The sequence below is a fragment of the Pistacia vera genome, unplaced genomic scaffold, assembly GCF_008641045.1.
Source record: "Pistacia vera cultivar Batoury unplaced genomic scaffold, PisVer_v2 Contig299, whole genome shotgun sequence".
Classification (NCBI taxonomy): domain Eukaryota; kingdom Viridiplantae; phylum Streptophyta; class Magnoliopsida; order Sapindales; family Anacardiaceae; genus Pistacia; species Pistacia vera.
Window position 1 is genome coordinate 19,180 of NW_022196111.1, and position 144,179 is coordinate 163,358.

Below are 144,179 nucleotides of genomic sequence, written 5' to 3' on the forward strand. Positions count from 1 at the left end.
GTGACCCATAGACTCCTCATCATACCGGTAGTGTGTAGTATCGCGATTAACACCAATTAATCGTCTCACTACACACAGACCAAGATTTGCCCCTAGCAAGGCATCATGGCCACCCGATAGATTCAGATTCAGCGAAGCAACTATCTGTCAACAATATGGTTACCATACAATCCAATCCTTTTATCATCTGTTATCTCATCGAGACTGATGCACATAAATAGTGTCAACCTCAGCTACTCTCGATATGTATGTATTCAGTTACTGGAGCAATGATCGGAATAATAAACTGGATAGAGCAACAACTCAATCCCACTGTGGCCACAGTTTTAGTGTCATTGCCATTTACTGAATTGAGCCATGAGATAATTTCCCCCGTACCTGCGAGTGATGAATCCTTTATTGATCCACCATAGTCTTGATACACTCATTGATGTAGCCAATCACTACCGTATTGACAGCCTGAATAGAACTGCGTTGGGCTAGTGTCAAACTACACCAATCGGTGCACAAGGCTCCGATGATCTCAAGTCTAAGGATCACATGCACCACCATTCGTTAGAGGATTTGTTCCATAAACACTAGGGTTACCATCCATATGGAATCCTCTGGTGGGTCAGTCCAGTGAACTTGCCTACAGCAAGCACCCGTGTGTTGCACCAGGTTGTCACCAAACAACCTTAACAAGTGAGATCAGTCACTACCTTTCGACAAAGTCGTTCAACACTATAATAGTCTTACCGTATTATCTGTGCCTTTACTTCAGAATAATATTAGGGCTACGGACGTTTCTAGAATGGCCACCATATGTGCTCATAGGGTTCTCACTATCAAGATTTGAAACACTTGATACCCTCATCACGGTTCTACCATTCTAAGGACATATATATATATATATATATATACATACAATATAATTTACGCGATATAGTATAAAATGCCTTTTTATTGATCAATGAACATTATTACAAAGAGTAAATTCTACAATAATTGATTGACTCTAGCGCACCTACTCTAACAAAGGGAACATAACAAACAAACTACAAAGCCACATGAACCAGCACATTTCAAACTCAAATGCTAACTTAGAACAGTAAGAAATTAGTATTGATTGAGAGAATTTCATAAACACAAAAACAAAAGAATTAAAGTAGTGATGAATTTGTGATTTACTAACTGAAGAAGATTACAATACACCTTATTATGTGAGTAAGGTGTAAAAGAGTACAGTAGTAAAGTGTAGAAGATGAGCTAACTACAATTGAACAAAACGGATAAGTCAAAACGACACTGTTGAATACATTTACAAACAAACCCTCATTAGTTTGATAGATGACATACTAATCCTTTTTCCTTTTACATCCTAATATTCCCTTTTAAACTGGACCAGGCTTTTTAGACTAACAAGTTCTTCACCAATGTTGTTAAGCGCCTTTAGAGACACCTTTAAACCAACTTTATAACACCAGTAACTATCTTTAGTTTAGTTTGATAGTCAATTATCTCAAGCAAATCAAACAACATAAACTACTTAGTGTACTGTTTAATTTGTCACAGCTGCAATAGCAACTTCTGCTATAATCTGCAACATTTATTAAAACAACATAGTTATTTCCTTCAATAATAAACAACTCAAATAGATTAGTTCAGTAAAAATAGTATCTTATCAATTCAAAACTTTTGCAATACTCTTCTACAGTACTTTGCAACATTTCTACATCAACAATTTCATTTCATTAATTCAATACTTCAATTTCTGCTTTAAATTAGCAAACTCAGCAACTAAACACTGATTGAGTTTGTTCACAGGGAAACTGATGTTAGGTCTTGTAAGAGCCAAACACTGTAAAGCCCCTAGCAAGCATGACACTCTAACATCTTAGTTTTGGATAGAAGATTAGAAGCATATTTGCTTTGCTTCAGATGAATAACAGTGGCAATTCTGGTTGCTTCTTTTGGCTTTGCTTTAGGAGGCGGCGCTCATTTTTTTTGGTCAAAGCCTTGCGGCTTTGCTTAAAGGGAGGGGTGCAAACTCATCATTCAAATCTTTCATAAGTTGAGTAATAAAAGTGTCATTTGAACCTGTAATAAGGATGTCATCTACATTGACAAGAACATAGGTTAGATGAGAATCTTGTTGAAGAACAAACAAGCTAGTGTCAGAACCGAATTCTGAAAACCTTTGTTGTGAAGGTTGCTTTTAACTTGTCAAACCAAGCTCTTGGATCTTGTTTAAGTCCATACAAGACTTTGTTCAACCTGAAAACATAATTAAGGTTATTGTTGTCTGCAAAACTAGTGGAATGTTTCATGTAAACTTCCTCATGCAATGCCTCATTTAAGAAGGCATTGTTGACATCAACTTGAAAGATATCTCATCCATGTGTAACTGCTAAGGTAAGAATTATCCTAATTATAGAGGGTTAACCATTGGACTAAAGGTTTCAAAGTAATCTAGTCTAGGGGTTTGTTGGAAACCCTTAGCCATTAGCCTAGCTATGTACTTTTGTAAGGGGCCATCAGAATTGAACTTAGACCTAAACAACCATTTATTCCCTACAACATTCTTATCGGGAAGAGGAGGAACGAGGTTCCATGTTTCATTTTTTAGTAGTGCGTCAAACTCATTTTGCATTGGTTCTCTCCATTGAGGACTTTTGAGAGTTTCAAAGATTGTACCAGGCTCAAAAGTAGTCCTACAAACCTCTATACTGATAAGGGATGTACAATTATCCTAATTTGAATCAGCAGTCAGATGAGAAGCTGTTGTTTTGGACCTTGATAGCCTTCGGTTAGTAAAGTTTACCAGCTAAAGGGGCACAAGAGTAAAAAGGGTGCTAGAAATGTGATGTAGTGAGGGTTGTTATAATTGCTATAGGTTGTCCACGTGTTAAGGGAAGATAGTTGGTTAGAGGGGAATAATATTGGGGTATATTAGGAGGGAGTTATTCTCTTAAAAAGAGGATATATTGTAAGTGACTTTTGGGAGGCCCCCAGCTCCTCAAATTGCTGGGAATTATCCATCCTTTGTTATTGCATCTTTGTCTTTCATCTTTAATTCAATATAACACTTGCTTATTATGGAATTTTTAATTGTTCTCTGTGTTTTGGGAATTGTTTGCTGATGGAATTGATTGATTTGGGAAGGGGTTCCATCAATAGTCATTATGGGATGAGAGTTTGCAACATTAGATGGATTTGTAGCAATAGATGAGCCATAGTGGAAGTTCAAGGAGAACTTAGATGGTGTAAGATCAACCTCAAATAAGCAAGTATGGAAAGAGTGTGATGATTGGATGATGGGAAGAGTTGAAATGGAAGGACATATATGTGGTAAAAGGTGAGATTGTGATATTTTGGAAGTATTTGTGTTTGTAAGAGTTGTGGGAGGAAAATTTGAAGGTGGAATTGTTGTTGGTTGTAATGGAAACAGAGCAGTAGGTGGGGAAGGACAAACTGGAACTGAAGAATCAGTACTGATTGTTGTAGTGTTATCAAACTAACTTTTAGAACTAGTTACTACAGTGGAATCTTTAAGAGCTAGTGGTGAAGAAAAAATATGTTAAATAGCAGTGAATGAAATTGTTAATGTAGAATGTTGCAGAGTATTGTAGAAGTTTTGAATTGATAAGATACTATTTTTATTGAATTGATCTATTTAAGTTGTCAATTACTGAAAGAAATAACTATGCCAATTTAAGAAATGTTGCAAATTATAGCAGAAGTTCCTATTGCAGCTATGACAAATTAAATAGTACACAGAGTTGTTAACACAGACAAAACTGAAATCAAAGTCAATGTTATTTGCAAAAGGAAATTCTAGCTCATTAAATTTGACACTAGGTGTGATAACTATTTTACCATCAGATTTCAAGCATTTATAACCTTTATGAACCAAGCAATAGCCTACAAAGACACACTTAGCTGAGTGGAAATTGAACTTATGTTGATTAAAGACTCTAAGAAAAGGATAACAAGAGCATCAAATCACTTTCAGGGTTTCATAGACAGGGACTGTTTTAAAGAGTTTTTGATAAGGAGAACAATTATCAAGCACAAGTGTAGGCTTCTGTTTATTAGATAGACAGTAGTTTCAAAGGACAACCACCAAAAATAGAGTGGCATTGATGCATGTGCAAGCAAAGTAAGGCATGTCTATACAATATTCCTATGTTTTCTTTCTCTTCTCCCATTTTGTTGGTGAATGTGAGAGCATGAGTGCCTATATTGAATACCTAAGTCTGTAAGATAAGCATGAAGAGCAACAAACTCTCTTCCTTGATTAGATTGCAAACATTTTAATTTAGTACCAAATTGCCTTTCAGCCAAATGATGAAATTTAATTGAAGATGGATTTGACCTCAACCTTAGTTCTAAGTGGAATCAGCCAAGTATACCTACTGTAGTCATCTAGGAATTGCACATAATATCTAAAACCTTCAGATGATGGTAAAGGTGCAGGACCCCATACATTACTGTGCACTAATTCTAAAGGTTTAGAGGGAAACTAGCATTGTGTAGTTTGCCTAATTGGCAAGCATAATAGAATCCAGAAAACTAATCAGCATGGACTTTGGAAGAAAGAGTATGATGCAGTTTAGGTAATGAAGAAAGAATTTTATGCATAACAGTGGAATGGGGATGTCCTAATCTTCAATGCCAAGTGATAAAGTGTTGACTAGATATGCTTGCAATAGAAAAAGAACTATGTAAATCATTGCAAACCATATCACTCTTTGCAACATCAGTATTGAAAATTGCGTCATCATTAACAGACAAAGCAGACAAGCTAGTTTTATTAGTAGCTAGATCAGTACATGGAACATAATGTAGCTCATTATTAATAGCAGACTCCAAAGAAACAGAACCTACAGAATCTGGACTTGAATTACAACAGATAGTGGCTACACTTAAACTTGAATTATAGTGAGATTCAACAGCTTTTGGACTACTGAAATATGGTTGACAATGTGACTTTGAGGTATTACTCAATGTATTATTACATGACACTATAGTTATTTAAGCAGAAATTTTGAATAGCAGATGATGTGGAACAAACATGGTTGGAATGAGATATTGGATAGGGAATTTTCAGTTGATACAAGCCACCTTTAAGATCCCATTGCAGTAGCATTGCTCTGGTTAGTTAGTCCTTAACAACACAACAATCAACATTAAATTCAACAATTATATTATTATCTTTAGTAAACTTAGAAATGTTGAGTAGGTTTTTGGTAATGTTAGGCACACACAAAATATTTTTAAGATGCTGACATTTAGAATGAAAATTACTAGGTAAGAATATGTGACTTGTGTGAGATATGTCAAGATACTCACCATTTCCCACTCGAAGCTGATTTCCACCACCATAGTCCTTGGTAACTTGCAAATGGCTTAAGTCTGAGGCTACATGATCAGTGGCTCCAGAGTCCATGTACCATATAGGATATGTATGAGTAAACTGATTGGCACATACTCTAGAATTTGTGGCTGCTAGAAATGCTTAATTAGGACCAACATATTGTTGACTGGGTAGGCCAAAGGCAGAGACTGGAGCAGACACATTATGTGGTACATTACTTGATTCTTGAGTAGAATTGGTAAAACTAGAGCTTCCATAGTAGGGACCTAACTGATGTTGACCAATCTGATATGACTGCTTAGGACCAAAACTAGAAGGTACTGTATAGTGTTTGAGTTGTGAAACTGTTGAGGATAGGAGCCAGAGAATTACGAAATTTGTGAAGGTTTAGGAAATTACTGAGTACCATTATATGCATAATTGAATCTGTGATAGCACTGAATAGTTGAATGACCAGCTTTGTTATAGACTTGACAAATCAGTCTCTTTTTGTTACTACCTTGACCTCTGCCTTTACCATATGGTATAAATCCAATAGGTCTAGCATTGAACTGTTGGTCACTGTTGTGAGTAAAGGGATGAGGGTTTAAACTAGTTGAGTAGGTACTGGATAGCAAATTGTACGACTGTTGGGGATGAAGATTCCCTAAGGAGTTTAGAGAAGGAACAATATTGTTATTGGCAGGTGGCAATGTATGTAATTTGTCAACATTCTAACTTTTGTGTGAGCTGCGATCAATTGAATCTCCAATATTTTTTGCATTATTAGTGGTGGCTATATTAGCAGAGCTGTTATATAGATCAATTTATTTGAATTTATCCAGCCTAATCTCATATTTATGGGGAAAAAACTGAGCCTCTTGGAGTGTAACTGAATCAATCTTTGATTCTATCCTAGATGTAAGAGTCATAACAACTGGATTAGATTCAAGACCTAATCCATTTATTATAAATTGCAGTAAGTCTTTGTCAGAAACTATCAAACCACTGGCTGACAAACTCATTCTCTAACACATTCTAGATCTCAATCGAATACCTACATTTGGACACAGTACTAAACATGCTTTCTAATATAGAAGCTAATAGCCAACTAACAAATAATTTATCTATCCTTTTTCCACATGACATAATTTGGATTGATTTTGTCTTTTATAGACTCATTTTAGAACTAATTCCTTCACCTAACTAACTAAGCTCATCATTAATATTTAAATCTGACAGAACTAGAGGAGGAGGACAAGCAATTTTACTTGGCAAGTGATCTTTAAGCTCATGCGAGCCAATTGTGAATAGAACCTATGAGCTCCAAAATCTATAATTGTCGTGAGTAAGCTTAGGGTTGATCACTTGAAGACTCAAAGTAATTGCAGAGGTAGAATGATTCAATGTTTCTCTTAGCATTTCCTTATTGCTATTAGGTAGAGGAGAAGAATAGGAAACAGGTGTTTTAGCCATTTGACGTTAGTCATGGCTTTGATACCTAGTAGGAAATCAGTATTTATCGAGAGAATTTCAAAAACACAAAAACAAAAGAATTAAAGTAGTGATGAATTTGTGATTACTAACTAAAGAAGATTACAATTCACCTTATTATATGATTCAGGTGTAAAAGAGTAAAGTAGTAAAGTGTAGAAGATGGGCTAACTACAATTGAGCAAAACGGTTAAGTCAAAACGACATTGTTGAATACATTTACAAATAGACCCTCATTAGTTTAATAGATGACAAACTAATCCTTTTTCCTTTTATATCCTAAGCAGAACAAGTAACCCCGTAATTTCTAAAGGGACCTCCAACTAAGCAATAACCTTGTAATCGAGAACAAGCAAACTAAGAACAAGAACCGGTCCAAAAGAGGCCTCCAATTCCAAGCAGTAACCTTGTAATTTCATAAATAAATAAATATAATCAACAAAGCATTTGAGTTTGAATTCAAAGGTCGAAGCAAACGACCAACTCACAAACAATTTATAATTCTTTCCCAACAAACACAATCAAGATTCACAATTGCTTCATGAATCCTTTATTTATTAAAACTTTCAACTTTCATTGCTCAGTCGACAGAGGCGGTGGCTGTTAGTAATCAACGAACGATGGCAATAGAAAAACAAAAGAAAATTTCGCTCATTGATTACTTTGATTTTGCCAAGATCAGGTCTGATGTGTATATATTTTACATCCTGAAATAGAAATAATGAAAATCCATACAAGGACTCAATTATACCTACGATTAAAGGCTCTGTCAATGTCTCTAAATGTGATTCGCTACCTATTTGAGAATGGAATCGAACTCACATCGTCCACATGAAGACAATACGCCAATGACCAAGAATTAATTTTGCTATAATTAATTCTTGGCTTTAAGGAATCTAAACTTCGGAAGATTGAATGTAGAGAGAAAGAAGAGAAAAAAAATTCTCTTAAAAACTCTCCACGGCCAAGAATGAAATTAGGTTGAATAAACCTAATTTTGCTTCACTTATATAATGAGGCAAATATCTCTTTCTCCCCTCAAGTTTAGCAACAACCCAAGCTTAGGTAGAATTGCATATTAACCCAACTTAATTATTTAGTTTAAATATTAATATTAACTCTAATAATTAAATTATAATTTTGCTAAATTACTCCAATAATAAAATTGGACATAGGCTACAATGGTGGGTGTCGAATCCAACAAATAATAAAATTCTCACTCTCAAAAAATACAAATTGTAACAGTGATGAGCAAGGTCGTATCCACAGAGATTGTGTAGATTTATTTTAATGAAAATTAAAGCAAAGAAAAGGGGGATTTTGAAATTTCAAGTGAAATAAAAAGAAAGCAATTACAATCAACTAAAAATTAAGGAGAAATCAATATCAGACAAATATCCAACCAAAGGTATAATTTCATAATTGGTTCAGAGAATTGATCACAGATATAGGATAAAATCTTCTATTCTTCACTAAATTGGTTATGGTTATTAACAAGCTCTAACAACCTATCTCCCCTTACTTTCTCGATAACCAAAACAAGCTCTTTGATTACTTCCCTTGTTAATAAACAACCCTAAACAAGCTCTTAGGATTTAATCTATCGACAACATTAATAATTAGAGAGACTACCAATTCTAGCCAACAAATACATAAGTTCGATTCATTTAGACTAGATCATATATCTTCATAACATAAATAAAAAATCTCTCTATAATCAACTATGTTATTTTACCACTAATATTAGAACATTTAAACAATTACGGATTTAAAGTTCTAAATGGCAATTTATTAACCTGATAATTGAACAACGGGCCCTTTGCATCAATCAATCAAGACAATAATTGTTAATAAACATAGAAGATATATAAATAGTGAAGAAATAAAAGAACACTGAAAATTATTTAGATCTTACAATTCTTGAAGAACCAAAACTTCAATTATCATTCAGCTGGAAGAAAAGTATTTAGCTACTCATAATTAAAAGAACACCAAAAGAAAAGAGAAGAGAGAGAGGTTTTCTTGTGAATAATCTCCCTATTTATAACTCCATCTAATAATAGTTACCCTATCTAGATAAGGAAGCAAATCCCACCTTAATAGGGAGTCTTGGCAAATCCTAGAGATAAGAATGGGTAACTAAATCTTTCCAGCTGTCATACATATCCTTTTTCTCTAACAAATTCATAACCCTAGGTCAAAAACCTCGGATCTAGTAAGGCGCGCCCACGCTTTATCTGCTGCCTACTTCTGTGAACATTCTGGGAAAACAGGACGTGCCCACGCTTTAAGTAAAAACCGCTTTTGGAATGTATCTCTTTTTTAGCTCCGATTTTTCCTCTCCAAATCTCTTGATTTTGAATTCAATTTGATTTAACTCCTCAATCTACTCCACAAAATACGAAACATAATCAAAATCCAAGATTTAAGCATTTATAACCATTAAAACATGAGGAAATATAACAAATATATAGATATTATGAATTTTTATCAAATTCCCCCACACTTAAACAATGCTTGTCCTCAAGCATACAATAGCTCAAGTTCGTCACCTTTTCTCATCATCGTTCCTTCTTCTACCTTTACTCATCCTCTATAATCCAAATTATCATGCCTTAAAGATTTAAATCTAAAGACAAATAAGAAACGAGCAATTTCATAGAGTAAATTCTTATAAACCACACCCATGAACTATCACCTCAATGATCTTCTTGAAATCAAAATGCAATAGGATCTAACACCCTCTCATTGGATTCACTCAATACGCTCAAAGTGTTTAGGGCATCAATGAACTCTCAAAAGAAAACATAGAAGATCTTTACCATAAGCTCGCTAATATATCACATCTTTATCATCAATGGATTGAATTGAATGCAAAAAATCTAAGGGTCTTAAATGGGTTGTAACGGGGCTTAGGTTAGGTGTGGTGAGAAGGAATTTTTAGGTACTTTTATCAAAGGAATTATACCACTTCTTCACATAAGGCACAACTCAATAACGTCAAATGTTTTCTTCGATCAATTCACTTCCAAACAATTGAAATTGCACAACTTTTCTTTATATATATATATATATATTAAAAGAAACCAAGGCACTTGTAACTTGAATCACTTTATTCCCAGCATATTTCAATCATTTCAAAGATAATTTGAAGCTTCATGTGAACAAGCTAGTATGATCCTTCAATTCAAGGTTCAAAAGAGGGAAATCGACAAAAGAATGGGTTGACATTGCTTATATCATGGTTAACTTCCAACAAAAGGGCCAAGGTTCAAAATTGGCTTTCTAAGGTAAAAATCAAGGTAGGCTTTTTAAGAAAGCTAAATGGCTCCGCTTAGATGCCCTTATTAATTCAATGCATCCAATTCAATAATGTAGTCTCCTGACATGCATAACAAAGTAAGTTCTAGAAAATCAACTATGTATGACAATTACTCAATCAAGAAAAATGGAGCATGTTGTAATACGAGTGCTCATTGGCTCAAAAGCGCACAAAAAGGGTCATGTGCATTAGATCCCACACATTTTTCATTCAATCGATCATCAAGAGCAATTAATCACTGTGTAGTAAATAAGAATTCAACTATTCATGCTAATCCCTTATTACACCTCAATTTATCTCAATAATTCACAATAATCCAAATCATTTAAGACAAGTATCGATAGAATCTAGAATTTAGAAGAGAAGGATCACAAACAAGAACTAAAGTATCACTTGGATTTTTGAAAATTTTCTTGAAAAATGACGCAAAAATTGATCAAAATGGAGCTAAAAGTGAAGTTCAAAGTAATATCAAATTCCTATGTCAAAGACCCTCCCCCACACTTAATCCATACATTGTCCTCAGTGTATCAAAAATAGATGCTTAAAAACTATAAAAGAACAAGAGTAAGTAGAAAACTCCCCTGAAAATGTTGAACATCAACCAAGATATTAGTCACGTGCTTGGGGGTGAAAGTGGTGTGAATCCCATGTAAGCAAAGAAGAGTTAGGGCAACTGAGAAGGAAATAGGAAAAAAAATTATTATTATAATTATTATTATTTTTTTACTCTTTCAACCAAGAGAACAATTGGAATAAGGCGTGGGCACGTCGCCAAAAAATTTGGTGGTGGTGCCAGATGGGGCGAAATGGTGCGAGATGGATGGCTGCTAAGCTGGGTGAAAAGGCGGGTTGTATTCAAAGATCTCGTCTGGTTTATTGCCCAATTCCATGATTCAAGATTTTCCATAAGGCGTGCCCACGGGGTTACGAAAATCATCTTCTGCCAAGCATATTGGAAAGAAAATCAAATGCACTCCGAAAAATGATAAAAAAAAAAACTAAAAATAATCTAAATAAAATAAAGAAAACAAGGAAAGTAAAACAAAAAGTTGGGTTGTCTCCCAAAAGCGCCATTCTTTAATGTCTTTGGCTAGACGGCCACCTCTTAATCGCCATAATTCGGACATTCCAAAATAATTTGATCAACATTATACACTTGAAAACCTTCATAAAAAGGTTTCAAATGATGACTATTGACCTTAAAAGTTTTACTTGTATCCGAACTTTGTATTTCAACTGCACCATGAGGAAATACATTAGTAACAATAAAAGGACCTACCCATCTAGAATGCAATTTACCAGGAAATAACTTCAGTCTAGAGTGATAAAGTAAAACTTTCTGACCAATAGAAATTTTTTTCCTAGAAATTAGTTGATCATGAAAGGCTTTGGTCTTTTCTTTGTATATTCTCGAGCTTTTATAGGCATCATTGTAGATTTCCTCCAACTCTTGCAATTGTAATGTCCTTTGTTCGTTGGTGATTTCCTGCACGTGATTTCCTGCACCAACGGGTCAATAACATCCATAACAAAAATAGAAGACACATCATTAGGGTACCTCATGGCGTCCTAAATATTGAATTTAATAATTTCACTATCAAATTCCATTGTGAGTGTACCATCATGCACATCAATTTTTGTCCTAGATGTTTTTAGAAATGGCCTTCCTAATAACATTAGTGTTGAATTAGAAGAATCATCTTCTTCCATGTCAAGAACATAAAAATCAACAGGAAAGACTAACCCATTAACTTGTACTAAGACATCCTCCACGACTCCTTCAGGATATACATTAGATCTATCAGCAAGTTGAATAATCACACCTATTTCTTTTAATTGACCAATATTCAAAGATGAATAAATAGAGAGAGGCATGACATTTATTGAAGCTCCTAGATCTAGCATTGCTTTCTAAATCCTAACATCACCTAGTTTGCAAGGGATAGTAAACATACCTGGGTCCTTGCATTTTGGAGGTAATTTTTTCTGGAGGATGGCTGAAACATTTTCCCCCAGACTTATCTTTTCATTACCTTTCAACTTCCTCTTGTTGGTGCACAACTCCTTGAGAAATTTAGCATATCGAGGCACTTGTTTAATTGCATCAAGTAAGGGAATATTTACCTCAACCTTGCGAAAAGTTTTAAGAATTTCCTTCTCTTCCTCTTCTTTCTTGGATTTAGTCAATCTAGTAGGAAATGGAGGATTTGTCATCAATGCCTTTGGTTGTTCACTATCAAGTCCTCTAGGCTGGTCAGTTTGAGGTTGAGGAGCAACTACTTCTTTTTTAATTTCTTCTCCACGTGCTGCCTTACTGGGTTCCTTCAACTCTTTCCTGCTTCTCAAGGTAACTGCACTAGCATTTTGTTTTGGGTTAACAACAGTTTGTGAGGGCAATTTACCTTGAGATTCCAATCTACTCATAGAAGATGCTAGTTGACTCATTTGATTCTCCAATTGTTGAATGCTTGTTCTTGTCTCCTATTGAAATTGATGCATGTTAGTTGCAAGTAATTTAACAATTTCTTCTAGAGACATACCTGAACTTGTGGAGGTTTGTTATGGTGGTGGAGCAAGTGGTTTAGGCTGAAAGTGTTGGAATTGTGGTCTTGCTCCATAGTTGAAATTGGGATGATCCCTCCATCCTAGGTTGTTGGTATTTGAATAGGGATCGTATTTCCTTTGTGGTGGGCCTGGAAATCCTCCAACTGCATTGGCATGCTCATAGGAATCATCTCGAAGTGTAACGCACATGTCAGTTGGATGACCGATGGTAGCACAAATTCTACAAGTTTTCACTTGTTGCATATTTCCTATAGCTAACTGTTGAACAATAGAAGTTAGATTGGATATTTGATTTTCAAGGGAAGATATACTTACCTCATTCACCTTTATTGGAGATTTGTCTTGCCTGAATCCAAATTGTTGTGAGTTAGTGGCCATGATGGAGATCAAATCTCTAGCGTCACGAGGAGTTTTGTTCACTATGGCACCTCCACTCGCTGCATCCATTATCTTCCTTTCCATGGGTAGGAGCCCTTCGTAGAAATATTGAATGAGGAGTTGTTCAAAAATTCCATATTGTGGACAACTTGCATAGAGTTGCTTAAATCTTTCCCAATACTCATGAAGGGTCTATGTATCTTTTTGTTTGATTCCACATATCTCCCTTCTAATGCCAATAGCTCGTGATGTAGGGAAAAATTTATCAAGAAACAATCTCACCATCTCCATCCATGTGGTTATAGAGCCAGGGGGCAAATAAAATAACCAATCCTTTGTTTTTTCAGTCAGCGAGAATGGAAAAGCACGTAATTTGATTTGTTCTTCGGTCACTCCTTGCGGTTTCATGCTTGAACACACCACGTGGAATTCCTTTAGATGCTTATGAGGATCTTCATTCTCAAGACCACGAAAAGTTGGGAGCAAATGGATCAATCCAGATTTTAACTCAAAACCCACTTCCAAAGCTGGATATGTAATGCATAGAGGTTGTTGATTTACATTTGGTGCAGCCAATTCCCTTAAAGTTCTCTCTTGATTGGCCATTGTTTCTTCTATTTCAGAGTCACTAGAAAAATCACTAGATGAATCAACCAAGTCAGGTACCAAATTAAATCCGGGGGATGAGGATGAAGATACTTGTTTGTCATGCAATTTAGCTTCCTTCCTCAACTCCCGAGTCGTCTTCTCAATCTCAGGATCGTATTGGAGTTCACCTGCACGAGAAGAACGAAGCATTAAAATAAATATAATTAACACCAATCCCCGGCAACGGTGCCAAAAATTTGGTGGGTGTCGAATCCAACAAATAATAAAATTCTCACTCTCAAAAAATACAAATTGTAACAGTGATGAGGAAGGTCGTATCCACAGAGATTGGGTAGATTTATTTTAATGAAAATTAAAGCAAAGAAAAGGGGGATTTTGAAATTTCGAAGTGAAATAAAAAGAAAGCAATTATAATCAACTAAAAATTAAGGAGAAATCAATATCAGGCAAATATCCAACCAAAGGTATAATTTCATAATTGGTTCAGAGAATTGATCACAGATACAAGGATAAAATCTTCTATTCTTCACTAAATTGGTTATGGTTACTAACAAGCTCTAACAACCTATCTCCCCTTACTTTCTTGATAACCAAAACAAGCTCTTTGATTACTTCCCTTGTTAATAAACAACCCTAAACAAGCTCTTAGGATTTAATCTATCGATAGTATTAATAATTAGAGAGACTACCAATTCTAGCCAACAAATACACAAGTTCGATTCATTTAGACTAGATCATATATCTTCATAACATAAATCGAAAATCTCTCTATAATCAACTATGTTATTTTACCACTAATATTAGAACATTTAAACAATTACGGATTTAAAGTTCTAAATGGCAATTTATTAACCTGATAATTGAACAACGGGCCCTTTGCATCAATCAATCAAGACAATAATTGTTAATAAACATAGAAGATATATAACTAGTGAAAAAATAAAAAAACACTGAAAATTATTTAGATCTCACAATTCTTGAAGAACCAAAACTTCAATTATCCTTCAGCTGGAAGAAAAGTATTTAGCTACTCATAATTAAAAGAACACCTAAAGAAAAGAGAAGAAAGAGAGGTTTTCTTGTGAATAATCTCCCTATTTATAACTCCATCTAATAATAGTTACCCTATCTAGATAAGGAAGCAAATCCCACCTTAATAGGGAGTCTTGCAAATCCTAGAGATAAGAATGGGTAACTAAATCTTTCCAGCTATCATACATATCCTTTTTCTCCAACAAATTCGTAACCCTAGGTCAAAAACCTCGTATCCAGTAAGGCGCGCCCACGCTTTATCTACTGCCTACTTCTGTGAACATTCTGGGAAAACAGGACGTGCCCACGCTTTAAGCAAAAACCGCTTCTGGAATGTATCTCTTTTTGAGCTCCGATTTTTCCTCTCCAAATCTCTTGATTTTGAATTCAATTTGATTTAACTGCTCAATCTACTCCACAAAATACGAAACATAATCAAAATCCAAGATTTAAGCATTTATAACCATTAAAACATGAGGAAATATAACAAATATACAAATATTATGAATTCTTATCATACAACCTCAATAAATTTAATTACATAGCGAAATTATCAATATGCCCATTCATCTAAAAGACAAATATACCCTTCTAAAAATTCACCATCCTTAAATTGTCTTCTAAGTGTGTGACTCGTANGAACAAAACGGTTAAGTCAAAACGACATTGTTGAATACATTTACAACAGACCCTCGTTAGTTTAATAGATGACAAACTAATCCTTTTTCCTTTTATATCGTAAGAAGAACAAGTAACCCCGTAATTTCTAAAAGGACCTCCAACTAAGCAACAACCTTGTAATCGAGAACAAGCAAACTAAGAACAAGAACCGGTCAAAAAGAGGCCTCCAACTCCAAGCAGTAACCTTGTAATTTCATAAACAAATAAATATAATCAACAAAGCATTTGAGTTTGAATTCAAAGGTCGAAGCAAACGACCAACTCACAAACAATTTATAATTCTTTCCCAACAAACACAATCAAGATTCACAATTGCTTCATGAATCCTTTATTTATTAAAACTTTCAACTTTCATTGCTCAGTCGACAGAGGCGGTGGCTGTTAGTAATCAACGAACGATGGCAATAGAAAAACAAAAGAAAATTTCGCTCATTGATTACTTTGATTTTGCCAAGATCAGGTCTGATGTGTATATATTTTACATCCTGAAATAGAAATAATGAAAATCCATACAAGGACTCAATTATACCTACGATTAAAGGCTCTGTCAATGTCTCTAAATGTGATTCGCTACCTATTTGAGAATGGAATCGAACTCACATCGTCCACATGAAGACAATACGCCAATGACCAAGAATTAATTTTGCTATAATTAATTCTTGGCTTTAAGGAATCTAAACTTCGGAAGATTGAATGTAGAGAGAAAGAAGAGAAAAAAAATTCTCTTAAAAACTCTCCACGGCCAAGAATGAAATTAGGTTGAATAAACCTAATTTTGCTTCACTTATATAATGAGGCAAATATCTCTTTCTCCCCTCAAGTTTAGCAACAACCCAAGCTTAGGTAGAATTGCATATTAACCCAACTTAATTATTTAGTTTAAATATTAATATTAACTCTAATAATTAAATTATAATTTTGCTAAATTACTCCAATAATAAAATTGGACATAGGCTACAACCTTAATAAATTTAATTACACAGCGAAATTATCAATATGCCCATTCATCTAAAAGACAAATATACCCTTCTAAAAATTCACCATCCTTAAATTGTCTTCTAAGTGTGTGACTCGTAGGCTTCTTATCATATCGATAGTGAGTAGTATCGCAATTGACACCAATCAATCGTCTCACTACACACAAACCAAGATTGACCCTTAGCAAGGCATCATGGCCACCCGATAGATTCGGATTCAGCAAAATAGCTATCTATCAATGATATGCTTACTATGCAATCAAATCATTTCATCATATATTATCTCATCAAGGCTGAGGTACAGAAATAGTGTCAACCTCATATATCCTTGATATGCTTGTATTCAGGTACTGGAACAATGATTAGAATAATAAATTTTATTGAGCAACAACTCAATCCCACTATGGCCATAGCTTTAGTGTCATTACCATTCATTGAATTGCACCGTGAGATAGCTTTTCTCATACCCGGGAGTGATGAATCCTTTGTCGATCCACTGTAGTCTTGATACACTCCTCGATGTAGCCAATCACTATCGTATTGATAACTCTGAATAGAATTACGTTGGGCTAGTGTCAAATTACACCAATCGGTGCACAAGGCATTCCGGTTATCTCAAGTCTAAAGATCACATGTACCACCATTCGTTAGAGGATTTATTCCATAGACATTGGGGTTACCATCCATTTGGAATCCTCTGGTGGGTCTGTCCAATGAACTTGCCTATAACAAGCACTCATGTGTTGCACCAAGTTGTCGACAAACAACCTTAACAAGTTAGATCAGTCACTACCTTTCGAGAGGGTCATTCAACACTATGATAGTCTTATCGTATTATCTATGTCCTTAGTCAGAATAATACTAGAGCTATAGACATTTCTAAAATAGCCACCATATGTAATCATAAGGTTCTTACTATCAAGATTTGAGACACTTGATACCCTTGTCACGGTTCTACCATCCTAAGGACATATATTAATACACACTATTATGATTTACACGATATAGAATAAAATGTCTTTTATTGATTAATAAACATTATTATAAAGAGTCAATTATATAATAATTGATCGGCTTTGGGGCACCTACTCTTACAATCTCCCACTTGCATTATAGCCAATCATTCATGTATTTAATACCGAATGACCTTAAGTGCTTTTCATGCATCTGCTACGATAGAGGCTTCGTCAGTGGATCAAGGAGATTGTCATCAGTATGCACTTTACTGATTTGCACATCTTTCCTCTCAACCATTTCTCTAATGAGATGAAATCGTCTTAGTATGTGTCTGGACTACTGGTGAGACCGCGGCTCCTTTGCTTTAGCTATTGCTCCATTGTTGTCAATATAGACATCTATTGGATCAACAATCGTGGAGACTACACCAAGTTCGGTGATGAACTTCTTAATCCAAACTGCCTCCTTGGCCGCATTGAATAATGCAATATACTCAGCCTCTATTGTAGAGTCCGCTATAGTGCTTTGCTTGGAGCTCTTCCAGCTCATTGCTGTAACAATTGCTTTCTACTCATATACTCATAAAAATACATATAATAAAATACATGTATTATAACATAAATAAATGGGCCCAAAATTTTCTTTTATTAAATATACATATACTTTACACAAATATAAAGTATTATATATACAAAAGCTCTCAAAAACAGGGTGGACAGTGTAACTATTTCTCTTCGCTTGCCGACGTCCATCCGACTGCGTCCACACCTAGATCCTGCAAAACACATAGAGACAACAGGGTGAGCACAAAAAGGCTCAGTAAGCAAATCCTCAACTCAACCATCCTCGTAACTCTTTCTCTTAATTCTTTTCCTTACATTACTCTCTCATTAACTCTGTTTCTCTTTCACATAGCTCTTTTTCTGTTAATTCTTTCTGAATGTCACGGCCACTTCTGCACCGGTGGCACAGCTGGAACCTCACGTTCCACTCTTCGTGACCGATACTCATTCAAATGTCACGGCCCCATCTGACCGGAGGCACGACCGGAAGATCACAAAGCTCCTACTACTCGTGACCTTTTCTCATTTCTGTTTTCTTTCTATTTCTGTTTCTCATACTCTTCTCTATAAGTTCTCTGTTTTCTCGTCACGGCCTCTTCTGACCGGAGGCACGGCCGGGAACTCTTCCGCTCTACGTGACTCTACTCATTTCTCTACCGATCAGATTCGATCATGCATAGATTCGGAACCTTTGGCCATGTGAGTGTATAAACTCTCTCTGAATGTCACGACCACTTCTACACCAGTGGCACGGCTGGAACCTCACATTCCACTTTTCGTGACGGTCATGGCCTTTTCTGAACAGAGGCACGGCTGGGGATCACAAAGCACCCACTCTCGTGACTTACTCATCACTCACGGGTTCCCCATCGCACAACCTACTCTATTCTCTTCTTTAACACTTTTCTCTCTTTTATTCTCTAGTGCTCATTCTCTCTTTCTCTTTACCATTAGAGTGTTCTCATTCTCTTTACTATTGGAGTTGCTTATTCTCAATATTCTCTACTTTCTTTCTCAAGCTATTACTCATCTCTTTCTCAAGCTAGTACTCATAGTATAGCTTAACTCTTAGAGTAGTCTATTACAAAGTTCTCTACTCTTTCTCAAACTATTACTCATAGTGTAACTTATACTCAAAATTCTCTACTCTCTCTCTCATGCTACTTCTCAAATGCATAATTAATGCATATGGATAGTTTATGCTCATTAATGTACTTATGAAATGCCAATATGCAATGTAGCAAGAATTAAGGTTGACTAATCATACTCATACTTCTCTTAGGCATTTCATCAAACAACTCATGTGCATACAAAAACTCTATTTTAACAATAGCTCTATTTCTTTCTCTAACCATCCAAAATTGGAAGTAAACTCCCTTCCATGGGCATAATCCCTACCATAGAAGAACACTCCCAAAATATACTCAATCTCATCTAACTTCATCTCAACTCATCACACATCCACACTTCTTATAAAGGAAAAGTATCCAACAAACTCAACATGAATACTTATCTCAATTTAATTTCTCTACAAACATCATATATCTCTACTCAATTTCTCAACAAGCATCATATATACAAGCATAAAGAAATCTCTACTCAAATGATTTCTTAAACTTTAGCTTGAGTTGGATTTTACTTACTTGTGATGGAGTGATTCCACTAGCACTTCTCTTTACCTTTGATAACTTGTCTTTTCTCTACAATTTTAACCAACCATGCTATAAGACTTCACTTCATATAAAGGTAAAATTAACATCTAAAGCAAAAATCCTTACCTTAGGATGTTTTAGATTACCTTCCCACTTCAAACTACTCAAAAAGCCCTCTTGAATCCTTGCAAGATTGAAGGAAAACTTGAGAGGAATGGAGAATGAAGGAGGCGGTGGAACAAGAATGAATGAAGGGTTCACTAAGCTTCAACCCTTTTTAGCTCAAAATATCCTCATTCATTCCCATAATGCCCTTGCTCTTTTTTGAAAATTCCACCTATATCCTTTGATTCATTACAATCACACCCCCACTCTAACATATTCTCTATGAAATTTCCTTACATTTTACTCCTCACTTTTCCTACTAATTAGGGGTAGAATGGTCAAATTGCCCTTAGGGAAAAATATCTAAAAACTTGAACACAAAACTCAGCCGTCTCTTCGCCCCGGTGAAAACTCACAGCAGCTACACCATGGGCTTAAAACACCTCTTCGCCGTGGCGAAGCTTCTTCTTCGCCCCGGCGAAGCCTGCAACCCCAAAATTCGCCAAGTCTTCATAATTTTCAGGGCAAACTCTTAACCAAATCAACTCATCAATCCAACTAAGGGCCAACCAACCGAAAATGACAACATGCAAGCGAATCATCAAATCTTAACTACGTACCTCAAGTAAGGCGTTACAATTGCACCCCCATTGAGACAAAATACAAACCTGGATTGCGAGCAATGATCATCTTTATCCATTTGGAAATTAGCATCACTGTATCCTCTCACAATAAGCTTACCTTCCCCTTCATAAACCAAAAACATATCCTTAGTCCTTTTCAGGTACTTAAGGATGTTCTTGACAGATATTCAGTGACGCTCACCTGGATCCGATTGATATTTACTATAAGTGCTTAATGCACATGAGACATAAATCTGAGTACACAACATGGCATACATGATGGATCCAATTGCGGATGCATATGAGATCCTCTTCATTCTATCTCTCTTATCTTATGTTCAGGACACTATCCTTACAAAGAGAGACATCATGTGACATCGGAAGAAATCCTTTTTTGGATTCTTCCATACTGGATCTCTTCAGTACTTTGTCTATGTATATACTCTAACTTAAGCCAAGCAACCTACGCGATCTATCTCGATAGATCTTTATTCCAAGGATGTAGGCTACTTCTCCTATGTCGTTCACGGAGAAGCACTTGGATAACCAAGTCTTTACCAACTGCAAGTTCGGTATATCATTCCCGATCAGAAGTATGTCATCGACATACAACACCAAGAATGTCACTGCACTCCTACTTACTTTCTTGTAAACACAGGGCTCATCTTCATTCTTGATAAAACCGAATTCTTTTACGGCTTCATCAAAATAAATGTTCCAGCTCTTTGAAGCTTGCTTGAGTCCATAAATAGACCTCTGCAACTTGCATATCTTATTAGCTTGTCCATTAAGAATGAAACCATCGGGTTTTGTCATATAAACATCCTCTTCAAGGTTTCTGTTCAAGAAAGCTAGCTGTTTTGACATCCTTTTGCCAATTCTCATAGTCATGATATGCAGCAATCGCAAGCATAATCCGAATGGATTTAATCATGGCAACCGAAAAAAAGGTTTCTTTATAGTCAATGCCATGAATTTGTTTGAAACCTTTGGCAACCAGTCGTGCCTTTTAGGTATGCACCTTGTCATCCATGTCAGTCTTCTTTTTGAAGACCCATTAACACCTTATGGGTTTTACTCCTTCAGGTGGATCCATCAGAGACCATACTTGGTTCTTATACATGGAGTCCATCTTAGATTTCATGGTGTCAAGCCATTTAATGGAATCTAGATCCAATATAGCGTCTTCGTAGGTTTTGGGTTCATTGTCTAGGTAGACTAATACGTCACCATGTTGAGTCACGAGAAAACTATATCTCTTGGGCTCATGGCGTACTCTTCCAGACCTACGTAGTTCCTATGCTACTTGAGGTGATTCACTTTGACCCACAGATTGTGGAGTAACCTCCTCACAATATTCAATCATTTCTTGTGGCACATCTTCTCGTCCTTCATCTAATGTATCTTGTGATTCTAAAACTTCATCAAGTTCTACTTTTCTCCCACAGTACTTCTTAGAAAAAAATTCCTTTTCTAAAAAGACACCAGTACAAGCAAGAAAAATTTTGCCCTCTTTTGGATGATAGAAATAGTATTCTTTAATCTCCTTAGGATACCCCATAAATATGCATTTGTAGGATTTCGGGCCCAGCTTGTTTAAAGTCAATTTCTTGACATAAGCTTCACAACCCCAAATCCTTAGATAAGGCAAGTTGGGCTTTTGCCCGCTCCATAGTTCATTTGATGCAGGTAGTTCATTACGTGAGTCACAACCTCTAGGGCATAACCCCAGAATGATGCAGGTAGATCACTAAAACTTATCATAGACCTAAACATGTCAAGTAAGGTCATATTCCTCCTCTCAAACACTCCATTGTGTTGGGTGTGTATGGAGAGGTGAGTTGTGATACTATCCCACATTCCTTCAGGTATTCAGAAAACTTTGAGCTCAAGTATTCACCTCCTCGATCCGACCGAAGAACTTTAACACTTTTGTCCAACATATTATGTACTTCATTCCTGAATTCTTTGAATTTATCAAAGGCTTAAGATTTATGTCTCATAAGGTAGATATAACCATATCTACTGAAATCATTAGTAAATGTGATGAAGTATGAATATCTACCTCTGGCTTCAACTGTTAGTGGACCGCATACATCACTATGGATGATGTCTAATAGTTTAGTAGCCTTTTCACTTTATCATATGAAATGCGACTTGGTCATCTTGCCTAAAAGGCATGACTCGCATACCCAAATGACTGGAAGTAAAAAAGGTCCAAAACTCCATCCCTTTGAAGTTTTGCAATGCGAGTTTGATTAACATGATCCAATCTACAATGCCAGAGGTATGTTTGGTTTTGATCGCTATGTTTAGCTTTCTTAGTTTCAACATTGAGAATATCTTTATTGTTTAAATCAAGAACATATAATCTATTATGTAACCTTGCAATTCCAAATAGGATACCATTCAAACTAAAGGACAACAATCCATTACAAATCTCAAAACGATATCCTATATTATCCAAAACGGATACTGAAATAATATTTATGGACATCGAAGGTACGAAATAAAAATCATGAAGTTCTAATAACAAGCCTATAGGCAAAGATAAACAATAGGTCCCTACAACTAATGTAGCCACATGTGCTCCATTTTGACCTCGTATGTCCACTTCCCTCTTGGTGAGCAATCTACTCTGCCTTAGTCCCTACACATCAGTACAAATGTGAGTACCACGTGTTAGTAAATCGACGGGGTAAACGCAACGGAAAAACAAATTTTTTCCCATCGATTACTATGAATAACCCAAGATCAGGGTCTGATATGTATATATTTTACATGCATAAATTGAAATAACACAAAATCAAGCAAGGATCAGATCATACCAGCGTTTGGAGGCTCCGTCAAAAATCTTTGAATGCGATCTCGCTACCGATCCAAGTGTAGGATCGAACTCACGTCGTCCACACGAAGATAATACAACAAAGAACATAGATTGGTTTTGCTGGAACCAATCTATGGCTTTAGGGATCCAAGGATTTGGAAGGGTAAAGAGTGAGAAGAGATGAAGAGAAAAAGAGAGAAAAAAATCTCTCTAATTTTACTCACTCACGACTGAAGCAAAGAATGAATTCCCTCTTTCTCAAATTCACTCACACGACTGAAGAATGAATAATTCTATAAAAACCTATTCAACCTTTTCTTTATATGGAAAAGGTAAATATCAATTCCACCCCCAAAGTTTAACAATAACCCAAACTTAGGTGGAATTACACATAGGTCCCAATCTAATTATTTAGTTAAATATTAATATGAATGTTAATATTAACTTCAATAATTAAATTCATAATTTTGCTAAATTATTCCAATAAAATTGGACACAGGCTACAACATCAGTAAATTTAATTACACAGAAAAATTACCAATATGCCCTTTCATCCAAAAGACGAAAATACCCTTCCATAGTTAACCACCCTTAAACTATCTCCTTATGTGTGTGACCCATAGGCTCCTCGTCATACTGGCAGTGAGTAGTATCGCGATTGACACCAATCAATCGTCTCACTACACACAGACCAAGATTGGCCCCTAGCAAGGCATCATGGCCACCCGATAGATTCGGATTCAACGAAATAGCTACCTGTCAACACTATGGTTACCATGTAATCAATCTTTCATCATCCGTTATCTCATCAAGACCGAGCTACAGAATTAGTGTCAACCTCAATTACTCTCAATATATATGTATTCAGTTAGTGGACCAATGACTAGAATAATAAATTACATTGGGCGATAACCCAATCTCACTATGGCCACAGCTTTAGTGTCATTGCCATGTACTGAATTGTGCCATGAGATAACTTCTTTTGTACTCAAGAGTGATGAATCCTCTGTCGATCCACCATAGTCTTAATATACTCCTTGATGCAGCCAATCACTACTATATTGATTGCTCTGAATAAAACTACGTTGGACTAGTGTCAAACTACATCAATCAGTGCACAAGGCGCTTCGGTGATTTCAAGTCTAAGGATCACATGCACCACTATTTGTTAGAAGATTTGTTCCATCGACACTGGGGTTATCATCTATATGGAATCCTCTGGTGGGTTAGGCTAGTGAACTTGCCTACAGCAAGCACCCATGTGTTGCACCAGGTTGTCGGCAAACAATGTTGACAAGTGAGATCAGTCACTGCCTTTCAACAAGGGCGTTCAACACTATGATAATCTTACCGTATTATTTGTATCCTTGGTTAGAATAATACTGGAGCTACAGAGATTTCTAGAATGGCCACCATATGTGCTCATAGGGTTCTCACTATCAAGATTTGAAACACTTGATACCCTCGTCACGGTTCTACCATTCTAAGGTCATATATCAATACATAAAGGTATGATTTACACGATATAGGATAAATTGTCTTTATTGATCAATGAGCATTATTACAAAGAGTAAATTCTATAATAATTGATTGGTTCTAGGGCACCTACTATAACACCACATCCTGTGTCAATGACCTAAGATGTTGAAGGAGAGAAGTTATTCTCAATCATGTAGTTATTCTTAATCATGTAGTTATTCTCAATCATGTACATACCTGAAGTCAAAGCGTCTAACTTTTTCTTGTTAACGAGGAAAGCCTTGTAGTGCTTCCTCTAGTGGCTAGACTTGCCACAATAGAAGTAGACTATCTTCCCACCTTTCCCAATGACACCCTTAGGCTTGAGAGCAACCTGTCCTTTGGGCTTGGGATTGGCCTTGCCTTTCCCTTGCCCTTACCCTTACCCTTTTCTTTACAGTAAAACAGGCTTGGACTTTTTCATGTCCTGCTCCGTAGTCCTCAGCATGTTCAGAAGCTTTGACAAGGATTTCACCATTGTGTTCATATTGAAGTTCATTATGAATGGTGAAAATAAATTAGGTAATGACTGCAGAATTAAATCCACTTGTAAGTTTGCATCCACACCAAACCCCAAAGTCTCAAGCCTCCCTATGTACCCAATCATCTTGAGCACATGAGGACCGACTTGGGCTCTCTCAGTCATACGACTCCTAAACAATGCACTCGACACCTTATACCTCTTATGTCGAGCATTTCCTTCGAAAAGTCCTTCAGGTGCAAAATCATAGCGGCAACATCCATATTCTCATGCTGCTTTTGCAGCTCAAGTGTCATCGATGCTAGTATAATGCATTAACCATTATCAGCATCATCAAGGAACGCTTGATATGTGTCCTTTACTTCTTGAGTGGCATCAAGATCAGGCTCAGCCATATAAGGCTTGTTAAGGATATATAATTTCTCTTTGGACTTTAGTACAATCCGAAGATTTTGATACCAGTTCGAGAAATTAGATCCATCTAGCTTATTTTCTTTCTCAATTATCGATCGTAGGTTGGTATTGCTCATTTTGGTGAATCTACAAATGCAGAAAAGTAAAAGTCATTATAATGTTCATTATTATTTAATAAGGTCTTTTATTAAAAACGCTCCCACTATTTTTCTCAAGCCAATAACCCTCACTATTTTGTCATAAAAGCCCGTTGGCTTTCCTAACGGAAAGAGATCCCATCTACCTCAATTCAAACCTTCGCTTTGGTGAACAAGCCAACAAACTTAATCCACACCAATTAATAGCTCCCACTACCAACCTCAAATGTGAAACAAGGCAACAAACATATCACACAATTCAATGGACGAAGCCATCGTTCTCAAGTGTGATTCTCAGTATCAGTAGAGTGGACACTACATGTTGCCACATACACACAACAAGTGTACTTCTCTACTATGCCTATGATATGCTTTTCAACCTTCGCTTTGGCAAACAAGCAAAACATATCATTTAAGTCGACCCATCAGCATTAAGGAAAACTCTAATGAAATTTAACCTCCCACTATTAGAAGTGTAACCTTTGCTTTAGCAAACAAGGTTTCGACAAACAATGGTTTGATTAAACATATGGTGATGGAAGGTGTACGTCTGACTTAATATACTTTATTTAATGGTTTTATTTTATGTCTCACCAGTTTTATCTTTATTAGCATGTTATAGTCATAACATACACCCTTAGCATGCATTCTAAGCATTTAAGGAAACGTGCCAATACATGGCCCAACTAAAACCTATTTCCTGAAGCCTAGAGAAATCGGTGGGTCACCTAAGGATCTTGTAATAAATATCTTGAGTCTTTAAGTATGATTGCTTCATCCTTGCTCCATCTTCAAGTACATTACAAATTACATCATACTAAATTTACAGTGAAATTAATTCTATACTAATTTTACATCAATAAATTTAGAAACCTCGAGTTACGTTCGAGGGAAATAAGATGAGAAGAGAATGTACATCGAGAAGAGAGGAGAAAGACAGGGCATGTAGGCCCCATTTAAAATATTTACAATCATACATAGCCAAAAATATATTTTAAAACATTCACCATAGGTCTAAAGCTCATGTACCAGGCACTATACAATTTTTCAAACAAGAATTATTGCATACATTCAAAACAATCAATTTTGAATTGGGTGCGTTGATTTATAAAATTACCCTCTTGAATTTGTAGAATTACATATTGGTCCAGCATTATAAAAATGCTACAGTAGTATTCATGCCACGACATAGTTTTATTATGCCGCGGCGCAGCGCAACGCAGGATAAATATGTGCCACGATGAAGTTCTATTTCGCCGAGGCGCAAACCTAGCAACTTGCGCTCTGACGACGCATTCACATCATGGCGTAGTTTTATTACGTTGTGGTGAATCAAACAATTTTATGATTTGAGGTGCTACTTCGTCGTTTTCACACCACGACATAGTTTTATTATGCCGCGACCCAAATCGCCCGTTGCATGATTTTATGACACTTTCACGTTGCGGTGAAGTTTTATTTCACTGCGGCTCAAATCACGCAATTTCGCAATCACGTAACGTAATCATGCCGCAACGAAGTTTTATTTCACTGCGGCCTATTTGCGTGTTCCAGTCGCTCAACATATCTCGCGATCACGTCGTGGCAAAGTTTATTTCGCCGCGGCTTGTTTATGTATTCCAGGCTTATGAGGCTCAACGCCGCAGTGCAGAAGAACTGTGTCGCAACGCAAATCGCAATTCCAAAATATTGTTCATGTGCAAGTAATACAAAATTGATCCAACGTGAATTCGTCAACAAACCCAGTATGTATATTATTATTAATCAATTTAAGCAATTTTAATAGATTGAAAAACCTAAACATGAATTTTCTAACAATCAATTTAGGCAGCCAATCAAAAATATAATTAAAATATATACAATCAAAATCCTAGGCTCTAATACCACTGTTAGTAATCAACGAACGATGGCAGCGGAAAAACAAAAAAAAATTCGCTCATTGATTACTCAGATTTTGCCAAGATCAGGGTCTGATGTGTATATATTTTATATGCTTAAATAAAAATAATGAAAATCCATACAAGGGCTCGATTATACCTGCGATTGGAGGCTCTGTTAATGTCTCTGAATGTGATTCGCTACCAATTCGAGAATGGAATTGAACTCACGTCGTCCACACAAAGACAGTACGCCAAAGACCAAGAATTAATTTTGCTATAATTAATTCTTGGCTTTAAGGAATCTAAACTTTGGAAGATTGAGTGTAGAGAGAACGAAGAGAAAAAACAAATTCTCTTAAAAACTCTCCACGGCCAAGAATAAACCTAATTTTGCTTCATTTATATAATGAGGCAAATATCCCTTTCACCCTTCAAGTTTAGCAGCAACCCAAACTTAGGTAGAATCTCATATTAACCAAACTTAATTATTTAGTTTAAATATTAATATTAACTCTAATAATTAAATTTATAATTTTGCTAAATTACTCCAATAATAAAATTGGACATAGGCTACAACCTCAGTAAATTTGATTACACAGTAAAATTACCAATATACCCATACATCTAAACGACAAATATACCCTTCCAAAAATTCACTACCCTTAAACTATCTTCTAAGTGTGTGACTCATAGGCTCCTTATCATATCAACAGTGAGTAGTATCGCGATTGACATCAATCAATCGTCTCACTACACACAGACCAAGATTGGCCCCTAGCAAGGCATCATGGCCACCCGATGATTCAGATTCAGCGAAATAGTTACCTATCAATGATATGGTTACCGTGCAATCAAATCTTTTCATCATATATTATCTCATCAAGGCTGAGGTACAGAAATAGTGTCAACCTTAGATATCCTTAATATGTTTGTATTCAGTTAGTAGACTAATTATTAGAATAATAAATTGGATTAGGCAACAACTTAATCCCACTGTGGTCATAGCTTTAGCGTCATTGTCATTCACTGAATTGCACCGTGAGATAACTTCTCCCATACCCGGGAGTGATGAATCCTTTGTCGATCCACCATAGTCTTAATACACTCCTCGATGTAGCCAATCACTATCGTATTGATAGCTCTGAATAGCATTATGTTGGGCTAGTGTCAAACTACACCAATCGGTGCACAAGGCACTCCAGTGATCTCAAGTCTAAGGATCACATGCACCACCATTCGTTGGACGATTTATTCCATAGACACTGAGGTTACCATCCATTTGGAATCCTCTGGTGGGTCTGTCTAATGAATTTACCTATAACAAGCACCCATGTGTTGTACTAGGTTGTCAGCAAACAACATTGACAAGTGAGACCAGTCACTACCTTTCAACAGGGTTGTTCAACACTATGATAACTTTATCGTATTATCTATGTCCTTGGTCAAAATAATATTGGGGCTACAAACATTTCTAGAATGACCACCATAAGTGATCATAGGGTTCTTACTATCAAAATTTGAAACACTTGATACCCTCGTCATGATTCTACCGTCCTAAGGACATATATCAATACACACAATTATGATTTACACGATATAGAATAAAAAACCTTTTATTGATTAATAAACATTATAACAAAGAGTCAATTCTACAATAATTGATTGGTTCTAGGGCACCAACTCTAGCAGCAGCTAGCAGGTGAAGAATCAAAAATAAAAAATATGATGAATGGTTACCAAAATGTTAGCAAGACGCGAAGATAATGGAGGTTGAAAATCAAAAATCAAGGAATATGTGATCAATCAAGGAGCCACTGACAGTGTTGTCGACTTGTCGGCGAATCGGCAACTGCTGTTTGGCAATCCGCGACAGTCGGTGACTCTCAGTGTAAGCACTCTAACACTCTTAGTCTCTCACTCAAAGTTGAAGGTGGCACACAAACACACACCCTTAGTTGAATGTTAGGGACCAAGGGGTTTACTTTTTATAGGGATTTTACTATTTTAGGTCTTTTGTTATAAATCAGTTAAAAAAACCGATTTTGGTTAACCGATTTTTTTGAGGGGTGAAACCGGTAAGAGAACCAAAAATCGATTCACATATTTTCCTGAACCGATTTAAAAAAAAAAAAACCGTTTTTTCGTTTTCAGTTTGGGTTTAGTTTTTCGATTCGGTTTTTGAGTTTTTTTTTCCCAACCCTAATAAGCATAACATTAATAATCATTCTTCAAACAAAGTGATAAAAGGCTCATTATAAAAGTTTCAAAGTAAGCATATTGTATATGAAACAAAATCGAATGGCTTACGTAAAATGTGACAATATTATAATATAAAGATAATATGTTTTAGAAACATAGCTTAACAAACTCATTTATATAAAATGATGATCTGATTAAAGACTAATTCAAGATGTGGTACAATGTAAAATGCAAACAAATTGTGATCATATACAATTCAACAAATTAATATGGTAACATACTTTATTATATCATGGATTTATATATAAATAAAATGGTTATCAAGTGTATATATTTTACTATTTCTTAATATTAAGACATTTCATTAAAAAAAAAAAAAAATTCAAATCAACTGAGAGTTATCAAAATTGAGTTTCTATATGTAAGAGCAAAAATCTTAGTTTTTTCTCAAAAAAACAAACAATTAATCTTTGCATCTAAAATTTAAGCACATTTGATTCATTTGAAGAGACCGATTCACATTATATATATACTTTCGTATAATTAGGTTTACGTAGGTTAGTTTATTTAACTCTTTTGTAACCTCTAAAGTCTAAATCCCAGGACCTTTAATCATTGATGGCCCAAAGTGTTGCAGCTTTATCGCATATCTTATGTTATCAATGGATACCATTTCGTTTCAATCATTGTAAAACCTTCTTTAGTTTAATAATTTTGTTATTGAAGTATTAATTAAGATATAACCATATAATAAAAGCTAGCACTATCTGTTTATACATGCGTATCTTTTTGTTAGCATTATCATTTCAAATCTCTTGCTTTGTGTCAATCATATCTATCATCCCTTAATATAAAATAAACTTCAATTCTTAAGTAGCCCCACAAAGGTTACACCGTAGCTAATACCCACAATACAAATGAATAAGCCATAGGAGAGAATCATGGGAAGAAAATTAGCTACTTTTCCTAGTTATAATTTTTTATATATATGATCAAGAGAGCATCATCAGAATATCCTCAATTCAGAGTGTTGCTACCCACAATTAACTGAATAATTTATAACAAGATTTGCCATAATATTTTAATACAAAAATGACTTGATATGTAGTTTATGTGCATGCATCAATAACGACTGTTGCCATTTTCATTGTACATTTACATCCTTTCTCATCATGTAACTGTTATAATTTAATTGGGTTGACGATAGTATAAAACTAATACATAAAAAGACTGAACCTAGCTAATAACTTTTCTCAAATATGTCTTCAATTTTATATGGTCACTTCGATTTTTGATACTCTTCATTAATTAAATATGAATGAACAAGAGTAATTACAAAGGTATGAATTATTTGCTTATTAATCTAAGTTTTTAGGTCAAATTATGGTGGTGAAGCTTCCAGCTTATGACAACTGGTATTAGAGTTAACCTCAATCCTGTCTTTCAGTGTCCCATCAAACACCCAAGTAAAAGAGCATCCACATGTGATTGTGGGTTCACTCGAGAGCAAGATGGACGAGTAGGCAAAGAGGTCTCACCTATGATAGAGGTGTCACAAGATCCGGTGGGAGAGAATGTCATGAATCCCACATCAGAAGAGAAATAACAAGGTTCTTGAGTTTATGAGAGAATCCCTCCACCTAATAGTTTAGTATTTTGGGCAGGCCGTAACACTTGGCTTGGTTGGTGTCTTCAATTTTGATCACGTGTCAAAACCCTCAAATGGTTCTATATATTATTCTCGGGCAGGAGAGGGATCCCAACTCACCTTACTAGTGGCTGTAAAGTACCAACTGTATAAAAAAGAAGCAAAAATTTTGGTCCTATACATGCATCTATGTTTGGCAAATAAATTTTAATTTTGGCTATAAATGGGCTGCTCTGAGATATTATTCTATCCAGAGTCACATCACAGTTTGCAGGCACTAGTACTAGCAATTATTTCAATTTTCCTCTTTCTGTCAATCAAGAACCACATACACATACAGTTTATTTCACCGACAGAATTCTTTACTTTTAAAATTTATCTAACTAGTTTCATCAACTTTACAGTGGAATATGAATTGTGAAATATTAAACAATAAGTTCGATAGTGTGACTACACTAGTATTAAAGATACGGCAATACCATCCTCCAGCTCTCTCTCCTATGAATTATTGCATCCAACTATAACATCACCAAAATGATTATTATGGTAACATATTAGAGCTCAGTTTGATAAAAATGTTATTAGTAAATTAGTTTACATATAATCTAAATAGTCATAATAAACCTACTTTCTTATGCAAGCTTAGTCTCAATTCCCTTTAGGAAAACCATACATATAGAAGTTTGCATGAGAAAGCTTGAACAAAATACAAGTTTTCAACAGTGACAAGTACATTTACTAAATTTTCCCCATAGGTTCATTTAACGTCCACCTTTTGACTGCAAAATCTTAGTATATATATGTGCATTGGCTTTAGAACAATGTGAAACCTCATTGTAGAAATTGAACTGGAATAAGGAATAGCAAGAGAAGGAAAAGATGCTAGCTAGCTAAAGAAAAAGGAATTGAATGAGTTGAAGTCTTTAGTTTACATTATCAAATATGATTCCATAGAAGAATAAGAAGAAAAAAATTAAAAGTCCTTGGACGCCTAAATATGGAAACCCACTTCTATTATTACTAATTCAACTAAAGAAGTGACACAAACTGAATCTCTTTACTGGAAATGCGCTTAACCACTATCTTTACCTGTGCCACATTTTGGTGGAGGAGCTCTTTATAGCCTTAAATTCTTGGAAAGAAAATATATTTTAAATTAATCTTTAAATTGGAAAGGTTCTAAGAACACCCAACATGGGAATTTCTTCTTTTTTTACCTTTAATAAAAAAGGCCTCGAGTCTTTCCCAGCTTGAGATTGTCTTCACAGGATCAGCTGAAATTCTTTCCTTCTTTTGTTGAGGAGCAGAAAAATGAATAGTACTTTAATGGACATCTCCGTTCTGGTTCGTTCTTTTCAAGCTCAGCCTCGGGGAAAAGTACAAAACTTAATCTGGAAGGAAAAGGCACACAAATGATGAGCAAACTAAAATCAAATAAATAAATTAAAAGACTCAACCTTTGATTTTAATTATATTATAAAGTTTCAAAATCTCTTTTTGAAACTTCTGGAGGGATAACTACTTCAAATAGATATACAACATATATATGAAAAGATCGTTTCTTCAAATAGTAAAACACTCAGATTGATCAAATGAAAGAAACTGAAATAGCTTATACTTGAAACATCTAAAGGGATAACTATAATTATGCATAAAAGAGAGAAGAAAAACTCACCGATCCATAAGAGACTATGGAGAAATAGCTATTACGTCTCATTAAAATTTTTCTTTATGGCATTTTCCAAAGCTTTATAAAACCTTTTTGTTTTTTGTTTTTAATTTATTTCTGTCCACTCAATTCTTTTTTTATGTAATGTAAGGAATAAAGGAAATCATTATGCTTAACTAATGGCTCATCTATCATACATAAAATTCCATGTATACTCCTTATTTCTTACGCAAATGGCATATATGTTAATTGAATTTCATCGACTTTCAACTAAAAACCCAAAAATAATTACTCCAAAATTTATGTTTTCAGCTGATCACTTTCATCAAAATTGTCAATTCCCTTCCATTTTAAATCTAAATTTCATAATTTAATTACAGAGATATATAGGACCCACAATATACTCGGTCCAATAACTTCGGTCACTTCTTTAATATATCATCTTAATCAGGCGGATGAATGTTACCCCATTCAATTATTATTGAGTCATTGATATAATATGTTTGTAACTTATATAAGGGTGAAATCAACAACTTTTTGTGTCAAGAATCAAATAAATAAATGTCTAACTGTTAATTTGATCTGACTTTTGGTATGACTTTTGTTGTATAGTGTGGCTTAAGATGATGAATTCCATTGGCTTTGAACTTTGAACATTTGTGGTTTTTGTTTGAACTAATTTGATAATACAAAATCTATGTCGCAATTTGGGAGTTTTAAAATTAATTAAGGTAATGCATTGATTAGATTAAGAGTACGTGAGAGGTAGTAGGAAGAATAAGAATCTAATTCTTAACCCTATGATTTCTCACAGGCTAGCTATATATGCCCTGTAATTTAGCTTTTAAAACGATGACACCATCTAATTTTCTTACTATTCCTCGTTAATTTGGACATTTTGGTAATCCACACCAAGCATTTTGCCTTGAGGTTCTATGGATCTAGATAGCTTCTCAACACTATAAATATGGAGCTTCAACTTCTATGTCAGATAAGTAGAAAAAAGAAAAATACATCACTAGATCATTCTCTCTCTAATAGCAAGAATGTCATCAGATCCTCTTGTAGTTGGCAGAGTGATTGGAGATGTTGTTGATTGTTTTAATCAAACTGTTAAAATTGCAGTTACCTACAACTCTTCCAAGCAGGTATACAATGGCCATGAGCTGTTTCCATCTTCAGTAACTCTGAAACCTAAGGTTGAGGTTCATGGAGGTGATATGAGATCTTTCTTCACATTGGTAAACTTTACTTATTCTTCTTTTTCTCTTCTTTATTTATATCATCTACTTCATGAAATTGAAGAGACTCTTCTTCTTTTTGCTATAAATAGATCATGACAGACCCTGATGTTCCTGGTCCAAGTGACCCATACTTGAGGGAGCATTTACACTGGTATAATCTCTAACTCTCCAATCCCACCTCAAAAAAAAATTACGTACTAACTAATAACAGGAAATTAATTATAAGAATGATTTTTTTTTCAATTCCCCTATTTCCCCGGAAAACGACTCAACTATTCATGACGCATGCATATATAAACTTTGCTTAAATTAGTCGACCAATCATGACCTAATTTTGGAAATGCTTCAAGAGTTATAGCTGAGTATGCATCGTCCGTATAATTTATTTCAAGACGGATTCTTTTGTGAAGCGTATTTTCTTGCAAATTGGGAAGAAAAGTTGTATATAATACAAATGATTGTAGCAATGTAAAATCTCTCAACTTTAATTGATTATTCTTACAGGGTGGTGACAGACATTCCTGGCACAACCGATGTCACGTTTGGTAAGTAGTTTAATAATCCACAGAGAGATATTTAAAGGAGTAATAATTATTGATATAGCAAAGGTTAATATATATATATATATATATACACGTGTGTGTGTGTGTGTGTTTTACATCACAGGAAGGGAATTGGTGAACTATGAAATGCCGAGGCCAAACATTGGGATTCACAGGTTTGTTTTCCTTCTCTTCAAGCAGAAACGCAGGCAAACAGTGATAAGCGTACCATCGTCAAGGGATGGCTTTAACACAAGAAAGTTTGCAGAAGACAATGACCTTGGTCTGCCAGTGTCAGCTGTGTTCTTCAATGCACAAAGGGAAACAGCTGCAAGAAGACGCTGATGAATAATGAAATGAAACCAAAAAAAAAATTAAGTAACTACTCCAGAAGAAAAAACATATATAACATGTTAAAGTGAGAAGGCAGTGGTGTATTATTAGATATATATTTAGTGTTTAATGGGTCATCAAGAATAAAAGCCTGGGTAAATAAGTACTATGCATGCCACATCTCTGAGTGGATACATATGTAACCTATCCCAAAATAGCAGCTTTTGAAGTTATCAATTAATCTCCTACTTTGTAATTCTATATGTATCATTTTATGGTTTCAGTGTGTTACTTTGTAGTTTGGTTTTCTAGAAATAAAATGGAGAAAAAGAAGCTGGGGTTTTAGTTAATGGAATTTCCTGTAATTGAATCCCCTTTCGCTCTCTCTATCTCAAATTTCATTCTTATTTGCATGTATTTAAGCATATGAATGTGGCTTCTCTTATTTATCATTTTTAATTCTATTGTTTTGCACTTTCTTTGCGTGTTTATTGACCAGAGTTTTGGTGTTTAGCTTTTGTTACTTTTGGTATTTTCTTTGATGATTTGACAACCGAGACTACAAACAGCGTAGGTTTTCCAAATCAGCTGTTTCCGCCTACCAAGTGTGACCTACCGTTTTCCATTTTCATCTTTGATCTCTAGACTTTGTCAGTAAATGTTATGTTGAAGAGAATGCTTCTTTTTTTAAATCATTATTTTCCGGGACCAAAAAAAAAGAGTTTCAATTTTCTGCAGAAGGATAATGATTTAGTACCTTGAGATCAGAATGAAAACATCACCTGGTCTATATTGGAGGTTAGTGCCAAAAAGAACCTTACAGGCCCCCACGGTAACTTCAAAAAGTGTGGATAGGCCAAGTTTCTAAAAGCATCACACCATCCAAATAAAGCAAATAAATGAAAATGATCAACGCAAAAAGAAGTAAAACTAACTAGCTATCGTCCATTTTGTTTTCCCAAATGCTAAATCCATTTTTATCAATTCTATATTCCATGCATGAAAAGAAACTTCATATGTATGCATCTTTCAAGATTTACATCTATATTTGAACGTCATTTGTATATAATCAAGAATTATATATGTTATGCCAAAAATACATTGATGTAAATACCACCGATTAGAGTTAAACAAGTACTTAAAGATAAAATAACATTAGTTGTCAAAACCAAACCGACCTAGTTTTTATTAAGAGTATTTATATCAATCTTATCCCATTTTAAAATCAGGAATAAGGAGGAGTTTCCACGTGTCAAGACAACTTGCAAAAACATTTATTACATTGAACTCAAATATATAAATAAGCAACTCTCTTCATGGAAGAGGAGATTGGGCATATATTCGAGCTTCAACTATTATTTTTTTCTGTAAACAAAGCATATTCTATCTTTGTACGTCTTACAGGCGATATTAGAAGAATAATCAGAGAATAATAAAATAACAGTGAATGAAGGATTTGATCATTGCATCCGAACCATTATAAAAATCTCTATTATCAATCTTTTATTTATTTTTCTTCAAATCGTATATCATCACTGCACTTTAATCAACTCTTATAATTATTTTACGTATAATTTTATAGCATTTTATATGTATAAAATTGTTATTGTTAAAATCAGACATCAATAATATATTAGATTTTTAAGTGATCTAAGTATATGGATAAAAATTTTACGAACAAGCAGTTGCACGTTTTAGTTTCAGTTCATTTATAACCGAAAGATAAACAAAGAGGACACGTGGTTGAATTGCTTCTGTAATTTGTCTCTGTTCTTTTACAAAACAATCTTTCACTTGGGTTGACATGGCATTAGAAATAAGTTGGCAGTGAAATATCTAGGAAGATAAATATCTAGGAAAGATTCTTTATTTGATTCTTTCCATTTAGAAAAAAACAAAATCATCAATTTCATTCTTTTGAAATTAAACCACTTTGCCCATACAATATCTGCTGCCTAATCTATATTTCTGTCATATGTCAAATCATTACAAATCAATCTTACTACTACAAGAAGTTTGTTTCGGTTTATTTACTGCTCTGCTGCTCATGATCACATGAGTTAATTTATTATTAAGTTTTTTCTTAACACATTTCTAATTATTACTACGCAGTTTATATATAAAAATATTGCATATCAAATAATAAAAGATTAATGAATAAAATCATATAAAGGGATTTTTATAGTAAACGCTTGTGTATTTGACCTTTTTGTAACGAGTCCGTTGGTTTTAGAAATGAGACCCTCATCCCATTACTCTTTTCGATTAACCTTATCAGATGGTAAGGTAATATTGATATTTTTTTTTTTTTCATAATAGCAATTTGGACCTTTTAAACTTTGGGCCGAATGACATCCTCCCACCCAAACTTTGTCCTAACGACATATACTACCTAAAAAGTTTAAAAACAACAACTACCCACTTTCCTTCAGAAGCTGTTAGTAATATCAGTTTGAAAAAGGATAGGATGATAATTTTCTATGTAACCAAAATTACAATTAATGTTAATTAAAATTCCAGAATCCACTACAATAAATAATGCTTCATCTTCTACAAAACTCTCCTGAAATTTCTCTTTGCCATGTGTTTGGCAGAGTGCTTCTCTCCTTTTTTTTTGTTAGTATGGAACGGAACAAGTATTTGAATTGCTGAAGACTAAAGACGTAAAGTATGAATTTTTCGAGGCAAAGAATCCAAATTTAACAACTAACAGTAGACATGTATACATCTCAGAAAAAAGTTATATCAGAACAAAACACTCATCCTTTAAACAAGTCAATCGAGAGCTAACAGTTATATTTAACCATTTTCCATGAAATTGTATAAATCTGTAGTAAGCAGTTTCAAAAAACACACCTCCAATTTGTCTTCATAATATGGAGCTTTGTTTGAACGCAAAACCTCCATCATCCACATTGAAAATTATTTTTACCCAAAACTAGATTCTTCAACGCCTTAAAACACCCAAAACAAATATACCTAAAAATTTCAAAGTAGACAAGATCAAAATAACCTCTCAACATATCTAAAACCAACACCTATTTCTAAAAAATCACGAACACAACAAAAAACAATAAACCAAATCATAAGAACAAAGATCTTTCATCAACTTCTAACACGTTAATACTTGGTTCATAATAAAAATAAGAATTAGCGTAGTGACGATAAGCTAAAATGATGAGAGCGTACCGAGTGGATGCGATTCAGTCGAAATCGCATCCGACCGAGTAGAATCACATCCGATTTGATGCTATTCTAGTCGAATCGAACCTAGCCAAGTGTGTTTTGACCAGAATCGCACTGGTCGGATGCCATTTGGCCGGATAGGAAGATGAAGATGGGAAGAGAGGGAGATGGAGATTAAGAAGAAGAAGATGGGAGGAGGAAGAGATGGAGAGGGAGAGGGAGAGGGCGAGAGAGAAATAGAAGGAAAGAGAAAAGAGAAAGGGAGAAGAAAGAGAAGAAAGAAAGAGAAGAGGCGGAGAAGATGAAGAGATGAGATGGAAAGTGTTATGATCTGTGACCTATTACCAAACTAATTCTACTAATCAAACCAACCAAGAACACACGCACACACAAGCAATCTAACAGTAACAGAACAGCCGAATGAATTTTACCGTAGTTCACTTATCCAAGAAATGATAGACTACATCCATGTTGAGCTCCACAATTTAGGGGCTCTCCGCTTTCTGCACTAATTTGTCAAAGAATTACAGATTACACAAAGCACATAAAACTCTCTTTCTTCTCACACTTAAACACTCTCTGAATCACTTCGTATCAACTAATTTCTACCCAAGAGAAACTCAACTTGGAATATCTAACTCTAAGAGAAAACCCAACCCTCAAAGAATGATCAAGACAATCACCCAAGAAATTACAATGATTGAACAAGAAAGCGAAAACCCTAACCCGAGCAGAGCAGATGAGAATGAGAGAGTTTTTCCCCTTTTGCAATCTTACTAAAAATTGAAGTTTAGTGTGCTTTTATATCACTAGGCAGGTGGCTTCATGATAGTCATTGGATCCAATCAAGAAGCAACAATTAGGATTAACCAAGTGAGGAACTAGCCAAACGATAGTGCATAAATAACTCACATGGCATCGTTTCTGGTTTCACTTTTTAACAATCTCCACCTTGAAGCTAGAACTACCAGCAGTAACACAAAGCTCCCATTAGTGCAGAAAACCATCCATCAATTGCTTCTCAGCTCCTTCACTACTGCTATCTAATAAACAACAAATTCAAGCATTGTTTGAACTTAGTAGCAGTGACCACTTTAGTGCTCATACCTGTAGGATTATCTTCTGTTGATACCTTCTTAAGACCAATCCCTCCTTTAGTAATCAAGTCTCTCACAAAGTGAAACTTGACATCAACATGTTCGATTCTCTCATGATAAACTGGATTCTTGCTCAAGTGTATGGCACTTTGACTATCAGAGTACCCTATTACCAAACTATCTACTAATTTGGCTTCTCTCAAAATCCCTTGAAGCCACACTGCTTCTTTGAAGGCATCAGTCATGGCCACATATTCTGCCTCTGTTTTAGATAGTGTCACAGTGGTTGAAGTTGAGACTTCCAACTAACACAATTTCCTCCCAATGTAAAAAAGTAGGATGTGGTGGACTTCCTTGTATCCTTGTCTCCTGCAAAATTAGAGTCTACAAAACCCACAAGATTAAATGCATCACCTCTTTTACAATAATCCACACCAATATGTAGGGAGCTATTAATATACCTTAATAACCATTTCAATGCAATCCAATGCTCAATTCCAGGATTAGACATGAATCTACTCAAAAAAGAAATTGCAAATGATAAGTTTGGTTTAGTACTAATCTCGGCATGCATGACTGAGCCTATTGCATTAGAATAAGTTATATTCTCTATTTTAGTATCAGTTTTAGGGCATTGTAGTTTACTTACAATAAAATGACTAGCTAATGGCATATTAACTAGTTTAGAATCAGACATGCCAAACTTTGAAGCAAGTTTTTGTAAGTATGACTTTTGATAAATTTTCAGCTTATTAAGCTTCCTGTTTCTTTCTATCACCATTCCTAAGATTTTCTTTGCACATCCTAAGTCTTTCTATCAACTTCAACATTCAGTTTTGCCTTTAAATTGTCTATTTTAGACTTAGACTTACTTATTAATAACATGTCATCGACATATAAATGCAAATATATAGGCATGTTATCAGTAAATACAAAATAGAAACAATTATCATACTTACTTCTAGTAAACCCAATACCAACAATAAAGGAATCAAATCTTTTATACCACTGCCTAAGGAAGGGGTTGCTTAAGACCATACAATGATTTATGTAGCAAACACACATGAGTAGGCAAGTTTTTATCTTTAAATCCAACAAGTTGACTCATAAAATTTTTCTCTTCTAATTCACCATGCAAAAAAGCAGTTTTCACATCTAATTATTTTAATTCTAAGTCATGGTAAGCAACAATAGATAGCATTAGTCTAATTGTTTTAAATTTAACTACAAGAGAGAAAATTTCATTGAAATCTATACCTTCTCTTTGTGTGTAACCTTTTGCTACTAATCAAGAGGAGTCAAGAGGAGTCATACGTTCCTTAAGCTTAAACAATCATCTGCACTCCAGAAGTTTATGGTCTTTAGGTTTTTGAACCAATGACCAGGTACCACTCACCTTTTAGGAGTGTATTTCTTCTTCCATGGTAGCCAACCACTTCTTGCTGTCCTTTGAACTCATGGCTTCTTCAAAAGTATCAAGTTCAGATCTCTAAAACTCAACCCCAGCAATCAAAGCAGTGTAAATCAAATCTGCATAATAATATCTGGCAGGAGACGTAATTTTCCTCCTAGCTCTGTCTCTTGTCAATTAATACTGTGAAAGTTCATCATGTTGAGACCTCTCAACATTTTTTACTACTTCATCCTCAACACCCTGGTCATTATTAGTTATCATTAGTTCATCTACTAGTTCAGTTTCTTCATTGGGATTGACCAGCTTAGTTTGGTGTCTTATTGGATCCACCTCAATTTAAGCGGTGTCAGTTTGATTAGAGTCTAAAAGATCACTACTAGAAGTGCTTGCATTACTGTTAGTAGATTTACATGGAAATTGATTTTCATTAAAAACAACATCCCTACTAACTACAATTCTCACCCCTTGTGCATCTTTTTCCCAAAGCTTGTAACCCTTGGTTCCTTCTTGATACCCCAAGAATACACACCTAATAGATGGGCTCTAATTTTCCTTCATTTGTATGCACATAGGCAACACACCCAAACAGTCAAACACCCTTAGATGGCTCAAATTAGGCTTCCTATTTGACAATTTTCCCTATGGACACTTAAAATCTATGGCACTAGAGGGACTCCTATTTACTAAATAGGTTGTAGTATTCAAAGCTTCTCCCTAAAAAGTTTTTGGTAATCCTGAAGTGAACAAAAGGCATCTATTTTTTTCTAGTAAAATTATATTCATCCTTTCAGCTACACCATTTTGCTAAAGGGTTTTTCTAACAGTTTTGTGCCTTAGAATTCCTTGGTCACTACAATATTTGTCAAATTCAGAGTTGCAAAACTCTAGGCCATTATTAGTTTTGAGAGCCTTAACTCTCTTATCAATTTGGTTTTCCACCAAAAGCTTCCAATTTTTAAACTTTGTTAAGGCCTTATCCTTAGACTTAAAAAGATAAACCCAAACCTTCCTACTTAAGTCATCTACAACGGACAAAAAATAACTATTTCCCCCATGTGACCTAACCTTTCTAGGTCCCCACAAATCTGTATGTAGATATTCAAGATAGTTAGTAGCAAGATGAGTTCCTTTTGTGAAACTCAATCTGTGTTGTTTACCCATAATACAAGTCTCACAAAATACAATAGCAGAAATAGAATCATTACCCAATAATCCCTGTTGAGTGAGAATATTCTTTCCCTTTTAGCTCATGTGGCCCATTCTAAGGTGCCACTTCTCTGTCACAGTAATGTTAGTAGAAACAAGTGCATAATTCAAGATACCAAGATAGTAATAGCAACACAGTATATACAGTCAATTTCTTTCTATTCCTTTAAGCAATATATTGCTATTTTTGTACACTATAATGCATCCATTCTAAGTTTTATAATCAAGAGTTCCTAAGGAGATTAAATTTCTTTTCAGTTCAGGTATATACCTAACCTTAGTTAACATGATTATCTTGCCATCATCAATTTTAAGGTTATATTACCAATTCCTTGAACCTTACAAGAATTATTATTTCCCGTAAACACAGTTTCATGCTCATCCTTTCTAAAGTCTTGAAACTAGTCTCTATTAGGACTCATATGACAGGAACACCATGAATCTAATACCTATTCTGTAGCACAAGCAGACTTAGACACAGTAAGAGCTTAAAAAAACTCAATGCTATCATTGGTAAATATGCTAAATTACTTTTGGTATTTGCTTGTTTCTGTTTTTTGATCCATTCATAATAGTTCTCCTTAAGGTGTCCAATTTTATTACAATGAAAACATTTTCTTGTTTCCCCTTTGGACTTACTGTTTCCCTTTCCCTTCTTTTTATCTTAAAAACAAAATTATACTAAGAACCTTTCCCTGATTGACCAAAATCAACTCTATCTTTTTCAAACAAATTATTCTCATTTCTTTTTTGGACTTTTAGTTCTAGCTCCCTAGCTTTTAATCCAGCAAAGATTAAATCAACACTAGGAACAATACCACTGTATTGTAAGACATTTTTAACAACCTAATATTCCTCAGTCAATGAATTAAGCAATATCATAGCTAAACTAGTATCACCTAATTCTTGATCTGTGCCTTTCAATATTAAAGCCATTTTTAGGAATTCATCAAGATTATCCTCTATAGACTTAGAACTATCCATTTTATATGAAAATAAAGCACCTTTCAAGAAAGCAAGATTAGGAGCAGATTGTGAAGCATAAAGTGTTTCGAGTTTACCCCACAGTGCAATCGGTGTTTTCAGGCCCTCCACCTTCCTCAGTTCATTGTCAGAGAGGTTCATTATGATAAGATTGTACGCCTCCTCATCAACTTTTGACTTCTTCTTCAACTTCTCTTTTAGCCACTTCATAGCATCCTTTTCCAAAGCAATAGCAACTTTCTTGTGTGAAAGCAATGCTTTCATCTTCTTCTTCCAACTATTGAAATCGATTTTCCCATCATATTGGTAAATCTCCATGCGTGTAGTACTCATTGTTTGTTTTTGGTAAGAATACCTGGAATAACCCGATAAATCGAAAACTGGCTTCTAATTTTCAAGAGATTGATAATATGACTCAAGGATTTAACAAACCCTAGATTCAAGAACTGGCAGATCAAGAAACCCTAGAACTTGAATACAATTGACACGAAAACTCAAGCTTTGATACCATTGTTATGATCTGCGACCTATTACCAAACTAATTCTACCAATCAAACCAACCAAGAACACACACACACAAAAGCAATCTAACAGTAATAGAACAACACAATGATTTTTACTGTGGTTCACCTATCCAAGAAAAGATAGACTACATTCACGTTGAGCTCCACAATTGAAGGGCTCTCTACATTAATTTGTCAAAGAATTGCATATTACACAAAGCATAGAAAACTCTCTTTCTTCTCACACTTAAACACTCATTGAATCACTTCGTATCAACTAATTTCTGCCCAAGAGAAACTCAACCTGGAATCTCTAACTTTGAGAGAAAACTCAACCCTCAAAGAATGATCAAGATAATCACCCAAGAAATCACAACGATTGAACAAGAAAGTGAAAACCCTAACCCTAGCAAAGCAGATGAGAATGAGAAAGCTTTCCCCCTTTTGCGATTTTAGTAAAAACTGAAGTTTGGTGTGCTTTTATATCACTTGGAAAATGGCTTCATGAAAGCCATTGGATCCAATCAAGAAGCAACGATCAAGATTAACCAAGTGATGAACCAATCAAACGATAATGCATAAATAACTCACATGGCACCGTTTCTAGCTTCACTTTTAAACAGAAAGAAAGAGAAAATGAAATAAAAGATAATAAAGAAATATGAAAAAAAAATTAGGGATTTTATAAAACATGAAAAGTTAAAATTACCCTTTAAGGATGAAAGAATATCAATAATGTCATGTTAATTAATGGAGATTTTACTAACAAATTCTGATATAAAGTGGGTAATTGTCATTTTCAAACTTTTTGGGTAGTAAAATGTCGTTAGGACAAATTTGGGTGGGAGCATGTCATTCGGCCTTTAAACTATTAATAGAAACCCTAATTTTTCCATCTTTGTTTCATTTTTTTTTTCTCTCCCAATCATTTCTTTTATTTCTCTCCTCTCCTCTTTTCTTTCTTCTTCTCTCCCACCTTTCTTTCTTCTTCTCACAATGGCGCTATCATCAAATTCTCATCGATGTCAGCATTCATGGCGGCTGATTTTAGCTGCCGCGTGAGGCCTCCATGCCGACTTGATTTTTTTCCTCCCTTTTTCTTTCTTCTTCTCTCCCTCCTCTCTCTTCTACTTTTCCATCTCTTTTTTTTATTATTATTATTATTACCACTATGGCTTATGTTAGTCCTCACTAGCATCAGAGTTAACGCTGGTTGGTTTTGGCCGCCGCATGAGTCCCCCAAGCTGGCTTGATTTGACCACGTCAAGGCCCTCACGCAATGGCCACATTTGGCCAACCACGAGATCGAGCGATGGCTAGATCTAGTAGTTGCAAGGCCCTCACACAGTGGCAAAATATTGGTCAACGTGGGGCTAAGCAATGACATGCATCTTTAGCATTTGGTTGAAGAATTTGATTTGGACTATTGATGAAGTTTGGGTTGGGAAGAATTTGATATCGATATATAGATGATGAAACTTTGTCTTTGATGATGGAGAATGTGTTGTTTGTTGATGAGGTTTGTTTTTTTAAATGAGAAAAGTTAGATGAAATTTTATTAGGGGTGAACAAGAATGCTTTTAAAGTTCGTTGGATAGATAAAAGCTTTTGTGAATTGATTGGTGGTTGTGAAATTATCGAATGTAGGGTGATGATTAACTTATAATTAAAGGGTATAAATGTCATTTTTGTATTTAACAAATATATGTTAACATATTCATAAAAAATTGGGGTTAGGGTTCTATTTTTGAAACCAGCGGGTGCTCACTACAAAAAATTCAAACACACTAAGATTTACTATAAATAACCTTCATATAAAAGCTAACTTATTAAATGCATAAAATAAAGTTAATTAATATGACACTAGGGTGTGTTTGGTTAGGGCTCTGGAAAGATAACTCCGGTAATATGTCTTTAATTCTGGATATTCCCTTGTTTGGTTGTCAAGTAATAAAAGATTTCGGTAATCTTTCAATACCAATAGTGATTAATGTTGGTTAAATAGGGGGCAATTAGATTACCACCTTAGGGGGTGGTACTTAAAGATTGTCAAAGTAATCTAAATTTTATACCCATTTTGCTCTTAATTAAATATTATTTCGGACACAATTGCCCTCAAATGTCTACCAAATAACAATCACCTAGACCCCTACATTTGAAAATTTATCTAAAACATCCCGACCACAAAAAGTTTAAAAGTTTAAAAGTTAACAAAATACCCCCAGCCACCAAAGACCACCACCAGCAATAGTCGCTAGATTGACGTAGGATCGACAGGAACTGGCCAGTCGTGCGTCGATCTGGCTATTTCTAATCAGATTGAAGGCCGAAAATGGTCAGATCATGGTAGATCTGGCCAAAAACGACCAAAATAGATTTGGCTATTTGTGGTTATTTTTGACAAGATCCATGGTGATTTGGCTGTTTTTTGCCGTCAATTTGGCCGAAAACAGCCAGATTGGCCAGATCCACAGTGATCCAGCTGTTTTTAGCCTTTGATCTGGCCAAAACAGCCAAAACTGTGCACGGCCAGCCTAATCTCACCAGTCGTGTGCCGTTTTGGTGATTGATGCCGATGGCCGGTGGTGGTCCTGGGTGATTGGGGGTATTTTGTAAAAATTTAAACTTTGTTTTTAGGGTGTTTTAACTAAATTCTCAAATATATGGGGTAATCTATCTTGGTGGTAATCCTACCTTTTGAGCAATAAAACATTCCCCAAACGAAACGCACCCTAAAAAGGTAATTTTATATCATTTCATATATAAGACTTTGTATGCATAGCATCATTCATGAAAAAATTTATGTTACCACAATGATACATTGACATAGTATGAAAGCATTAGTAATCAATTTAGGAGAGAAAAAAATTAAAGAAGTTGTTATTTGAAGTTTTTGAGCTTCATTAGTTGGAAAGTAATCGAGACTTTCCTTTTACACAAATAAATGGCTTTACCAAAAAACAAAAATATCACTAACAAATAGTTGACATGGACAAGTTACACTATAGGTGTATACGAGCTGAGTCGAGTCAAGTATCTGGACACTCAAGCTCAATTCGTGATGAATGGTGTCGAGTTCGAGTTCGAGCCAAGCTCGTTCGAGCTTGAATACTTCGGCTCAAGCTCGAGCTCACAAGTATTGGTGGGTACTCGAGCTCAAACAAGCTCGAGCTTCTAGTTTATTGTGAGAAAGGGATTGTTTGTTATTTTAAAAACTTGAAAATAAAAAAGTTACTAAACTTGCAATTTGGCCCTCCAAGCGCAATGAGGCTCGCGAGCCTATCGAGCCAAGCTTTGCCTGGATCGAACTCAGCTCGACCCCTTAAACGAGCTCACTCGAGCTCGAGCTCGACTCGTTGACTTTGAATTGAGTTTGAGCTTTTCACGAGCCGAGCTTGAGTAGCTCTCTAACTGCTCAACTCAGTTCTCATTCCTTGTCACGCTTCTCTACTTAGAAACAAATTCACATTGATTTCAGTTAACTTAAAATTAACAAGCATGAATAAATTACTTGGCTTGATCTTCAATGACTTTATGTTCAACAGTTCACCTCAAGCCAACCGCAGGTGACATAACATTCAGATGATCTCTAAGCATTTGAAACCTGCAACTTGTCAAAAGGTTTTGCTGATATATTGGCAAATTGAAATTTTGATGAAACATATTGAACTGAAAGCTTCTTTGTTGTGGCAATCTCTCTTGCAAAGTGCACATCGATTTTGATATGCCTTGTTCTTGCATGAAATATAGGATTAGAGGCAAGAGCGTCTACAGTCACACTATCGTACCACAGAACTTGTTGTATTGTATACTTCAATCTCCTATTTTTTGAACAAATTTTGGATCCATGCTATTTCAGTAGCAATAATAAAAAGTGTTGTATATTCAACTTCATAAGATGATAAAGCTACAACTTTTTGTTTCCTAGGGCTCCATTGAATTAGATTATTCTCAAGGAAATCCACAACCCACTAGTAGATCTTTTCTCTGTGAGATTACTAGTCCAATATGAATCTAAATAACCTTCAATTATAAATCTACCTCATGCTTTAAAATATAGTCCAAAACTCACAATAGCTTTGACATGTGCTTGGAAGCTTGCCCATGGTTGATTGTTAAAGCTTGTACAAATTGACTCAATTTATTTATTACATATGATAAATCCAAACTTGTCATGGTTAGATATTGAAATGCCCCAATAGTACTTCTATACAATGATGGTTGATCAAACAACTCACTATCTTCTACATCAAGTTTAAGCCCCAAAGTAAAAGGAGTTAGACATCGATTACAATCTCCCATCTTAGTTCTAGCTAATAGTTCCTGTGCATATTTGCTTTTTGTCAATAATAACCCATTACTATCTCTTGTTGCCTCAAACACTCAGAAATAGTATAACTCTCCCAAATACTTAAGAGCAAATTACATATTCAAATCACTAACAAATTTAGCTATAAGAGAAACATCATTGTCTATCACCAATATGTCATCAACATACACAAGAACCTATAGAACATCAGCACCTTTCTTGTAAAAGAACAAACTAATATCTCATGCAAATTCCTAATCTTCCAGTTAAGTAGAGCACCCTTAGGCTCCTCCAACCAAGATTTGGGAGTCTACTTAAGTATATGCAATTCCTTATACAACCTAAAAATATGAAAGGAAAAAAAATCCTCAAACCCTTCAAACTGATACATGAAGACAGTCTCACTAAGATCCCTATTAAAAAAGGCATTATTAATATCTATTTGTTGAATCTGCCAATCATGAAACATTGTCAAAGAGAGCACAATTTGAATAGTAGAAGCTTTGTTCACATGAGAAGAAATGTCAAAGTAGTCTAACCTAGGTGTTTGCTTGAATCTTTTAGCAACCAACCTAGTTTTGTATTTCTTCAAAATACCATTAGCATTTAACTTGGTTTTAAACATCCATTTATTCCCAACAAGACACATATCAGGTGTATGAGGGACCAAGGACTAGGATTTATTAATCAAAGCTTCAAACTCAACACATATAGCACCTTTTTGTCAGCATTATCAAAGTTTCTGAAACAACTGTTGAAGGAAAAGGCACAATTGGAATCTACAATAAAAGAGGGAACAAAAAACTTACTAGTAATGTTTTATATGTCGCTAATCTGACTTAAACTTCTTAATTGTGGGTCAAATAAAACAAAGTAATTATTCAATCTCTTTTGATAACTATAGATGCCATGTATTGCCAAAAACTACAAGTATTAAAGCAATTGAATGAATATGGTTGAATATCTCTTACAATGGAAGAAACAACTTTAAGTTTTTCTTCTTTCAAAGATAAGAAAAAATTAAGATCTTTTTTTTTATCTTTTACTTTTGTTGTTCATACGAAGAATTAGATTTAAATGATTTGTTTATATCCAACAATTGTTTATGCAATGGAGAAAATTATATTAAGGGGCATGCTACTCAATTTCACAAATTTGATACCAATAGTTAATCTATCATACTTCCATTGGATTAAATATCCATTCAAATCGCTGCTGTCATGATTTTTTCCAATCAGTCTTACTTTTTTGGTTTTGCTATATTTTGGCCTATTTTTTTCCATTCAAATTTGCTACCTGTTAACTGGAACTATTAAAAGTTTTTTGGTTTTGCTATGTGCATTGTCATAACATTTCCAAATTTAATGTTAAACAACAAATAAAAAGGTTTTTTTGCAACTTCTACATAGAAAAGCAAGGATGTTGATAGTGCCAACTCATGTTAGGGTATTTCGTAGGGAGTAAACCTAATGACACTTTCTCAACCAAAAAAGTTTTAAAACACAACTTTATTAATTACTATCCACAGTATAATTCTACTAGTAAATTTCGCCATGAAGAAAGATGGTCAATTAAAATTTTGCATCAAAAATGAAGACCTTGACAAAAATACCCTTGTCAACAACCCCACAGTGCATAGTGACACACTCATAAACACAACTCACTCTCTCACCAGAGCTCTAAACTTCTGGTGATAAAATTTCCTACGGCCAAATCTTCCACACCCAAAACTCTTTGCTACCAAACCCTTAAAAATCCGCTTTGTTTTTGTTTTGTTTCAATCATACAAAGTTCATAGTCAATAGAAGAAGATAAAAAGACGCGGGCTGCTTTTTTCTCATTCTCTTTCTCCTTTTTTTTCCTCTCTTTTTATGGTTTCATTATGCATTTGTGTGGTTACTGAGAAATTAAAGAAAGGAACAATCTTGAATATTTTTAGTTTGAAGGTGATTGATTAATTGATCTTGTCATCAAACTTGTATTTGGTTACTACCAAAGAGGCCCGATCTGGCTTTGTGGTCAAAGTCTAGGTGCTGTTGTTTGAGGCCTTTCGTTGAGCAGTTGGTGGGCAAAGATGTGGGTGGCTGGAAATCACACTACACACACAAAAATCCAATCCACAAAAAAAAAAAAAAAAAATTTCCAAAACAGTCACCAAATTCACCAAACTACAATCTCCAAGCAAACCCATATTCAAAACACAACTCCAAACAAACTTAACTTCAATTGGTGAGCAGGAAGGCATCTATCAGTGGAAGTGTTAAGGTGTAGGGGAGGGCTGAGGGCAGCCGTTAAAGGTAGAAGATGGTGAAGCTAGCAAATGGTGGCGACAACTAGTGTGAAAGAGCATCTTGACCGCCGGGTGCAACTCACAATCGCACGATGGTATCACGCACGGCCCCTATCCCTGCCTAGCTTGAGAGTGTAGAAATCTGATAACATGGGGTATCTTCGTCTTCACAATGAATGTCATTGTATTTCACGGAAATTATTAACGTAATATAACTTTTGGGTAATAAAATTATATTTTAAATCTTTTTGGGTGAGAAAGTGTCATTCGTCCAAACTTTGGGTGGGAAAAAGTGTCTACTCTTTTGTAGGCTATATTTCTAGCAAACAAAAAGCTATAGATAAGCCATAACCTTGTAAAATTAAATTGGGTTATTACTATAGACATTTATATTAAAAAAAAAAAAAAAAAAAAAAAAACTCAACAATAAAGGACAACTTTTTTTCTAACAATGAGAGGACTATTAATGACCTAAAAATTAACTTGGTGAGGAGAAGATACTTAGATATCCTTTTAGGTTCTTAACAGTTTCAGAAAAGATGGTAATATCCTCTTACAAATAGGATGTACCATATTTATCCTTTGACTTTAAAATTTTATAATAGAGGCTAAAAATTTTTTAAAATTAAAAGATACGTATTCTGGAAATTAAAAAAATAATCTAAAAAAATAATCTAAAACATAAAAAGAAAATCTGATTTATAAAAGTTAAAAAAATGAAGATCTGAAATATTGAAAAAATTTTAAAAAAACAAATTAAAAATTAAAAAAGAAGCTAAAAATATGGAAACAAAAAAGCAAATCCGAAACACTAAAAAGAATATCCCAATATTTTATTAAAAAAATCTGAAATATTGAAAAAATCAATAACTTAAAAAATAAACTAATTATAAGAAAATTATAAAATTAAGGCCAGTAGTTATATTTTAAAAAAAATCTAAAAATTCATATCTGGCACCCATATTCGCCGACAATCTGACCTAGATTACACCCAGGGCATGGCAGCGATGCTCGATCTACAACAGATCCCTGCCGAAAATGCTTGTGGCAAACTGGCTAAAGTAGAGATGGCAATGGGCCTGGTATTTTCGGTTCCCCAACCCGGCCCGTCCCAAAAAGGCCAGGCTTTACCCGGTGTTAACGGCCTTGGGCTTGGGCCTATGACTGATTTTAAGGCCTGCCCTTGGTTATGGGCCGAGCATAGGTATGTCTTCCATCCCGGCTCGACCCAACAATTTTACTATTAATTTTACTAAATTACCTTCATACTATATATCTAATTACAGAATTATCCTACGTATATATAAAAAAAAATTGAAATTTATTAATATTTGGTGAGTATTCAAAAATAAATTAATATTTAAAATTTGTTTCTAGAATTAAAAATATAAAAAAAAAATTGAAATCTATTAATATTTAAAAATTCACATTATAAAAATGGGCAGGCTTGGGCCGAGACTGAGATTATAAAAGGACCATCGGGCCGAGCTTGGGCTTTACCCGTCATCCTCGTGACGGGGCCAGGCCGAGACTGTTGGGATTCATGCATTTTGGACATGGAAATGGTGTAACATGGATGAACAAGATGATGGATGTAAGGTAGAACACAAACATAACACATAAGCTTAAAAAATTTCAAGGTAAGGATGGAATATTACCTACTCCTTTGCTATTCAACACTTGAATCTTTTTTTTTTTGAATCTTAATTCTTCAAGTGAACTTGAAAGAACCTCAAAATGTGATCCACACAAGTCAAGGAAGAGAGAGCCGAGAGAGTGAGAGAGAAAATGAGAGAGTGATTTTGCTTTAATTGATTCAATTCAATTAAAATGGTATAAAACTTAATTTATATACAATTGGCACAAAGTGTAATTTTAAATTGTTTTGGGAAGGCNTTTTTTTTTTTTTTTTTTAAGTAACGGGGGTGTCTAGGCTAACTTGTCTGCACCACAACTAATCTCCGGAGTCCTTTGAATACCCTGTAAGTCCAAATGATCGAGTAAGTCTCACATTCCGGGGTTCTTTGAACACCTTATAAGTTCAAAGGACCATATAAGTCACAATGTAAGAAAATTATAATGTGGTAAGTGGTCTCAAGATTCAAACCTAAGAAGTCAAAGAAGGGAGTAAACCTTCTTGACCGTTAAATCAACGCCTTGGATTGCCACTGTTAATTTATTATACAAAGCATGCTTTACAATTGGCTGAATGACATTTTCACCCACTATCACGAAGTTGTCTCATTCAACCCTTTACAATTTGTATATGTTACTGCTTGATTCATAAAATTACAATAATCCGAAAGCATAGCTAGAGATTGAAGCTCTGGATTGAAACACTGTTGGGAATTCCTTTACCAGTAAGGCCACCTTCACTAGTAGGATGGAGCAAAGTATACGGCATTTTGATAGGGCCAACGCGGTTCTTGAGAGTTTGGTCATGGTTTCTTGCTATAATTTATAACTACCCTAAATTACCATCATCCAATGAGTACGCACAGAATGATGTGGAAAGCAGAAACAAGTAGAATCAGAATGCAATTAAAGGCATCTTCTTAAAAAGTATTATGTTAAAAAAGAAAAAAAAATTAAGCTGGAAGGAGTATTTGCTCTTTGACTTTGAACACAGCCATCTATATAAACAAATTAACAATGTCGAGGAATTAGGCTAAAAATATTATATTAATGGAAAGATAAATAGATTATTTTGAAGATTACTGAAAATGTTTAAGAAAATGTATTTAGTTAAATTGAAATATATTGGTGGATATGTTATATTCATATATTTGGTTGGGAAGATATATGTGTAGGTATGTTATAATGATTATTAAATTGCCTTTGTTTTTAAATATTGACAAAATATTATTTTTATTATTATTTTTTGAATAATTTATAGGACGGATGCAAGAAGGGACGGCTCATATTAAGAGGAAGTGTGATGAGTGTGAAGAGGAAAATTAGTAATAAGAGAAGAGCAAGAATTAATGACAGGATAAATAGAAATGGGTACTGAAGAATATTTTCGGCTTGAGGTTTCTTTAATAGAAAAAAGATAAAAATATCTAGTAGCGGTAAAGGAAGAAACCTTAAATCAATGGAGTATTGCATGCTTTCTATTGCTGATGATGTTTGGATGGAGATGATGAAGAAATCAAGGATGGAGCTAATCTTGGACCTTTTTGGTTTGAAGAATTGAATGCTTTTGTTTGGGTTTGAGGCTTTTATGAAATTGATTCAATGAGTGGGAATTGAGACTAAGTGGGCCCTAATGAAGTCACCTGCACATCCAAACTTGTCAACAATCTTGTCAGTTTGTGTTGTGTGCAGGTGACACAACACAAACTGAGACTAAGTGACACAACACAAACTGAGACTAAGTGGGCTCTAATGAAGTCACCTGCACACAACACAGCACACAAGTTTGTGTTGTGTGCGTGACTTCATTAGGGCCCACTTAGTCTCAATTCACACTATAAATTCCCCTCCACTCATTGAATCAACTTCATAAAAGCCTCTTCAAACCAAAATGGTCCAATATCAGCTCCATACTTGATTTCTTTCTTATCTCATCCAAACATCATCAACAATAAAAAGCATGCAATTTTCCATTGATCTGAGGTTTCTTCCCTTACCGCTACTAAATATTTTCATATTCTTTTTATTAAGGAAACCCCAAGTCGAAAACATTCTTCAATATCTATTTCTATTTATCCTGTCACTAATTCTTGCTTTTCTCTTATTACTAGTTTTTCTTTTCACACCTATCACACTTCCTCTTAGTATGAGTCATCCCATCTTCTTGCGTCCTGAAAAATTTTCTCTTCTTCTAGCTCTGTCAACCCTTATGTCAGTCATCCTACCACCCTCTTATTTCTTAGTAGTCTATTTGTTTCTCATTATTATATCTCCATGTTATGCATTACTATGGAGTCTGATTAAACTTTTCTTCAACTACCTTCTTCATACTCTACGATCACTTCCTACCATCTTCATCAATTGGGTCGATCAAAACCAAGAAAACCCAGAACTAGCTCTTGCTCCAATTGAAGAGATTGAAAGATTTGGAGTAGAAGGTAACCTAATGGAATATGACCTTGAGCAAATTGAGATTATAGATAGTTAGTGTTTCTGTAGAGACAAGGGTGATAGTGATTACATTGTCATGCTGCTATATTGAAAATCTAATTGTAGACTTTTCAATTATTATACTTGTGGTACAAAGGTTGAAACTACCAGTTCTTTTGAATTGCTTCTGTTGTAATAATTAGTCAATTATGACAATTAGTTATTTGTTAATTAGTTTGGTCACACATTACTTGTATTTTATGTTTCTTTTACTATAATAAAGGAATTGTTTTTATCGATTGGATCAAATTTACGGTTACTGAAAGTTATGTTTGCCGTTGGATTTTGATATATTAGATCTTGGTGTAAAAAAAAAAATTATATTCACCGTTGGATTGATCATATTCAAATTAAAAGAAAATCTAGAAAAAATAATAATAATAAAAATGTACTATTTTAATAATTAAGAAAAAAATATAAATAAAATATATTTTTTCGTGAAGTCGAAAGGCGCACAGTTCACTGCTCTCTTTCCCTATCCCAAACCAGAAAGCAAGTAAAACTTGGTAAAAAGCAAATACCCACAATCTGTTTCAGCTTGCTCTCTCTCTCTCTCTGATGGTGATACCCGTTTACTCTTTCTGGTTTTATTTTAGTGGTGGTGTTGTTTCCTTTTCGATCTGGCTGCTCTGACTGGTTTCATTTGGCCGCGATTCCAAACTTGGAGTGTTAGTTCTCTTTTCTCCCTTTTTCTTCTACGTAGTTTTTTTTTTTTTGTTCAAGATTTGGGTCATCGTAGTTGCGGAAATCGTGAATTAAATTGAAAAGATGCCTGGCAAAAACAACCCTTGTTTGTTTTATAAAATATTCTCAAGGAGGGATGAATTTTCACTGTGCTTTGTGAGGGGAGAGTTTATGGACGATTCAAATTCTCCCTCTTAAGCTTTCCTCTCTAGTTACTCTCTTCTCTATTTAGGCTTTCTTACTGTAATTATCTCTTTGATCTATATTTGAGGGATTATGTTAGTTTGATTCAAGTTTTGAGACTAAAATATAGGTTTGTGGTATTGATTTGAAGCTCTTAATTTAGGTTCTCGTTCGTTATTTATATTTTGGGAAATTGGAAGATAAAGAAGCTAAAAGTGTACTAAACTATTTACAAACCATTAATCTCCGAGCTTTACTCGAGTCATAATTTTTGAAGCTTGTTTATTCAATAATTCGTTTTGGGGCTTGATTATTGCATTTTTAATATGCTTTTTTGCGCTAAATAATCTGTGATTTTACCTTATAATTTGTTTTTACGAAATCAGAAATGATAAAACAAAAGGCTTTTGTTTTGCCACCAAAACTCGGAAATTCAACATCAAATTTCTCTAGAAGTTCTCCGAGGATCAATATGCATGGTAATATACAATTCCAGTTGGGCATATATGTTTATTCACCAGTTCCTGACTTTGTATTGGTCTTTGTGGATTAGCAGAATTTATTTTGCTGGCCTCAATGTTATTCTATCATGGACCAAGGAAGAGTCACAACACCTAGTATATTGGGATTCTCGGTGTATTTAAAATTCAAATCAAGGTTAACTGAAGAAGGCTTATAAAGGAACTGCTATAATGAGTCATCCAAGTCCAACAAATGTAAAGATCCTGATTTTTGTTGAATATTATGCTATAGGCTATGCGTCACTTATTCTATCACGTAAAAGCTTCTGGATTTGGTAGTATGTTGTGTGTATTAATGCATTGTTTTTGATGTATAAATCACTACAGTCACCTACTCTGAATGCTTAAACTAGTTGATGTTGAGCAGTCCAGAGTGCCGATATGGCACCGTGTTTCAATTATCCTCCAAGGTAACTGTTAATGTTAATATGCAGTTTAGTTTTATTTTTATTTTTACTACTGTTTAGTCAAGTTAATTGTTTAGTTAGTTTTATTACTTGAGTTAAACATGTGATATGGGAGAAACCACTTGTTGGCTTAGCTTTGGGCCTTAGAAAAATATATAAGGCTATGTGTTTTACTTTGTTAGTAGACTAAAAAAAAGAACAAGAACAAAGGGCTGTAAGAAAAAGTGCAGAAACGGAAAATCAAAAGACCAGCAAATAAAGCTAGAAGTCTAGAACTTCTCCACAAATCTTCTTCTTTTAATTTCTCAAATTGTTCCTCTGTGTTCGGTTTTTAGAGAACTTTTCAGATTGTTTTCTTCAGGTCTTGAGCTCCACTGCACTCTCTTTTCCTGGAAATTGTTTGTGTATTTGTGTTGTGAAGTTGATGAACAAATCAGCCAATAGTAACTCTGCACTTGGTTCTACAGCCCTAATTAATCTTTGTGAAGATATTAAATTCTGGTGTGAATGAGTGGATGGAATTTTCAGTATATACATATGATTGTTTACTTTATGCTTAAAGTTCTGTTTTGTTCATTGTGGGCGCAGGTTGTATTTGCATCTGTATGGGCAATATTATAGATAATATAATTTTCTTTTGATGGTATATCAATTTCCTTGAACCAAGTCATTTCATCTTCATTTCAAGTTGCAGCTACTTGAATTATTTATATTGATGGCAATTTTCTGGATGTAATGCAAACCCTTCTGTTTTGGTTACTCTGTAATAACCTTGCTGTAGGTTAGACAAATAATAATAACCTTTGATTGATAATCAATGGACTATATAAATCTTGGGATTGGGATTCATGTGAGCCTTTGTTTATATTATGATGTGCTATGGAATGGAATTATAATGATATGGTCATGCATTTGATATAATATGAAGATCCTTTTGGCTGTATAATATGGTTATTAATGGTAAATCAATAATTCACAATGCAAAATTGTTGTAGACTGCAGACATATATTGTTATTAAAGTTGTATCGTTTGGATGCATGACATAAGCGTTGTGTCTAAATCTGAAAGAAATTCTACCCTGGACTATAATGTGGAAGCACAGTTCGGTTTTAAGCTTTAAAAGAGATTTTGCGTTTGACTGTAATGCCAAAAACGAGGATCCCATCTTACCATTATATTGCATGCAGTTATTTAATACAAAATATTCATGTTGTGTCGTCTATCACAACTTGTTCCAGGCTGCGCTCGTTGTGGTAGAGGTTAATTTGAGGTGGTTTTGAGTCTTGTAGGTTTTGGTTGATGATGGAGATCAAAATTGTGGTAGGAGAAGTAGTAATAGCAGAACGGAAAGGATAAAAAAGTATGGCATCTTTAAAATTGGAATAGAAGAAGCTGCATAGAACCATCCCGAGACTTTTCACATTGGATTTGGATAACAGCAGAAAGAAGATGATAGAATTTAGCAGGGGTAGGAAAAGAATCCTCAAATCAATGGAGAAGATGATAGAACCTGTATGGATTGAATCTGTGCCATTTATAATTTGATAATATTTTTAATTAAATATTCCTAACATTGCGTGGTAGTTGTACCTGTATGGATTGAAGTAAGTGACAACGAAATTTCTTTTATATGTATCAAAATCTATACTGACCGTTGGATTTTCTTTTAATTGGATAGCTGCAATCCAGATTAAATCTGAACATGATTAATAAAGATATTGGCAAAGTTGAATCAGTTGATCCTTCTCCTTTCTGTTTATCTTTTGTTCTTTTATTTTCTTCCCCTCGTTTCTGTCTCTCTTTTCTTATTAACTGAAGTTTTACTAAAAAGAAAGACACAGCCCGCTTTTATGATATTCATTTACAGAAGGACAGGGAGAAAATGCAAGTCCTTGTCATATTTTAAAAATGTTCTTAAAAATAAGAGACAAAAAGGAAGAATGACAATGACTTTCTTTTTGTCGCGAAGAATCTTCCTTTTTTTCTCTTCTTCGCCACATTTTAAAAAAATGACAATGACTTGCAATCTCATTTCAAGAGCACATATCCGCCATTTATGACTTTCTTATCCATGCACTTCCGTCATATTTGCATAAGAACCATCAACTCTGTTTTCATAATTCCCAAGTTTCAAATATTACTTTTCCCCCCAAGGTTTATATTCCGTTAGTATGCAAATTGCACTTCACTTTCACAGTTGGCATTTGACGAGTTAGTAAGAGCTATGGTAAAAAGATTTTTGTAAAGTGGAGGCTAGTGGATCGAATGGTGGTGATCGATTGAATAATAACCGTCAGAATCAACCAAAAATCAATTTAAAACAGGAAACTCTAGCTTTGCGATAGATAGCAATTGGAGAGAAATCAGATACTAAATTGAGAAATATTCTACAAAAAGGAGATCGAATATTCAAATGGTAGTGACAAAGAGAATTCAATTACTATTTTTATTTTTATTCGGAGATATGCCTTAACGTATGCTTTTAAATTAGGATCTCTTTTTATCTGAGAGCCACTAATCATCTTCTCAATTGTCATATCACCGCATAATACTATCGAAATGAATGATGCATTATCTGACACAATTAATTTGAAAGACAAATTTTGTGAATGCAATTGTATACAAATTTATAATATTTAGCTTCTTTCAAAGAATGTTCATGAAAATTTAAGTTTCAAAGACAAATTTGGTGAATATAATTTTTTTTTTAAGAATGCATGGATCGAGTTTATGGTTATCAGAAGCTTTCTTTGCCATTGGATTTTGATAAGTGGAACCCAACGATGCAATCCAACGGTGAATATAGGTTTATTCAAAAAGATGGCACCGTTGGATTTTATTTTAATTTGGATACTTGCGGTCCAGCGGTGAAGATAGATTTTTTTTTTTTTTTTTTTTTTTACCAAGATTAAAATATCAAGATTCATATTTACCGTTGGATTTTATTTTAAAAGCAATGGCTTGACGAGTTGTATCTGTCGTTGACTAAATGGCAAATACTCGGACAATCCATTGAAAAATCGTCATTTAAAAACACCGTCATCTTCTTCAAAATCAGATTCATTTGACTTCTCTTAAGGTGTTGAACAATCAGCAAAGGCTTCATCCATGTTGTCCTCGCAGTTGCAGACCCTTCAATTAAAATTCAAAACAAAACCAATTGAGGATATTAAATTACAATTTGAAGAGTGGGGAAAAAATAAAAAATAAAAAGTTTATACTAATTTTTTTTTTTTCTTGCATGTTAATATCATTGATATAAAGATAACTATAATATAATAAATTTTAGTTTCAAAACTGAAAACGTAAATCAGTATAAGACTTTATCTTAATTAAGATGAAAAAGGAGTCAAGCTTTTGATTAAATATTTAACTTACCACCAATCACTTTAATTGGGTTTTATCAAACTTGTTGATTTCAAATTAATGAATTTTTTTTCTTGATTTTTTTAATTAGTCTTTTTTTAGCTTAGACAAAGTTTTAAAGGCAACATAAAAAATAGAACATTGAAAACTTTTTAAATGCCCATAAAATCCTTATAACATTTAACAATATAATTTAATCACTTTACGAAATAAATTTAATGATAAAAATCATAAATACTATGATTTTCAATTTTTTTACATTTTAAGATATTTTTATTTTTATTTTTTTAATTTTCAAAGTTTTTAGATAAATTGTTTTGGTTTATTTTATAATTTTGTTTGCAAGCTTATCTAGTGAAACTGATTTTTATTTTAATGATATTTGTCATTAATATTTTAGTTGATAAGTCATAATTTCCGGATTTTCACTATTTGAAAACACTGTTTTTTTTTTTTTTCAAAATTTTTGGAGATAAAATGTTTTTGATTTATTTTATAATTATCTTTGCAAGTTTATCAAGTGAAACTCGTTTTTTAACAGAAATGGAATGGTCCTATCAACTGTCCCACTTGAAAGGAACGCCTATTCAGGTACTGTCCCACTTGAAATGAACCCCGATTCAGGTATGTGAATCGGGGTTCATTTCAAGTGGGACAGTTGATAGGACCATTCCATTTCTGGCAACGCCAATTTGAACTGTCCTCTACTATCACATCTGTCTTTTGTTTTAATGTACAAGATAAAAATATATAATGACATACATAATAAAAACTCACAGTAAAGATGATGAGTTTTGTTGATACAGATTTTAACATCAACTATTATTAAATATAAAATGTTAAGTTGTTTTTAAAAATTATACGTGAATGATTCATGAAAAGTATTTATAATATAGAGATTATATATGTTTGTAGAAGCATATAGATAATAAATTAACAAAATTTTTTTTTATAATAATTCAGATGCTTAAAATAAATCTTACATCTACTGTTATTTTATTATTCTCTGGTTATTTTTCTGATATTGTTTGTAAGACATACAAATTAGAAAAATGTTTTGTTTATAAAGAGATAATAATAAAACTCAAATATTTGTCTAACTCTCATATGTCTAGCCAGTCTATTTTTCATGAAGAGAACCTTTATACCTTTGAGATCAATGTTATGAGTGTTTTTATAAGTTGTCTTGACATGTGAAGACCACATTAATTAATATAATAAAGGAAATTAGTATAAATGTGGTACAAAGTTTGAAACTGCAACTTATTTTAAGTTTTCATTATTTGTCCATTAGTTTATTTACTACTTGTATTTTCTCCGTCTTTTACTACATTAATTAATATAATAAAGGAGTTGTTTTTATATGTTTATCATCCAACACGATTTGATCATAAAACTATCAAAATTTTATTATAGGGGTGTTTGATAAATAAATAAATATAGAAGATATTTTTATTAATTTCTAAATCTTACATCGTAATAACTACTCAATTTAACTTTTTTTTTAAATATTATTTTAAAAAGTATCAGAATAATAAACTAAATACACCATAATTTTTTTTTTTTGTTTTTTAACGGGGCGTTCAAGCAGTTTGCATATACTTCAATTAATCTTCAGGTTCCTTTGAACACTCAAGACATCCTAGTCTAACCATTGTTAATTTGTTTTTGGTTTTTTTTTTTTTTTTTTTTTAGTAACGGGGGTGTCCAGGCTAACTTGTCCGCACCTCAACTAATCTTCGGGGTCCCTTGAATACCCTATAAGTCCAAATGATCGAGTAAGTCTCACATTCCGGATCCCTTGAACACCTTATAAGTTCAAAGGATCATATAAGTCACAATGTGAGAAACTTATAATGTGGTAAGTGGTCTCAAGATTCAAACCTAAGAAGTCAAAGAAGGGAGCAAACCTTCTTGATCGTTAGATCAACGCCTTGGGTTGCCATTGTTAATTTATTATACAAACCATGCTTTACAATTGGCTGAATGACATTTTCACCCATTATCACGAAGTTGTCTCATTCAACCCTTTACAATTTGCATATGTTACTGCTTGATTCATAAAATTACAATAATCCGAATGCATAGCTAGAGATTGAAGCTTTGGATTGAAACACTTTTGGGAATTCCTTTACCAGTAAGGCCACCTTCATTAGTAGGATGGAGCAAAGTATAGGGCATTTTGACAAGGCCAACGCGGTTCTTGAGATTTTGGTCATGGTTTCTTGCTATAATTTATAACTACCCTAATTACCATCATCCAATGAGTACGCACAGAATGATGTGGAAAGCAGAAACAAGTAGAATCAGAATGCAATTAAAGGTGTCTTCTTAAAAAGTATACTTTTTACTGTTCTACTTAAAAATAAAAGTATAAAACTATTAGTCTATTACCGCATGTCCGCATTGACTTTACTGTTTCATTTAAAAATAAAAATTTACTACTTTCAATATTATTGACTGATGTCAATTAATAATATTTATTTATTAACAAAATAAATATACGTTTTTTAAAATTAAAATCCTGGTTATTGTTCTTAATAATATAAAATAGAATTTGAGAATATTACTCAAGGGTCCTGAGTAAGAATCCCTACGACTACTAATAAAGGATAATCACTAAAGATTTATCTAACCGTTAACTTCATGGTCTCGTAAAATTTATTGAGATACATGTAAACTAGTTTTGACTCTAAACTAGTTTATGCGTATCTCAACGAATTTTAGTTTTGTTATGACTTATGTGTTTGGTTTGACAGTACAGTTGAATTTTGACTAAATATTGTGTTTGAGTCTGGAGACTATAATTTGAATATCGGTTATATATTGAGTATTTGTGTTATTGGTTAATTGAATACTTTGCATTTGAAATGCTATATTGATTTTAACCAGGTAGTCCATAAAAGTGTTAAAACTAATATTGATATTACCGTATTTTTTAAAACATATTATTGATAATGCACCGTATTAAACTCGTATATATTCCTACCATATTTTTTTCGTATTCGAATTTTATGATCGAATTTTTATAAACATATTTTTTACCATTTATCGTATTATACCCATAAAATTTCGGTACCTTTTTTTCATCGTTTCGTATTTACTAAGTAAGGCAATAAGGTGTTCCCAGTAATGGAATGGTCCTATCAACTTCCCCCCTTGAAAGGAACATAAAATAAGAAGTCTGAATCGGGGTTCGGGGGAATGATTAGTTTGTTTTTTTCTTCACCGGGGCGCACTTACTCTCAATGCTCAATATCAAGCCCCCCGCTCAATGAAATTATATAAAACCCCCTTCGCTCAATGAAACAATTTCATAAAAAGCCTTAATCCCAAACAAAAGCATTCAAGTCTTCAAATCAAAAACGTCTAAGATCAGCTCCATACTTTTATTTCTTCCTCATCTCTATTCAAATATCATCAGCAATGGGAAGCATGCAATCCTTCATTGATTTGAGGTTTCTTCCCTTACCAATACTAAATATTTTCATCTTCTTTCTATTCACGGAACCAGAAGTCGAGAACATTCTTCAATACCCATTTTTATTTATCTTATCATTGATTCTTGCTCTTCTATTATTACTAGTTTTCCTCTTCACACCCATCATACTTCCTCTTAGTATGAGCCGTCCCATCTTCTTGCGCCCTGAAAAATTTTCTCTTCTTCTAGCTCTATCAACCTTAGCATCATTCATTTTACCACCGTCTCATTTCTTAATAGTCTATTTGTTTCTCATTATCATATCTCCATGTTACGCATTTCTATGGAGTTTGACTAAACTTTTCTTCAACTGCCTTCTTCACGCTTTACGATCACTTCCTACTATCTTTATCAATTGGGTCAACCAAAACCAAGAAAACTCAGAACCAGTTCTTGCTCCAATTGAAGACATTGAAGGACTTGAAGTAAGAGATAACCTAATGGAGCCTGATCTGGAGCAAATTGTGATTATAGATAGTTAGTGTCTCTGTAGAGGCAAGTAATAGTGGTTACTTTGTCATGATGCTATATTGAAAATCTAATTCTAGACTTGAAAATTGGTATACGTGTAGTACAAAGGTTGAAACTACCGGTTTTTTTGAGCTGCTGTTGTTGTTGTAATAATTAGTAAAACTACCGGTTCTTTTGAGCTGCTGTTGTTGTTGTAATAATTAGTAAATTATAACAATTAGTTATCTGTTAATTAGTTTGGTTTTACTGTATTAATATATATAATAAAGGAATTGTTTTTACCGATTGGATCAAATTTACTGTTACTGGAAGCTATGTTCGCCGTTGGATTTTGATATATTAGATCTTGGTTAAAAACAAAAAAAATTATATTCACCGTTGGAGTGCTCGTATTCAAATTAAAAGAAAATCTAAAAAAAATATAATATAATAAGGGAAAAAGTATAAATAAAATATACTTTTTACTGAAGTCAAAGGTCGCACAGGTCCCTACTCTCTTTGCCCATCCCAAACCAGAACGCAAGTAAAACTTGGTAAAAGAGCAAATACCCACAATCTGTTTCAGCTTGCTCTCTCTTTGTGATGATGATACCCGCTTACTCTTTCTGGTTTTATTTTAGTGGTAGTGTTGTTGCCTTTTCGATCTGGCTGCTCTGACTGGTTTCATTTGGCCGCGATTCCAAACTTGGAGTGTTACTTCTCTTTTCTCCCTTTTTCTTCTACAGTATTTTTTTTGGGGTTCAAGATTTGGGTCATCGTAGTTGTGGAAATTGTGAATTAAATTGAAAAGATGCCTGGGAAAAACAACCCTTGTTTGTTTTATAAAATATTCTCAAAGAGGGATGGATTTTCATTTTGTTTTGTGAGAGGATAGTTTATGGACGATTCAAATTCTCCCTCCTAAGCTTTCCTCTCTAATTACTCTCTTCTCTATTTATAGGCTTTCTAACTGTAAGTATCTCTTTGATATATATTTGAGGGATTATGTTAATTTGATTCGAGTTTTGAGACTAAAATATAAGTTTTGAGACTAAAATATAGGTTTTTGTATTGATTTGAAGCTCTTAATTTAGGTTCTTGTTCGTTATTTGTATTTTGGGAAATTGGAAGACAAAGAAGCTAAAAGTGTACCAAACTGTTTACAAACCGTTAATCTTCGAGCTTTACTCTAGTCATTAATTTTTGAAACATGTTTATTCAATAATTCTTTTTGGGGCTTGATTATTGCAGTTTTAATATGCTCTTTTGCGCTAAATAATCTGGGATTTTACCTTGTAACTTGTTTATATGAAATCAGAAATGATAAAACAAAAGGCTTCTGTTTTGCCACCAAAACTCGGAAATTCAACATCAAATTTCTCTAGAAGTTCTCCGAGGATCAATATGCATGGTAATATACAATTCCACTTGGGCATATGTGTTTATTCACCAGTTCCTGATTTTGTATTGATCTCTGTGGATTAGTGGAATTTATTTTGCTGGCCTCAATGTTATTCTATCATGGACCAAGGAAGAGTCACAACACCGAGTAGTGTGGGATTCTTGGTGACTTGAAATTCAAATCAAGATGAACTGAATAATGCTTACAGAGGAACTAATATAATCGGTCATCCAACAAATGTGAAGATCCTGATAAGAAAGGTTCTGGCAGTCGTATCATTTTGTTGAATATTATGCTATAGGCTATGCGTCACTTATTCTATCTGTAAAAACTTCTGGATTTCGTAGTATCATGGTGTTTCAGTTATGCCATGTTTTGGGATGAAGATATGCTGTTGAGTTTGTTTTTTCATTTCCAGAAAGCTCTGAGATTGAACTTCGAATGCTTAAACACTTGACTTTAAATGCACCTAATTAATCAGGTTTCCATTGTGCTATAGTTTTGAATGGCTATGTTTTCTCATGATGGTTGGATCTTAATTTTTAGAATGCTTGAGATTGATCATTTTGTTAATACCAAAGGTCAGATTCATAAATCATATTCTTTCCATCCTAAAAAATTTTATCTGCTCTTTTTCCAGGATATATTTTTCTAGAATTTAAGAACTTTTTTTGTTTCTACAATATTATGCCCATATAGAATTCTCATCTTGGTGTATAATAACATTGTCAGATTCCATAGAAAATGCTCAGGTCGATCTAACAATTTTGGTAATTCTTTTGTGTTAAATGTCAATCCTTAATACAAAATACTTGGTCAAGCATTGGCAAAAATTCAGTTCACACCCTTTTCTATGTCCAATTTAAATGTGATCAGTGCTGCATTGTCAACTGGAAATGAATGGATATTTAAGCACTCTGGTGAGTGGTTTCAGGTTTGAATGTTCTCTCCATCAATAGGGGGATTCAAGTAATCAACTTGTGGATGTTGTTCAACATACAGAGCTTTTTACTGACTTCTACTCTCAGTGCCTAGCAGATAGACAGAGAAGAGAATATCTGCAACAAGCACTCTCGTATCTTCCTGGATCTTATACCCTTCTCCTGAATGTTGACTTGAAAATTTTGTTTCACAAAAAGGTCATTTTACTGAGAATGTTTTTTTCAATAAATAATTTGTTTGGTGAGCGAAACTTATTGTGCATATCAAATTATAATATGTGGGTGGGCGTAGACATGGGATGAATGTCTATGCTGAATCTTGCATTGCTCCTCTATAACTCTTATTAGGTTTCTTTTTTTTTATTTTTAATTTTTTTAATTATGAATCAGTTCTAGGAATAGACTCATACTTATGTGGTTCTTAGCGGTTATTAATTTATGATTAATGTGGTGAGTTGCATGTAGAAAAAGAAAGGAAGAGCTAGGATCTTTCCTAATTCTTTTAAAATGTTCACTCATTGTATATACAACCAAAAATAAAAATCTCAATGCTGTATGGTAAAACTCAATAACAATGTCTTTCAATTTTAGTTTTGTTTGTATGAATTTCTAATTGAGTTTACTTGTTGTTTTATGCAGGACCCATTGGATCTCAGTCCTGAAAAAGAAGCAACACTACTGGCTGAGAAACATGCATTGTAATACGAAGTCATTCCCCTCCAACCCAATGCCATGTCTTCCCCTAAAAACAATCTGCTTCTCACCCCAATCAAGGTGATTGTCCATCCCCCAGGTACGTTAATGTTATGTGCAGTTTAGTTTTTACTGCAGTTTAGTCAAGTTAATTGTTTAGTTAGTTTGATTGACTTGATTAAACATGTGATGTGGGAAACCACTTTTTGGCTTAGCTTTGGGCCTTAAGAAAATATATAAGGCTGTTTTTTTTCCTTTTTAAGTAGACGAAAGAAAAGAAAAAGAAAAAAGCTGTAGAAAAAAGAGCAGAAACGAAAATCAAAAGACCAGCAAATTAACTAAACTTCTCCACAAAACTTCTTTTAATTTCTCAAATTGTTCCTCTGTGTTCAGTTTTTAGACAACTGTTCAGATTGTTTTCTTCAGGTCTTGATTCCACTGCACTCTCTTTTCCTGGAAATTGTTGTGTATTTGTGTTGCGAAGTTGCTGAACAAATCAGCCAAGTAACTCTGCATCTTGGTTCTACAGCCCTATTACTCTTTGAAGATATAATTCGGTGTGAATGAAGTGGATGGAATTTTCAGTGTATACATATGTATGTTTACTTTGTGCTTAAAATTCTGTTTTGTTCATTGTGGGCAGGTTGTATTTGCATCGTACAGGCAATATATATAATAATATAATTTTTCTTTTGATGGTACATAATTTCCTTGAATCAAGTCATTTTCAGCTTCAGTTCAAGTTGCAGCTACTTGAATTATTTATATTGATGGCAATTTTCTGTTTCTGAATGCAAACCCTTCTGTTTTGGTTACTCTGTAGTAACCTTGCTGTAAGGGTTAGACAGAAATAATAATAACCTTTGATTGGATAATCAATAAGACTATATAAATTTTGGGGATTGGGATTCTATGGAGTACTTTGTTTAGATTATGATGTGCTATGGAATGGAATTATAATCATATGGTCATGCATTTGATATAATATGAAGATCCTTTTGGCTGTATAATATGGTTATTAATGGTAAATCAATAATTCACAATGCAAAATTGTTGTAGACTGCAGACATATATTGTTATTGAAGTTGTATTGTTTGGATGCATGACATAAGCGTTGTGTCTAAATCTAAAACCCTCGACTATAATGTGGAAGCACAGTTCGGTTTTAAGCTTTAAAAGAGATTATGCGTTTGACTGTAATGCCAAAAACGAGGATCCCATCTTACCATCATATTGCATGCAGTTATTTCATACAAAATATTCATGTTAATTTGAGGTGGTTTTGAGTCTTGTAGGTTTTGGTTGATGATGGAGATCAAAATTGTGGTAGGAGAACTAGTAATAGCAGAAGGGAAAGGATAAAAAAGTATGGCATCTTTAAAATTGGAATAGAAGAAGCTGCATAGAACCATCCCGAGACTTTTCACATTGGATTTGGATAACAGCAGAAAGAAGATGATAAAATTTAGCAGGGGTAGGAAAAGAAGATGATAGAACCATCGTTATTTAATTTATGAGATTGACTATTTGTGTTGTGCTTAATCTTAATCTGAATGAGACGCTGATTGAATGAGGACTGCAAGCAACCTTCGCCTGCATAACACTATCAAAATCCCCATATTTACGTTAATTTTTATTTTAATTTGGTTAGCAAAACCCCAACGGTGAATATAGATTTTTTTTTTTTTTTTTATTTTTTTAACCAAGATATAATATATCAAAATCCATATTCACCGTTGGATTTTCTTTTAATTTGGACTAATAAAAATATTGGCAGAGTTGATTCAGCGTAACAGGGTCAAGGAACTGCTTATTTTTTTTCTCTTCTTTCTTTTTGTCTTTCTTTTCTTCACTAGGGCCCAATTAATCTAAATGTTGGGATAGTTGATTTCTAATAATCATTTGGGGGGGTCAATTAATATGATGATCAGAAAATCCAACGGTGCAAGATTTTTGAATAAATCTGTATTACTTGATCCACGCGTTCTTAGAAACTGTGACAACCACGTTTAATGGTGGTCAGCTTCTTTGGAAGGTGGGTTCTACTTATCTGGCTGGGGAGTGTGGAAGTTAATGCCTTCGATGGAAATAGGAAGGGAATTTCTTTTTATTCCTCTAACCTTTATTGGCCCTTAGATTGATCGCGTAAGCCCTGTGAGATTCCTCTAACTTTATTGGCTCTTGAAGATGATCAAACTGGCAGATATTTCCTACTTCGTTAAGTTACTTAAACTATAAGCAAATATAATTGCTTCATTTCAATATGCCTACGGTAACTCATTCACGTTAGATTGGTTTAGATTTCCATACTTTGAATGAGAAATTGTTAGTGATATTGCCGGGGGAATATTTTCAATTAACTCTTTCAATAAAACTTTATCTTTAAGCCTATAGCACAGCATAAATTGTGGTATATACGTTCACACCTTCTATCTACACATTCCTTATTCAATAAAATTACAATACAGACTATATTATGTAACATACTTATCAGATTTCTAACAATCTGTGCTAGTTCAATGTTTATTATAATGAGCTAGATAACAAGATCAATCAAGTCAATGTATAACCAATATACTAAAATAATTGAAAAAAAATAAAGACTTGAAGAAGAAAAAACACATACTTTATTTCTTCTTACTTTTATTGAATAATGAAGACAAAAATAAATAGGCTATAATGAAGAGAAATTCCTTAAGAAAATAATAAAAAGAAATCCAAAAGATTTGCCGATTACCTCAATCTTCTTGTAAAGGGAAAATTAATGCAATCAGCTTTTCGGTTAAACAGGGCTGGGAAAGGTGCAATCAATGTTGGTTGTTGGGGAGGAGTTCTTTGCTTGGTGAAGAAACCAGGCTGGGAGGCAACCAAAGGAGCTGACGGGTAACAATAAACTGGATCCACGCGTCCGTTCTTGGGAACTGTGAAAATCACATTTAAATTTTAATGGAGATCAGCTTTAAATAGGAAGGTAATTGCTTTTGTTGAATGAGGAAATTACCTTCCGATTTCCATTTACAGAACTAAAACTTATATACATAATACAACCGAAATTTCGAGCTGAGGGCTTATTCGATCAATCTTTTTATCTTTGCAGTTATAACCATTTCCAGCCATGCATTTCTCTTTTGATTTGAGGTTTTTTTTTTTCCCACCCTCACTAAAAATTTTCATTTTTTTCTATTAATGATACGGCAATATAAAAACATTATTCGATATCCATTTTTATTTATTTTGTTATTGATTTTTGCTCTTATTTTATTATTAGCTTTCCTCTTCACACCCATCACACTCTCTTTTAGTACGAGTCGTCCAATCTTCTTGCGTTCTGGAAAATTTTCTCTTCTCCTAGCTTTGTCCATCCTAACATCGTTCGTTTTACCACTATCACATTTCCATGCCATGCACTATTATGAAGCCTAATCAAACGTTTCTTCAACTGCCTTCTTCACACTCTACCATCATCACTTCCTACCATCTTCATCACTTGGGTGACCCAAAACGAGGAGAATCCAGAACAAGCTATTGCTACAATTGAAGAGATTGAAGGGCTTAAAGTAAGAGGTAACCTGATAGAGCATGATCTGGAGCAAATTGAGATTATAGCCAATTAGTGTCTTTGTGGAGACAGGGTGATGGTGGTTACTTTGTCACACTTTCACAACTCTCACATCATTCTCAAATGAAGAAATAACTTCATCTCCTCCACCACACAAATCCGTAAGTACATTCTCACATTTAAGATCCAGGGAGAGAATTTTCAGAACATCCTGAGCAAGTGGTTTGCAAGGATCAGGAGGCATAGCGGCTTCACACATCCCAGTCCGTTCATACTCTTCCTGTAGAATTATAGATAAATAATGAAGGAAGAGATAACAATAAGAAATTGAAAATATTACATGTTACAAAGCTAATAGATTGGCCAAGAGCAAACCTCCCAAATTGGAATGAGTGACTGGACCATTTTGACATCAGAACGGGTTTGCGAGAGAGATGTATACATTATAAATTGTTGATTAACAATGTCTGCAGAACCACAAGCAGTGAACGCTTATAAAAAAGTAAAAAAAAAATGAAATGAAATAATTTTAAGAAAAGAAAAGATATATGTGTAACATTTGAAGCCAGACAAACCATCTATTGTAGCATCTCCCTCAAGCTCACATACACTTTGACGTTTAATACAGCGAACGCTTTGATCAGATGAACCATCAAGTTCATTGGAAAACTGCCAAAACCAATCACCTGGAATTTTGGAAGACTCCCAGAATGGAGAACTTAAAGGTGCACTTTCACTCCAATCTGCCTAATGCAAATTTTTGACAACAAATTATATAAGCATTTAAGCATTCAGTTATGCTTATGTCTATCAGAAAATTATCTGGAACATATAAAAAAACAAAAATCACAAGACTGACCTGAAAATCAGCTTTTTTTTTGTGTCCACTTATCCATCACCTTTAAATGTTGATTATCGTAATTAAATTTCCTTGGAGAAAAAACATCTGGTACTGTATGACGGAACTTCACCTTTGACAGATGCAGATGGCTCATTCCATACAAGTTATAGTCAACCTGGAAACAGAAGCTCAGGAATTACAGATATGATAACATAAATAAAGAAAATAGAAAGGGATTTGGATAGCCAAAAAAGTAAGACTAAGTTGTATGCTGCAAAGCATATGAGGGTACACATGCATGATCTTGTCAAGATTCAATTTGAAACTGATGTCATCAACACAAATGATGGCATAAGAACAGATTAGAATGTCCAATGATTTAAACCTCAAAACCTTTATTAAAAATGCCATGTTGACTGCTTTTCTTCTATAATAGCTCACAAGGCATTAAGATGGATCTGCATATGCAAGTAATGAAGTGCTGTGGTGGACTAAAATAAAAAAGGACATCTTTGCACACCCTATCTAACAAGATGCAATGAAAATTTGACAAGTAACTAAGCAAGGATGAAATGAAGAGCAAGGGAACATAGATCTCTGCACGTAAAAAAACTCTAACCACCCTGAAACTGCAACAAATTGGCAAACACACTACATGTTCAGATTTTGTGGAATAACTTTTTCAAACAATTTAAGTCTAGACACGATTATCATCACTTCTAAAATTCTCCAGGCATCCACTTTGAGGATCTCAAAAGAAATTGATCGTAAAAGCTAGAAAACAGCCAGCAGTCCACCAATAACAACCACACAATGAACTTCATAAAAAAATCCAGAGTCATTGAAGTATTTAACATATGAACAACAGGGACAAAATTTTTATGTAAAAAACAAGAAGTCTAATTAAATAATAGGAATTAAATGAAAAATACTCAATCAATATTAATCATAATTCATTAGACATCACCATGAAAGTTTAACTCTCAATATTGTAAAAAATATTAAGAATAACTAAAAAAACTCCACCAAAAAGATTTCACATGAAAGGTATTTACCAGAAACTGAAGAAGAAAGGGAATATGAGATTCATGGGGCTGCAAACTCTTATCAAGAACTGCACCTGCCTGAAAAACAATTGAGTTACTATGATAAGAGGAAATAATTTGTTTATAAATCTCTCAAAATGAAAATATAAGTGTATCCAAACACAGGAAACAATTTCATGATTAACTACGGTCAATTAGCTCAACCGAAAATCCACAATCAATTCATCCAAGGGCCACAACTCTAAGCAAATCTACTCCTGTATTTTTTAAAAACACTCAATATGCCCATCATCTAGAGACCACAATAAGCAACTAAGCAGCAATTTTCTAATTCATAATAAAGACCCTCTGCAATATAGATCACGTCAATGTCAACATGTGAAACATAGGAAGCTATGACAGGGAAGTATACCATACAGTTTAAATCATGAATAAAAATGAAATAATACAGCAGAGAGAAGAAAAAAAAAGAACCATGCCAATAAAAGAGTTTAAGTTAAAAAACAACCAGAAAAAGAAAATAAAAAAAGAGAAAAGAAAAATGCAGTAAACAACTAAAAGTGAGCGGAATGTTCAAGAATTATACCAGAAGGAGATTAGCAGCACGAGAGACATCATGTGGATAATAGCTTGAAGTTTGTCAAGGTGTTCAACAACATAACCCTACAATATCATCAACGAAAAAACAACTCCAGCACAATGCAATACTTATTTCCTTTTTTTACCATGCACCCCGCCCCACCCTTCCCTGTGCACACTGAAAAACTAGGATACAGGTATATCTTGACAAATAGCTCTTCTGATGAATGGTAACCATAAAATCTCTTAGCTCGTACAAGGCTGCAACCATGAACATGCTGACGATTTGAACCAGAATTACCCTTTGGCTGAGAATTCAAAGCAACTATATTCACAACCCATATATACAATAAGCCACACAAACTAATTACTAGGGAAGAGATATACGTACCTTCAAGGCTTTCTCCAATCCAAGAGATATAGCATTCGTATATGCATCACCTACAAAAATCAACAAAGAAAAAATTGTGTTTCAAGCATCATCTTTCCAACTGAAATTTGAATGCAAAAGCACAACACAAAGTAAAGCCCAAATCCAAGTCCATGTTTTACCTTCTTGGTCTGATTGAAGAGGTATATCAGCACATGGGACATATAAATAGGGTAAAGCCTACAAAAAGAAAAAAAAATCAATAAAATTATTCATGGAAATTATAAAACGCAAACATAGTGCAAATCTGTCGCACTCATGAAGTTTGAAATGCCACAATTGAGAACAAAATGAAATTTCAAAGTAAATGCTAAGCGTAGTAACTAACAACATCAATTTACATAAAAAGATCAATAAAATTACTCTATGAACATGCAAGCATGTCTTCTGGCCGGCTGGTGTTGATCCATAAATCCTTATAACTGGCACTTCGTCCACCTTCCCGCCTTCATAATTCAAAAAAATATTAACAGTATTAAATTTAAAGCTAGACAATTCTAATCCTTAAGTAAATAAAATTTTTTTCAAAAAAAAGGCCATAAATATATAATTGCTAGCATTTTAATTCAATTTCAATAGACAACAATTTCCAGGCATCACGAAACACCACCGGTTAAGTAACATTACAGGACAGTAGCAGAGAAAGAAGCAAACTAATCATAAGATGTCGTTCAAGCTACCTTACTGTAGCGGTCTATTAATTTCTTTTATTTGTTACATTTTCGCGCCAAATGAACAAATCAAAGTGAAGAGCAAACGAAAGAAGAAATAAAGCACTGAATATTTATATAAAAATTAAAAATTAAAACGAAGACGTTTCGGATTGGAACCTTGAAAGCTACTGTAGCAAATATCGTAGCCAGGAATTGGCGGCGCCATGTAGTGATCGATGGAGACAATTCGAACACTGAAAACTTTGGACTCCGGCTGCGAATCCGCCATCGGTTTTCACTTTACTTACAATGATACATACATGAATTAGAGTCTGTGAAGAAGAAATGTTCTTTTACGAATTGCTTTGAATTCTTTGGCGCCAGATTTTAGGGCTTTTATAGGCAGAACCGTTCGAAGAACAGAAGATTTCAGTAACTTCTTCTGTACTCAGCTTGATTTGACATACCAAACCTTGACTTTCGATATATTTTCAACTTTGCCATTACACATTGCAGGCCCAAGCCTCAAGGCATATGGTCCAGCCATTGTTAATTTTTTTTTTTCTTTGTAACGGGCTGTTCTGGCAATTTCATACACTTCAATTAATCTTCAGGTTCCTTTAATATTCAAGGCATCTTAGTCCAATCATTGTTAATTTGTTCAGGCTAGCTTACGCTCATCTCAACTAATATTTGAGGTCTTTTGAACATCCTACAAGTACAAAGGATCGGATAAGTCCCACATTCCAGAGTCCTTTGAACACCATATAAGTTTAAAATACTAAATAAGTCACAATATGAGAAAATTATAATGTGGTAAATGGTCTCAAGATTCAAACCTAAAAAATCAAAGAAGGAAAGAAACCTTCTTGACCGCTAGATCAAGGCCTTGGGTTGCCATTGTTAATTTACTATACAAAGCATGCTTTATAATTGGTAGAATGACATTTTCACCCACCATCATGAAGTTGTCTCATTCAACCCTTTACAATTTGCTTATGTTACTGCTTGATTCATAAAATTACAATAATCCGAAAGCATAGCTAGAGATTGAAACTCTAGATTGAAACACTGGTGGGAATTCCTTTAGCAGTAAGGCCACCTTCACTAGTAGGATGGAGCAAAGTGTACGTCATTTTGACAGGCCAACGCGGTTCTTGAGATTTTGGTCAAGGTTTCTTTCTATAATTTAATTTATAACTACCCTAAATTACCATCATCCAATGAGTATGCACAGAATGGTGTGGAAAGCAGAAACAAGTACAATCAGAATGCAATTAAAGGCATCCCCGTAAAAATTATTATGTTAAGAAAGAAAAAAAAATTAAGGTGGAAGGAGTATTTGCTCTTTGACTTTGAATACAGTCAGTTATATAAACAAATTAACAATGTCGAAGAATTAGGCTGAAAATGTTATATTAATAGAAAGATAAATAGATTATTTTAAAGATTATGAAAAATGTTTAAGAAAATATGTTTAGTTAAATTGAAATATATTGATAGATATGTTATATTCATATATTTTGAAACTAACCATTGAGGAATGATGTTATAATGAAATATTGATAAAATATTATTTTTTGAATAATTTATAGGATGTCAGAGACGGCTAATACTAAGAGGAAGCGTGGGGTGTGTTAGTGAAAGTCAAGACAAGAAACGTTATCACCTTTTCATCACTAGTACAAAGTTATTATATTATAAAAACATTATAAAACTTATAAAGTTTTTATAATATAATACTTATATAATATTTAAAACTTTATAAAAAACTTTATAAAACTCATCACTAGTACAAAGTTATTATATTATAAAAACATTATAAAACTTATAAAGTTTTTATAATTTATAAAGTTTTTTATAAAGTTTTAAATATTATATAAGTATTATATTATAAAAACTTTATAAGTTTTATAAAGTTTTAAATATTATATAAGTATTATATTATAAAAACTTATAAAAATTTTTATAAAGTTTTAAATATTATATAAGTATTATATTATAAAAACTTTATAAGTTTTATAAAGTTTTAAATAAAGTTTTTATACTATAATAACTTTATAATAGTGATCACTAGTGGGGAATGATTAGTTTTTCGTGTCTTCACTGGGGCCCACTTACTCTCAATGCTCAATATAAGCCCCACCCTCGCTCAATGAAACAATTTCATAAAAAGCCTTAATCCCAAACAAAATCATTCAATTCTTCAAACCAAAAACGTCCAAGATCAGCTCTATACTTTATTTCTTCCTCATCCCTATCCAAATATCATCAAGAATAGAAAGCATGCAATTCCCCATTGATTTGAGGTTTCTTCCCTTACCACTACTAAATATTTTCATCTTCTTTCTATTAAGGAAACCTCAAGTTGAAAATATTCTTCAATACCCATTTTTATTTATTTTGTCACTAATTCTTGCTCTTCTCTTATTGCTAGCTTTCCTCTTCACACCCATCACACTTCCTCTTAGTATGAGACGTCCCATCTTCTTGCGTCCTGGAAAATTTTCTCTTCTTCTAGCTCTGTCAACCCTCGCGTCATTCATTTTACCACCCACTCATTTCTTAGTAGCCTATTTGTTTCTCATTATCATATCTCCATGTTATGCATTACTATGGAGTCTAATTAAACTTTTCTTCAACTATCTTCTTCACGCTCTACAATCACTTCCTACCATCTTCATTAATTGGGTCAACCAAAACCAAGAAAACCCAGAACCAACTCTTGTTCCAATTGAAGAGATTGAAGAACTTGAAGTAAGAGGTAACCTAATGGAACATGATCTAGAGCAGATTGAGATTATAGGTAGCTAGTGTCTCTGTAGAGAGAATGTGATAGTGGTTACGTTGTCATGCTGCTATATTGATAATCTAATTCTAGACTTTTCAATAAGTATACATGTGGTACAAAGGTTGAAACTACCGGTTCTTTTGGGTTGCTGTTGTCGTTAAGTTATTAGTTAGTTAATTTGATTTTGTACTTGTATTATATGTTTCTTTTACTATATTAATATATATAATAAAGGAATTGTTTTACCGATTGGATCAATTTACGGTTACTGGAAGCTATGTTTGCCGTTGGATTTTTATATATTGGATCTTGGTTAAAAACAATAAAAATTATATTCACCGTTAGATTTCTCGTATTCAAATTAAAAGAAAATCGGGAAAAAATAATAATAATAAAAATGCATTATTTTAATAATATAATAAGAAAAAAAGTATAAATAAAGTATACTTTTTCGTCAAGACGAAAGGTCGCACTCTCTTTCCCGATCCCAAACCAGAAAGCCAGTAGAACTTAGCAAAAGAACAAATAGCCACAATCTGTTTCAGCTTGCTCTCTCTCTCTCTCTCTCTCTCTCTTTCTGTGATGGTGATACCCGTTTACTCTTTCTGGTTTTATTTTAGTGGTGATGTTGTTGCCTTTTTGATCTGGCTGCTCTGACTGGTTTCATTTGGCTGCGATTCCAAACTTGGAGTGTTAGTTCTCTTTTCTCCCTTTTTCTTCTACAGTAGTTTTTTTTTTTTTTGGTTCAAGATTTGGGTCATCGTAGTTGCGGAAATTGTGAATTAAATTGAAAAGATGCCTGGCAAAAACAACCCTTGTTTGTTTTATAAAATATTCTCAAAGAGTGATGAATTTTGACTGTGTTTTGTGAGGGGATAGTTTATGGACGATTCAAATTCTCCCTCTTAAGCTTTCCTCTCTAGTTACACCCTTCTCTATTTATAGGCTTTCTAACTGTAAGTATCTCTTTGATCTATATTTGAGGGATTATGTTAGTTTGATTCAAGTTTTGAGACTAAAATATAGGTTTTTGGTATTGATTTGAAGCTCTTAATTTAGGTTCTCGTTCGTTATTTATATTTTGGGAAATTGGAAGATAAAGAAGCTAAAAGTGTACCATACTATTTACAAACCATTAATCTCCGAGCTTTACTCGAGTAATAATTTTTGAAGCTTGTTTATTCAATAATTCTTTTTGGGGCTTGATTATTGCATTTTTAATAATCTGTCATTTTACCCTATAATTTGTTTTTACGAAATCAGAAATGATAAAACAAAAGGCTTTTGTTTTGCCACCAAAACTCGGAAATTCGACATCAAATTTCTCTAGAAGTTCTCCGAGAATCAATATGCATGGTAATATACAATTCCAGTTGGGCATATGTGTTTATTCACCAGTTCCTGACTTTGTATTGGTCTTTGTGGATTAGGAGAATTTACTTTGCTGGCCTCAATGTTATTTTATCATGGACCAAGGAAGAGTCACAACACCTAGTATTGTGGGATTCTCGGTGTCTTGAAAATTCAAATCAAGGTTAACTGAAGAAGGCTTATAAAGGAACTGCTATAATGAGTCATCCTACAAATGTGAAGATCCTGATAAGAAAGGTTCTTGCAGTCGTATCTTTTTGTTGAATGTTATGCTATAGGCTATGTGTCACTTATTCTATCCGTAAAAACTTCTGGATTTGGTAGTATCATGGTGTTTCAGTTATGCCATGTTTTGGAATGAAGATATGCTGTTGAGTTTGTTTTTTCATTTCCAGAAAGCTCTGAGATTGAACTTCGAATGCTTAAACACTTGACTTTAAATGCACCTAATTAATCAGGTTTCCATTGTGCTATAGTTTTGAATGGCTATGTTTTCTCATGATGGTTGGATCTTAATTTTTAGAATGCTTGAGATTGATCAATTTGTTAATACCAAAGGTCAGATTCATAAATCATATTCTTTACATCCTAAAAAATTTTATCTGCTCTTTTTCCAGGATATATTTTTCTAGAATTTAAGAACTTTTTTGTTTCTACAATATTATGCCCATATAGAACTTTTTTCTAGAAAATGCTCAGGTCGATCTAACAATTTTGGTAATTCCTTTGTGTTAAATATCAATCCTTAATACAAAATACTTGGTCAAGCATTGGCAAAAATTCAGTTCACACCCTTTTCTATGTCCAATTTAAATGTGATCAGTGCTGCATTGTCAACTGGAAATGAATGGATATTTAAGCACTCTGGTGAGTGGTTTCAGGTTTGAATGTTCTCTCCATCAATAGGGGGATTCAAGTAATCAACTTGAGGATGTTGTTCAACATACAGAGCTTTTTACTGACTTCTACTCTGAGTGCCTAGCAGATAGACAGGGAAGAGAATATCTGCAACAAGTAACTCTCGTATCTTCCTGGATCTTATACCCTTCTCCTGAGTGTTGACTTGAAAATTTTGTTTCACAAAAAGGGCCTTTTACTGAAAATGTTTTTTTTTCAATAAATAATTTGTTTGGTGAGCAAAACTTATTGTGCATATCAAATTATAATATGTGGGTGGTCGTAGACATGGGATGAATGTCTACGCTAAATCTTGCATTGCTCCTCTATAACTCTTATTAGGTTTCTTTTTTTTAATTTTTTAATTTTTTTTAATTATGAATCAGTTCTAGGAATAGACTCATACTTATGTGGTTCTTAGCGGTTATTAATTTATGATTAATGTGGTGAAGTTGCATGTAGAAAAAGAAAGGAAGAGCTAGGATCTTTCCTAATCCTTTTAAAATGTTTCACTCATTGGTATATACAAACCAAAACTAAAAATCTCAATGCTGTATGGTAAAACTCAATTAAAGAATGTCTTCAAATTTTAGTTTTGTTTGTATGAATTTCTAATTGAGTTTACTTGTTGTTTTATGCAGGACCCTATTGGAGCTGAGTCCTGAAGAAAAAGAAGCAACACTACTGGCTGAGAAACATGCATTGTATAACGAAGTCATTCCCCTCCAACCCAATGCCATTGTCTTCCCCTAAAAACAATCTGCTTCTCACCCGAAATCAAGGTGATTGTCCATCCCCCTAGGTAACTTTTAATGTTAATGTGCAGTTTTTTTTTTATTTTATTTTTACTGCAGTTTGGTCAAGTTAATTGTTTAGTTAGTTTGATTGACTTGAGTTAAAACCTGTGATGTGGGAGAAACCACTTGTTGGCTTAGCTTTGGGCCTTAAGAAAATATGTAAGGCTGTGTGTTTTCCTTTGTAAGTAGACGAAAAGGGAAAAAGAAAAAAGGGCTGTAGAAAAAAGTGCAGAAATGGAAAATCAAAGAGACCAGCGAATAAAGCTAGAACTTGTCCACAAATCTTCTTCTTTTAATTTCTCAAATTGTTCCTCTGTGTTCAGTTTTTAGACAACTGTTCAGATTGTTTTCTTCAGGTCTTGAGCTCCACTGCACTCTCTTTTCCTGGAAATTGTTTGTGCATTTGTGTTGTGAAGTTGCTGAACAAATCAGCCAATAGTAACTCTGCATCTTGGTTCTACAGCCCTAATTACTCTTTGCGAAGATATAAATTCCAGTGTGAATGAAGTGGATGGAATTTTCAGTATATACATATGATATGTTTACTTTATGCTTATTTTTTTCTCTTCTTTCTTTTTGTCTCTCTGTTTTTTAATTTTGTCTTTCTTTTCTTCACTAGGGCCCAATTAATCTAAATGTTGGGATAGTTGATTTCTAATAATCATATTTGGGGTCAATTAATATGACGATCAGAAAATCCAACGGTGCAAGATTTTTGAATAAATCTGTATTACTTGATCCACGTGTTCTTAAAAACTGTGATAACCACGTTTAATGGTGGTCAGCTTCTTTGGAAGGTGGGTTCTACTTCTCTGGCTGGGGAGTGTGGAGGTTAATGCCTTCGATGGAAATAGGAAGGTAATTTCCTTCTTATTCCTCTAACCTTATTGGCCCTTTCATTGATCGCGTAAGCCCTGTGGGATTCCTCTAACCTTATTGGCTCTTGAAGATGTTCAAACTTCAAACTGGCAGATATTTCCCACTTCGTTAAGTTACTTAAACTATAAGCAAATATAACTACTTCATTTCAATAAAGAATGAATTTTCTGCCTACGGTAATTCATTCACCAGTTCCTGACTTTGTATTGGTCTTTGTGGATTAGGGGAAATTATTTTGCTGGCCTCAATGTTATTCTATCATGGACCAAGGAAGAGTCAACACCTAGCATTGTGGTATTCTCGGTGTCTTGAAAATTCAAATCAAGGTTAACTGAAGAAGGCTTATAAAGGAACTGCTATAATGAGTCATCCAACAAATTTGAAGATCCTGATTTTTGTTGAATATTATGCTATAGCCTATCCGTCACTTATTCTATCATGTAAAAGCTTCTGGATTTCAATAAAGTGGAAGACTTTACGAAGGCATACATGATGGGAAGTCTATCATTAATCAAGCTTAATCGAATTTTACTTTGATAAACTTCCCTTAATGGAGTATTTGCTCTTCGACTTTGAACACAGCCAGCTATATAAGCAAATTAAATAATGTTGAGGAATTAGTTTTCATGCGTGGTTTTTTCTTCAATATTTGTCTGGGGACTGGGGAGTGGGTTGCACTTATCTGGCTGGGGAGTGTGAAAGTGAATACCTTCGATGGAAATTGGAAGGTAATTTCTTTTGTTGAATGAGGAAATTACCTTCCTATTTCCATTTACAGAACTAAAACTTATATATATAAGGCAACCGAAATTTCGAGCTGAGGGCTTAGTCGATCAATCTTTTTGTCTTTGCAGTTACAGCCATTTACAACCATGCATTTCTCCTTTGATTTGAGATTTTTTTTCCCACCCCTGCAAAAAAATTTCATCTTCTTTCTATTAATGATACCGCAACATAAAAACATTATTCGATATCCATTTTTATTTATCTTGTTATTGATTCTTGCTCTTCTTTTATTACTATCTTTGTTTTTCACACCCATCACACTCCCTCTTAGTATGATTCGTCCAATCTTCTTGCGTCCTGAAAAATTTTCTCTTCTCCTAGTTTTGTCCATCCTAGCATCGTTCGTTTTACCACTATCACATTTCTTTGTAGCCTATTGGTTTCTCATTATCACATCTCCATGCCATGCACTACTATGGAGTCTAATTAAACGTTTCTTCAATTGGCTTCTTTACACTTTACCATCATCACTTCTTACCATCTTCATCACTTGGGTGAACTAAAACCAAAAGAACCCAGAACCAGCTCTTGCTACAGTTGAAGAGATTGAAGGGTTTGAAGTAGGAGGTAATCTAATAAAGCATAATCTAGAGCAAATTGAGATTATAGGTAGTTAGTGTCTTTGTGGAGACAGGGTGATGGTGGTTACTTTGTCATGTTGCTATATTGAAAATCTAATTCTAAACTTTTCGATTAGTATAAATGTGGTACAAAGGTTGAAACTGCAACTTATTTTAAGTTGTCATTATTTGTCCATTAGTTTATTTACTACTTGTATTTCCTCCGTCTTTTACTACATTAATTAATATAATAAAGGAATTGTTTTTATATAAGTTAATAAATTTTTTTCAAAAAAAAGGCCATAAATATATAATTGCTAGCATTTAATTCAATTTCAATAGACACAATTTCCAGGCATCACGAAACACCACCGGTTAATAACATACAGGACAGTAGCAGAGAAGAACAAACTATCATAAGATGTCGTCAAGCTACCTTACTGTAGCGGTCTATTAATTTCTTTATTTGTTACATTTTCGCGCCAAATGAACAAATCAAAGTGAAGAGCAAACGAAAGAAGAATAAAGCACTGAATATTTATATAAAATTAAAAATTAAAACGAAGACGTTTCGGATTGGAACCTTGAAAGCTACTGTAGCAAATATCGTAGCCAGGAATTGGCGGCGCCATGTAGTGATCGATGGAGACAATTCAACACTGAAAACTTTGGACTCCGGCTGCGAATCCGCCATCGGTTTTCGCTTTACTTACAATGATACATACATGAATTAGATCTGTGAAGAGAAATGTTCTTTAACGAATTGCTTTGAATTCTTTGGCGCCAGATTTTAGGCTTTTATAGCAGAACCTTCGAAGAACAGAAGATTTCAGTAACTTCTTCTGTACTCAGCTTATTTGACATACCAAACCTGACTTCGATATTTTTCAACTTTGCCATTCACATAGCAGCCCAAGCCTCAAGGCATATGGTCCAGCCATTGTTATTTTTTTTTCTTTGTAACGGGCTGTTCTGGCAATTTCATACACTTCAATTAATCTTCAGGTTCCTTTATATTCAAGGCATCTTAGTCCAATCATTGTTAATTTGTTCAGCTAGCTTACCTCTCATCTCAACTAATATTTGAGGTCTTTTGAACATCCTACAAGTCAAAGGATCGGATAAGTCCCACATTCAGAGTCCTTTGAACCCATATAGTTTAAAATACTAAATAAGTCACATATGAGAAAATTATAATGTGTAAATGGTCTCAAGATCAAACCTAAAATCAAAGAAGGAAAGAAACCTTCTTGACCGCTAGATCAAGGCCTTGGGTTGCCATGTTAATTTACTATACAAACATGCTTTTATAATTGGTAGAATGACCATTTTCACCCCCATCATGAAGTTGTCTCATTCAACCCTTTACAATTTGCTTATGTTACTGCTTGATTCATAAATTACAATAATCCGAAAGCATAGCTAGAGATTGAAACTCTAGATGAAACACTGGTGGAATTCCTTAGCAGTAAGGCCACCTTCACTAGTAGGATGGAGCAAAGTGTACGTCTTTTGACAGGCCAACGCGGTTCTTGAGATTTTGGTCAAGGTTTCTTTCTATAATTTAATTTATAACTACCCTAAATTACCATCTCCAATGAGTATGCACAGAATGGTGTGGAAAGCAGAAACAAGTACAATCAGAATGCAATTAAAGGCATCCCCGTAAAAATTATTATGTTAAGAAAGAAAAAAATTAAGGGTGAAGGAGTATTTGCTCTTGACTTTGAATACAGTCAGTTATAAAACAAATTAACAATGTCGAAGAATTAGGCTGAAAATGTTATTATAAAGATAAATAGATTATTTTAAAGATTATGAAAATGTTTAAGAAATATGTTTAGTTAAATTAAATATATTGAGTATTGTTTTCATATTTTTGAAACTAACCATTGAGGAATGATGTTAAGGAATATTGATAAAATATTATTTTTGAATAATTTATAGGATGTCAGAGACGGCTAATACTAAGAGGAAGCGTGGGGTGTGTTAGTGAAAGTCAAGACAGAACGTTATCACCTTTCATCACTAGTACAAAGTTATTATATTATAAAACATTATAAAACTTATAAAGTTTTTATAATAATACTTATATAATATTTAAAACTTATAAAAAACTTTATAAACTCATCACTAGTACAAAGTTATTATATTATAAAAAACATTAAAACTTATAAAGTTTTTATAATTTATAAAGTTTTTTATAAAGTTTTAATATTATATAAGTATATATTATAAAAACTTTATAAGTTTTATAAAGTTTTAAATTATATAAGTATATATTATAAAAACTTATAAAAATTTTTATAAAGTTTTAAAATATTATATAAGTATTATATATAAAAACTTTATAAGTTTTATAAAGTTTTAAAAAAGTTTTTTACTATAATACTTTATAATAGTGATCACTAGTGGGGAATGATTAGTTTTTCGTGTCTTCACTGGGCCCACTTACTCTCAATGCATTATAAGCCCCCACCCTCGCTCAATGAAACAATTTCATAAAAGCCTTAATCCCAAACAAAATCATCAATTCTTCAAACAAAACGTCCAAGATCAGCTCTATACTTTATTTCTTCCTCATCCCTATCCAAATATCATCAAGAATAGAAAGCATGCAATTCCCCATTGATTTGAGGTTTCTTCCCTTACCACTACTAAATATTTTCATCTTCTTTCTATTAAGAAACCTCAAGTTGAAAATATTCTTCAATACCCATTTTTATTTATTTTGTCACTAATTCTTGCTCTTTCTCTATTGCTAGCTTTCCTCTTCACACCCATCACACTTCCTTTGTATGAGACGTCCCATCTTCTTGCGTCCTGGAAAATTTTCTCTTCTTCTAGCTCTGTCAACCCTCGCGTCATTCATTTTACCACCCACTCATTTCTTAGTAGCCTATTTGTTTCTCATTATATCTCCATGTTATGCTTACTATGGAGTCTATATTAACTTTTCTTCAACTATCTTCTTCACGCTCTACAATCACTTCCACCATCTTCATTAATGGGTCACCAAAACAAGAAAACCCAGAACCAACCTCTGTTCCAATTGAAAGATTGAAGAACTGAAGTAAGAGTAACCTAATGGCATGATCTAGAGCAGATTGAGATTATAGGTAGCTAGTGTCTCTGTAAGAGAATGTGATAGTGGTTACGTTGTCATGCTGCTATATTGATAATCTAATTCTAGACTTTTCAATAAGTATACATGTGGTACAAAGGTTGAAACTACCGGTTCTTTTGGGTTGCTGTTGTCGTTAAGTATTAGTTAGTTAATTGATTTGTACTTTGTATTATATTTTTTCTTTTACTATATTAATAATATAATAAAGGAATTGTTAACCGATTGGATCAATTTACGGTTACTGGAAGCTATGTTTGCCGTTGGATTTTTATATATTGGATTCTGGTTAAAACAATAAAAATTATATCACCGTAGATTTCTCGTATTCAAATTAAAAGAAAATCGGAAAAAAATAATAATAAAAATGCTTATTTTAATAATATAATAAGAAAAAAATATAAAAATAAGTATACTTTTTCGTCAGACGAAATCGCACTCTCTTTCCCATCCCAAACCAGAAAGCCAGTAGAACTTAGCAAAGAGCAATATCCACAATCTTTTTCAGCTTGCTCTCTCTCTCTCTCTCTCTCTCTCTTCTGTGATGGTGATACCCGTTTACTCTTTCTGGTTATTTTGTAGTGTGTGTTGTTGTCTTTTTGATCTGGCTGCTCTGACTGGTTTCATTTGGCTGCGCGATTCCAAACTTGGAGGTGTAGTTCTCTTTTCTCCCTTTTTCTTCTACAGTAGTTTTTTTTTTTTTGGTTCAAGATTTGGGTCATCGTAGTTGCGGAAATTGTGAATTAAATTGAAAAGATGCCTGGCAAAAACAACCCTTGTTGTTTTATAAAATATTCTCAAAGAGGTGAATTTTCACTTTGTTTGTGAGGGGAGAGTTTATGGACGATTCAAATTCTCCTCCTTACTTTCCTCTCTAGTCACTCTCTTCTCTATTTATAGGCTTTCAACGTAAGTATCTCTTTGATCCATATTTGAGGATTATGTTAGTTTGATTCAAGTTTTGAGACTAAAATATAGGTTTTTGGTATTGATTTGAATCTCTTAATGTAGGTTCTCGTTCGTTATTATATTTTGGGAAATTGAAGATAAAAAAGCTAAAAGTGTACCAAACTATTACAAACCATTAATCTCCGAGCTTTACTCGAGTCATAATTTTTGAAGCTTGTTTATTCAATAATTCTTTTGGGCTTGATTATTGCATTTTTAATAATCTTGATTTCCCTTATAATTTGTTTTACGAAATCAGAAATGATAAAACAAAAGCTTTTGTTTTGCCACCAAAACTCGAAATTCACATCAAATTTCTCTAGAATTTCTACGAGGATCAATATGTATGTAATATACAATTCCACTTGGGCATATGTGTATTCACCAGTTCCTACTTTGTATTGGTCTTTGTGGATTAGGAGAGTTTACTTTGCTCGCCTCAATGTTATTTTATCTGGACCAAGGAAGAGTCACAACACCTATTATGTGGGATTCTCGGTGTCTTGAAAATTCAAATCAAGGTTACACTGAAGAAGGCTTATAAAGAACTGCTATAATGAGTCATCCTACAAATGTGAAGATCCTGATTTTTGAATATATGCTATAGGCTATGCGTCACTTATTCTATCCATAAAAGCTTCTGGATTTGGTAGTATCATTGTGTATTAATGCATTGTTTTTATTTAAATCACTGCAGTCATCTACTCTGAATGCTTAAACTAGTTGATTTGAGCAGTCTAGATTGCCGATATGGCACCGTGTTTCAATTATGCCATGGTTTGGAATGAATATATGCTGTTGAGGTTGTTTTTCATTTTCCAGAAAGCTCTGAGATTGACTTCGAATGCTTAAACACTTACTTTAAATGCACCTAATTAATTGAGTTTCCATTGTATTATAGTTTTGAATGGATATGGTTTCTCATGATGGTTGGATCTTAATTTTTAGAATGCTTGAGATTGATCAATTGTTAATACCAAAGGTCAATTCATAAATCATATTCTTTACATCCTAAAAATTTTATCTGCTCTTTCCAGGATATATTTTTCTAGAATAAGAACTTTTTTGTTTCTACAATATTATGCCCTATGAACTTTTTTCTAAATGCTCAGGTCGATCTAACAATTTTGGTATCCTTGTTAAATATCAATCCTTAATACAAAATACTGTTCAAGCATTGGCAAAAATTCAGTTCACACCCTTTTCTTATGTCCATTAAATGTGATCGGTGCTGCATTGTCAACTGGAAATGAATGGATATTTAAGCACTCTGGTGAGTGGTTTCAGGTTGAATGTTCTCTCCATCAATAGGGATTCAAGTAATCAACTTGGATGTTGTTCACATACAGAGCTTTTTACTGACTTCTACTCTGAGTGCCTAGAGATAGACAGGGAAGAGAATACTCGCAACAAGTACTCTCGTATCTTCCTGGATCTTATCCCTTCTCCTGAGTGTTGACTTGAAAATTTTGTTCAACAAAAAGGCCTTTTACTGAAAATGTTTTTTTTTCAATAAATAATTTGTTTGGTGAGCAAAACTTATTGTGCATATCAAATTATAATATGTGGGTGGTCGTAGACATGGGATGAATGTCTACGCTAAATCTGGCATTGCTCCTCTATAACTCTATTAGGTTTCTTTTTTTAATTTTTAATTTTTTTTAATTATGAATCAGTTCTAGGAATAGACTCTACTTATTGGTTCTTAGCGGTTATTAATTTATGATTAATGTGGTGAAGTTGCATGTAGAAAAAGAAAGGAAGAGCTAGGATCTTTCCTAATCCTTTTAAAATGTTTCACTCATTGGTATATACAACCAAACACAAATAAAAATCTCAATGCTGTTGGTAAAACTCAATTAAACAATGTCTTCAATTTTAGTTTTGTTTGTATGAATTTCTAATGAGTTTACTTGTTGTTTTAGCAGGACCCTATTGGAGCTCAGTCCTGAAGAAAAAAAGCAACACTACTGGCTGAGAAACATGCATTGTTAACGAAGTCTTCCCCTCCAACCAATGCCATTGTCTTCCCCTAAAACAATCTGCTTCTCACCCGAATCAAGGTGATTGTCCATCCCCCTAGGTAACTTTTAGACTTCATAAAAAAATCCAGAGTCATTGAAGTATTTAACATATGAACAACAGGGACAAAATTTTTATGTAAAAAACAAGAAGTCTAATTAAATAATAGGAATTAAATGAAAAATACTCGATCAATATTAATCATAATTCATTAGACATCACCATGAAAATTTAACTCTCAATATTGTAAAAAATATGAAGAATAAATAAAAAAACTCCACCAAAAACATTTCACATGAAAGGTATTTACCAGAAACTGAAGAAGAAAGGGAATATGAGATTCATGGGGCTGCAAACTCTTATCAAGAACTGCACCTGCCTGAAAAACAATTGAGTTACTATGATAAGAGGAAATAATTTGTTTATAAATCTCTCAAAATGAAAATATAAGTGTATCCAAACACAGGAAACAATTTCATGATTAACTACGGTCAATTAGCTCAACCGAAAATCCACAATCAATTCATCCAAGGGCCACAACTCTAAGCAAATCTACTCCTGTATTTTTTAAAAACACTCAATATGCCCATCATCTAGAGACCACAATAAGCAACTAAGCAGCAATTTTCTAATTCATAATAAAGACCCTCTGCAATATAGATCACTTCAATGTCAACATGTGAAACATAGGAAGCTATGACAGGGAAGTATACCATACAGTTTAAATCATGAATAAAAATGAAATAATACAGCAGAGAGAAGAAAAAAAAAGAACCATGCCAATAAAAGAGTTTAAGTTAAAAAACAACCAGAAAAAGAAAATAAAAAAAGAGAAAAGAAAAATGCAGTAAACAACTAAAAGTGAGCAGACTGTTCAAGAATTATACCAGAAGGAGATTAGCAGCACGAGAGACATCATGTGGATAATAGCTTGAAGTTTGTCAAGGTGTTCAACAACATAACCCTACAATATCATCAACGAAAAAACAACTCCAGCACAATGCAATACTTATTTCCTTTTTTTACCATGCACCCCGCCCCACCCTTCCCTGTGCACACTGAAAAACTAGGATACAGGTATATCTTGACAAATAGCTCTTCTGATGAATGGTAACCATAAAATCTCTTAGCTCGTATAAGGCTGCAACCATGAACATGCTGACGATTTGAACCAGAATTACCCTTTGGCTGAGAATTCAAAGCAACTATATTCACAACCCATATATGCAATAAGCCACACAAACTAATTACTAGGGAAGAGATATACGTACCTTCAAGGCTTTCTCCAATCCAAGAGATATAGCATTCGTAAATGCATCACCTACAAAAATCAACAAAGAAAAAATTGTGTTTCAAGCATCATCTTTCCAACTGAAATTTGAATTCAAAAGCACAACACAAAGTAAAGCCCAAATCCAAGTCCATGTTTTACCTTCTTGGTCTGATTGAAGAGGTATATCAGCACATGGGACATATAAATAGGGTAAAGCCTACAAAAAGAAAAAAAAATCAATAAAATTATTCATGGAAACTATAAAACGCAAACATAGTGCAAATCTGTCGCACTCATGAAGTTTGAAAATGCCACAATTGAGAACAAAATGAAATTTCAAAGTAAATGCTAAGCGTAGTAACTAACAACATCAATTTACATAAAAAGATCAATAAAATTACTCTATGAACATGCAAGCATGTCTTCTGGCCGGCTGGTGTTGATCCATAAATCCTTATAACCGGCACTTCGTCCACCTTCCCGCCTTCATAATTCAAAAAAATATTAACAGTATTAAATTTAATAGTAGGACCAATTATATATTGAGTATATACCCTAAATTTGTTTATCATAAAAAGACCGGCCATAATATATTAATGCTAGCAATTTTAATCTAACTTTCAAGCGACAAAATTCCAGGCATCACGATAACACCACCGTGTAATAACATACAGGACAGTAGCAGAGAAAGAAGCAAATAATCATAAGATGTCGTTCAAGCACCCTACTGTAGCGGTATTAATTTCTTTATTTGTTACCTTTTCGCGCCCAAAGAACAAATCCAAGTGGGAAGATCAAACGAAGAAGAAATAACAGCACTGAAATTTATATAAAAATTAAACGAAGACGTTTCGGATTGGGAACCTGAAAGCTACTGTAGCAAATATCGTAGCCAGGAGATCGGCGGCGCCACTGTAGTGACTCGATGGATGACGATTCGACACTGAAAACTTTGGAGTCCGGCGCATGCGAATCCGCCATCGTTTTCACCTACTTACACATGATACATACATGAATTGAGTGCTGTGAAGAAGAAATGTTCTTTTACGAATTGCTTTGAATCTTTGGCCCAGATTTAGGGCTTATAGGCAGAACCGTTCCGAAGAACAGAGTTTCAGTAACTTCTTCTGTACTCAGCTTGATTTGACATACCAAACCTGACTTCGATATATTTCAACTTTGCCATTACACATTGCAGGCCCAAGCCTCAAGGCATATGGTCCAGCCATTGTTAATTTTTTTTATTGTAAGGGCTGTGGGGCTTCGATTAATCTTCAGGTCCCCTTAATATTCAAGGCATCTTGGTTCAATCATGTTAATTTGTTCGAGCTAGTTTACGTACATCGAAATAATTTTTAGAGTCCTTGAACACCTCCAAGTATAAAGGTTCGGATAAGTCCCATATTCAGGGTCCCTCAAAACCTTACAAGTTCAAGGACCGAATAAAATCACAATGTGAGAAATTTAATGTAGTAAGTGATCTCAAGTCTAAACTAAGAACGTCGTAGAAGGGAGCAAACCTTCTTGATCGCCGAGATCAACTTGGGGTTGCACTTTGTTAATGTATTATAACACAAGATCTTTACAATTGGCTGAATGACACTTTTCACCCCACTCAGGAAGTTGTCTCATTCAACCCTTTACAATTGCTATGTTACTGCTTGATTCATAAATACAATAATCCGAAGACATAGCTAGAGTTGAAGCTCTGGATTGAAACACCGTTGGGATTATCCTTCAGTAAGGCACCTTCACTAGTAGGATGGAGCAAGTGTATGGCTTTTGGCAGGGCCAACGCGGTTCTGAGATTTTGGATGGTTTCTTTGCTAAAATTTATAACTACCCTAAATTACCATCATCCCATGAGTATGCATAGAATGATGTGGAGGCAGAAACAAGTAGAATCAGAATGCAATATAAGGCATCCCCGTAAAAAGTATTATGCTAAAAAAGAAAAGATTTAAGCTGGAAGGAGTATTTGCTTTTTGACTTTGAACACAGCCATCTATATAAACAAATTAACAATGTCGATGAATTAGGTTGAAAAGTTAATTAATAGAAAGATAATAGATTACTCTTGAAGATTCTAGAAATGTTTAGGAAAGTGTTTAGTTAAATTAGAATCATTGGTGGATAGTTATATTATATATTTGGTTGGAATGATATATGTGTAAGTATGTTATAATTATTAAATTGCTTTATTTTTAAAATGATAAAAATATTATTATTATTTTTTAATAATTTCTAAATAAGACGGTTAAACTAAGAGGAAGTGTGATGGGTGTTAATCGAAGTCAAGAAAAAAAAAAAAATGAACGAAGCCAAGATAAAAAAAAAAAAATGAACAAAGCCAAGGATGTCGCATTACCGGAAGTGTGATGGGTGTTAATCAAAGCCAAGAAAAAAAAAAAAAAAAAAAATGACATGAAATGAGGCAGCTTTTGTGTTCTCGTCCTTTTTGTGCACAAAAAAGGACAGAGAATTCCTTTTTTTTTGTGCATCTGGCATTTTGTGTTCTTTTCCTTCATGCTGCTCTCCTACTACCTGGTTACCAATTTCTTCTTTTTCGTTTTTTTGACCGTTCCATGTACTCCCCCCAATGGGACCCGAACTGATTAGTTTTTCTATATAAACCCCCCTTCCAAGAAAAAAAAAAAAAATGAATGACATGTCATCATTCATTTGACGAATGAATCCAAGAAAAAAAAAAATGAATGACATGAAGTCAGCTTTTTGTGTTCTCGTCCTTTTTGTGCACAAAAAGGACGAGAATTCATTTTTTTTTTTTTTTGTGCATCTTGGCTTTTTGTGTTCTTTTCCTTTTTGTGCATCTTACTACTGGTCCAAATTTTTTTTTTTTTTTTTTTTTTGACTTCCATTGACTCCAATGGGGAATGATTAGTTTTTCTATATAAACCCCCCTTCGCTCAATGAAACAATTTCATAAAAAAAGCCTTAATCCCAAACAGAAGCATTCAATTCTTCATACTTGATTTCTTCCTCATCTCTATCCAAATATCATCAGCAATAGAAAGCATGCAATTCTCCATTGATTTAAGGTTTCTTCCCTTACCGCTACTAAATATTTTCATCTTCTTTCTATTAAGGAAACCCCAAACTGAAAACATTTTTCAATATCCACTTCTATTTATCTTCTCACTTATTCTTGCTCTTTTCTTATTGCTAGTTTTCCTCTTCACACCCATCACACTTCCTCTTAGTATGAGCCGTCCCATCTTCTTACGTCCTGGAAAATTTTCTCTTCTTCTAGCTCTGTCAACCCTAGCGTCATTCATTTTACCACCCTTTCATTTCTTAGTAGCATATTTGTTTCTCATTATCATATCTCCATGTTATGCATTATTATGGAGTCTGATTAAACTTTTCTTCAACTATCTTCTTCACAGTCTACGATCACTTCCTACCCTCTTCATTAATTGGGTCAACCAAAACCAAGAAAACTCAGAATCAGCTCTTGTTCCAATTGAAGAGATTGAAGGACTTGAAGTAAGAGGTAACTTAATGGAGCATGATCTGGAGCAAATTGAGATTATAGGTAGTTAGTGTCTCTATAGAGACAAGGTGATAGTGGTTACATTGTCATGCTGCTATATTGAAAATCTAATTCTAGACTTTAAAATTGTTATTTTGAGTTGCTGTTGTTGTTTTAGTAATTAGTAAGTTACGATAATTAGTTATCTGTTAGTTAATTTGATTTTGTACTGACCACTAGGTCCACTACTTGTATTTTATGTTTCTTTTACTATATTAATATATATAATAAAGGAATTGTTTTTACCGATTGGATCAAATTTACGGCTGCTGGAAGCTATGCTTGCCGTTGGATTTTGATATATTAGATCTTGGTTAAAAACAATAAAAATTATATTCACCGTTGGATTGCTCATATCCAAATTAAAAGAAAATCTAGAAAAAAACAAAATAATAATAAAAATGCACTATTTTAATAATATAATAAGAAAAAAAAGAATAAATAAAATATACTTTTTCGTGAAGACGAAAGGTCGCACTGTCTTTCCCAATCCCAAACCAGAAAGCAAGTAAAACTTGGTAAAAGAAGAAATTCCCACAATCTGTTTCAGCTTGCTCTCTCTCTCTCTCTCTCTCTCTGATGGCGATACCCGTTTACTCTTTCTGGTTTTATTTTAGTGGTGGTGTTGTTGCCTTTTCGATCTGGCTGCTCTAACTGGTTTCATTTGGCCGCGTTTCCAAACTTGGAGTGTTAGTTCTCTTTTCTCCCTTTTTCTTCTACAGTAGTTTTTTTTTTTGGGTTCAAGATTTGGGTGATCGTAGTTGCGGAAATTGTGAATTAAATTGAAAAGATGCCTGGCAAAAACAACCCTTGTTTGTTTTATAAAATATTCTCAAAGAGGGATGAATTTTCACTGTGCTTTGTGAGGGGAGAGTTTATGGACGATTCAAATTCTCCCTCTTAAGCTTTCCTCTCTAGTTACACCCTTCTCTATTTATAGGCATTCTAACTATAAGTATCTCTTTGATATATATATGAGGGATTATGTTAATTTGATTCGGGTTTTGAGACTTAAAATATAGGTTTTTGTGTTGATTTGAAGCTCTTAATTTAGGTTCTCGTTCGTTATTTATATTTTGGGAAATTGGAAGATAAAGAAGCTAAAAGTGTACCAAACTATTTACAAACCATTAATTTCCGAGCTTTACACGAGTCATTAATTTTTGAAGCTTGTTTATTCAATATTTCTTTTTGGGGCTTGATTAATGATTATTGCATTTTTAATATGCTCTTTTGCGCTAAATAATCTGTGATTTTACCTTATAATTTGTTTTTACGAAATCAGAAATGATAAAACAAAAAGCTTTTGTTTTGCCACCAAAACTCGGAAATTCAACATCAAATTTCTCTAGAAGTTCTCCGAGGATCAATATGTATGGTAATATACAGTTCCACATAGGCATATGTGTTTATTCACCAGTTCCTGACTCTGTATTGATCTTTGTGGATTAGGAGAATTTATTTTGAGCTCCACTGTTCAGATTGTTTTCTCCAGGTCTTGAGCTCCACTGCACTCTCTTTTCCTGGAAATTGTTTGTGTATTTGTGTTGTGAAGTTGCTGAACAAATCAGCCAATAGTAACTCTGCATCTTGGTTCTACAGCCCTAATTACTCTTTTTGAAGATATAAATTCTGGTGTGAATGAAGTGGATGGAATTTTCAGTGTATACATATGATATGTTTACTTTATGCTTAAAATTCTGTTTTGTTCATTGTGGGCGCAGGTTGTATTTGCATCTGTATAGGCAATATATATAGATAATATAATTTTTCTTTTGATGGTATATCAGTTTCCTTGAACCAAGTCATTTCATCTTCATTTCAAGTTGCAGCTACTTGAATTATTTATATTGATGGCAATTTTCTGTTTCTGAATGCAAACCCTTCTGTTTTGGTTACTCTGTAGTAATCTTGCTGTAAGGGTTAGACAGAAATAATAATAACCTTTGATTGGATAATCAATAAGACTATATAAATTTTGGGGATTGGGATTCTATGGAGTACTTTGTTTAGATTATGATGTGCTATGGAATGGAATTATAATGATATGGTCATGCATTTGATATAATATGAAGATCCTTTTGGCTGTATAATATGCTTATTAATGGTAAATCAGTAAATCACAATGCAAAATTGTTGTAGACTGCAGACATATATTGTTATTGAAGTTGTATCCTTTGGATGAATGACATAAGTGTTGTGTCTAAATCTAAAAGAAATTCTACCCTGGACTATAATGTGGAAGCACGGTTCCATTTTAAGCTTTAAAAGAGATTATGCGTTTGACTGTAATGCCAGAAACGAGGATCCCATCTTACTATCGTATTGCATGCAGCTATTTCATACAAAATATTCATGTTGTGTCATATATCACAACTTGTTCCAAGCTGCCGTCGTTGTGGTAGAGGTTAATTTTAGGTGGTTTTGAGTCTGGTAGGTTTGGTTGATGATGGAGATCAAAATTGTGGTAGGAGAGCTAGTAATAGCAGAACGGAAATGCCAGGAAGGGTCTGCAGCTGAGCAGTGGTTGTTTTGAGGAACATTCTGTCAGGATTTGAGTCAAGTTCATCATATTCAGGAGTTCCCATTTTAGGCATGAATCTGCGGCATATAGTTGGGCGGTTAGGAAGGAAACCTGCATAAGGGTACTGTCCAAAGTTGACAGCAGCATGGAGAGCTGAAGCTATCCATATGATTATGGTGCATGTTTCTATCAGCTCTTCGCGTTTCTGCATTTTAGGCCACCAAGGCTCATCTTTTTTGTCGCCGTGACCCTCTTCTCGTAGTTCCTTCCACCAGGATTGCAGTTCAGAGTCATTTTGCATCATTTCACATAAATCTTTCCCATTTTTGGATATCCCATTGTAGTAGTCCACTTTGAGAAGTTAATTTACATAATTTATAACTACCCTAAATTACCGTCATCCAATGAGTATGCACAGAATGATGTGGAAAGCATAAAGAAGAATCAGAATGCAATTAAAGGCATCCCCGTAAAAAGTATTATGTTAAAAAAGAAAAAAAAAATTAAGCTGGGAGGAGTATTTTCTCTTTGACTTTTGAACACAGCTAGCTATATAAACAAATTAACAGTGTTGAGGAATTAGGTTGAGAATATTATATTGATGTAAAGATAAATAGTTTACTTTGAAGATTATTGTAAATGTTTAAGAAAATGTATTTAATTAGGTTGTAATACATTGATTGATATGATATATTCATATACGTGGTTGAGAGGATATATGTGTAGGTATGTTATAATGATTATTAAATTACTTTTGTTTTTAAATATTGATAAAATTTTATTTTATTATTATTTTTTGAATAATTTCTTGATTCATCCTAAGAGTATGTTTCATGGGGGATAAGCTACACCATTGAGGAATGATGTTATAATGATTATTAAATTACCTTTGTTTTTAAATATTGATAAAATATTATTTTATTATTATTTTTTGAATAATTTCTCGAGTCATCTTAAGCCTAAGGTTTGTGAAAGAAGATGTTTGTGGGCGAAGTTGGTAATGGTGTTTTTATTTTATTCACTGGGGCCCACTTAGCTCAATGTGAGCCCACCCTCGGTCAATCAAAAAATTTCATAAAAAGCCTTAATCCCAAACAAAAGCATTCAATTCTTCAAACCAAAAACGTCCAAGATCAGCTCCATACTTGATTTCTTCCTCTTCTCTATCCAAATATCATCAGCAATAGAAACCATGCAATCCTCCATTGATTTGAGATTTCTTCTCTTACCGCTACTAAATATTTTCATCTTCTTTCTATTAAGGAAACCCCAAGCTAAAAACATTTTTCAATACCCATTTCTATTTATCCTCTCACTTATTCTTGCTCTTCTCTTATTGCTAGCTTTCCTTTTCACACCCATCACACTTCCTCTTAGTATGAGTCGTCCCATCTTCTTGCGTCCTGGAAAATTTTCTCTTCTTTTAGCTCTGTCAACCCTTGCATCATTCATTTTATCACCCTCTCATTTTTTAGTAGCCTATTTGTTTCTCATTATTATATCTCCATGTTATGCATTATTATGGAGTTTGATTAAACTTTTCTTTAATTGCCTTCTTCACACTCTACGATCACTTCCTACCATCTTCATCAATTGGGTCAATCAAAATCAAGAAAACCTAGAACCAACTCTTGCTCCAATTGAAGAGATTGAAGGACTTGAAGTAGGAGATAACCTAATGGAGCATGATCTGGAGCAAATTGAGATTATAGGTAGTTAGAGTCTCTATAGAGACAAGGTGATAGTGGTTACATTGTCATGCTGCTATATTGAAAATCTAATTCTAGACTTGAAAATTGTTATTTTGAGTTGCTGTTGTTGTTTTAGTAGTTAGTAAGTTATGATAATTAGTTATCTGTTAGTTAATTTGATTTTGTACTGACCACTAGGTCCACTACCTGTATTTTATGTTTCTTTTACTATATTAATATATATAATAAAGGAATTGTTTTTACCGATTGGATCAAATTTACGGTTGCTGGAAGCTATGTTTGCCGTTGGATTTTGATATATTAAATCTTGATTAAAAACAAAAAAAAAAAATTATATTCACTGTTGGATTGCTCGTATTCAGATTAAAAGAAAATCTAGAAAAAAAAAATAATAATAAAAATGCACTATTTTAATAATATAATAAGAAAAAAAAGTATAAATAAAATATACTTTTGACTTTTTCGTGAAGACGAAAGGTCGCACTGTCTTTCCCAATCCCAAACCAGAAAGCAAGTAAAACTTGGTAAAAGAAGAAATTCCCACAATCTGTTTCAGCTTGCTCTCTCTCTCTCTCTCTCTCTCTGATGGCGATACCCGTTTACTCTTTCTGGTTTTATTTTAGTGGTGGTGTTGTTGCCTTTTCGATCTGGCTGCTCTGACTGGTTTCATTTGGCCGCGATTCCAAACTTGGAGTGTTAGTTCTCTTTTCTCCCGTTTTCGTCTACAGTAGTTTTTTTTTTTGGTTCAAGATTTGGGTCATCATAGTTGCGGAAATTGTGAATTAATTGAAAAGATGCCTGGGAAAAACAACCCTTGTTTGTTTTATAAAATATTCTCAAAGAGTGATGAATTTTGACTGTGTTTTGTGAGGGGATAGTTTATGGACGATTCAAATTCTCCCTCTTAAGCTTTCCTCTCTAGTTACACCCTTCTCTATTTATAGGCTTTCTAACTGTAAGTATCTCTTTGATCTATATTTGAGGGATTATGTTAGTTTGATTCAAGTTTTGAGACTAAAATATAGGTTTTTGGTATTGATTTGAAGCTCTTAATTTAGGTTCTCGTTCGTTATTTATATTTTGGGAAATTGGAAGATAAAGAAGCTAAAAGTGTACCATACTATTTACAAACCATTAATCTCCGAGCTTTACTCGAGTAATAATTTTTGAAGCTTGTTTATTCAATAATTCTTTTTGGGGCTTGATTATTGCATTTTTAATAATCTGTCATTTTACCCTATAATTTGTTTTTACGAAATCAGAAATGATAAAACAAAAGGCTTTTGTTTTGCCACCAAAACTCGGAAATTCGACATCAAATTTCTCTAGAAGTTCTCCGAGAATCAATATGCATGGTAATATACAATTCCAGTTGGGCATATGTGTTTATTCACCAGTTCCTGACTTTGTATTGGTCTTTGTGGATTAGGAGAATTTACTTTGCTGGCCTCAATGTTATTTTATCATGGACCAAGGAAGAGTCACAACACCTAGTATTGTGGGATTCTCGGTGTCTTGAAAATTCAAATCAAGGTTAACTGAAGAAGGCTTATAAAGGAACTGCTATAATGAGTCATCCTACAAATGTGAAGATCCTGATAAGAAAGGTTCTTGCAGTCGTATCTTTTTGTTGAATGTTATGCTATAGGCTATGTGTCACTTATTCTATCCGTAAAAACTTCTGGATTTGGTAGTATCATGGTGTTTCAGTTATGCCATGTTTTGGAATGAAGATATGCTGTTGAGTTTTTTTTTTCATTTCCAGAAAGCTCTGAGACTGAACTTCGAATGCTTAAACACTTGACTTTAAATGCACCTAATTAATCAAGTTTCTATTGTGCTATAGTTTTGAATAGCTATGTTTTCTCATGATGGTTGGATCTTAATTTTTAGAATGCTTGAGATTGATCAATTTGTTAATACCAAAGGTCAGATTCATAAATCATATTCTTTCCATCCTAAAAAATTTTATCTGCTCTTTTTCCAGGATATATTTTTCTAGAATTTAAGAACTTTTTTTGTTTCTACAATATTATGCCCATATAGAATTCTCATCTTGGTGTATAATAACATTGTCAGATTCCATAGAAAATGCTCAGGTCGATCTAACAATTTTGGTAATTCTTTTGTGTTAAATGTCAATCCTTAATACAAAATACTTGGTCAAGCATTGGCAAAAATTCAGTTCACACCCTTTTNGAAAATCGCAACTGTATTCGGTTTAGGGTTCAAGAAATTGATTTAGGGTGCAAATTTGCAGGTGTTCGATCGGAAAAAATTGCGTCTCCCTTTCGTTCAAGAAATCGCTTTTTGAATTAATGAATTTCGATTAAGCGAGGTGAATAGTTAGTGGGGCTTGTTTTGCGAAATTTTAAATTTTAAAAACTTTCATTATTTCTGATTCGGCCCACATATGTTTTAATCTTTTCATTTTAACCCATTTTACGTGTTTAATTAATCCTAACTATGCCACATCATCTTCTCTAAATTAAAAAAAAATGATAAACAGTTTCAAGGCCATTTTCTTAAATCGAAACTTGGGATGACCGGGCAGCTAAATTTTCTCGTTACATACTCTGCTTGCCAAACCAGAAAGCAAGTAAAAGAGCAAATACCCATAATCTGTTTCAACTTTCTCTCTCTCTGATGGTGATACCCATTTACTCTTTCTGGTTTTATTTTAGTCGTAGTGTTGCTGCCTCTTCAATCTGGCTGCTCTGACTGGGTTCATTTGGCCGTGATTCCAAACTTGGGAGTGTGTGTTCTCTTTTCTCCCTTTTTCTTCTAGTTTGTTTTTGTGTTAAGATTTGGGTTATCGTAGTTGCGAAAATTGTGAGTTAAATTGAAAAGATGCCTGGCAAAAACAACCCTTCTTTGTTTTATAATATTCTCAAAGAGGGATGAATTTTCACTATGATTTGTGAGGAGAGAGTTTATGGACAATTCCAATTCTTCCTCTTAAGCTTTTCTCTCTGGTTACTCTCTTCTCTATCGATAGGCTTTCTAATTATAAGTATATCTTTGATCTATCGAAGTCAAATCTTTTTATTTGAGGGATTATGTTAATTTGATTCGAGTTTTGAGATTAAAATATAGGTTTTTGTATTGATTTGAAGGTCTTAATTTAGGTTTGTTGAAATGTAAAATAGGAAATAGAATTATTCTCATTGTAATAGAATTATAATAGGAATAGGAATAGGAAATAGAATTATAATAGGAATGTAACAATTTACTTCCTAGATTAGTTTTTTGTTTTTGCTATAAATTCATTGTACATCTCATTATGAAATACAAGAAAAATATTTCTCCACATGGTATCAGAGCTTAGTATCTGAAATTTCAAAAATTTTCTCTCTTTCTCGAATTTTTTTCGGCAACTATTCTCCGCGACTGTTCTCCGACAACGATCAGAATCCGGTCCAATCACACCAGACTGATCGTCTTCTCCTCGTTGTCCTAACCCGAGTGGTTTTGTCGTTGGCCGCCGCTGCACGTGCCCTCACGAGCCGATCGTTTTTCTAGCAGCCCCTCCTCTGTTCAGTTTTTCCAGCAAGCGTAAGTTTCTGTGTTTTCTGTCAGTTTCTGTGTTTTCCGTCAGTTTCAAGACTTCATGGATTCTTTAAAAACAGCCTCTCCTTCGAATCCAAGTGGTTTTTCTTTTGTATCTCTCCCTCCCATCACCACTGAGCGATTAATTGGGACTTCTAATTATTCATCATGGGCTGCCTCTGTCGAATTATGGTGTATGGGTCAAGGTCTGGAGGATCACTTGACCACCAACGCTGCCGATATTACGTCAGATAAGTCTTCCTGGACTAAAATTGATGCTATGCTGTGTAGTATGTTATGGCAAACTATTGATCCCCCCCTTTACCCTATTTATAAATCTTACCGTCTTGTTGCGGATATTTGGAGCAGGCTAAACTTATCTATACAAATGACATCAACGTTTATATTCTGGTTGTGTCAACCTAGTGTCATCTCAAACAACAGGATATGAATATGTCAGATTTCCTTGGTAAGATGGCTTCCCTTAAGACAGAATTAAATCTGCTGACCAGGTGGTAAATCTACGGCAGAAGATTTGGCTCGACGGGACAAGTTCTTTATGGTCTTGACACTTGCAGCTCTCGGTCCAGATCTTACACCTGTTCGAGATCAAATTCTTTCTGGCTCTACCATGCCTTCCCTTGACGAAGTGTTTGCCAGATTACTTCGGGTTTCCTCCCCTATACTGTACCTTCCGAGTGACTCTTCAGTCCTTGTTTCTCAGTCCCAAACTTTTCGAGAATAGGGCGATCGAAGTGGCGAAGAAACGGCCCAAGTGTAGTTACTGTCATTGGTGGGGCATACCAGAGAGAAATGTTTTAAGTTACATGGTCGACCTACCCGAGTGCTAATATTGCTTAGGCTGATCACTGATCTTCATTCTGAGTCCTCTACAGTGCTAGCTCAGCCCTCTTAACTCTCACAGGTACTGATTATGATGAATACTTACAGTATCAGGCTAGTAAGCAGTCTTCTTCATCTATTGCCTCGTCGCTCAAACGGTAATTCAATTGCTTGCCTTTCTCAGTCTTCCGCTTTAGACTTGGGTCCTAGATTCAGGCTGCTCGAATCATATTCTGGTAACCCCATTTACTTACTCAGATTACAAATCTGTATCTTTACCTCTTGTTATTTAGCCAATGGGTTAAAGCCATGTTCAAGATATGGATTGCAAAACCCTCCCGTCCTTGGCATTACACTCTGTGCTTTATATTCCCAAAGTCCATTTAATCTCGTGTCTGTTAGTAAACTTACTGCCTCTTAAATTGCTCTATTCGTTTTGATACTGACTCTGTTGTTATACAGGATCGCGACATGGGACGGATGATTGGCATAGGACGTGAGGTCACCGGGTCTCTATCATCTTTATATCCCATCTACAACATGCATTGTCTCCGAGTCTCCGGATCTCCTTCATAATCGTTTGGGCCATCTAGTCTTTCAAACTTTGGAAAATGATCCCAGGTCTATCTAATTATCGTCCTTGAGTTGTGAGTCGTGTCAGCTGGAAAGCACTACTGTAGTTCTTTCCAAAGCATGTCAATAAATGGGCTGCATCCCCCTTTGGTGTAGTGCATTCCGATGTGTGGGGTCCTTGTCGTGTTAACTCTACTTTGGGATTTAAAATTTTGTTACATTATTGATGACTATTCGTTGCACTTGGTTATTCTTATGCGCTTCGTTCTGAATTATGTTCCATATTTTCATCATTTTGTGCTGAAATTAAGACTCAACATAATACCACCTTCGTATATACGAAGTGATAATGTCGCGTGAATATTTCTCTAATTCTTTACTAAATTCATGACTTTAGGGAATTCTTCACCAGTCTTCTTGTGTTTATAGTCCCCAACAGAATGGCATTGCTGAGCGTAAAAATAGACCCCTCATTGAAACTACTGCCACCTCTTCTTTACATAGCCACGTCCCTTTCCGGTTTTGGGCTGACGCGGTTCTAACTGCCTGTTACTTAATAAATCGCATGCCTTCTTCTGTCTTACAAGACCAGGTTCCACACTCCATATTATTCCCTGATACTCCATTATTTCTCTTCCCCTGGGTCTTTGGAGCACTTGTTTGTCACATTTTCCCTCTTGGTCAGGATAAACTGTCAGCCAAGTCTACGAAATGTATTTTCTTAGGGTATTCACGTCTTCAGAAGGGCTACAAGTGTTTATTCTCCCGCCACACATCGCTACTTCATCTCTGCTGGTGTTACGTCTTTGAGTCTTCTCATTTTTTCCTCATCCTCCAGTGGAGTCTGATCCGGTAGTAGATGTTCTACTATTCCATACGTTGTTTCCCACCTTCGTCTTTTCGATACCTCAGTCTCCTACTAATACCACTCTTCTGTCGACAATAGTCTTGTTCCTTTTACAGGTGATCCTGATGTTCGCCTGCCGTTCCTGAGATCCCTGTCACTGCAGGTCCTGTGCCCGATTCCTTAATGCCACGGTCCTGTCTCCAGCTGATCAGTTTCCCATTGCTATTCGTAAAGGTATGCGGTCTACATGCACCCTCATCCCATCTACAATTTTTTGAGTTATCATCATTTATATCCTTCATATTATGCCTTTGTCTCCACCCTTTCTTGTTTCTGTTCCTTGCAATGTTCATGAGGCATTTTCACCACGGGTGGCATCAGGCAATGGTTGAAGAAATGTCTGCTTTGCATCATATCATACTTGGGAGTTAATTTCCTTACCTCTGGGCCATTCGACTGTTGGTTGTCGATGGATTTACACTATAAATAGTGGTCAGATGGTAAGGTTGAGCGGCTGAAAGCCCGTTTGGTGGCAAGGGATACACTCGAATCTAGGGACAGATTATTTTGACACTTTTTCTCTGTTGCTAAGATGTCTTTCCGTTCGGTTGTTCTTGCTATGGCTGCCATTCGAAACTGGCCTATGCATCAATTGGATATTTAGAATGCTTTTCTCATGGTGAACTTCAGGAAGATATTTATATGGAGCAACCTCTGGTTTTGTTGCTCAGGGGGAGTCTGGTTTGGTATGTAAACTTCGTCGTTCTCATATGGTCTAAAACAGTCTCCTGTGCCGGTTTGAGAGATTTAGCACAGTTATCCAAGAGTTTGGTATGATTCGATGTGAGTCTGATCACTCTGTTTTCTATAGACATACATCATCAGGGTAGTGTATCTATTGGTTGTCTACGTCGATGATATTGTTATTACAGGAAGTGATCAAGATGGCATGGACAGTTGAAGAACAACACTTGTTCAAAACACTTTCAGACGAAAGACTTAGGGCTACTCAGATACTTCTTGGCATAGAAGTCGCTCAGTAAATCTGATATTGTTATTTCTCAGAGGAAGTATGAACTGGATATTCTAGAGGAAACAGGTGTTCAGATGCAGACCAATAGACTCTCCTATGGATCCATTTAAAACTTTTACCTGGACAAGGGGAGCCTCTTACTGATCCTGGAAGGTATCGAAGACTTGTTAAAACTTAACTATCTTACTATCACCGACCGACGGTATTTCCTTTTCTGTCAGCGTTGTGAGTCAGTTCTTTCAAACTCCGTGGACAGTCATTGGGATGCAGTTGTCCGGATTTTAAGGTATATCAAGGGAGCACCAGGTAGAGGCTTACTGTATGAAAAAAGGGCCATTCGCATATTCGGATATTCAGATGCTGATTGGGTAGGTTTGCCATCTGATAGACGTTCTACCTCAGGATTTTGTGTTCTTGTTGGAGGAAACCTAGTTTCATGGAAAAGTAAGAAACAAGCGGTTGTTGCAAGATTAAGTGCTGAAGCAGAGTATCGTGCAATAGCCTTAGCCACTTGTGAGCTGGTTTGGTTAAAACAACTAATTCAAGAGTTGAGATTTGTCAAAGTATCACAAATGAAGTTACTCTGTGATAATCAGGCTGCCCTTCATATTGCTTCAAATCCAGTGTTTCATGAGAGGACTAAACACATAGAAATTGATTGTCACTTTGTTCGAGAGAAAGTTCTATCAGGGTGTATTGCAACTAGTTATGTTAGTTCCAATGACCAGTTAGCAGAAATCCTCATTAAGTCTCTCAAAGGTTCTCATGTTGACTTTATTTGTAACAAGCTTGGTGCATATGACTTATATGCTCTAGTTTGAGGGGGAGTGTTGAAATGTAAAATAAGAAATAGAATTATTCTCTTTGTAATATAGGAAATAGAATTATTCTCATTGTAATAGAATTATAATAGGAATAGGAATAGGAAATAGAATTATAATAAGAATGTAACAATTTACTTCCTAGATTAGTTTTTTGTTTTTGCTATAAATTCATTGTACATCTCATTATGAAATACAAGAAAAATATTTCTCCACAAGGTTCTTGTTCGTTATTTATATTTTGGGAAATAGGAAGACAAAGAAGCTAAAAGTGTACCAAACTACCTACAAACCATTAATCTCCCAGCTTTACTCGAGTCAGTAATTTTGAAGCTTGTTTATTCAATTATTCTTTTTGGGGCTTGATTATTGCATTTTTAATATGCTCTTCTGCGCAAAATAATCTGCGATTTTACCTTACAATTTGCTTTTACGAAATCAGAAATGACAAAACAAAAGGCTTTTGTTGTGCCACCAAAACCCGGAAATTCAACATCAAATTTCTCTTGAAGTTCTCCGAGGATCAATATCCATGGTAATACACAATTCCATTTGTGTATGTGTTTATTCACCAGTTCCTGACTTTGTATTGGTCTTTGTGGATTAGCAGAATTTATTTTGCTGGCCTCAATGTTATTCTGTCATGGGCCAAGGAAGAGTCACAACACCTAGTGTTGTGGGATTCTTGGTGTCTTGAAAATGCACATCAAGATTACCTGAAGAAGGCTTATAAAGGAACTGCTATAATGAGTCATCCAACAAATGTGAAGATCCTGATAAGAAAGGTTCCTGCAATCGTATCTTTTTGTTGAATATTATGCTATAGGCTATGCGTCACTTATTCTTCCACGTAAAAACTTCTGGATATGGTAGTATCATGTGTGTATTAATGCATTGTTTTTTATGTATAAGTCGCTACAGTCACCTACTTTGAATGCTTAAACTAGTTGATGTTGAGCAGTTTAGAGTGCCTGTATGGCAATTTACCCGAAGTATGGATAGGCCTATAGCCAAATACCAAAATATAAATTGGTAGGCATTTCTGGGATCACAAGAACAGATAAAAGAGGAAGGTCCTTGTTTTGTTAACTGGCGTGTCAAGTTAATGAAGCAGGACAACCGAATTATTGTAGAGAGGATCAGCCTTCCAGACTATCAAGATATCTTATATTGGTGGGATTTTGCTGTCTGTCCATAACTATATTTGGTTGATAGAATTTTTTTTTCCCAGTAGAATCTATCAGTTTTGAGATCAGATTTCTGGTTAGCTGAAACTTCATACATTTACTGTCGCTATTACATGCATCGTGAAAGCTTATTTGGTGGAGGTATTGCTGTTTTTAAAAGTCAAAAGTGAGACCTAAGATATATGATGCAATCACCCTTTTCTTCTAAAAAATTATGTTGCATTTTCATTTCCTTTCTTGAAATGGTCGTGGGACCATCATACACATTTCTCTTTACCTCAAGTTTGCTCTCTTCTTTGCCCAACTAAAATATGCCTACTGGATTGGATGGAGTTTTATTTGTCACTTGTAAAAGATTTTATGAAATGTTGAATATGATATTTAGCTCCTGGGAATATTAATGTAAATAATCTGTTGATTGTAGGAGCATCCATACTTGAACAGGCCCATGGTACAAATTGTGTCCATGCGGTACTAGCGAATGGATGAAGTTGCTTTTCCTCAGCAATGCTGCCTCAGATAAACATGGAGAATCGGTTGAACAATATCTAAACTCTTGGTTCTCAGTTGTTGGGCAGGTAGTTGGTCTTAGAATCCCATTTGAAATGTTGAACGATAGTAATCAATCTATCTTCAGTGGAAGAAGTTGAATATATATATACTGGGATATGGGGAATCTGATAAAACCCAAGGCTCTACAATGAAAATGCCCAAAAGAATAACACAGTTTAGGTATGCTGGAAATGTCTAAATATGGAGATAAATGAAACAAACAGATCATCAGTGGCTATTTCTCCCAAGTAATTCCGCGGTACTAAGTTACTAACTATTGTTTTCTTCTGAACTTTGGCAGAAAAAAAAAAAAAAAAAAAAAAAATATGGCTCACTTATACATAGGAGCAATATACAGGTCAGATGCAACAATACTTTCTCCTGCTTGAATGCAATTGCACCGCATATAGAATCTTGAATTTTAAAGAGAAAGAAAATATTTAGTAGGAGAGGAATTCAAAGCAGAAATCCATGCTAACGCTAAAGGATTAAAAGCTGAGAAAAGAAGAAAAAATCAAAACCACTACTTAGGTTAAGAGGGGAGTATTTAGGGGAAAGAAGGAAGCTTGCATTTATATAGTGTAGTACTAGAACCGGGAGGAAAGAAGGAAGCTTTTCTGTTGCAACTAATCATCAGGATCTATTGAACACTTTACAAGCAGGTAAGTCACACTCAGAAGAAGGAAAGCGTTGTTGTTTTAACTAATTTTCGGAGTCCATTTAAGTCACAAAAGAAGGAAGCATTGTTGTTTCAACTAATTTGTGGGATCTAAACACTTTACAAACTCAATAGATCAGGTAATTCACAAATATGGTAAGTGATCATTTTGTAAAACTCGAACACAAGACTTCTGTGTAACTCACCTAGAACTCTGGCCATTCGGCCATACACCAAGTGGTTTTGCTGTTTCCTTCTTTCTTTTCTATTCGCTCATACTAATTCCAATTATGACAATACCCTCAGATTAATGGGAATGCAGCAGGGTAACTGTCGTAAATTAATAATGATGGATACCCTCAGATTTACGAAAGATAAGTTTTATTAATGGTATTTTGTAGGAAATGCTAAAAATTGTGTCGGGTTTTGGAGTCTAAAAATTGGTCTGAATTTTATTTTATTTTATTTTAGTCTCTTAGCGGAATGTCTGTTGAAGATACCCAACAAAAAGGTAATACTTTTGCATATTTAATAATCAAATTTAGTGGTCAATTTATATATTGCTGGAAGAAATCTTAGCCGTTAGGTAGATGTGAGATGTTTGATTTTGTTGTATGTTTCCCATTTAGGGCGCCCTGCGGATTTTATAACAAATCATGCGACTAAATTATGTGATTCAAATATAATTATCTATTCGTGCAAAAAGTGGGATTCAATTTAATTATCTTGTTATTTGCTTTATATTTGAAAAATATACTGCTTCTTGATTCTGTTGTATCATTTGTAAACTTGTCCAGAAAATGCACGCTTTGAACTGATAATCCCTTTGCGTTTAAGCTTGATATATAGGAGGACATGAGCATGAAGATGTTCAAGAAGAGGAGGAAAATAAAGAGAACGTGGAAGACGACGAAGTAAAGAAGGCGATAATTGCGGAAAAGAGGGTGTTTTCAAGCAGGATGACTAATGGAATTAGCTTTCTAGTATCAGCTCTTCAGCTAGCTCCTTGACAATCTGCTTAGAAACTTGATATATCAGAGGATGTTAATAGATGTTTCTCTCAAAGTCAAGAGTTTCATCACATAAATCTTTAATCCAGAATTTTTTAAACATTACTGTATACAATATGATCACAGTTGCAGTCAGCTAGCTGTTCCTAAACACATCAATTCACAAGTACTTTAATTTATGGTTTCCTTTAGGACTAATATAATTGAAATTATCGGATAATGTATCTGTAGCACTTAACTTTTAGATTTAGAAAGAAAGAGCAAAATAGGGACATAAAAACCCTGGGCCCGGGCCACGATTGGCCGGTCCAGGTTTGGGTTCTTTTTCTAAAAATGCAAGTCTGGACCTGGGGAAAAGCCTGGGTTAGTAAAACCTGGGCCGCGCTTTAAGCCCAGGCTAGGTTATATAAGAAGGTTTTTTTTTTTTTTTTTCCCACTAAATCTATCTTAGTTTGGGGCATTAAAATGTGTTGAGATGTTTGTTCTTTCAGGCTTGACCACAATCGTCAAGAAAAATTCTTAGGATATAAATTTAAAAAAAAAAAAATTTATTATTTCAATTTTAATTATATCATTAAATACTCTTTAAAAGCCTCTTACATGATTAGTTTATTTATATGCCTATTCATATAAAAGCCTCTTACATGTTCAATGCGTTATTTTATCCACCTAACCCAATTTTTTTTAGGCTTCTAGCACGCCTCCTCCTTTCTTGTTTAATGTCCTTAAAATATAGGTTTTTTATTTTTATTTTTTCCTTTTTCAGATTGACCTTCAAAAAATCAATTTTATCTTTATTTCTTTCAATAAATTATAAATAAACTATTATAATCTAAATTTTCAATATAATTTTGAAATAAGCCCATTCCGATTGCCTAAGAATTGCAGAATGTTTGGAACTTCCACCCTCTCAATGTGATGTTTTGGAATTGCGGAGTAAAGTAATAATTATACAGTAATTCTCTATCTGATATAGTTTCAGTCAACTTTCTTGGACAATGGGGTTTAAATGGGAGGAAAGGAAGCTCTTGTCTGTTTAAATGGGGGCAGGTACAGCAGAGTTTTCTTCAATTGCTTCCTTCCACGTCAAACTCATAAATCAGACTTGGCAGCCATGGAGAGCGAGTACACTCCGTTTACTCCAAAGCCGAAACAAAAATAATACACAAATGGCCGCCGTTTGCGTTGCTATTATTTTACCTCCGTTTACTCCATTAGATGGGTCAAATGTGAGAGAGTAAAGCGTCTAGATGTTTTGACTTTTGAGGACAAACGGAGTGTAAGTTTTGATAGGTCATTAACCAACGGATTACTGTAACTTTTATACTGAGTATTTCTAGATCAACGGCCATGTTTGTTTCGTGTAACAGGCTACAGTACCAAATTCCAAACATCACATTGAGCGGGAGGGAAGTACCCTGGAACATTCCGCAAAGAGAAATGGGTTTGATCTAATAATCCCCCCCTGCTTAGAAATATAGTTTTAGGTCTGTAAGTATGTGCTCATTCTTTTTTCTTTGCTGTTATAACCATTTACAACCATGAATTGCTCCTTTGATTCGCGGCTTTTTTTGTCACCCCTGTTAAATAATTTCATTTTCTTTCTATTAATTAAACCCCAAGCTAAAAACATTCTTTAATATCCATTTCTATTTATCCTGTTATTGATTCTTGCTCTTCTTTTACTACTAGTTTTCATCTTCACACCCATCACACTCTTTGTTAATATGAGTCGTCCCATCTTCTTGCGTTCTGGAAAATTTTCTCTTCTCCTAGCTCTATCAATCCTAGCGTCATTCACTTTACCGCCCCCAGATTTCTTAGTAGCCTATTTGTTTCTCATTATCATATCTCCATGGTATGCACTACTATGGAGTCTAATTGCACGTTTCTTCAACTACCTTCTTCACACTTTACCATCACTTCGTGTCATCTTTATCAATTAGGTCAACCAAAATCAAGAAAACCTAGAACTAACTCTTACTACAATTGAAGAGATTGGAAGACTTAAAGTAAGAGGTAACCTAATCGAGCATGATCTGGAGCAAATTGAGATTTATAGATAGGTAGTTAGTGCCTCTGTAGAGACAGGGTGATAGTTAATTCCTCATGTTGCTAAATTGAGTTACCATTCTTGTTGTAGTAATTCAGTAAGTTATGACGGTTGGTTATTTGTTAATTTCGCATGTTATTATATTGAGTTACCGTTTTTGTTGTAGTAATTCAGTAAATTATGATAGTTGATTATTTGTTACTTAGTTTGACTCTGCAGTGACTACTATTTGTATTTTCTGTTTCTTTTACTACATTAATGTATCCAAGAAATGAATTGTTTTTACTTATTTATCATCCAACTTGGCTAGATCAAGTTTATGATTACCGGAAGCTATCTTTGCAGTTGAATTTTGATATATTATATCTTGGTAAAAAAGAAAAAAAAAATCTATATTCACCGTTGGATTACACCTATCCAGATTAGAAGAAAATCTAGAAAATACAAAATTAGAACATAGGCCATGGAAAAAAGGAAAAAAAAGGAAAAGGTGAAAATGTACTATTTTAATTATATAATAAGAAAAGAAGCATAAATATAGAATATTTTCTCGTGAAGTAAGTTGAAAGGTCGCACTATTCCATACTTTGTTTCCCAAAAAGCAGGTAAAAGAACAAATACAGAAATACTCACAATCTGTTTCAGCTTGCTCTCTCTCTCTCATGGTGATACCGGTTTACTCTTTTTGGTTTTACTTTGGTCGTAGTGTTGTTGCCTTTTCGATTTGGTTGCTCTGACTGGTTTCATTTGGTCGTGATTCCAAACTTGGAGTATTAGTTCTCTTTTCTCTATTTTTTTCTAGTTTGTTTTTGTGTTCCAAATTTGGGTCATCATAGTTGTAGAAATTGTGAGTTAAATTGAAAAGATGCTTGGCAAAAACATCGCTCGTTTGTTTTATAATATTCTCAAAGAGGGATGAATTTTCACTGTGCTTTGTGAGGAGAGAGTTTATAGACGATTCAAATTATCCGTCTTAACTCTTAAGCTTTCCTCTCTAGTTACTTTTTTCTCTATCCATAGGCTTTCTAATTATAAGTATCTCTTGGATCTATAGAAGTTACATCTTTTTATTTGAGGGATTATGTTAATTTGATTCTGAGTTTTGAGACTAAAATATAGGTTTTTTTTTTTTTTTTTTTTTTTAATCGATTTGAAGGTTTTAATTCAGGTTCTTGTTTGTTATTTATATTTTGGGAAATTGGAAGACAAAAAAGAGTGTACCAAACTACTTACAAATCATTAATCTCCGAGCTTTACTCGAGTCATTAATTTTTGAAGCTTGTTTATTCAATAATTCTTTTTGGGGCTTGATTATTGCATTTTTAATATGCTCTTTTGCGCAAAATAATCTATGATTTTATCTTATACAGTAAAACCTCTCTATAGTTATAATGGTGGGACTAACTAATTTTATTACTATGAGGAGGTTATGATTTAATAGAGGTGTAGTTAAAAAAATTTCTTATTTCTTATTTCATAATTCATGTTTTAGTAGTACAATATTAGGATTTCAATTCATGTTTTAATAATATTAGGGTTTTAATTCAGCTTTTCAATTGCATACTTTTGAAACAGATAAAAGATCGTGTTTTGAAACCAACAAAGATAATTGTCCTTGATGGAATTGTAAATGTAGTTACCGCATGACAACTGATGTGAAGCCACAAACAATTACCAATTGTTTTAAGCATTACAAAATTAAGACCCCTGATATCGATGAATTACAAGTTACAAATGAAGTGGAATAGGAAAATCAAAGAGTCATTGTAGAATTGAGTAATCAGATTCGAAAACTTCACTATACTAATCGAATGAATATTAATGTCTTCCTTAATCATCCAAATGAGTAACAAGTCATATATACTTTAACAAAAGAAGAAATCATTTGTACAATTAAACAAGAAGAGAAAGGAAATAATTATGAGGATGATAGTATGAAAATACAAAAAGTTTCATATCAAGAAGCTCTAAACATGTTTGAGAAGTTAGAAATGTTTTGGCAACAAGAAAATATCCATGCTAGCGAGTAATGTACCCGCAAGTTAAAAGATGTAATAACAATTCTAAAACATAAATTATTGTCCCCAACAACTTCAAATAAATATTTTATTTCATCTTAAACCTTTAATGTAACATATCGTATTTTTTTTTTTTCCAATATACAGATAATTATTACTATATGGAGGCAACTTTCCTTAAGACTAAAATTAGAAAAATTATAACTTATTACAATGTGAAGTTTATTCTTATTTATAAATATCCAAAATTGGGAATATAATTTTTTATGAATATATAGATTTTATTCTTATATAGAATATCACTGTAGAGAGGTTTTACTTTAATTTCTTTTTAAGAAATCAGAAATGACAAAACAAAAGGGTTTTGTTGTGCAACCAATACCCGAAAATTCAACGTCAAATTTCTCTAGAAGTTCTCCGAGGATCAATATGCATGGTAATATAAAATTCCAGTTGGGCATATGTGTTTATTCACCAGTTCCTGACTTTGTATTGGTCTTTGTGGCTTAGCAGAATTTATTTTGCTGGCCTCAATGTTATTCTATCATGGACCGAGGAAGAGTCACAACACCTAGTATTGTGGGATTCTTGGTGTCTCGAAAATGCAAATCAAGATGAACTGCAGAAGACTTATAAAGGAACTGCTATAATGAGTCATCCAACAGATGTGAAGATCCTGATAAGACGGGTTCTTGCAATCTTATCTTTTTGTTGAATATTATGCTATAGACTATGCGTCACTTATTGAACCATGTTAAAAATTCTGGATTTGGTAGTATCATGTGTGTATTACTGCATTTTTTTTCATGTATAAGTCGCTACAGTTACCTACTTGAATGCTTAGACTAGTTGATGTTGAGCAGTCCAGAGTGCCTGTATGGCATGGTGTTTCAATTATGCCATGGTTTGGAATGAATATTTGTTGTTGAGGTTGTTTTTCATTTTCCAGAAAGCTCTGAGATTGAACTTTGAATGCTTTAAGCACTTGACTTTAAATGAACCTAATTAATCAAGTTTCCATTGTGCTATAGTTTTGAATGGGTATGTCTACTCGTGATAGTTGGATCTTAATTTTCAGAATGCTTGAGATTGATCAGTTCGTTAATACCAAAGGTCAGATTCATAGATGGCATTCTGATACGTTCACCTGCAAACAATCTAAAACCACAACCAAAAGGCAATAGTCTTCACACAAATCACACACACACTGTCAATCCACAACCAAAAAATACAAGGACAAACTGATAGAAACTCAGCACAATATGTATTAATCTGATATCATGAATGAAACAGAAATGATTGATATGTAACCCACAACCCTGGCGTTTCGAGGAGCCAAGACCCTCCACTGTTTTATCAAAACTAAAGATGGTCCTGCTGCAAGACCCTCACTGCTCTTATATACAGTTCCCCTTTCCACAATTACCCTCACTCACACAATTCATATTCTCAACACAGACTCTCAACCATGACACCTGTACCTTGTGGACCCTACTCCTCTAACAACCTTCCTAATGTCTAATGTGCCCTTTATGGTTATAAACCTTATGTATGGCTGGTTTATCAATACCCCCCCCTTGAAGATTCACCTTGTCCTCAAGGTGAAACTGAGGAAACTGCTTGTGAATCACTTCATATGGTTCCCAGATAGCTTCAAAATCAGGTAAGTGCTGCCATTTGATAGGACCTCCTTGGATCCATCTAAAAGAGTGCGCACAGAGAGAACTGTGTCTGGCTGGACGAATAGTTCCAGGTCGTCAGAGAGTGCTTCCGGTAGGGGTTGGATGGGCACCGATTGATGTAGGGACTTTTTGAGCTGGGAAATATGGAAGACAGGATGGATACGGGCAGTGGGTGGCAGATCTAATTTATAAGCCACTGGTCCAATGCGTTCCAAAACTGTATAAGGTCCATAGAAACGGGGACTGAGCTTTTCATTCAATTTCCGGGCAAGAGATTTAAACCTGTACGGCTGTAACTTCAGGAAGACTGAGTCACCAGGCTGGAAGCACTCCTCTCTCCGATGAAGGTCAGCATTGTGTTTCATGCGGGCTTGAGCCCTAACTAAATTTTCTTTAAGCTCTTGTAACATGGAGTTCCTCTCAATCATGTGGACATTGACGTCTTCCACTGCTGAAGGGCAGTCTGTGAATTTTAAGAGGGTGGGAGGGTCTCGTCCATAGAGAGCCTTGAATGGAGTCATTTGGATGGACCCGTGGTAGGTGGTGTTGTACCAATATTCTGCCCAAGATAGCCAATTTGGCCACTGTCGTGGCTGAGAACTGCAAAAACAGCGGAGTTATGCTTCGAGACATCTATTGACCACCTCTGTTTGCCCATCGGTCTGTGGGTGGTAAGCCGAACTGAATTTCAGAATAGTATCGGCGGTCTTGAATAACTCCTGCCAAAATTGACTCATAAACAATTTGTCTCTGTTAGAAACAATGGAATTAGGGAACCCGTGGAGCCTGACCACGTTTTTCACGAATATGGCAGCCACATCCTTTGCATTATAAGGATGACCAAGACAAAAAAAATGGCTGTATTTGGTCAAGCGGTCAACAACAACGAAGATTGTATCTACTCCTTTTGAGCGTGGTAACCCTCTGATAAAGTCCATAGATAGATCCTCAAAAACCTGTTCTGGAATGGGAAGGGGCTGTAGAAGGCCTGCCGGTTTTAATGAGGAATGTTTATTAAGTTGACATGTAGTGCACGCTTTGATGAAGTTTTGTATATCCCCCCGAATACCTTCCCAATACACTACTGAAGAGACTTTCTTGTACGTTCTGAAGAATCCGGAGTGGCCGCCACTAGGACTCTGATGGAACTCAGCCAGTAATATGGGGACAAATCTGGAAGTCTTTGGAATAACCAACCTGTCCTTATAGAAGAGGCAGCCCTTGCGGAGACGGTAGTTGGGTCGACTAGAAGAGTCAAGGAGAAGGTCTTGGATGATTTCCTTGAGTTTTGGGTCTGTTTGTGTCTCCGAAGCCATGTCTTCAAACTCTGAGAACTGAACCGCAGATAAGGCTGACAAGTGTGTCATTTCAGTCCCCTCTTCCCTTCTTGAAAGAGCGTCTGCTACTCGGTTGGAAGCTCCTGGGTAGTACTGAATTTCGAAGGTGAAACCCATCAACTTGGAAATCCATTTATGTTGTTCCGGTGTTTTCGATCGTTGGTCTGTTAGAAACTGGAGGCTGCGCTGATCCGTCTTAATTATGAATTTTCTGCCAAGTAAGTAGTGACTCCATTTCTTGACGGCAAACACAATGGCCATCAACTCGCGTTCATAAACCGATTTCAGCTTGGCTGTCGGGGAAAAAGCCTTGCTGAGGAAAGCTATAGGTCGAGCCTGCTGCACCAAAACAGCCCCGAGGCCTCTTCCAGATGCGTCCGTCTGAATTTCAAAGGGAAGAGTGAAATATGGTACTGTTAAATCTGGGACAGTAGTCATGGCTTCCTTGAGCCGATCAAAAGCTAGTTGTGCCGAATCATTCCAAGTGAAGGAGTCCTTTTTAAGTAGCTGAGTAAGGGGCTATGCGATTGAACCATAACCTTTTACGAACCTCCGGTAATACCCTGTCAGTCCAAGAAAACCTCTCAACCCTTTTACATTCATAGGTCGCGGCCAAGATACCATGGCCTCGATCTTTTTCGGATCTGCCTCCACTCCCTTTGCTGAAACCAGATGACCCAAATATTCCAGTTTTGATTGGCCAAACGAGCATTTTCTTTTGTTGATAACCAGCTGGTGTTCCTGCAAAATCTGAAAAGTTAGTTGTAAATGCTGGATGTGGGTTGATATGCAGGGGCTGTACACAAGGATGTCATCAAAGAAGACCAGGATGAATTTACGAAGGACAGGTCTAAAAATTGAGTTCATTAAAGCCTGAAAAGTTGAGGGCGCATTAGTGAGTCCGAAAGGCATCACAAGGAACTCGTAATGCCCCTCATGTGTGCGGAAGGCTATCTTGGGAACATCTACCTCCCGCACCCTAATTTGATGGTATCCGGACTTGAGATCGAGTTTTGTGAAAATCGTTGTCCCAACCAATTCGTCCAGTAACTCTTCAATGGTCGGTATCGGAAATTTATCGGGTATTGTAATGTCGTTTAATGCCCGATAATCAACACAAAATTGCCGACTCCCATTTTTTTTTTTTACTAGTAAGACAGGGCTGGCGTAAGGACTAACACTAGGCTGTATAATTCCGGCAGTCAACATTTCTTCAACCAGCCTCTCGATTTCATTCTTCTGAAAGTACGGGTATTTGTAGGGTCTGATATTGGGTGGTTTGGACCCTGGGTGGAGTTCTATGGCATGGTCATGGGTCCTATGGGGTGGTAATTTAGGGTCCTGGTCAAACAATTTTGGGTAGCTATTCATCACCTCCAGAATTCCTGGGTCAATTTCCTCCTGCGTTGGTTCTTCCTTAAGACCTATGGCTCCAAATTCCACTACGTAGCCAGTTCCCGCAGCCTGCACAGACTTGACTACAGTTTTCAGAGAGACTTCAGTCTTTACCAGTTGAGGATCCCCTCTCAGTTTTACCCTCTTGCCATTCCAGACAAATTCCATTGTTAAACTCTTCCAATTGGCACTTACATCCCCCAAACTACTCAACCATGTAATTCCCAACACAACGTCTGCACCTCCTAATTCAAACGGGAAAAACTCCTGCTGTATCTCAATCCCCTGAAGTTTCAGTCTCACATCCTTACAAATCCCTTCTCCCCGAATAGTACACCCATCTCCAACCATGACTCCAAAGGGTCTCCCCTTATCCATCTTCAATCCCAGCTTCTGTACAACCTCATGGGACACGAAATTGTGGGAAGCCCCACTATCCACCAACACCACCACACTCTCACTCCCAATCTCCCCCTTTAACTTCAAAGTTTTCCCTGACGCAATACCCACAATAGAGTTCATGGAAAGAGCAAGAGATTTACCTTCACCGATGGCATCCTCGTAAGTTTCTGTCTCCATTTCAGGTGGGTTTGATTCTTCATCATCCAAAAGTAATAAAACTTGCAGAGATCGGTTTTTACACTTGTGATTTGGCCCGAATTTCTCGTCGCAATGGTAACAGAGACCACGCTCTCGCTTGAACTGGAGTTCGGCATCGGAGAGTCGCCGGAAGTTGTCGCTCCGGTTGACGGACCCCACAGACTCAGTCGCCCTCTCTCGTCGCTCAGGTGGTTTACTGGTATTTGACGAAAACGCAAAGGAATCTGGTGGTTTTGCGTTGGAGTTCCACCAGTTAGGGCGTGAGATTTCCGGGTTTGGGCTGACCCGCGAATATGCCTCTCCACGGCCCATTTGATTTTTAAACACCCTGGGCCTTTGTTTTTCCAGCACCCAATTTCTTTCCTCAATTCTGTGGGCCTGATCCATTAGCCCAAACAATGAATTTGGCTGAGACAGACGCAACTCAGCTTTCACTTCTTCCTTTAACCCATTCGCAAATATCCCTTTTAACAGATCCTCACCCAGATCCTTCAATGGCGCTGCATTGGCTTCAAACTGTTCCCTATATTCTGTGATTGTCCCATCTTGCTTCAAGGCTACTAAAGCCTCATATGCGGATCCCTTAAATGAAGGCCGAAAACGATCGATCAATGCCGTTTTGAATGCTTCCCACGACTGGAATGGTGCTCTGGATTCGACCCATTGATACCAGCTCAGTACTCTTCCCTCCATGCAAACTGCTGCTGCTTCCACCATTTCTGTTTTCGGATAACGGTTGATGGTGAAGTAACGGTCCGCTCTGAAGGACCATCCAAATGGGTCTTCGCCATTAAAGATTGGCAACTCCAGCTTGCGGGTACTCTTTTTATCCTCTTTCCCACTGTCGTCCCGATCTGGTTCCTTGTTTCTACTGGAGTTTAGGTTCTCTGCCGATGAAGAGGATTTCTCCCTTTCTTGGTCTCTTCTTCCTTCTCTTTCTTCTCTCATGCGCAATAATTCTCTCATTTCTGTCAAGTATTCCTTCACACTACCCATATCAATCTTCAAAGTTCCAATGTCTTCTTTAACCGTACTCATCTCCCTTTCCACTTTATCCATTCTATTCTCCATCTTGGATTTGACCATTCCCCAACCTGGCTCTGATACCAATGATACGTACACCTGCAAACAAACTAAAACCACAACCAAAAAGCAATAGTTCTCACACGAATCACCCACTCACTATCAATCCATAACCAAGAAACACAAGAATAGAACAGATAAAAACTCAGCACAATTTGTATTAATCTGATAACTTGAATGAAACAGATATGATATGAGATGATTGGAATGTAACCCAAAACCCTGGCGTTTCGAGGAGCCAGGTACCTCCACTGATTTATCAATGCCAAAAAGATGATTTTGCTGCTAGACCCTCTCTGCTTATATACAGTTCCGCTTTCCACAATTACCCTTACTCACACAATTCATATTCTCAAAACAGACTCTCATCCATGACACATGTACCTTGTGGACCCTACTCCCTTAACAACCTTCCTAATGTCTATTATGCCCCTTACGGTTGTAAACCTTATGTATTGCTGGTTTATCACATTACTAGAATAAATGCACTATTTCATCAAACTACTGTTCTTTTTCTTCTTGTAACACTAGTGCAAATTTGGAAAATATGTATTCAACAAATGTAGTTTCTACGATCAAACAAGATTCAGATGCTGTTGTATGGCATATGAGGCTTGGTCTCCCTCATAATAAAGTCTTACAGACTTGTAAGTAAACTTTCTAATGCAATAAAAGCCAATGTATTTGATACTATTCTATAAAATTGTTTAGCATGTAAACATGGAAAATTACATTAATTACCTTTTGAAACCATAACTGAAAAACCTTTGGAACTGATTTTTGCCAATCTATGGGGACTAGCCCCTGCTATTTCAAAAGAAGGTACAGTTATTACATTGTATTTTTGGATGATTTCAGTAGGTATTCCTGGATTTATCCTCTAAAACAAAAGTCAGATGCTCTCACAGTTTTTACTCAATTTCATGTTCTTGTGGAGAATCAGCTAAACACCAAAATAAAGTGCCTACAAACTGACTGGGGAGGAGAATTCAGATCCTTCTTACCATATTTGACAAAACCTGGAATTGTGTTTAGGCATCCATGTGCTCATGTTCATCAGCAAAATGGAAAAATTGAGAAGAAACAGACTCATCACAGAGGTAGCACTAACCTTGTTAGCTCAATCCTCTATGCCTTTTCAATACTAGTGGCATGCTTTCTATACTACAATGTTCCTGATTAACAGGTTACCTATTTGCACTCTGTAGTCCTTGTCTCCCTTCGAAAAATGTTCCACAAGATACCAAATTATCTTTTTCTAAAAGTATTTGAATGTAGGTGTTATCCATTCTTAAGGCCATACAATCCACATAAGTTTGATTATCATAATAAGCCTTGCATTTTTATAGGGTATAGTACATCTCACAAACGGTATTTTTGTTTGAGTGAAACTGGCAAGGTTTACATTTCCAGACATGTTGAGTTTGATGAAAACAACTTTCTATCCAAAGAATTGAAGAAAAGGATTGGTCAATCTGGTCTGAACAATGCTTCAATTGAACAAAGTGTCTGATCAAATTGGCAACTCCCATGTAATTTGCCTAGCATTTGACACCCAGTTATTCTTGCTGAAACTTTATTTCAGACCACCGATGTTCTTGATACAAATAGTTCAATGGTTAAAGAAGCTACAACAGATTTAGAGAGTTCTACTGGAAGTTCTGAATTGCAAGATTTTGTTCCACTCAGCGACTCTCCATGTCTATATCAAGTTGTATCTGAAGGAGAATAATTCCCTGCATTGCATTTGGAAGTACAAATTCCTACAACTAAATGTCAAGAAGCACCTAAGCTAGAATCAGTAATAAATACTCATTCAATGATCACGAGAGCAAAGACGACAAAAGTAGCCAAACCTGATCAGAATCAACTTCTTATCGTTAGCACTACTATCGGTTGTGAATGTGCCAACATCAATGAAGCTTTGAGCTCAACAGACTGGTTTTCTGCAATAAAGACTGAATATGATGCCTTAATGACAAACAACACTTGGACTCTGGTGCCCTATGACAAATGTATGAGCAAAAAATCGTATTGGGCCTGACGAGGTCTAATAACGAAATAAAAAGATTACGGCCTAAGGCCTTAGCCCAATTTCGGTTGGGCCTACACTTAAATCTACCTTGTGAATTACCCTCTCTATGAGTTGGGCTACCCAACAAGTTAAACTTAACTGGATTTCGGCTCATTATCCCACAGTAGTCCATAAATAGAGAATCAGAGTCCTATAATGTTTCCTTTTCTGTTAAGATCTTGAATCTTACCCAAACAAGTAAGCCTAATCCGATAAAGGCAAGGAGTTATATCTCTTCCCAAATAGGAACTCCTCCACTAAGTACGACTCAAAGTCCTACTAGGATTATAACCCTTTGAGTTCACTATATAAACAAAGGCAAACCCTCTCATTAGGCATTCAGAAATTACCCTTCAACCCCCATATTCTTGCTCTCAAACCATCGCATTATTCTGGCATTACCTAAGTCTCCACAACCTTCATTGCTATCTTTGCAGGTCCACCAGGCTTTCAGTGGGTCACTTCACAAGATTCGATCCTCACGATGGTAATCGTAGATTTTACCGTCTACAATTTGGTGCCCACTGTGGGGCCTTAACAGTCATCCGATTTAGAACAACCTGCTCAATCTGTTCCTTAACTTCCGTCTAGCCATCATGACCAGTAACACCGGAACCCTAACGCCTGATGTCGTAGCTCAGATCGCGGCCCTCATTGCATTGGTGCAGGAAAGTAACGACAAATACCAAGGCCTGCAAGCACAAAACGCCGCCATTCGCGTTGAAAACCAAGCCCGCCAAAATAAGGTAACCCAATTATACTCTTTAGATTTGCCTTTGAATCAACATCTTGCATCTTCTTCTCGGCTTCTTATTGACCCCAAACAGTTATTTTCCACCCCAAATCATGGCAGCCTCATTAGACCTGGCAAAATGGGTTGGGACCCGCGGGTTGACCCCATACCCGGGTAAATTATATAGGGTACGGGTCTGTATTATTAAACCTATTTTTTTAAGACCCGTACCCGGCCCTACCCGTTTTGTAAATGGGTAGACCAGGTACACCCACGGGTGCCCGCGGGTACCCATTTTTAATTTAAAGAAAAAAACCTAGGCATTCTTTTGTCTTTCTCTTTCGTAGTGTGTGAGCAAACACCTAAAACACCTTTTGTTTGCCTTCTCTCTCTGTTTCTCCAAACTTAACTTCTCTTCTCTTTTTCATTTCGTAGTTTGCCTCTTTCCTATCAAAATCATTCACAATCTCCATTCATTCTCATTCCCTAACCCACTAATTTTTCTTCCCAACGAGTTTTTCAACAACCCACTCTTTTTCTTTGCGACTAAGAGGCCACTGGTATAATAAATCCAATTGATGGCGTAAAAAAAAACTTGAATTCACCCAGCCCTTCTCACTTCTGGTTCATCAAGATAGGTTGTAGAGCAGCACATTTCCATTTCTTTAAATTGTTTTCTCTTCGTGTTTCTCAAGATTTCGGACTTTTAAGAATTTTTCTTTTTTGGGTTTTTTTTGTGTGGTTAAGTTATGGGAAGAATGAAAAACATTGTGTAATTTTGGAAACAAGTTTTCTTTTCTTTTTGTTTTTTAAAGGATTTGAAGATTTTGAGGTTGTTCTTTTTTGGGTATTTGCTTTTGGGTTTGGGTTTGGTTTGAAGAATGGTGATAACGATGATGAGGTGGCAGCCATGGCTGCCTTTTGTGAGTTGTGACAAAGAAGTACGAGGTGAAATTGGTGGTACAGAGGATGGAGGGGTGGGATCTGGCTCATGAGATTGCAGAGAAGAAGGAAGAACAAAGAACAAATATTAGCGGTTGAGATTCGTTAGAAGGGTCCTAAAGTCACCTTGAGTACTTTGAGAAGAAGGGTCAAGAGGAACTTCACCAGATAAGTCGGCACCCGCGGGTCCACCCGTACCCGTATAGGGTAGGGTACGGGCCTAAAGTATTGGACCTATTTAGATCGACCCTTTTAAGACCTGTACCCATAAGACCCGTACCCTTTTAGACCCGGACTGTACCCAGCCCACCCACCCGTTTTGCAAGGTCTAAGCCTCATAGATCCATCCTTCTGCTTGGCTCCAACCACCATACCCTTGACCGAGCTGACCTCTGATGACAACACACCACCTGTTATTCACTCGGCTGTCGAAGCGCTCCCCCAGACTACGATTTTGTCACTTTTCAATGTGTAGGGATAAACTGATATTTTACAACATGTTCTATTAAAGAAAAATGCAGATCGCGTGAACTGGGGGGCTGTTCATCATCATTTTCCGGCGACCCTTAACCTTCTCCGATCAACTCCGGCGACGATTCATCACCTTTTCCGGCGACGATTCGGCTCCCCTTGCTCGGTCACCATCATCCCTCCATCACCACCATGAACCATCTTCCACCGCGGCGTTTCATCTTCCCATCGCGACTCTTCGTCTTTTCGCAGTTTTGGCCGTTTTCCGTTGACGTTCCAGTCCCAAGGTAGATCTTCATTCCCCACGGCCGAATCTACACTTCCCTTGCTCAGCCGCCGCGAAAACCGCCGGAATCCGCGATTTAGCCGTCGCGACTCTTCATCTTCAGGCCAGATCTGCTCATTTCCGGCGACTCTCACCTCCCCAGGACCTAATCTGAACTCCCATCACCAGAGCTTTCCATCGGTACCTTCGGATCCCATTTCCGCCACCGTTTCGGAGACCCGCCGGAAAATTAATATTTTCGACGAACCGCGGCTGTTCGTATTCCGGGCTGTCCGTTGGTCGTTTTCGCCCCTTTTTCGCATCATCGCTGTCGGTTACCTCCTCTCCGCCATGGTCAGCTCCGTTTCCACCGTTTAGCCTCGTCATCACCACCAGAGCGGTTAAGCTCCGGTGTGTTTATGGCATAGGCGAGATTGGGATTGACTCCACGATCTCCTCATCAGCTCTCGACTAGTTGGATGAGCCCGACTATGGGACATTTGGTAGTATTGTGCTTCAGATTATATTTGTTTTCGTTTCATGATTGATTTCGATACTTTAATATGATTTGAGCATAACTTGTGATGAATATTGTTGTCCATTGATTTAATGTTTTCATGAACTTGCTGAATGATAAACGTGGTTGGAATAATTAAATGATGAATATGCTTTTCATTACTTCGCATCGATTGTAATTGAGTTGTGTTCGAATTTAATTTAATTTCTACTATTGTTGCGTTTATTGTGAAGTTAGTTGATTGGATATTACGTGTTGACAAATTATATTTGTTAATCGCGTACCAACTAGTGGTATTACCTTATAGCGTTTATCGACGTTCAATGAGTTCTTTAACCAATCGAACTTGAGTGATCGGTGAGACATGATAGATTATACCTAGATGTTGGGAAGCCATTTCATTGATTCCTTGCCTTGTAGGTTTAGGGGATCGTAGAGGGTGGAGGAGACTTGTGTGAGTCGGTCTCGTGTCGAACCAAAACCGTAACGGTAACATTTTTATATAAGTCTTATTTGTTTTAATTTCACTATTTCATTATTTGCATCTAGTTTATTTAGTTTCATTAATCCATGCCAATTCATTTCCGCTACTTAAAATACATTAGGTTGTTAGTCTTGCTCCCTGTGGATTGTCCTGCTTACCGCTACTACGGTAATTAAGTTTAATTTTTAGACGTGACAATCGGTCTAACAGCGTCTGGCGGACCAATAATTCCAGGTCTCAGAAAGTGATTCCGGTAGGGGTTGGATGGGCACCGATTGATGTAGGGACTTTTTGAGCTGAGAAATATGGAAGACAGGATGAATAAGGGCAGTGGGTGGCAGATCCAATTTGTAAGCCACTGGTCCAATGTGTTCAAAAAGTTAAGGGCCATAGAAAGGGGGCTGAGCTTTTCATTCATTTCCGGGCAAGTGATTTAAACCTGTAGGGCTGTAACTTCAGGAAGACTGAGTCACTAGGTGGAAGCACTCGTCCTCGATGAAGGTCAGCATTGTGTTTCATGCGGGCTTAAGCCCTAACTAAATTGTCTTTAAGCTCCTGTAACAGGAATCCTCTCAGTCATTTGGACATTGACATCTTCCACTGCGAAGGACAGTCTGTGAATTTTAAAAGGGTGGGGGGGGGGGGGGGGGGGGGGGCGGTCTTGTCCATAGAGAGCCTTGAAGGGAGGCATTTGAATGGACCCATGGTAGGTTGGTTTGTACCAATATTCTGCCAATCAGCCAATTCGGCCACGTTTGTGGCTGAGAACTGCAGAACAGCGAGAGTACGCTTCGGACACCTATTGACACCTCGTTGTGCCCATCGGTTGCAGGTGGTAAGGAACTAAATTTCAGAATAGTATCGGCGGCCTTGAATAACTCCTCCAAAATTGACTCATAACAGTTTGTCTCTGTCAGAAACAATGGAGTTAGGGAACCCGTGGAGCCTGACCCCGTCTTTCACGAATATGGTAGCCAAAATCTTTGCATTGTAAGGATGACAAGACAAAAAAAATTGCTGTACTTGGTCAGGCGGTCAACAACAACGAAGATTGTATCTACTTCTTCGAGCGTGGTAGCCCCCTGATAAAATCCATAGATAGATCCTCAAAAACCTGTTCTGGAATGGGAAGGGGTTGGAGAAGGCCTGCCGGTTTTAATGAGGAATGTTTATTAAGTTGACAGGTAGTGCGGCCTTGATGAAGCGTTGTACATCCCCCGAATACCCTCCCAATAAACTATAAAGAGACTTTCTTGTACGTTCTGAAGAAACCCGAGTGGCCGCCACTAGGACTTGATGGAACCGGCCCGTAATATGGGACAAATCTGGACGCCTTTCGAATAACCACCTGTCCTTATAGAGAGGGCAGCCCCTGCGGAGACGGTAGTTGGGTCGACTAGAAGAGTCAAGGAGAAGGTCTTGAATGATTTCCTTGAGTTTTGGAATTGTTTGTGTCTCCGAAGCCATGTCTTCAAACTCTGAGAACTATACGCAGATAAGGTGACAAGTGTGCCAATTCAGTCCCATCTTCCTTCTTGAAAGAGCGTCTACTACTCGGTTGGAAGCTCCGGGTAATACTGAATGTCAAAGGTAAAACCCATCAACTTGGAAATCCATTTGTGTTGTTCCGGGGTTTTCGATCTTTGGTCCGTTAAAAACTGGAGGCTGCGCTGATCCGTCTTAATTATGAATTTTCTGCCAGAAGTAGTGACTCCCTCTTGACGGCAAACACAATGGCCATCAACTCGCGCTCATAAACTGATTCAGCTTAGCTGTCGGGGAAAATGCCTTGCTGAGGAAAGCTATAGGTCGAGCTGTTCACCAAAACAGCCCGAGGCCTCTTCCAGATGCGTCGTCTGAATTTCAAAGGAAGAGTGAAATCTAGAACTGTTACTAGGACAGTAGTCATGGCTTCTTGAGCCGATCAAAAGCTAATTGTGCCGAATCATTCCAAGTGAAGGAGTCCTTTTTAAGTAGCGGAGTAAGGGGCTGTGCGATTGAACATAACCTTTCGAACCTCCGGTAATACCCTGTCAGCCCAAGAAAACCCCTAACCCTTTTACATTCATAGGTCGCGGCCAAGACACCATGGCCTCGATCTTTTTCGGATCTGCCTCCACTTCTTTGCTGAAACAGATGGCCAACGAGCTTTCTTTTGTTGTAACCAGCTGTGTTCCTACAAAATTAAAGTAGTAGTAAATGGATGGGTTATGCAGGGCTGTACACAAGGATGTCATAAAGAAGACCAGAGTAATTTATGAAGGACGGTCTGAAATGAGTTCATTAAGGCCTGAAAAGTTGAGGGCGCATTAGTGAGTCCGAAAGGCACCACAAGGAACTCGTAATGCCCTCATGTGTGCGGAAGGCTGTCATGGGAACATCCACCTCTTGCACCCTAATTTGATGGTATCCGGACTTGAGATCGAGTTTTGTGAAAATCGTTGCCCCAGCCAATTCGTCCAGTAACTCTTCAATGGTCGGTATCAGAAATTTATGGGTATTAATGTCGTTTTATGCCCGATAATCAACACAAAATCGCCAACTCCCATCTTTTTTTTTTTTTTTGACAAGTAAGACAGGGCTGGCGCAAGGACTAACACTAGGCTGTATAATTCCGGCAATCAACATTTCTTCAAACAGTCTCTCGATTTCATTCTTCTGAAAGTAAGGTATTTGTAGGGTCTGATATTGGGTGGTTTGGACCCTGGGTGGAGTTCTATGGCATGGTCATGGGTCCTATGGGGTGGTAATTTAGGGTCCTGGTCAAACAATTGGGGTAGCTATTCATCACTTCCAGAATTCCCGGGTCAGTTTCCTCCTGCGTTGGTTCTTCTTAAGACCTATGGCTCCAAATTCCACTACGTAGCCAGTTCCCGCAGCATGACAGACTTGACTACGGTTTTCAGAGAGACTTCAGTCTTACCAGTGGAGGATCCCCTCTCAGTTTTACCCTCTTGCCATTCCAGACAAAATCCATTGTTAATCTCTTCCAATTGGCACTTACATTCCCAAACTACCCAACATGTAATTCCCAACACAACGTCTGCACCTCCTAATTCAAATGAAAAAAACTCCTGCTGTATCTAATCCCCTGAAGTTTCAGCCTCACCTCCTTACAAATCCCTTCTCCCCGAATAGTACACCCATCTCAACCATGACTCCAAAGGTCTCCCTTATCCATCTTCAACCCAAGCTTCTATACAACCTCATGGGACACGAAATTGTGGGAAGCCCCACTATCCACCAACACCACCACATTCTCACTCCCAATCTCCCCCCTTAATTCAAAGTTTTCCCTGACGCAATACCCACAATAGAGTTCATGGAAAGAGCTAGAGATTTACCTTCACCGATGGCATCCTCTTAATCTTCTCCATTTCAGGTGGGTTTGATTCTTCATATCCAAAAGTAATAAAACTTGCAGAGATCGGTTTTTACACTTGTGGTTTGGCTGAATTTTCGTCGCAACGGTTACAGAGACCCCTCTCGCTTGAAGGAGTTCGGCATCGGAGAGTCGCCGGAAGTTGTCGTTCGGTTGACGGACACCACAGACTCAGTCGCCCTCTCTCGTCGCTCAGGTGGCTTACTGGTATTTGACGAAACGCAAAGGAATCTGGTGGTTTTGCGTTGGAGTTCCACCAGTTAGGGCGTGAGATTTTCGGTTTGGGATGACCCGCGAATATGCTCTCCACGGCCCATTTGATTTTAAAACACCTGGGGCTTTGTTTTCCAGCACCCAATTTCTTTCCTCAATTCTGTGGGCCTGATCCATTAGCCCAAACATGAATTTGGTGAGACAGACGCAACTCAGCTTTCATTCCCCTTAACCCATTCGCAAATATCCCTTTTAACAGATCCTCACCCAGATCCTTCAATGGGCGCATTGGCTTCAAAATGTTCCCTATATCTATGATTGTCATCTTGCTTAAGGCTACTAAAGTATATGCGGATCCCTTAAATGAAGGCCGAAAACATGATCAATGCCGTTTTGAATGCTTCCCACGACTGGAATGGTGCTCTGGATTCGACCCATTGATACCAGCTCAGTACTCTTCCCTCCATGCAACATGCTGTGCTTTCACCATTTCTGTTTCGGATAACGGTTGATGGTGAAGTAACGGTCTGCTCTGAGGACCATCCAAAAGGGTCTTCGCCATTAAAGATTGGCAACTCCAGCTTGCGGGTACTTTTTATCCTTTTTCCCACTGTCGTCCCGATCTGGTTCCTTGTTTCTACTGGAGTTTAGGTTCTCTGCCGATGAAGAGGATTTCTCTCTTTCTTGGTCACTTCTTCCTTCTCTTTCTTCTTCATGCGCCATAATTCTCTCATTTCTGTCAAGTTTCCTTCACACTACCCATATCAATCTTCAAAGTTCCAATGTCTTCTTTAACCGTACTCATCTCCCTTTCCACGTTATCCATCCTATTCTCATCTGGATTTGACCATTCCCCAACCTGGTCTGATACCAAGATACGTACACCTGCAAACAAACTAAAACCACAACCAAAAAGCAATAGTTCTACACGAATCACCCACTCACTGTCAATCCACAACCAGAAAACACAAGAACAGAACAGATAAAAACTCAGCACAATTTGTATTAATCTGTACTTGAATGAAACAGATATGATATGAGATGATTGGAATGTAACCCAAAACCCTGGCGTTTCGAGGAGCCAGGTACCTCCACTGATTTACATGCCAAAAAGATGATTCTGTGCTAGACCCTCTCTGTATATACAGTTCCGCTTTCCACAATTACCCTTACTCACACAATTCATATTCTCAAAACAGACTCATCCATGACACCTGTACCTTGTGACCCTACTCCCTTAAAAACCTTCCTAATGTCTATTATGCCCCTTCGGTTGTAAACCTTATGTATTGCGGTTTATCAATTACTAGAATAAATGCACTATTTCATCAAACTCGTTCTTTTTCTTCTTGTAACACAGTGCAAATTGGAAAATATGTATCAACAAATGTAGTTTCTACGATCAAACAAGATTCAGATGCTGTTGTGGCATATGAGGCTTGGTCCCCATAATAAAGTCTTACAGACTTGTAAGTAAACTTTCTAATGCAATAAAAGCCAAGTATTGATACTATTCTATAAAATTGTTTAGCATGTAAACATGGAAAATTACATTAATTACCTTTTGAAACCAACTGAAAAACCTTTGGAACTGATTTTTGCCGATCTATGGGGACTAGCCCCTGCTATTTCAAAAGAAGTACAGTTATTACAGTATTTTTGGATGATTTCAGAGGTATTCCTGGATTTATCCTCTAAAACAAAAGTCAGATGCTCTCACAGTTTTTACTCAATTTCATGTTCTTGTGGAGAATCAGCTAAACACCAAAATAAAGTGCTACAAACTGACTGGGGAGGAGATTCAGATCTTTTACCATATTTGACAAAAATGGAATTGTGTTTAGGCATCCAGTGCTCATGTTCATCAGCAAAATGGAAAAATTGAGAAGAAACAGACTCATCACAGAGGTAGGACTAACCTTGTTAGCTCAATCCTCTATGCCTTTTCAATACTAGTGGCATGCTTTCTAACTCAATGTTCCTGATTAACAGGTTACCTATTTCAACTCTGCAGTCTTGTCTCCCTTTGAAAAATGTTCCACAAGATACCAAATTATCTTTTTCTAAAGTATTTGATGTAGGTGTATCCATTCTTAAGGCCATACAATCCACATAAGTTTGATATTAATACTAAGCCTTGCATTTTTATAGGGTATAGTACATATCCCAAAACGGTATTTTTGTTTGAGTGAAACTGGCGAGGTTTACATTTCCAGACATGTTGAGTTTGATGAAAACAACTTTCTATCCAAAGAATTGAAGAAAAGTATTGGTCAATCTGGTCTGAACAATGCTTAATTGAACAAAGTGTCTGATCAAATTGGCAACTCCCATGTAATTTGCCTAGCATTAACACCCAGTTATTCTTGTTGAAACTTTATTTCAGACCACCGATGTTCTTGATACAAATAGTTCAATGGTTAAAGAAGCTACAATAGATTTAGAGAGTTCTACTGGAAGTTTGATTGCAAGATTTTGTTCCACTCAGCGACTCTCCAGTCTATATCAGCTGCCTCTTTACCGACCGCAGCAGTAAAATTGGTTGAAAAAAAGCACAATTATAGGAAATCTCAGATCTTGCCAGCCCTCACTTCTTTTCAACTTGAAGGTTTTGTAACTGGAGAGAGATCTTTCCAGATCCTTTTGTCACAAGCAAAGACGAGAATGGCCTAGAGATAAGGAAACCTAATCCTGAATACTTTCTTTGGAAGAGAATAGATCAGTTCCTCATGAGCTGGCTATACTCTATTTCTGAATCAATGTTTGGTTATGTTGCAAAATGCTCAACTTGTTAAATCTGGATAGTTTTGGAGAATCACCTTGTTACTGAATCCAACGCCAGAACAATGCATCTGAGAAATCTACTTCAAACAACCAAAAAGGAGTCATTAAGTATTAACGAGTTGTGCTGAAAATGAAAGGATATGCAGATTCCTTACCTGCCAGTGGTGTCCTTATCAGTTCTGAGGAACTAGTTGCATATATTTTGGATGGTTTAGGTCCAGAGTATGAGGTAGTCTTGGTTCATTTATCAGCCAGAGGTGATGATATTACGCTCCAAGAGGCACAAATCTTACTACACAAACATGAGATTTGACTTGAGAGGTATAATAATGTTCATGGGATGTATCACGATAATTTTGCATTCTTGGCTCAAAAGCAAAACCTTATCAACTCATTTTGTGGACACAATACTGGACACTCTTCCTTCAATTACTCAATGCCTTATCCTACTCAGTTTGTCAATACTGCACCTATAATCCTGGTGAAAATTTTAATGCACTGATAGCTCAAGATGTGAGAAAGTTTAATCCTAACTTTGGCAGAGGAAGAGGAAGCATTTTCTTTAAGCCAAAGGTGCATTGTCAAGTTCGAGGAAAACCAGGACACACTGCTGTGCAATGCTGCCACAGACTTGATTTTTCATATCAAGGACCTCAGAATCAGAATCAACAGCAACAAATGCAGCAAATGTCTCAAGCTGAATCACCAGAACCAATTACTGAGGCCTATGTTGTTGGTAAAAACCCTGGTGAAACAAACATTTTCAGCCAAGGCAACTCAGAGTTCAGACAGTCACAATCAAATGTACAACATATCAATACTCCTCCACAACATATCAATCCCATGTCCTTTTTTGCACAGCCATTCTCAGTGTCTGATCCTCAATGGTACCTTGATTCTGGAGCCACAAACCATATCAGTGCTACAACATAAAATCTTAGCTCTAGTAGTCCTTATGGAGGAGCAAAACAACTTCAAGTTGGAAGTGGTCAGTGCTTGAATATTATAAGTACAGGTGACATTTTTCTCTCTACTCTTGTTCTTTTAAAAAAATTGAAACTTGATAGGGTGTTAGTTGTACCTGGCATCACAAAAAACTTGATAAGCATATCAAAATTGGCTCTAGATAATAACGTTATAGTTGAATTTGCTACTAATTTGTGTGTTGTTAAGGACAAGATTTCTCAGGCAGTTTTGTTGCAAGGAATTCTTAAGGAAGGTTTGTATCAGCTCAGCCAAGTTCAAACTAAATCCTGGTTTTCAACAGCTCATGGATCCAGCACTTCATGCTTTCAAGATGTCAATAGCATTACTAGAATAAATGCACCAGCTCATGGATCTAGCACTTCATGCTTTCAAGATGTCAATAGCATTATGATACGTACACCTGCAAACAAACTAAAACCACAACCAAAAAGCAATAGTTCTCACATGAATCACCCACTCACTGTCAATCCACAACCAGAAAACACAAGAACATAACAGATAAAAACTCAGCATAATTTGTATTAATCTGATAACTTGAATGAAACAGATATGATATGAGATGATTGGAATGTAACCCAAAACCCTGGCGTTTCGAGGAGCCAGGCACCTCCACTGATTTATCAATGCCAAAAAGATGATCCTGCTGCTAGACCCTCTCTGCTTATATACAGTTCCCCTTTCCACAATTACCCTTACTCGCACAATTCATATTCTCAAAACAGACTCTCATCCATGACACCTGTACCTTGTGGACCCTACTCCCTTAACAACCTTCCTAATGTCTATTATGCCCCTTACGGTTGTAAACCTTATGTATTGCTGGTTTATCAAACCTTGTCCTCAAGGTGAAACTGAGGAAACTGCTTGTGAATCACTTCATATGGTTCCCAGGTAGCTTCAAAATCAGGTAAATGCTACCATTTGATGAGGACCTCCTTGGATCCATCTAAAAGAGTGCGCATAGAGAGAACCGCGTCTGTTAAAGTCATGAAAGTGACTCTATTTTGGTGATAAAAATACCCCATGTGTGATTAAATTGAAGTATATTGAGATAATTAAAGAATTTATGAATTTATTCACAAAAATCGCTTCCTAATATTTTTCTTATGAATTTAACGTGTTTGGAATGATTTTGGAAAGTATATGAGTTGATATTAGGTTGTGGTTTATGGATTAAGGGTGATTTTGTCTCATTTATGCTATTTAGGGGGTAAAATGTCATGTTTTAAGAGGCTGATTTTGTCACTTTTCAATTGTGTAGGGACTAAACTGATATTTTACAACATGTTCTATTAAAGAAAAATGCAGATCGCGTGAACTGGGGGGCTGTTCATCATCATTTTCCGGCGACCCTTAACCTTCTCCGATCAACTCCGGCGACGATTCATCACCTTTTCCGGCGACGATTCGGCTCCCCCTTGCTCCGGTCACCATCATCCCTCCATCACCACCATGAACCATCTTCCCACCGCGGCGTTTCATCTTCCCATCGCGACTCTTCGTCTTTTCGGCCAGTTTTGGCCGTTTTCCGTTGACGTTCCAGCTCCCCAAGGGTAGATCTTCATTCCCCACGGCCGAATCTACACTTCCCTTGCTTCAGCCGCCGCGAAAACCGCCGGAATCCGCGATTTAGCCGTCGCGACTCTTCATCTTCCAGGCCAGATCCTGCTCATTTCCGGCGACTTCTCACCTCCCCAGGACCTAATCTGAACTCCCCATCACCAGAGCTTTCCATCGGTACCTTCGGATCCCATTTCCGCCACCGTTTTCCTGAGACCCGCCGGAAAATTAATATTTTTCGACGAACCGCGGCTGTTCGTATTCCGGGCTGTCCGTTGGTCGTTTTCGCCCCTTTTTCGCATCATATCGCTGTCGGTTACCTCCTCTCCGCCATGGTCAGCTCCGTTTNCTTCTTCCTTCTCTTTCTTCTCTCATGCGCAATAATTCTCTCATTTCTGTCAAGTATTCCTTCACACTACCCATATCAATCTTCAAAGTTCCAATGTCTTCTTTAACCGTACTCATCTCCCTTTCCACGTTATCCATCCTATTCTCCATCTTGGATTTGACCATTCCCCAACCTGGCTCTGATACCAATGATACGTACACCTGCAAACAAACTAAAACCACAACCAAAAAGCAATAGTTCTCACACGAATCACCCACTCACTGTCAATCCACAACCAGAAAACACAAGAACAGAACAGATAAAAACTCAGCACAATTTGTATTAATCGGATAACTTGAATGAAACAAATATGATATGAGATGATTGGAATGTAACCAAAAACCCTGGCATTTCGAGGAGCCAGGTACCTCCACTGATTTATCAATGCCAAAAAGATGATCCTGCTGCTAGACCCTCTCTGCTTATATATAGCTCCCCTTTCCACAATTACCCTTACTCACACAATTCATATTCTCAAAACAGACTCTCATCCATGACACCTGTACCTTGTGGACCGTACTCCCTTAACAACCTTCCTAATGTCTATTATGCCCCTTACGGTTGTAAACCTTATGTAGATTCACCTTGTCCTCAAGGTGAAACTGAGGAAACTGCTTGTGAATCACTTCATTTGGTTTCCAGGTAGCTTCAAAATCAGGTAAATGCTGCCATTTGATGAGGACCTCCTTGGATCTATCTAAAACAGTGCGCATAGAGAGAACTGCGTCTGGTTGGACCAATAATTCCAGGTCTTCAGAAAGTGATTCCAGTAGGGGTTGGATGGGCACCGATTGATGTAGGGACTTTTTGAGCTGAGAAATATGGAAGACAGGATGACTACGGGTAGTGGGTGGCAGATCCAATTTGTAAGCCACTGGTCCAATGCGTTCCAAAACCGTATAAGGGCCATAGAAATGGGGGCTGAGCTTTTCATTCAATTTCCGGGCAAGTGATTTAAACCTGTAGGGCTGTAACTTCAGGAAGACTGAGTCACCAGGCTGGAAGCACTCGTCTCTCCGATGAAGGTCAGCATTGTGTTTCATGTGGGCTTGAGCCCTAACTAAATTGTCTTTAAGCTCCTGTAACATGGAATTCCTCTCAGTCATTTAGACATTGACATCTTCCACTGCTGAAGGGCAGTTTGTGAATTTTAAAAGGGTGGGGGGGTCTCGTCCATAGAGAGCCTTGAAGGGAGTCATTTGAATGGACCCGTGGTAGGTTGTGTTGTACCAATATTCTGCCCAAGTCAGCCAATTCGGCCACTGTCATGGCTGAGAACTACAGAAACAGCGAAGATATGCTTTGAGACACCTATTGACCACCTCTGTTTGCCCATCGGTCTGCGGGTGGTAAGCCGAACTAAATTTCAGAACAGTACCGGCGGCCTTGAATAACTCCTACCAAAATTGACTCATAAACAGTTTGTCTATGTCAGAAACAATGGAGTTAGGGAACCCGTGGAGCCTGACGACGTCTTTCACGAATATGGCAGCCACATCCTTTGCATTGTAAGGATGACTAAGACAAAAAAAATGGTTGTACTTGGTCAGGCGGTCAACAACAACGAAGATTGTATCTACTCCTTTCGAGCATGGTAGCCCCCCCGATAAAATCCATAGATAGATCCTCAAAAACCTGTTCTGGAATGGGAAGGGGCTGGAGAAGGCCTACCGGTTTTAATGAGGAATGTTTATTAAGTTGACAGGTAGTGCAGCCCTTGATGAAGCGTTGTACATCCCCCCGAATACCCTCCCAATAAACTACTGAAAAGACTTTCTTGTACGTTCTGAAGAAACCCGAGTGGCCGCCACTAGGACTCTGATGGAACTCGGCCAGTAATATGGGGACAAATCTGGACGCCTTTGGAATAACTAGCCTGTCCTTATAGAAGAGGCAGCCCCTGCGGAGACGGCAGTCGGGTCGACTAGAAGAGTCAAGGAGAAGGTCTTGAATGATTTCCTTGAGTTTTGGATCTGTTTGTGTCTCCAAAGCCATGCCTTCAAACTCTGAGAACTGTATCGCAGATAAGGCTGACAAGTGTGCCAATTCAGTCCCATCTTCCCTTCTTGAAAGAGCGTCTGCTACTCGGTTGGAAGCTCCCGGGTAATACTGAATGTCAAAGGTAAAACCCATCAACTTGGAAATCCATTTGTGTTATTCCGGGGTTTTCGATCTTTGGTCCGTTAAAAACTGGAGGCTGCGCTAATCCGTCTTAATTATGAATTTTCTGCCAAGTAAGTAGTGACTCCATTTCTTGATGGCAAACACAATGGCCATCAACTCGCGCTCGTAAACTGATTTCAGCATGGCTGTCGGGGAAAATGCCTTACTGAGGAAAGCTATAGGTCGAGCTTGTTACACCAAAACAGCCCTGAGGCCTCTTCCAGATGCGTCTGTCTGAATTTCAAAGGGAAGAGTGAACTCTGGAACTGTTAAAACTGGGACAGTAGTCATGACTTCCTTGAGCCGATCAAAAGCTAATTGTGCCGAATTATTCCAAGTGAAGGAGTCCTTTTTAAGTAGCTGAGTAAGGGGCTGTGCAATTGAACCATAACCTTTTACGAACCTCCAGTAATACCCTGTCAGCCCAAGAAAACCCCTTAACCCTTTTACATTCATAGGTCGCGGCCAAGACACCATGGCCTCGATCTTTTTCGGATCTGCCTCCACTCCCTTTGCTGAAACCAGATGACCCAAATATTCCAGGGGCTGTACACAAGGATGTCATCAAAGAAGACCAAGATGAATTTACGAAGGACGGGTCTGAAAATTGAGTTCATTAAGGCTTGAAAAGTTGAGGGCGCATTAGTGAGTCCGAAAGGCATCACAAGGAACTCATAATGCCCCTCATGTGTGCGGAAGGCTGTCTTGGGAACATCCACCTCTCGCACCCTAATTTGATGGTATCCGGACTTGAGATCGAGTTTTGTGAAAATCGTTGCCCCAGCCAATTCGTCCAATAACTCTTTAATGGTCGGTATCAGAAATTTATCGGGTATTATAATGTCGTTTAATGCCCGATAATCAACACAAAATCGCCAACTCCCATCTTTTTTTTTTTTTTTGACAAGTAAGACAGGGCTGGCGTAAGGACTAACACTAGGCTGTATAATTCCGGCAGTCAACATTTCTTCAACCAGTCTCTCGATTTCATTCTTCTCAAAGTACAGGTATTTGTAGGGTCTGATATTGGGTGGTTTGGACCCTGGGTGGAGTTCTATGGCATGGTCATGGGTCCTATGGGGTGGTAATTTAGGGTCTTGGTCAAACAATTTGGGGTAGCTATTCATCACTTCCAGAATTCCCGGGTCAGTTTCCTCCTGCGTTGGTTCTTCCTTAAGACCTATGGCTCCAAATTCCACTACGTAGCCAGTTCCCGCAGCATGCACAGACTTGACTACGGTTTTCAGAGAGACTTCAGTCTTTACCAGTTGAGGATCCCCTCTCAGTTTTACCCTCTTGCCATTCCAGACAAATTCCATTGTTAATCTCTTCCAATTGGCACTTACATCCCCCAAACTACCCAACCATGTAATTCCCAACACAACGTCTGCACCTCCTAATTCAAATGAAAAAAAACTCCTGCTGTATCTAATCCCCTGAAGTTTCAGCCTCACATCCTTACAAATCCCTTCTCCCCGAATAGTACACCCATCTCCAACCATGACTCCAAAAGGTCTCCCCTTATCCATCTTCAACCCAAGCTTCTATACAACCTCATGGGACACGAAATTGTGGGAAGCCCCACTATCCACCAACACCACCACATTCTCACTCCCAATCTCCCCCTTTAACTTCAAAGTTTTCCCTGACGCAATACCCACAATAGAGTTCATGGAAAGAGCTAGAGATTTACCTTCACCGATGGCATCCTCTTAAGTTTCTGTCTCCATTTCAGGTGGGTTTGATTCTTCATCATCCAAAAGTAATAAAACTTGCAGAGATCGGTTTTTACACTTGTGGTTTGGCCTGAATTTCTCGTCGCAACGGTTACAGAGACCCCCTCTCGCTTGAACTGGAGTTCGGCATCGGAGAGTCGCCGGAAGTTGTCGCTTCGGTTGACGGACACCACAGACTCAGTCGCCCTCTCTCGTCGCTCAGGTGGCTTACTGGTATTTGACGAAAACGCAAAGGAATCTGGTGGTTTTGCGTTGGAGTTCCACCAGTTAGGGCGTGAGATTTTCGGGTTTGGGCTGACCCGCGAATATGCCTCTCCACGGCCCATTTGATTTTTAAACACCCTGGGCCTTTGTTTTTCCAGCACCCAATTTCTTTCCTCAATTCTGTGGGCCTGATCCATTAGCCCAAACAATGAATTTGGCTGAGACAGACGCAACTCAGCTTTCACTTCTCCCTTTAACCCATTCGCAAATATCCCTTTTAACAGATCCTCACCCAGATCCTTCAATGGCGCAGCATTGGCTTCAAACTGTTCCCTATATTCTGTGATTGTCCCATCTTGCTTCAAGGCTACTAAAGCCTCATATGCGGATCCCTTAAATGAAGGCCGAAAACGATCGATCAATGCCCTTTTGAATACTTCCCACGACTGAAATGGTGCTCTGGATTCGACCCATTGATACCAGCTCAGTGCTCTTCCCTCCATGCAAACTGCTGCTGCTTCCACCATTTCTGTTTCTTGATAACGGTTGATGGTGAAGTAACGATCCGCTCTGAAGGACCATCCAAATGGGTCTTCGCCATTAAAGATTGGCAACTCAAGCTTGCGGGTACTCTTTTTATCCTCCTTCCCACTGTCGTCCCGATCTGGATCCTTGTTCCCACTGGAGTTCAGGTTATCTGCTGATGAAGATGATTTTTCCCTTTCTTGGTCTCTTCTTCCATCTCTTTCTTCTCTCATGCGCAATAATTCTCTCATCTCTGTCAAGTATTCCTTCACACTACCCATATCAATCTTCAAAGTTCCAATGTCTTCTTTAACCGTACTCATCTCCCTTTCCATGTTATCCATCCTATTCTCCATCTTAGATTTGACCATTCCCCAACCTCGCTCTGATACCAATGATACGTACCCCTGTAAACAAACTAAAACCACAACAAAAGGGCAATAGTTCTCACACAAATCACACACATACCGTCAATCCTCAACCAGAAAATACAAGGACAAAACTGATAAAAAAACTCAGCACAATATGTATTAATCTGATATCATGAATGAAACAGAAATGATTGATATGTAACCCACAACCCTGGCGTTTCGAGGAGCCAAGACCCTCCACTGTTTTATCAAAACTAAAGATGGTCCTGCTGCAAGACCCTCACTGCTCTTATATACAGTTCCCCTTTCCACAATTACCCTCACTCACACAATTCATATTCTCAACACAGACTCTCAACCATGACACCTGTACCTTGTGGACCCTACTCCCCTAACAACCTTCCTAATGTCTAATGTGCCCTTTACGGTTATAAACCTTATGTATGGCTGGTTTATCACATTCTTTCCATCCTAAAAATTTTTATCTGCTTTTTTTCCAGGATATATTTTTAAAAGAATTAAGAACTTTTTTGTTTCTACAATATTATGCCTATTTAGAACTCTCATCCTGGACTATAATAACATTGCCAGATTCCATAGAACATGCTCAGGTTGATCTAACAATTTTGATAATTCCTTTGTGTTAAATGTCAATCCTTGATTCAAAATACTTGGTCTAGCATTGGCAAAAATTCAGTTCACACTCTTTTCTATGAGCAATTTAAATATGATCAGTGCTGCCTTGTCAACTGGAAGTGAATGGACATTTAAGCATTCTGGTGAGTGTTTTCAGGTTTGAATGTTCTCTACATTAGTAGAGATTCAAGTAATCAACTTGTTGATGCTGTTCAACATACAGAACTCTTTTACTAACTTCTACTCTGAGTGTTTGGCGGATAGACAGGGAAGAGAATATCTACAACTAGTAACTCTCGCATCTTCCTGGATCTTATACCCTTCTCCTGAATGTTGACTTGAAAATTTTGTTTCATCAAAAGGGCTTTTTACTGAAATTGTTTTCTTTAATAAATAATCTGTTTAGTGAGTGAAACTTATTGTGCATATCAAAATATAATATGTGGGTCGGCGTAGACATGGGATGAATGTCTGTGCTAAATCTTGCATTGCTCTCCCCTATAACTCTTATTAGGTTTTTTTATTTTTATTTTTTTATTATGAATCAGTTCTAGGAATTGACTCATACTTATGTGGTTCTTAGCCGTTATTAATTTATGATCAATATGGTGAAGTTGCATTTAGAAAAAGAAAGGAAGAGCTAGGATCTTTCCTAATCCTTTTAATATGTTTCACTCATTGCTATATACAAACCAAAAATTAAAAAATCTCAATGCTGTATGGTAAAACTCAATTAAAGGATGTCTTCAAAATTTGATTTTTGTTTGCATGAATTTCTATTGGAGTTTACTTCTTGTTTTATGCAGGACCCTATTGGAGCTCTGTCCTGAAAGAAAAAGAAGCAACACTACTGGCCAAGAAACTTACATTGTGTAACCAACTCATTCCCCTCCAACCCAATGCCATTATCTTCCCCGAAAGACAAGCTGCTTCTCATCCCAAATCAAGGTGATTGTCATCCTCAAAGGTAACTGTTAGTAGGCTTTGGTTTAGGGAATATTATATTACTACTATATTAATGTAAAGATAAATTAACTTGAAGATTATTTGAAATATTATATTAAATATGTTTGGTCAAATTGAAATAAATTGGTGGATATAAATAATTAATATATTTGATTAAGAGGAATAAAAAAATTATGAGAGAAGCCTTTTACTTAATGCCCTTATTTTTAATAATAATAATAATAATAATATTATATTATTATATGATTAATATTATTAATAATATTATATTATTAATTAGGAGTATAATTATAAGAAAATTAAGATTATTAAGTAATATTAGAATACTGAATACCTTAAAAAGAGGTGGTATTTAGATTACTCTCTATATAATCTATAGTGATTACTGTTGGTATCAGAGAACTACCGAAATATTTTATTACTTGATAACCAAACATATAATTATTTGACAACTAAATATAATAATGACAATAATGTAGCAATGAGGATTACCCCAACCAAACGCAAATGTTAATGTGCAGTTTAGTTTTTATTTTATTTTTACTGCAGTTTAGTCAAGTTAATTGTTTAGTTAGTTTGATTAACTTGAGTGAATAACATGTGATGTGGGAGAAAGTAGAAACCACTTGTGGGCCTTAAGAAAATATATAAGGCTGTGCGTTTTACTTTGTAAGTAGACAAAAAAAAAAAAAAAAAAAAAAGGAAAAGAAAAAAGTGCAGAAACGGAAAATCAAAAGACCAGCAAATAAAGCTAGAACTTCTCCACAAATCTTCTTCTTTAATTTCTCAAATTGTTCCTCTGTGTTCAGTTTCTAGACAACTTTTCAGATTGTTTTCTTCAGGTCTTGATCTCCACTCCACTCTCTTTTCCTGGAAATTGTTTGTGTATTTGTGTTGTGAAGTTGCTGAACAAATCAGCCAATAGTAACTGCGCATCTTGGTTCTACAGCCCTAATTACTCTTGAGAAGAAATAAGGTCTGGTGTCAATGAAGTGGATGGAATTTTCAGTATATACATAACATATGTTTACTTTGTGCTTAAAATGCTGTTTTGTTCATTGTGGGCGCTAGTTGTATTTGAAGCTGTATAGGCAGTACATAGATAATATAGTTTTTCTTTTGATGGTATATCAATTTCCTTGAAGCAACTCATTTCATCTTAATTTAAAGTTTCAGCTACTTGAATTATTTATATTAATGGCAATTTTCTGGTTCTGAATGCAAACTCTTCTATTTTGGTTACTCTGTAGTAACCTTGTCGTAAGGGTTAGACCGAAATAATAATAACCTTTGATTGGATAGTCAATCAGACTATATAATTATTTGGGATTGGGATTGGGATTGGGAATGTAGATTAGATATGATATGATCGAGTTGTATGGAGTACTTTCTTTATATTATGATGTGCTACTGAATGGAATTATAATGATATGGTCATTTATTTGATATAATATGAGGATCATTTTGGCTGTATAATTTGCTTATCTAATGGTGAATCAGTAAATCACAATGCAAAATTGTTGTAGAGCGCAGACATGTATTTGTAACAAGAAGTTGAACTACAAACCTCAAATGCAAGTAGTAGTGTTATTTCATACAAAATATTCCGTGTTGTGTCATCGATCACAACTTGTTCCAAGCTGCGCTCGTTTTGGTACAGGTTAAGTTGGTGGTTCTGAGTCTTGTTGATTTTGGTTGATGATGGAGATAAACATGGTGGTAGTAGAACTGGTAATAGCAGAATGGGAAGGATAAAAAAGTATGGAAAGGATAAAATTGGAATAGAAGAAGCTGCATAGAACCATCCCAAGACTTTTTCACATTGGATTTGGATAACAGTAGAAAGAAGAAGATAAAATTTAGCAGGGGTGGAAAAAGAATCCTCAAAATATTATAAGAATACCATTGTTTATTATTGAATTAAAATATATTTAAGTTTTTGATATAAAAATTACATTATTATTATTATTGGAATTGGAATTGTAATTAAACGAAATTAAAAGACAAAATGCATAAAAGATCTTGTTATGTTATTGGAGCAATGTTACATAGGTACTGGTATAAGATAACCCTTTCTCCGATTTGATATAAAAAACCATGTGCCAACCAGACTACAGAAAAACTAATACAAAGAGAGAGATAAAGGCAGTCAGACAAAGACATTTCACGAAACACATCGCTGTCTCAACCTCTCTTCATGCCCTTTTCTTCTTCTTTCTAACTCAACAGGACCCAACACCTCCTCTCCCTCCGTCCAATTCTTTCGGGGCTGACTGCCCCGACCTGCCACTCATTCGGATCCTACATTCCTACTCCTCCGATGGTTGCTACTTGCTAGCACTCCTCTTGAATGATAAATACCAGGTGCCTTTTATACAAGCGAACACAGTGACTGAGAAATACCATCTGCTCCCGCACCCATCAGCCCACAACAATTTAATAAATAAATGTAAACAGTGGTCATCTTTCATCTCACAATTTAAGATAAGTGACCAATGTGAAAGTGTCAATCAGGTTATATTAGTCATAAACTTTTTAGAAGTGGCAAACTCTGACTTTAAGCAGAGTTGGTAACATAATAAAAGAGTTAAAAGACTTATTCCCACCCAAATAATGGGCTTAAAATCACCTTTTCACCCTAGGCTATGAGAGTTTTTGAAGATGGGAGGCCGATGAGAATTTTGGTGGTGGAATGTTGGATTTTGGTGGTTGAGATTGATCGGAATTTGATTTGGGAGGGACGGTTATGCAAGCCCTAATCACTCGATTGCGATGATTTAGCACAGTCGGTGGGAGTAGATTTTGAGAGGTTTTGGTAAATGATGATTGGGGAAGAGAATGATGATGGTTTGAGGTCGCAATGATATTGGAATCGAAAACAGAATATAAATATGGGTAATAAAGTGATATTTTAAAAGTCTATGGTTAGGAAAGTATAATTAAACCATTATTTGAGTTGGGAAAAAGTCGTTTACTCCCTAATAAAATCCAACGCTTTAAATCGATTTTAGAATTAGAAGTTGGATGAATGTTGCTCACAGAGTGTAGCCGCAAGAGGATTCTAAATTAAACCCCACCTCAAGACATCAGCTTCTCTCATGGTGAAGAGGAGACTTTTAATATTGTTCTTATTAAGTGTGTCCAACCTGCTTCTCACGAACTTTTTGTTAAGGCCAAAAATCTTCTTGGGCTTGACGATGCCCAATAACGAAATAAACATGTCACGGCCCAAGGCCTCAACCCAATCCCGATTGGGTCTATGCTTAAAATCACCTTGCGACCTACCCATTCTATGAGTTGGGTTATCCTATAAATTAAGCTAAATTGGGTTTCAGTTCATTAGCCTGCAACAATCTATAAATAGAAAATCAGAGTCTTATTCTATTTCCTCTTCTACTAAGAGTCCAAATCTTACTCAAACTATTAAACTTGATTTGATAAGGTCAAGAAATCATATTTATTTCATGATAGGGATTATCTCTCAAAATAGGACTCAATGTCCTATTAGGATTCTAACCCCTTGGGTTCACTATAAAAACAGAGCTTTGCCCTCTCATTAGGTATGCAATCTCTCATAGTCAATCTACACTACTCAAAACCATCTATTTGCTCCTAAAGTTCTTTCTCCCAAGAACCCGACGCCTTCGCCGTAGTCCTAGCCTCCGACAAGACTCCTGGTAATTCTTCTTCTCCTTAATTCTTATTAAATAATCTCTTTCAGTCTTACTGACTTGAGCGTCGGAGTGCCTATAGCAAACACCACCCTGGTGTTTTCCGAAAGCTTCACGCTTGACCTTTCATGTGTGTACGTCCAACAGATTGTCAGTGGCCTCAACCTTACGGGATTAGACCCTATTTTCATGACGGTAGATTTTTTGCATCTACACTTTCTTAGCTGACTCTTCCATTTTGTTCCCTGCCATTCCTACTTGTATATATACTGAAGCCCAAAGCAATAGACTTACTAAAGATCAAGCAAAAATTTATCCAATTACAATTTAAAAAACATGAATTTTTCTATTGATTTGCGGCTCTTTTTCCCATTAGTGCTAAACCTTTTCATCTTCTTTCTATTACTCAAATCGCACGGACAAGACGATGGGAAATTCGACCAAGTTGTTGTTATGCAAATTCTACAATATCCAGTACTGTTTATATTGTTAATAGTTCATGTACTTCTGATACTATTACTCTTCCTCTTTACACCCATCTTACTGCCTTTCAGTCTCAGCGCGAGCTCTCTCATTATCACACATAGTAGAGATTTCCATTTCCTTTTGTCTCTATTAATCCTAACCTCAACCATTTTGCAACCCTATTTATTGATGTATTGATTGTAATCAGTAGTTAGTAGCTTAAGTTCAGTTGTTAAGCTAGTTAAATAAGTCTAAGCAGATGTTTGTACAGCTCATTCAGCTAGAATAGTTACCAAGTAATTTGGGTTTAGTTGAGGTTAACTATGGTAAGGTTAAAGTAATATCATGGTTTAGTTAAAATTTAGTTTAGTTATTAAAAGGAGTCAATGATTGTAAGTAAAAGAGTGAATAAAAAATCATGCTTGAATAGATTCCAGAAAACTCTTTTCTCTCTGTTCTGTTTTGCTACATTCCTTTTTTCATTTTGTTACATGGTATCAGAGCAATAGGTTCGAATGTCTTCACCAATCAAGCAAATCAGAAGTAGAAGCTAATCACTGGAGGTCGTTTGAGAACACGTTCGTTCTACCCTAGTCTACGATTTTTTATTTCGATCTGAATT

General features: G+C 35.7%; 4 protein-coding genes and 4 long non-coding RNA genes across 13 annotated transcripts; 4 read left to right on the forward strand and 4 right to left on the reverse strand.

Moving 5' to 3' along the window:
* Positions 1–11,262: 11,262 nt before the first annotated feature.
* Positions 11,263–12,602, reverse strand: LOC116135362. Its single transcript, XM_031421059.1, has 3 exons — positions 12,113–12,602; positions 11,777–11,980; positions 11,263–11,657 (listed from the first exon to the last, which is right to left on the reverse strand). The coding sequence occupies exons 1-3, from the start codon at positions 12,600–12,602 to the stop codon at positions 11,263–11,265; spliced, it is 1,089 nt and encodes a 362-aa protein (XP_031276919.1).
* A 21,480-nt stretch (positions 12,603–34,082) lies between these two features.
* On the forward strand, positions 34,083–35,541 carry LOC116135366 (protein CENTRORADIALIS-like). Its single transcript, XM_031421062.1, has 4 exons — positions 34,083–34,313; positions 34,406–34,467; positions 34,821–34,861; positions 34,983–35,541. Exons 1-4 carry the CDS (start codon positions 34,119–34,121, stop codon positions 35,201–35,203), a joined length of 519 nt encoding a protein of 172 aa, XP_031276922.1. The 5' UTR covers positions 34,083–34,118; the 3' UTR covers positions 35,204–35,541.
* Positions 35,542–54,775: 19,234 nt separating this feature from the next.
* LOC116135358 lies at positions 54,776–65,828 on the forward strand. 2 transcript variants are annotated; one of them, XR_004128875.1, is made up of 5 exons: positions 54,776–54,973; positions 55,559–55,651; positions 55,726–55,888; positions 56,021–56,103; positions 65,735–65,828. It is a non-coding gene; the product is annotated as an uncharacterized LOC116135358 (long non-coding RNA). The 2 variants fall into 2 exon arrangements; XR_004128874.1 differs by having other exon boundaries at positions 55,726–56,103.
* Positions 65,829–69,879: 4,051 nt separating this feature from the next.
* LOC116135357 (DNA polymerase zeta catalytic subunit-like) lies at positions 69,880–73,925 on the reverse strand. Of its 3 annotated transcripts, none has more exons than XM_031421054.1 (11): positions 73,720–73,925; positions 73,253–73,335; positions 73,012–73,069; positions 72,851–72,900; positions 72,655–72,767; positions 72,467–72,509; positions 71,890–71,958; positions 70,853–71,009; positions 70,569–70,736; positions 70,369–70,460; positions 69,880–70,273 (listed from the first exon to the last, which is right to left on the reverse strand). In XM_031421054.1, the coding sequence occupies exons 1-8, from the start codon at positions 73,829–73,831 to the stop codon at positions 70,860–70,862; spliced, it is 678 nt and encodes a 225-aa protein (XP_031276914.1). In that variant the 5' UTR covers positions 73,832–73,925; the 3' UTR covers positions 69,880–70,273; positions 70,369–70,460; positions 70,569–70,736; positions 70,853–70,859. The 3 variants fall into 3 exon arrangements, with proteins under 3 accessions (XP_031276914.1, XP_031276913.1, XP_031276915.1); XM_031421053.1 differs by having other exon boundaries at positions 70,569–70,740; XM_031421055.1 differs by lacking the exons at positions 69,880–70,273; positions 70,369–70,460; positions 70,569–70,736 and having other exon boundaries at positions 70,860–71,009; positions 71,890–71,954.
* Positions 73,926–88,033: 14,108 nt separating this feature from the next.
* On the reverse strand, positions 88,034–88,851 carry LOC116135359. The gene is made up of 3 exons (XR_004128876.1): positions 88,793–88,851; positions 88,605–88,647; positions 88,034–88,096 (listed from the first exon to the last, which is right to left on the reverse strand). It is a non-coding gene; the product is annotated as an uncharacterized LOC116135359 (long non-coding RNA).
* A 6,148-nt stretch (positions 88,852–94,999) lies between these two features.
* Positions 95,000–95,371, reverse strand: LOC116135363 (linoleate 9S-lipoxygenase 1-like). Its single transcript, XM_031421060.1, has one exon. The coding sequence runs from the start codon at positions 95,369–95,371 to the stop codon at positions 95,000–95,002; it is 372 nt and encodes a 123-aa protein (XP_031276920.1).
* Positions 95,372–97,254: 1,883 nt separating this feature from the next.
* LOC116135356 lies at positions 97,255–98,369 on the forward strand. The gene is made up of 3 exons (XR_004128873.1): positions 97,255–97,474; positions 98,042–98,134; positions 98,209–98,369. It is a non-coding gene; the product is annotated as an uncharacterized LOC116135356 (long non-coding RNA).
* Positions 98,370–99,351: 982 nt separating this feature from the next.
* On the forward strand, positions 99,352–106,471 carry LOC116135368. Of its 3 annotated transcripts, none has more exons than XR_004128879.1 (4): positions 99,352–99,536; positions 104,888–104,980; positions 105,056–105,618; positions 106,057–106,471. It is a non-coding gene; the product is annotated as an uncharacterized LOC116135368 (long non-coding RNA). The 3 variants fall into 3 exon arrangements; XR_004128880.1 differs by having other exon boundaries at positions 105,056–105,230; XR_004128878.1 differs by having other exon boundaries at positions 105,056–106,471.
* The last annotated feature ends 37,708 nt before the right edge of the window (positions 106,472–144,179 follow it).

What these genes read in the sequence shown, in the direction of transcription:
- LOC116135362 (XM_031421059.1), bottom strand. Translation starts at nt 12,602, where the DNA reads ATGAGTCAACTAGCATCTTCTATGAGTAGATTGGAATCTCAAGGTAAA. An exon ending in TCCAAAATGCAAGGACCCAG is followed by an intron (nt 11,981 to 12,112) that starts GTATGTTTACTA and finishes TAAAAGAAATAG; the next exon opens with GTGTGATTATTCAACTTGCT. An exon ending in AAAAATTGATGTGCATGATG is followed by an intron (nt 11,658 to 11,776) that starts GTACACTCACAA and finishes CCGTTGGTGCAG; the next exon opens with GAAATCACGTGCAGGAAATC.
- LOC116135366 (XM_031421062.1), top strand. Translation starts at nt 34,119, where the DNA reads ATGTCATCAGATCCTCTTGTAGTTGGCAGAGTGATTGGAGATGTTGTT. An exon ending in TGAGATCTTTCTTCACATTG is followed by an intron (nt 34,314 to 34,405) that starts GTAAACTTTACT and finishes TGCTATAAATAG; the next exon opens with ATCATGACAGACCCTGATGT. An exon ending in CACAACCGATGTCACGTTTG is followed by an intron (nt 34,862 to 34,982) that starts GTAAGTAGTTTA and finishes TTTACATCACAG; the next exon opens with GAAGGGAATTGGTGAACTAT.
- LOC116135357 (XM_031421054.1), bottom strand. Translation starts at nt 73,831, where the DNA reads ATGGCGGATTCGCAGCCGGAGTCCAAAGTTTTCAGTGTTCGAATTGTC. An exon ending in GTGCTGCTAATCTCCTTCTG is followed by an intron (nt 71,959 to 72,466) that starts GTATAATTCTTG and finishes ATTGTTTTTCAG; the next exon opens with GCAGGTGCAGTTCTTGATAA. An exon ending in CCTTTCTTCTTCAGTTTCTG is followed by an intron (nt 71,010 to 71,889) that starts GTAAATACCTTT and finishes TTCTGTTTCCAG; the next exon opens with GTTGACTATAACTTGTATGG.
- LOC116135363 (XM_031421060.1), bottom strand. Translation starts at nt 95,371, where the DNA reads ATGATGCAAAATGACTCTGAACTGCAATCCTGGTGGAAGGAACTACGA.